We start from the raw sequence: 143826 nt of genomic DNA, 5'->3' as shown, positions 1-143826 counted from the left end.
GCCACATCTCCAGGCCTATTTTTACTTTTTATTTTGACACAGGGTCTTACTAAGTTGCTTATCATGTGGCTAAATTGCTGTAGCTGGCTTGGAACCTATGATCCTCCTGCCACAGCCTCCTGAGACACTGGGATTACAGACATGTGCCACCACACCTGGCTTCATTTAAGCTTTTATAGTAATTTTTAAAAATGATTTTGAGAAAAACAAAAATCCTGTCACAGTTGGACAACTTTGGACAAATTTGGACAACATTTGGACTCTTACTTGGGGGAGGAAAGACTGATTTCAAGTTTTCCTATTTATCTTATGTTAATCAAACTACAATTGTAGTTACTTAGACAGTGCTGAGGGTGAAACCCGGGACCTTATGCATGTGAGACAAGTGCTTTACCACTGAACTTCATCCTCAGCCCCAAGACTACTACTTATAGCTTTTTTCTCACTTGCAGATCTCAGCTATAAGTATACATATCTGCTCTATTAAGATTCCCTACAGAAAAAGAAAAAACTATGTATACATATGTATTTTAGTATTATTTCTATGAAACAATAAATTGTCATAGTAGCAAAATGGGGCATATACAAACACACAAATACACACAGGAGCTGGTGGAGTGATTTGTTTATTTTAAGGACTGGCTCACACTATTATGGGGGCAAGCAAATCCAATAACAGCAGAGCAGCACCAGCAGTCTGGAGACTCAGGGAAGCATTGATGCTGTAGTCTTGGATCCTAAGGCACTTCTTTGGGGAACCTCAATTTTTCTCTTAAGACCTCGAATCATTTGATGAGGCCTGCCCATTATGGAGAGCTTTCTGCTTTCTTGAAGTCTACTGATTTAATGTTCAACTCATCTAAAAAATACTGATAACAGCAATGTTGAGACTAGCATTCGATCAAAGGCTGAGTGCTGTGGTCCATCCAAGTAACATGTAATATTAAATCAATCCACCTAGGAACTCTCAGAAGAGATTTTTTATGTATAAATATGTTGATTCATACCACTGGGGACTCATCCTTCAATATTGTCAAAATTATTGATTTGTTGAGTTTATTTACTTGCAGAATTCGTGGATATTTGCTAAAGAAGCTTTTAACAACTTTTTTACAATAGCCTTAAAAGCCTATTTTTTAAATAGGCTTTCAAGGCTATTGTATTTGAATAATCCTCATGTCTTCTTTTGGAGCCTGCCACTCAAAAAATGGGTTTTCCTATAAAGGAAATTTCACAGTAATTTTCCTCTTGTTTATCTTTGGCAATCAAAATAAATGAAATCAAGGTCTAGGGAGGCATTGACTCACTTCACTTCCCTTTGAAATCTTGGCTTTATATTTAGATGAGAAACAATAGAGGAATCTAAAGCTTCATATCAATTTATGGGCATATTCTTTGACAGGAAAAAAAATCAACAAATAATATGACGATAAAGATTTAATATAAAATAGACCAATAGCAAGAAAAATGGCATTCTGAGTTTTGATCTCAAGCAATAAGCCCTTTCTCTGTGTTCTAGGAATGAGAATGACATATTTCAAATCCAAGTTAATTCTTTCCTTTTGTCTAAATTGTTCATGATCAAATGGTCCTTTAATATGTCAAGAAAATAGTCCTTTCCTTCCCTGATCTTCTATTTTTCAAAACAGTGGGACAATTTATTCTTACTAGTGATTAATCTGATAATATAAACTCTTACATGTACAGACCCCAAATTTAGAGCTTCTTATAAAGATCAGATATTCAAAGGGGATGTAATTCATCAATGATCCCATTTGGAAAAGGATATTTAAAAGCTTAAGCAGCTCTAATTAGGTAAGTAGAATGATCATGGGCGAAATGATCATTAGATTAGAATAAAGAGTTTCTATAAGAGTAGAACAATTTAAGAGGAGCTAAGGACAGATTAATGCATGAGAATTGAGTGGCTTGTGCTAATGGTCAAAAGAACTTCAAAGTACACATTTCAAATCAGTCAATGCTGAATGATGGAGAAGGTGTGGGAGAAAAGGGAGTTGGGGCCTCTTTCACAAACACTAAAGCATTTTTCCTTTAATAGAGAATGATCTAAAGTGTTGCCCAGGTAAATGGGAACCTGTTGAATTCAATTAGATCTTAAGCGCCCAAGAGAACTCTTTGGTCTTGGCTTAGTATGCCACAGACACCACTGAAGTCTACAAAGAAAGAGAAATGTGAAGAATGCAGAAAGCTGGAGAAATGCATATGGAGATCTAGTAGATTGAAATGGAAGAGAACAAGTTGGAGATTAGAGACAACAAGTGAGACTCCTGATTCTCTGTGAGAGCAGGGCTGAGGAGATGAAAAGAACCTTAAATAGTCTGAAAGAGTAGGGGACTCAGGAAGAGAAGCATGATAGACTAGATGCCATCTTTGAGTTCACGTAGTCCAACCTGTTACCTGATACAATCCTCCTAAATTTAACAAGCACATTTTGAAGTGATTCCTTATACTGATAGATCTGAATGTCCACCGGTTCTCTATTCATCCTTTTTGAAAAGCAGCATTCTCTGAACTATCAGATTTATTAGATTGCCTCTCTTTGTGTTTGCCCTTTCCAGAATGTTCCTCCAGCATCATCTTTCTGCCTACTTCGCCATGGGCAGCCATCCCCATCTAAAACTTGGAGCTATGAACCCCAGTCATGCCAACAGCCCTTCTCTGGTGGTGCTCTGGAGAAGATGGGATAAAAACAGCTCCTCCTTCATCAATCCTTGGCCACCCATTTTCCCCAACCTTCTCAAAACCAGCATACTGACCATGATCTCTGCAAACGTCTTGATTGAACAGTTAGAAAATAAAATTAAAATGTTATCAAATGAAAAGCTAATAATAGCTAACCTTCTTTGAGTACTTATCATATGCTTGCCAGGGTACTAAGACACTCAGATACATCAGTACAAGGAAACATTTCAAGCAATCCACAAATGTAAAGGGAGAAACAATGGAAAGAAGATGTTTGTTTGTTTGTTTAAATACAGTATATGTATTTAAGACAGTGGGGAGGGGTCTGAGATTAATTGGGGTCTAAAAATCCAGTTGAGACATCCTGGGGAGAAGGAGAAGGGAAGAGATTTAGACAGACAGTGGGTGTGTGGCTCTGCAAGTAGGCTGTGGCAGCTGGCTCTAACATCTCAAATTTGAACTGCCTGAAGGATGGATGGGCACAGGTGTTTACCTCAAGGCAGAGTCTCTTGGGGATTGCTGTAGTCACAGAGCGAGTTTCTGCAAGGTCTAACCACATTTCTACCTCACAAACTACTTGAAAGCTAAACCCATCTCTTATGATTACTAAAAGGATTTTGTCATTGTCTGGGCTCAGATATGTACCCACAAATAAAAATGCACATCCAGGGTACAAAACTGGGTCCCTGAACTTCCCTTTCTTGGTTTCAAGCAGCAAGCATTATAGTTTAACCAGATAGACTATTTATCCAGAGATGCCCATATCTTCTGTATCTTTTTAATGAGTATAGGATATTTATTTTTTTTTAAAAAAAAAGCTCTTTAATGAAATATGATATAAATACAAAAAAAGGCAACATCACAAGAATAATAACTTGAATTTTCACCAGCTGAATACACCCAGGTAATCAGCATCGAGGTTAAAAACTAGAACATCACTGGTGGCACCACTGCCTTCTATATGTTTAGGCTTAATCCAGTTTCTGGATGATACCATCAATGAAATGCAGTCATCCTTTGAAATAATATGATGGTAATTTTAGAGTAAGCTCTTAACTTGGCTATGCGTTTCACTAGTGGCAGTCTCTGATTTCAGAAACGCTTTGCTCCTAAAAACCACATCTTTAAGCAAAAATTTGAATTGCCCATCATGATAATTTTCATCTTTGATATATCAGCAGAATCTGTTAAATGAACTGGTAAATTGGTGAGAGGTAGAGGATGTGGATGTTTATTAAGCAGCAATGGGTGAGCAGAGAAGCAGAATATTAGGTAGCAAAAAAGTGGGATCTGAATCTTAGTAATATAATTCAGGAAACTAAGTGCATACTCAGAATGATGTTTATGTGTAAATAAATTTTCAAAATGTTTTACTTTGTAAAGATGATTATTATGGAAGAAACTAGTCTTCTTTTTGCCTTATTTTATGCTAGCAATATTGTCAGTGCTTCTATATTTTTATAGTACATTGATAATATTTGTTGTATTATTCTAAATTTTTCCTTCTATTTATATATCTATGCAGATTCAATATCTATATCTATCTGTATATAATTCATTATATATGTGTGTGTGTGTGTGTGTATATATATATATATATATATATATATATATGCTTATGTAAATGGACTTTGAGTTGAGAATGGGACATGTGAGTATGGAGCTGGTACAAGTTTTTTAAAACACCGGTGTAGCTGTGGTTTTATAGTCCCCCACACCTGGAGTAAGGAAAAAAAAAGCAGTTGAAGATTGGAATAGGAGGGTACAGAGTAGGGAAGGGGATGTTGTAGAGAAAGGATTGAAGACTGAAAGGTCATGGGAGTTGGTTCTGCTGAAGTCGTCTGTCAAACCAGGGGGCCAGACGGCAAGGCTGAAGTAGAGGGGCATGTCTCCTGTGTCCTGGTTCTTCTGCCTGTACCTAACCTCTGCTAGACTGAAGACTAGTAGAGTACTTACCATTGGCTTGCCTACTTCTAAGGCAGGGGTGACTAAGCATTTTCCTGTTCCCTTTCCTCCAACCATACATTGATCCTTGGGCTGGGCCATGTGTATTTATAAGTGTATAACCTCAACTCAATACATATGGATTTGTCAGATATATAGCAAATATTGACATTTGTTTGTCTGAATATCATCAGTAGCCAAAGATCTGGTGAATGTCAACTTCTAAAAAAATTTGTTAGTCATCTGTTATCATTTAGATGTGAGGCATTCCCTAAAAGCTCTTGTGTGAGACAATGCAAGAAGGTTTAGAGATGAAATGATTGGGTTATGAGAGCTTTAAATAGATCAATGAATTAATCCCCAGATAGGGATTATCTGAGTAATCACTGTAGGCAGGGTGGGTTGTGGCTTGAGGAGATGGATCTCTGTGGGTATGCTTTTGGGGTTTATATTTTGTTGTAGAGAAAGGAGCTCTCTCACTACTTCCTGGTGCCATGGCCCCGAGCTGCTTTCCTCTGCCACACATTTCTGCCATGGTGCTCTGCCTCACTTTAAGCCCCAGGAATGGAGTTGATTGTCTATAGACTAAGACCTCTGAAACTGTGAGCCCCCAAATAAACTTTTCCTCCTCTAATTGTTCTTGTCAGGTCTCTTGGTCACAGTAGTGAAAAAGCTGACTAAACAACATTTAACATAAAATCTACCCTTCAAATATACAATATGGTATAATTAACTCTTAGCATGATGTTATAGAGTAGATCTCTGGAACTTACTCATTTTGCATAACTGGAACTTTCTACCCATTTAATAGCAACTCCTCATTTCTCCATCCCTTCATCCCCTAGTGAAGCCAGATTTAAAGTTAGGTAGTCAGTGTAGTTAGATAAATCGGGTCTAATGCCGAGTGAAATCTAAAATGGAGGCCATGCTGGCAATGGACAACACAGGACAAATCATGGAATGTTAATGAAGTCCCAGAAAAGGCCCTAGGCCAAAGTCCACCTCAAAGAAATGTTAATGAACAGCCCCCAGCAAAAAGGTGCTGACTCAGAAGTCCTTCCTGACCAGATTACTTCTTTGGCCCACCTGTGTCCCACCCCTCGGGCCTTCCCACCTACATTCCATCACTGAAAGAACTATAAAAAGGGGAGACAACATCCCTTCCAAGGATTCCACCTCTTGGGTCCCCTTCTTCCTCCGGGAGAAGTCTTTTCTGCTGTCCTTTAATAAACTTCTAATTTCTACTCTGACCTTGCCTCCGCGTGCTTCTTTGGTGTTATTCTTCAACATTGGGGAAGCAAGAACTCGTCACCGGTCAACAGCGGTAACACTAGCATCCACAATTCTACTCCCTAATTCTATAAATCTAATTTGGATTCTATATAGAAGTGAGATCATGCAGTATTTGTCCCTTTGTGGCTGGTTTATTTTATTTAGTATAATGTTCTCAAGGTTCATTCATATTGTCACATATGATAGAATTATCTTCTTTTTTAAGGCTGAATAATATTCCACTGTATGTGCATACCACATTTTCTTTTTCTTTTTTAAATACTTTTTTTTTAGTTGTAGATGAACACAGTACCTTTATTTTATTTATTTTTTATGCTAAGGATTGAACCCAGTGCCTTACACATGACATACAAGCACTGTACCACTGGGCCATGACCCCAGCCCCCACATTTTCTTTATCCATTAATTTGCAAAGATTGTTTGTGAATAAACACAGAAATATAAATATCTCTTTATAGTCTTGATTTCAATTATTTTGGATAAATACTCAGAAATGGGGTTGCTATATGTGATGGTAGTTCTGTTTTTAATTTTTCTGAGGAAACTCCATACTGTTTTCCAGGTGGCTGCACCATTTGTAAATAAGTAATTATCTCATTGTGATATGGGTCATCATGGACACAATTTTCATTTCCTAAGAAATACCTCTTCCAATAGCAGTAATAGCCTAAGCTTTTAACTTTTGATAGGAAAATAACCTGAATATAAGAAAGAAATTTGAATACTAGCAGGATCTTGCTTTTTTATTCTTAAAAAATGATTTTTTGTATTAACACTGGTTTAAAATCTAGCATTTTTCCCCCTTCCAAATGTGATTTAATTTTAAATTTATTACTTTTTCTTGCAGTGCTAGGGATTGAACCCAGGGCCTTTACATGCTAGGGAAGAACCCTACCACTGAGCTATATCCCAGCCCCAGATTAGTTAGTTATCTTTTGCCTTGATGTAAATTTTCATTCAGGGCAATTGAAATGTAATTGATGGTCTTTGCCACTTTGCCACTTTGTCAGAAAGGACAACTGGAAATTCAGCATTTCAAGGGGAAAATATCTGAGCAATCCCACAGCAATAGTGGGATTGTTCCAGCAGTCTGTAAAAGAGAAACACAAAGATGTGAAAGCTCCAAATTGTAGGTTATTGACGTGGGAAGGTCAAGAAACATTACAAACGTGCTTCTGTCAGTGGAAAAGTGTGAGGGTGTCTGGTGATTGGAGACCAAGTAAATTATGGAGGGAGGAGTTAAGGCAGCAGGCTAGAGAAATTAGAGGGTGGAGACCAGTGGGCAGAGAAGACAGAGCAGATTTTTGGAAGGAGGACACTGGTGGTAGTCCTGCAAGACCTGAAGAGTGGAGAGGAAAACAGGAAGGAAGTGGAGAGAGTAAAAGCAGATGGGAGATGGTGCCTGGAATATGAGAGAAGAGACCTTAGGACACTGTATAGGGATGGGAGGAGAGCTGAGACCAAGGACAGCATGGCAGATATAGAAGGGGGACAGGAACAGTGAAATTAATTTAAATAAATCTGTGAGCATTCTACCTGCCTCTAGAACTTTGGCCATCAAATAGCTCCCATGGGAAACTAGCATGTCTAGAAGGGTAATTGGATACAGAGCTTCATCTGTCAGTTTACTGAGCCTCGGAAAAGGCAAGAGCTTGATTTCCTGACTTGTGAATAAACAATTATTCAGCTAAGCAAAACTAAGGTATTTTGTCTTATCCACTTAAGTCTAAGTCAGAGAACTGAAGGAATGGCCCTGCATCAAACCAAAGTGAGTCCATTTGTTTGATTAGCTTACAGATATTTTCATTTGTCAAGCATCCCAAAAATAATACCTGAGAATATTAGTATTGTATATTTGATATCAACTAATAATAATTAGACAATTTATTTTATATTTACTTAATAGAAATAAACATGTCGTGTGCAGAAATTTCTTCTTTATTAATTAGTTCATCAAAATATAAGGGTCTTAGGGCTGGGATTGTGGCACAGTGGTAGAGTGCTTGCCTAGCATGTGTGAGGTACTGGGTTGGATCCTCAGCACCACATAAAAATAAATAAATGAAATAAAGGTCCATCAACAACTAAAAAAAAAGAAAATTAGCAAAAATATAAGGGACTTAGCCAAGGACTTAAGATATCCCTACTGAAATGTTGCCTTTGCAATGTTACCTTCATGAAAGAATGAAATAGGTTCATATGAAGGAGAAATACTTAATTTTAAGAAATGAAAGATATCTGCTTTAATGAAAGAAAAATGTCCTTATTTCTCTTGGGGGCTTTACTGTGTCTCTTCTCTTTACTGAGACATGTCCTGAGCAGAGTGCTAAGTAGAGTGTTACCCTTGGGAGGCTCAAAATCAGCCTGGTGAAAGATGACTGATGTTGAAAGACAAACCACCCTCATATGGAACTTGTAAATTTGAGCTGGGGACACATTTGTCACATAGCGACCTTGAAGTAAACAGAGTAGCTCCCCCCACCACCAGAACTAGGATTTTCATTTGCCAGTGGGGTTGGATTAGAAGATCTTCCTGGTCTAGTGTGTCTCTAGCCCTCTGTGGCCCATGCCCCTGCCTCTGCCTTTTAAAAGTGCCTTGGCAAGGGATTCTCAGATAGGTCACATCTTTTAAGAGGGCAACTAGGGAGTATCTAAAATGCCCCAAATCACTTAAAATGCACAAACCATTTGGGCAAGCAGTTCTACTTCTAGAAATTTAACTTGCACACTTAGTTGCACAGGTGCACCATCATGCACACACAAGATTCAGGGTATCAGTGTTTGTAATAGGGAAAAAACACTATCTACTCATCATTATGAAAATTGATTCAAAGAAATACTAATCAATATTTTAAAATACGAGATCTACATGTGTTCTTATCTGCATAAGGGCAAATATTTTTCTTTCTCCCACTTTCTGCATTTAAAAAAGTACATAGGCACATATAGGTGCTAATAACTTTTTTAAGTGAATAAAGGAATAACAAACGAGTGTCTCTCAAATGAGTTTGAAGATACCTATTATAAATTTCCCAAAAGATACCCTGTATTTCCCAAGGCCTTTTCATAATTGGATCTTTGGTCTTTTCCATCTGCAAAAGGTATGAATATTTAATACTCCCCTGACCTTGAAGAGTAGATGGTTTCGGTTAGTGGCAATAAGGCCTAATCCCAAATCCTGCTATCACCCCCTGGGGACACAGAGGTGGAGGCTGGGAAAGGGCCATTGAAAAGGCACCTGCAAACAGATTCACAGTTAAAGCATTCCACAAAAACTATGCTCAAGGCTACAGGCAGCTTTGACTAGGCTTGAAAAGTGAATATGTGGGAAATTACCAGCTGTTTCATTTAAAAACATTTTACTTGATTTCTTGTTAGTTTTAACATAAACTCTTTAGCTCAGCAAAGTTCACTCCTTGAAGAAGATGAAATCATTCCAAAGAATATATGTTTGCAGTGATCATGATGGAATTTTACTTTTTCATATCAGGGAGTGTGAAAATACTTGGTGAAAAGAGTAATTTAAAAATGTTCTTTCCCAAAATTAATAAAGTAAGAGATTTCAAAGTCCTCACATTAACTAATTGTTACCTGTATTTTGATAGATTGGAAGACACAATTTCATTTCACTTTGCTAGTTTATTTCTTTGCCTTTATGTATATTTTTATTTTCCATTCTGTACATTTAAATAAAGCACCTGGAGGAAGGTGTTATCCTCTTATAGAATTTTGAAATTTATAGCCTCACACAAGTCCTTTATAGAGGAACATATAATGCCTAATAAATATATCCACACCTGTTGGTTAAAGATACACATGCAGAAAATAAAACTGTTGCTCACTTTCCTTTGCATGTTCCTGAGAGCATTTAAGGATTTGTTTCAAAAGAACTGCTGAAAATATGGAAACTTGACATCATCATAAAACTTGCTGAGATGCTGGGTGCTGTATTTCCAAGAACACTCCCTCAGCACCCTAGATAAGCTAAGTCTTGGCAGTTCCTCTTACCAGTGAAATACGTATAACTCTACTATGCTCCAACTTACAAACTTATGAGAGTATACTTCTGACTGATAGATATAAGGCTGTGGGATCATGGTATTGATGGCCCTACAGACTTCTAATTTGGGGGAACAGGTTTGAAAGAGATTAGCCATGTCATTGCTTATCTTCAGTTGATTCTGCTTCCATCTCTCCTGTTTTGTTTGTGTAAGAGTGAAAGGAATAGGATTTGTTCAAGAAGAAAAGAGACAGAGCCCCCACAGAGTGAGAGGGGACTGGATAGGGGTTGCCCTCTCTGTGTTCTTAACAGACTAAAGGGAGAATGTTTAGAAATGTATTGGAGATTTGGACTTCCTCATGTGAATGAAGCTCAAATCTCCTTGTGTCATTTAGATTGTTCTGTAGCAATTAGTTTTTGTTGGTGGTGGTGATTTTTTTTTTTTTTTTTGCTTTCTAAGGCTTTCATATCTCATATATTTTATTTTTATTCTTTCAAAGTTTTAGATTTACAGAGAAACTAGTAATACAGCAAGTTCCCATATACCCTGCACCTGGTTTCCCTAATTACTAACATCTTAAATTAATATAGTTTATTTATTACAATGAAAAAACTATTTTGGCCCACTATTATTAATAAAAAGTTCACAGTTTATTTATATTTCCTTAGTTTTGGCCTAATACATTTTCTGGTTCAGCCATCTAGGATATGATGTTATATTTGTTGTCATGTGACCTTAGGTTTCTCTTGCTTTTGATGACCTCATTTTGATGACCGCAATTGTTTTTGTATTTTACAAGATAACTCCTCTATTTTCTGATATTTTTCTCATGCCTAATGTTACAGGTTTTGGGTACAAAGATCTCAGAGGTGAAGTGCCATTGTCATTACATCACATGCCATCCTCATGACTTATGATGGGTTCATGATGACTGGGATCCCCTGGTTGAGGTGGGATTTGTCAGGTTGTCCAACAATGCTACTCTTCTTTCACCCTTTCCATATTGAATTTTTAGAAGGAGGTCACATGGTCAACCCATCTTAAAAGAGTGAAAATTTATACTCTCATTCCTCGAGGGCAGAGTACCTACATGTCATTTGGAATTCTTATACATGGGAAATTGGCCTCTTCTCCACTGTTTATTCATTTATTCACTTATTTATTTGTATTAGTACAAAGTCATGGATATTTATTTTATTCTTTGGGTTGCAATCCAATACTACCTTGCTTATTTTGTTACTCAAAATAAGCATTTGAGCTTTTTTGCTCAAAATTTTCCAATACCAGGAGCTCTTCCAATTGGCTACCGTGCCCCTTTTACAACAGTCTCCCATTGTTGTATATTAGGGTTGTTTATTTTTTTGTTTTATTCCTTTACTTTCTGGCATTTCAAGGTGTTCCAGGCTCATCTCATATAGTTATTTTCTCAATCCTTAATTCAGCTACTCTCTAAGGAACCCTGGTTCTCTTTATTGAATAATGGTTTTAGAAACCAATGTCTGGGCACTAGATGTGCTCATTGCTACTGGGTTGCCACAGAGGAAGTAAATGTATGTGTGTAGGCTAATGTGATTTTTTTTTAAGTTGCATACATTAAGGTTCACTTTTTGTGCTATATGCTCTGTGTGTTTTGAAAAATAAATAATCTCATTTATTTACCATTAGAGTATCATACAAAAGTAGTCTTACTGGATTAAAAATACCCCTTATTTCACTTGTTCACCCTATCCTCTCTTAAAAGCCCCTGGAAACCACTGACTATTTTCACTATCTCTATAATTTTCCCTTTTCAGAATGTCATATAATTGGAATCATTCAGTATGTAGCCTTTTCCAACTTTTTCTCACAATATGCATTTAATTTTCATGTCTTTTCATATTATTTATTTTTATTGCTCAATAATATTCCATCATATGGATGTACCATTTTGTTTACCCATTCAATTATTGAGAGACATCTTGACTGCTTCTGCTTTTGGTGATTTCATAAAACTAAACATCCATGTATAGGTTTCTGTGTAGACATAAGTCTTCACTCCTTTTTGATGTGAAACTTACATTACGTGAATGTTTTTAATGATGGGGATGGAGTGATGATGGGAAGGAGAAATCATTTTCCAGTGGTTTACAGACTTTTAGCTTTTACCAAACTTCTTCAAATGACCATATTATTTACATTTATTCTATTCTTCTACACTCCCCTTAGTTTTAACACCAAGCAGCTATAGTAAAGCAGTCAGCTTATGGCCAGGAATAGGTAGTTTTCAATAATATCTATTTGAGTATGAGTACCTCAAGCATGACTAACAAAGAAATCCACAAAGTGGTCTTTTTCTAGCTACCTGAGAAAAATCTACCTGCTGCAAGGAACATCAAATGAGAAATTCTTCAGTGGAATTTCAACCTATTTATTCTGGATTTCCTGTTTAAATGATGGAGGTCTACGTCCTGTATACATTTTTATCCCACCTTTGTTGGTCTTTTCCTTGTCCCCAGTTCCATGGATAGTGCTTTTATCATGCCAACCTTGGATTTCCCTCTAATAACAGACTTCTGGTATGATTGAGGCAGGAGAATAGAAATCTTTAACATTAGTTGAATTGTGGTGTTTGCCTAATGCTGTCTATTGGAGAGGTGAGACCTAGGGCCACCAGGTCTATCTGAGGGCATTTTCTATGCTCAGAGGAAAGAACCAATTGCAACAAAATGCTAAGAATTCAAGAAGAGAGAATCATCATATAGGAATCCAAGGATAAGCACTGGGGAGTATCAGTTGCTTTTATAAACTCATTACCTCTTTCTTTTCTAATAGTCTTGCTGTTTGTTATAGGAAGTGATCGTTATGGTGGTGGAGAAGCATATAATGGAGATTAGCTTGTGTACTATTGAACTAGTTTTTTAGCTATAAGAGCCTCTGTCAAAGTTACTTCCTTCAATGTGTACCTGAAGCACTTGTTGCTAGTCTCAGGATGTCAGCAGGTGTCATATTGTAAGAAAAGCCCCCCAGATTCTCTGTACCAGACTTGTTTATATAATCCCTGGCTGCCTGAGACCCCATAAGAAGCTACATCTATTACTGAAAGGCTAAAATTCTTGCAATTCTACCTTGAAAGCCCCCATTCCAAATCTCTATCAGAGTGTGATTTGTATTCTATAACTATAAGCATATAGTTTGCTAAATCACTTTATTTTTAAATACACACACAGTATTCAAAATTACTTTTGTAAAGACATGCAATGAGGTATGTGTTTGGCACATATCATCATCCTTGTTCTATAGGAATTTGAAACTGGATTTGTTTATAGATTAAATAAGATATTAATCTAAAAGCATAATATCAGTCTACAACTTTCTAATGATATCACCTTTGACTTTGAAATAATTCTTTGATTCATTTTGAAATAGAGCCAATTGCCCAGGCTGGCCTAGAACTTGCAATGCTTCTGCCTCAGGCTCCCAAGTGACAGGAATTATAGGAGTGTGCCATAATGCCCAGCCAGAGCTGTGGTCCTTTAGAATGAATAGGAACCTCCTATATTTCACATCAAGGCCTACAGGGGATGCCTGACTTTCCACAGTGACCCAGCAGCAGGATTGATTCCTGCTTCTACCAGGGCCTGATCCAGTGAGCTTTTCCTTATTTGGCAATAAATTGTTATTTTTGTTTTAAAAAGCAAAAGCTTTTATTTAAGTCCTTTAGTTTCTGATAAAGAAGCCATCAAAAACTAAAGGACATTTAAAAATAATGTCATATAACAGCCAGAAAAGCGTTGTATGTGTAAAAAGCAAAATTTTAATATTCATTTTTAAAACAGACCATCTTTCAAGTCAAAATAGATGTCTAACAATGATCTACAATGATGCCCTATTCCTTTGCAGCTGATAAAAATGTTTCTCTTTTCTATCCTTAAAAAGGGCAAAGACCCCCAAATTTGTCTTTCATTGTATAATGAAGTAAGTGAAGGAATAGAGGTAATTTCTAAATACTAGATATTATGACTCCGTGGCTTTTAAATAGCGACAGATTCTATCAAAGAGCTACTTAGAATTCCCTATGGCCTGGTGGTACTCAAAGGTGGTCCACAGGCCAGCAACATGAACATGACTTGGGAGCTTATTGGAAAGGCAGCATCTTTGACTCTGCCTCAGCCTGCGTTTTTAGAATCTTCATTTAACAAGATTCCCCAGTGATTCCTATCCCCATAACACATTTTTCCTACTCTGATGTCCTAAATCCATATTTAAGGCAGAGAAAATTATTTGAAAAATTTGAGACTCTCATAAGAAAATAATAATAGCAGAGAAGGGTTTTATCTCCTAACATACTACTTCATAGACACATAATTAATGCATCCCTAAAGTGAATAGTCAGTCTCTTTACCCTTATCTCCCCTGACCCCTTACCACCATTCTACTTGATACTTACAGCTATCCTGAGGCAAATACTTGTGTACAAACCAATCTTACCTCTTACCTTTTTCAGGGCTGGAGGGGGGATCAATAGCCTATGAAAGCTGCAGATTACATCAAATGAGCTCATGCTAACTTCATCCAGTGTCTTCATTAATGACAGCTTTGAAGACACAGATATAAAATAGGAAAATATATTGAGTCAGCCATGCAAGCCTGAAAAATGAGATGCTATTTAGTGTAGCAGAACGCAGGAATCTCTAAAATTAATTCCTATGTATGGATTTTTGGTTGTCATTCATATGTCAAACACTGAACTGTAACTCATGAGTCCTAAGGATAATGACCTGTCAACAGAATGACTAGAGGTAACAATACATTTCAATATATTTTAAATATACTCTGAACAAGATGCTAAAGTAAACAAAGTTACTTTGATCTCCCTATTCCAGGCACGTCCTGGGCACCCTTGGCAGGCTAATTTTGTTGTTGTTGTTCTTTTGAGATATACATGACAATAGGATGTGTTTTGATGTATTATACATCCATCAAGTATAACGCCCTCTTCTTGTGGTTATATATGATGTGGTATATAACTATACTGGTCGTGTATTCATATGAGAACATAAGAAAGTTATGTCTGATTCATTCTATTGTCTTTCCTGTTCCCATTGCCCCTTGTTGTCACAGTAAATCTGTGTCTTGTAGGATGTTTAATAATGTCCTGGCCTTCCTTCCTAGTGGCAACCCCCTCCCTAATATATTGCAACCACAAATATCTCCAGACATTGTCAGATGTCCCATGAGGAGGGGAATTGCCCCTGCTTGAGAATCACTGTCCTATGCTACAGTAAATAATCATAAAAAAGAAAATGTCTATTCCTTGGTACCTCTGCTGAGACCATGGTCACGTGTACTAGGCATGGGGCTTCTACACAGAGGCTGAAAATAATCTGGAATGTTGAAGTTTGAAGATAACTTCACTTAGTACATGAATTTGATTTCTGATTCATCAGTGTTCGGGGATGTTTGATTCCGCCTCTGACACGCACTTGTAACTCAGATAGTAATTTCTTACAGAAGATCATAGGAACTGCTGTTGCCTTAAAAACTTGGAGCTCCTAGGAGATAGGATCATTGGGATACATGGAGTGTCCAATCCTCGAGAGCAAAATGGTAACTCTAGTGCTTTACAAGTACAATGACCCTTGATATCATCCTCCCTGATCATATCCCTAGGCTCTAATGGCCCTTGTAGAGAGAGTCAGCAGCAAATTCCTTATTCCCAGCTATGTTTCAGCAAGTCCTCCAGTTAGGGGGTGAACTATAGGAAGAAACAGTGATAGATTAAAACTTGATCATTATCTTAAAATCCTCCCCAGCTCCGAGATTCTACTTTAGGTCCAAATGTCCTCTCATATCACCTTTTGACTTTTGAAATAGTTGTATTTCATTTTGAAACAGGGTCTCTGCTAAACTGCCCAGGCTGGCTTAGAATTTTCAGGCCCCTGGAATTCATTTAAGCACCAATTCAAAGAGTTTCTTCTGCCATCTTCACGCTGGTCCATGCTTCAACCTTTTTCTGAGATATAGGTATGTCTAAACTTTAAAATTTCTTCTTAGAAGTTAGTTGGATCACTTCTTGTTCTTTTGTTCCACCATAGACCCCTTCAATCTTCTGAGTTCATTTGTTTTATTTGCCTGCCATTTCTCCTCTCTACCTGCTATCTGCCTGAGATCTGTTTGGTTTTAATTTGTCAAACTGATCATCCATGACGTGCACACTTTCCCAAGCTACTTAAGTGGAAGAAGATATCATCTCCATCACTACTCCTTCCCTCCCTTTCTGATAGTACAGCCAGCTTTCTGATGGTCTGACTGTGAGCACCAATGTCACTGTTCCCCTTTCCAAAATTCTGTGCCTCTTGGCTGGAGTGTGCTTCTTTCCACAGCTCTTCATGCTCATTGCATTTATTCATATTCATCTTTTCTTAATCATGGCCTTAATCGTATTCATCAAAGTGGGAAAATTATATCTTCTAATGTTTGGTGTTTATATCCTCATTATTTGTGGATTTCATATTTGCAAATTCACCTACTTATCTGTAACCCTCAAATCAAAGCTCACACACTTCTGTTGTTATTCAAAGACATGTTTAGGGCAGAGAAAACGTTGGTTTGGCAAACTCACATGTTCTAAACTGAGGTCAAACAAGGTGACACTGACCTTCTTATTTCAGCTCTCAAATTGTGAACAAGTATCCTTTTTGTGTCTATTTAATGCTACTTTTGGAAGAATTTTTGTGTTTTTTGCTGGTCATTCTTTTCTATTTGAAATGATTCCCATGGGCAGAGTCAAGTGCTGTCTGATGTCCATTAAGTGCCAGAAGCCTGTGCCTTATGGAGAAAATACATGTGTCATTCAGGCATGTTGACCATAAGTTCAATGTTGATGAATCTAGAATGTATATTAAAGAAAGTATCTACAAATAGAAACATGCATAAAACAAGGTTATGTATTGGTCAGTTGGTGAAAATGTTGTGACCAGAGGCTCACAGGAATGAAATCCAGCATTTCCAGTAGGATCAATGGTTCAGTATTCACTAATTCATTGTTTACTTGACTTTATAGAACTTAACTATAGCAAATAATAAGAAATAACTGTATTTATGTAAGAGAGCCCCTTGAAAGATACAAACAAAGCTGGTAACACCAGTTTCTCCAAAGAGCAAAACCAGGTGTCCTGGGAGTAGAAACGGGAAGGGATTCTTTACTACAGTGTCTTTTGTGGTTTTGTGCTGTATAACTGTATCCATCAAAAAATCAAATATAAATTTGAAAACAAATGCAAATAATAAAATGAAAAAAATTAATCACATTTCTCTTCATTCTTAGGACAACGAACCAACTCCTACCCAAAATCCAATCTATCAGAGGACACCTGTATGTCTTTGTTGGTCTGCCCTGCCCTGCCCTGCCCTGCCCAAGCCCTACTCTTGCTTATCTTCAGTGCTGCTTCTCACTATGCCATAAGGAAACATGTCAGGTTCTCCATCTGGTCTACCCATTGCTCCTGCAGAGTACTCAGCACTTCAGATACATTGTTGTTTCTTATTTCCTTTTGCTCTCCAGAACCATCTCTCTCCTGTCTACCTAGCAACATTCTGCTTTTCCTTCAAAATCTTCAAAGGTTTTCCTAAGACACTCAAAGAGATTTTTCTCTTTTGCTTGTTGGATCTCCTTAGAGTTTTCTATCACCTACAGTCTTAATCACCTGAATTTATTAATTGCCTTTAAGTTTCACATCTCTTCTTATCCATTCCATGTTCTTGAAGGCGAGATTGGGATCTTTCTTTGAACTCCTCTAGTGACTTGGTGTAACAGACATGCAATAATGTTGAGTGTTTTATTGATTATCTTTTATCATTTGGTACCAAAATATTTTTCATGCAGTCTTTCTTTCTAGGCAAATTCCTATCCTATTATGTAGAAGTGAAGCAGCCTGGGCAATTAAGTTTTAGCAGTAGTAGGAAGATGTGGTTTAGAGGTATGGGAAAGACTTGAGTAATCTATAAGACAGGTGAAAGTGGAATTGTTCCGTCAGTCAGGGGCTGGAAATAGTGGTATTGATCTAGAAGCTATAATTTAATTTGAAGTCACAAGTGGGGAAGGATCTGGGTATAGATTTGTTGAGTTCCTACCAGACTGGGCACTGTCTATGACACCTAATAAACCTTGATATTTTACACAAGCCTGTTAGGTAGTAATAAATGAAGTCTATTTCATAGATGAACAAATGGAAGCTTAGTCAGTAGCCTAAGCATTATGCAACTGGTAAATTGCAGAATTAGGATAAGAACCCAGATCTGAAGGCCCACAGCATTGTGCTGCCCTGGAATAGAACACAGAATAAACATTTTGAACAAATCTTAACTTTTCCAGGGGGTGTGGTATAAACTCACAGAATTGTGCCTCTGGATAAAACACAAGGAAAGAATGCTTTCAGATGACCCTAGAAAAAGCATTGTGCAACTATGATATGCTGTAAAGGAGAAGGAAATAGAGGTATGGGAAAGACTTGAGTAATCTATAGGACAGGTGAAAGTGGAATTGTTCTTTGTCTCTCTTCATATCACCTAGTATCAGCCAGCAATGGTTCTCAATCCTGGCGGGACATCAGATTCACCATGGGAACTCAAAATGTCCTCATAGGAAGGCATCCAATGTGATTAGTCTGGGAGGACCATGGAGGGGAACAAAACTCTACAGATTCTATTGTTCAACCAGAGTTGAGAGGCACAGGTATAGGACAATTGAAAGGTACATATACCAGGCAGTTTCTTCAGTGGTTTTAAAATCTGGTTCCTGGACCAGATGCAAAGCATCACCTTGGAACATGCTAGAAGGCACATTCACAGATCCCACCTAGACTCCCTAAATCAGAAAGTCTGGGGAGGGAGCTCATTAATCATGTCTTAACCCCCCTGCATGATGCTGCTGTGCAGCAGGGTGACAGAATCACTGTCTCTCTTGGAACAGACATCCAGTACAGAGGAAAGACAAATAGTCAATAAACATATGAAAAGAGTCTGAACCTCACAGCCAATGAGATGCAAATGAAATAACAAAGAAATATACTTTTGATCTTTCATATTGGCAAAAATAACCCCAAAGATTAGTAATATCTAGTGTGACAGGAGGAAACCACTAGAACAACTTTCTAAAGGCAGGTCAGCAGTTGAATTAAAAATTAAAAATGCATATCACAAACAGTTGCCCTTTTGGCTTCTCTTGTATTGGTTCATAAAATGACTCATACAAATCATTCCATTATTTGCAAAGGGAGAAGAAAGAACCTAAGTATTCATCAATAGGGGAATGGCTAAGAACACTGACCACAGACTTACTGTGGAGTGCTATACAACAGGTGAAAAAGATGAAGGAGGTTTATAAGACACATGTGAAACTATGCTCCAGACACTGTGTAATGCAAAGGCAAGATATACATGGAAAATACAGTACCATTTAGAATAATAGCACACACTCAAATACTCTGTATTTTCTCTCTCTGTGTGTGTAATTATGAAAATGTATACAAAAATATAAGAATTATTATCTTTGTAGAGAGCAAGAGGGAGGGAGACAGATCTGGAACTGGGTATGGGCAAAAAGAAACTTTAGCCATATCTGTAATTTTTAAATTTCTCTTAAGATTATGCATTCAAGCATTTCTTAAGCAATAAAACATTGTTTTCTGAGAGTGAAAAAAATTTCTTTGTATGTAATATGCCAAAATAATGGTTTGTAATAATTTCTTGGTTGTGGATCTCTGAGATGAAAGTTTTCCCCAGTATGGTGGTACACAAATACAAATCTCAGCTACTCAGGAGTCCAGGGACTACAAGTTCAAGGCCAGCCTAGGCAACTTAGAGAGACCCTGTCTCAAAATAAAATTTAAAAAAAAATTCTACAAAGGCATGAAAATTTTTGTTCAATTTTAGGCAATCTCTAGAAACCCTGAAAACCACTCATAGACCCTCTACAGCTTCTTGACCCCAGTTGGAGAGTTTCTGAGCTGTGTGATCTCTGAGAATTGTAAACAATTTTACTTTTCTCCCCTGGGCTCCATGACCCTTCTTCATCGTGGTGTCCCGAAGGAGTCATAATGTCTGACAGCTATTTTTATGAGCGTCAGCAGCTCTTCTCCCTCAGATTAAATTTCCCCAGAAGGTAGATTTTCGCTGACATCTTAATACTTGGAAAGGAGCAGATGATCCTTGAGGAGTGAGTGAATACAGCATATGGTTTGCTGAGCTGCAAACAGAAGCTGATCTGTGGAAAGGAAGCTTCAAGGGTTACACATTTGCTTTTAGACATCATCAGGTTCTTTTTTTAAGTTCTGCAATGTCATTCCCCCTTCACTTTCACAGAGCACCGTTTGCAGTGTTTCCACTCAGCTATTAAGGCAGAGTCTATGTATATATATATATATATATATATATATATATATATATATATATATATATATATGAAATGAACAAGAAAAGAATGTCTTTCAACTCTAAAATTTAATTCAATATTCCTTCCACTATTCCAAAATGATTGCAGAAGAAGATTTTTATTTGCCCTCCTTTAATCTACTTTAAATTTTTTTAAATGGCAAAGCTAGTCCTCATAAAAGTGAAGCTCCTTGGTAACCTCCTTTTTATTGTCCCAGAGTTACCAATAGATTCATGGTCCTTATGTGCTGAGTCTGATTAACTGGGTGTGCCTGCCTTTGCTATGAATGCCTTGCATACAGGATCCCCAAGGAAGCACTGCCACCCTCATGTCTCTGTGCCCACCCAGTCACCATTGCTCTTCATCCCTTACAGGTTTGAGAGAGTCCTGGACAAGTTACCTATGACTAGATTTATTTCTCCTTTCTTTAACCTCCAATGCCTGCACTTACATTCAAACTAGGAAAAGAGAGGCTTAAATCAGATATATTGTTGTCTAAGAAATTTTTTATAGTCATTTGTTAAAAATATGATAGATTTTATTCAATAGGGATGCAACTGGATATTCTTGAGCCTTTCCACCTTTTGGAGAATAATTTCTGATGCTGGCATTGGGACCTCTCTGTGGACTGCATTAGACTGTCTTGGGGCCTCACTTCCCACTGCTCACTCCTGAACTCTTGCTCCTAGACACACTGGTGTACTTTCCCCTATGAAAATCCTTTTCTGCCTCTGAATCTTTGCTCATGTCCATTTACCTGCTCTTATATGGCCCCAACTATGTTCATCTTTTTGATTCATTATAATCCAGACCCAAATCTAGATCTTTTCAGAGAGAATTCACTAATCAACCCTATCAGCGGCCCAAAATGCAATGGCTTTGAATGTTTGTAAAACCTTGTCTCTTCTACTCCTAAGGTCTTCTCTGCAGAAGGTTGCACTGGACCTGCCCTCCACAAACAACACTTAGGACATCCCAGGCATTCTTTAAATTCTGAGAATATGAATAGCATTTTATTCCTATGTGTGTATATTCAAGTGTGTAAGATGGGAAAAAGAAGTAACAAATTCACACAATAATTTCAGAGAGTTAAGAAAACAAAGCAAGGTGATTGGTAAATGGCTGAGGAAGAGAGAGGTAACATTAGATAAGATGTGAGTGAAGCACTTTTTGATGAGAAAGAATTTGAGTTGAAATTTGTATGATAGAAGGTGCCGGTCATACAAGCATCAGGGGAAAGAGCATTCCAGACAGAAGGAATAGCACATGTAAAGGCCCTGAGGCAGGAAGGAGCTTGACATGTGAATGATCACCGGCTTCTTCCAGGGCAAAATATATATATTTTTTAATGTCTGTATGTCCTCTATAGCATCTAGCACACAGCAAGGCAATCAGCTGCTAAACTGTAAGTGCTACGACAGGTGATTCCATGCCTGCCTACCTTTCTGTAACTGGCACAGTGATTGGTACATACTAGGTACTACTATTAATGAATGAGAAAATGAGTTTTCCTTGAGTGACTGATTACCATATCTCTGGTCTGACAGCACTTTTGTAGCCAGAATGAACAAGGGAACTCCATCTCCTCAATGTGAGTCTATCTCCTTTCAGATACCTGGCATCTGTGATTTAATGCCATTCATTCAAGGCAGTAGGAACAGGACACTTCCTTTCTGGAGGAACATTGTTCAGATAAGTGCAATATCATAGAGAAAACTGGGGGAACTTTTAGAAGCTGTTCAATAAACTGGGGGCAATTCTTATAGCTTGGCTCAGCAGGTGGGAAGCCAGCTGGAAGTCACCATATTTAAATTTTACCTAAGTAATTATGGGGGAATGCAGTGTGACCAGTCCCTGCTGTCCCCACTGTAGGAGTTCCAAAGCTGATACCTCTTTTAAGCTTTTGGAATGTAGATAAAGCATTCCATCATGTTAGCAGGGCACCATTTTACCTCCCCTGCTGCTGGGTTTATTGTTGTACTAATTCCAGGACTTCCTTCTGGCTCTTCTCTTACATTCTCTCATGGAGAAGCCTGTGTTACAGTCATTCAAAGTAATCCCTGCTGGGGTGCTGGGGTGGTGTCTTCAGTGTATGGAAGAGACTATCCATTCACAGAAATAATCCTGTTGTAAGTTTTCTTTCTTTCTTTCTGCAGTGCTGGGGATCAAACCCAGGGCCTCCCCTGTGCTAGGCCAGTGTTCTGCCACTGAACTACCTTCCTGGCCCCAAGATAGCTTTTTGAGTATATAAAGTTTAATAAAGTATATAACCAAGATTTGTCTTAAAATAACGCACCCCCATAAAACCTCACCCTCCCAAAACCACAAGAACAATAAGAGTTGAAAATATAGGCTTACTATAATTTTCAGTGGAAATGTAAGAAGCATAAAACTACTTTATGTATCTTTGAAATGTTTACATGTAATTTGTCCCTTTGATGTTACGGAGGGGGATTGGTATAGAGTTCTATAAAATGGTAGAGATAATGACCACTTTGTTCAAAGGGAAAAACCAAGATTCAAGTGGATGAAGCAATTTCTCCCAATGTAACTACACACCGATTCACCCTACCAAGAGGTCCAATTGTTTGACCTCTGATACTTTTGGATATTTTAAGAGTTGTATTTTTTGTTTTTACAAATTCTGTCAATGCTCACCTATTTCCAGTCCCACTCTGCTGCTATTGCCACTGCTCTGATATTCCAGACCTGAATACATTCTCAGAGAACATCTAGGTGCTAAAAACTTGTCATGTGACTCATGAGCCAGCTGAAATCCATAGCTACTTGTTTTTGCATAGCTGCATTTAATAGCTAAAGTTTGTTGTTTGTACCAATCATCTTGAAATATTTGTTCCAACAATGAGCTGGTATAATGGCTGGAGTGTCCACACTCCAGCCCCTTTTTTTGCCACGTCACAATTAATTACTAAGACAACAGTGCCTGGGGTAAAGTTGGAGCTTAGATGGACATGTTACCACTGGACCTAATCATTTGATGCAAGTTTTTGTCAATGGAATTGGGGAAAAGGTTGGACACTGAATTCCCCAAATATTGGCTTCATGAATCACCCTCAGAGCATTGCCCTGCCTCTAACATCAGAGGCTCTCTGACCTCTCAAAACCCATAGACCAGGTGGTTGATAGGCCAGGAAATCAATGAACCTTGCTATAAACACATTCTGCATCTTCTCTGGTCAACATAGGAGCTGTTTTGGGATAAGTGGAAAGGCTCTCTTGGCAGCGGGAGGTACATCCAGAAGAATTATCATTTGCCAAGCAATTAGAATAAACCTTGTTTCTAGTTGGTTTCTGTTTATTTCCAGAAGAAGTAGTTTTCCCTCTCTTTCAAGTGGTCCCAGGAAGAAAAGAATGACTAGTCAAAAGAGAGTCCTCTTGAATTTTACGGAATCTTCCCATTAGACCTTTACGTATCATCAGATCCAGTTTTCAGAATATGCCTCCCATCCTAGAGCACTTTTCATAAAAAATATAATAATAATAATTCACAGTTAGGAAGTTACAGCCTAAGGCTGAGGGTTTGCCCAGTGAGCTGACACTCGTTCTGACTTAGCTCTGACCTTTTCTTCCTTTGTGATTTGGGTGATGTGACCCCCAGCCAAAAATTGTGAGCTGTAGAGTCTAGAGTGCAAACTAAATCCCACTTCACCATCCATCTTCCAAGTCCTAGTTGTCTGTTTTAATTTAACTCCATTGTATGCATTTACTCATACAACAAATATTTGATCACTCAATAAGCGTCTACTACAATGGTGCTGATACTTACTGTGAAGGTAGAACAAAGCAAAAGTAAACAATGATTGCCTCCCCAGAGTCCGGTTGGAAAGAGAATTATGAACAAAATAATAAACAGCAATATGGAAGGGGCTAGATGTGAGACTCTCACCCAGTGTGGCAGCACCATAGGAAAAGTAATTCTTACACGGCTAGGAAAGCCTTCTGTGAGGAGGAGACAGGATCACAACTGATTTTTCAAAGAGGAATTTGTCAAAAAAAAAATTAAGGAGGAACATTTTCAGCAGGTGGAAGACAGGACCTGTACAGGGGCCCGTACAGAGGTCTCTGGAAAAGCTTAGGAAGGTGGCGGGGGTGGGTGGGGGGGAGACAGTGGTTCAGGATGGCCAACGTATAGGAGAAGGCCAGGAGAATAAATGCAGAAGAATCTGGAAAAGGTGACAGAGGTGGAAGAAAAGGCTCTTCAAGGGCTGGGGATGTGGCTCAAGTGGTAGCGTGCTCACCTGGCATGCGCGAAGCACTGGGTTCGATCCTCAGCACCACATAAAAATAAAAGATATTGTGTCCACCTAAAACTAAAAAATAAGTATTAAGAAAAAGGCTCTTCAATTAGTCCAGTTGTGGATGCTATGAATCAAATATAACCCCTTCTAAAACCCAAAGCACTACTGTTACCCTAATGCAGGTATTATACTGAGACCCAAAAGCAAGATGCCGAAGGAAAAATGTGGGCTTTGGTGTATGCCATACTGGAGTGTTTTTCTGAGCCCTCAAAAACTTAATGTATTATGCTTACGGTTGTAGCAAATTATTTACTCTCTCTAAACCTCAGTTTCATTATCTGTAAAACAGAGATAAAAATGAAACCTACTTTTTTTTTGGTTCCAGGGATTATACCCAGGGGTGCTTAACCACTGAGCCACATCACCTCTCGTTTTTATTTTTTTTATTCTGATACAGGGTCTCGCTAAGTTGCTGACACTGGCTTTGAATTCATAATCCTCCTGCCTCAGCCTCCCCTCAGCTGCTGGGATTATAGGCCTGCGCCACCATACCCGGCTAGAACCTACTTCTTATGTAAGAATAATAATGTTTCCCTGGTCAGCATTGGTAGAGAAACCCAGGGTCAGGTAGAGCAGTTGAGGTTAGGCGACCCTATCACTTAGTTTCTGAGAACAGCCCTGGTGGGATTTGCAGCTTTGACCCCATCTCTCAGCCAAATTTGCAATGTTGGGAGGACAAGCCTGGCAGGCTCACTCTGTCCTCAGATTTCTTACCCCGTGGGGATCAAGGAGGAGGAGCCCAAGCTTTGGATTATGAAGACATTCTTGCATCTCCCTGTGTAAAATGATAATGCCAAAGATCCTGGCAGCAGGCAAGGGACTACAGACCCCATCCAAGGCTCCTTGTCCCCACATGATGACTAGGTGTCTGCTGATATTAGACCCTGGGGATTGTCTTAAAAGTCCTTGAATCTTTCTTGTGATTGCCTTTGCTTAACAGCTGTGTTGTACAAGTGAGTATGGTGTGTATTTCTGCCTCCTGGGAGTGGTTGACTTGAAAAAAAGTCTTAATACACTGTGCTTTTTTTTTTTAAAGAACAATTTTAGGTTCACAGCAAAACTGAGTGGCAAGTACAGAGATAGCCCATATCCCTCCTCACCCACTTATAGCCTCTCCCATCATCAACCTCCTGCATCAGAGTGGTATATTTGTCATCGTCAACCCACACTGGCATATCCTATCACCCCAAGTCCATGCTTCACATTACTGTTCACACTTGGTTATATACATTTCTTGAGAGTTGTGACTTTTTACACCAGCAAATGTCCCCGGGGAAAGCACATCCACATGATTTGAGGCAAAGCTAGCAATACTAATCTATTTTCAAATGAACATGTTCTTTGGAGAAGTGTGTTTAAGATTGGGTAGACATATAAAAGAAAGAAGTTGAGTCGTGGAGGGAGGAAAGAAAGAGAAAAGAAAGGACCATCCACTCACCCAGGCAACTCCCACCCCCAGTCTCTGAAGTCTTTGAAGGTAAAAGTTAGTGATAGTTTATGCATAAAATGTCCAGATTCTTCTTCTGTTCCCTAAATCTGCTTCTACCACCGTGTATCTGTCTCTGGGCCTTTCTCTTCCTGGAGAGATGGGATGTTACCTTTGAATCTTTTCCTTGTAGCTTTTCTCCTGCATTCCTTCCAGGGATCCCCCAACCCAAACTGCAATAGAGGGGAAATAGAGGACTGGGGCTATTCTGGAGAAACTGTTTTTTGTTTTTTTTTTTTCTCTAGCAACTAAGATACATTATTTTAATTGCTGTTGTAAAGTTCTTGTAAGGAATTCTAAGTTACCCTCCTACTTTGACAGATGAAGCCTTCTGGGAAGTTGGCAGTCCTGGGAGCCCAGGGCAATGCTGAAATGCCCTTCCAAACAAGGACCCAAACAGCTGAAGGGCTCCAGTTACCCAAGAGGTGAGTGACATGGACACTTCTTTGGCCAGTTGGAGAAGGGGAAGGAGTGGGGTGAGGGAGGTGGAGAAGGGAAGGACAGAGGAGAAAGGACAGGATGGAGACGTGACAGGAGGGTTGAGGAGTGATGAGCCAGCAGCCTGATGACAGGGAGTGGAACTGTCTCTGACCATACCCTGCTGTACTCTGGGGAGCCTGGGTGGCTCCCTACTTTGAACCTCAGAACGATATACCCACCAAAATTTGTCCACCTCTGATGAAAAGTGACTGTTGTCAATGAAGATAGCCACTTGTGTACTAAAGTGGAGTTTGTCCTACATGTTTTGATTTGGGACTTAAATATTATTAAGTTTATGAATCAAAAAAAATTCATGCCCATTTTAATTTTATCTTGTTTTTGCTCATCTGAAATTTGTGTATTTTTCTAAAATGACTATGGATTGACTTGGCAATAACAAAAATAAATAATTTTGATCACAAAAAAATTGAATCAGCTTAAAAAATTGCGAAAACAATTTTTAAAATATTTATAGAGTATATTATAGAAGACCGAATACCTGATTGTTAACCTTGGATAATTTAAAAGGTTGGGGATGGAATTAGAAAGACAGACAGACAGACGGAAGATTATCAACTTCTTTAACTATCTCTTTATTGCTTGACTTGTTAAAATGATTGTTTATTATTTTTGTCATTCTTAAAGTAAATTTAAGAAAGAATTAAAAAGTAAATCATCATCTTCTACCATTTGTTTTTTAAAAGCAAAGCTACTTATTAAGTGAAACGCTTTTTTAAATTTATTTTTTAAATACACGACAACAGTGGAGTGCATTACCATCCTTATTACACATACAGCACAATTTTTCATATCTCTGTATAAAGTATGTTCACACCAAATTATGCCATTATACATGTACTCTTTTTTTTGCATTACAACTCTTTTTTTATATTTATTTTTTTAGTTGTATTTGGACACAATACCTTTATTTCATTTATTTATTTTTATGTGGTGCTGAGGATCGAACCCAGGGTCTCACACATACGAGGCAAGCGCTCTACCGCTGAGCCACAACCCCGGCCCCATTACAACTCTTAATGCACATATATACCACAATTTTTCATATCTATGTTTGTATATAAGGCATGTTGACACCAAATTCAAATAAGTGAAACACTTTTAACTCACTATTTTTTAACTGTATACATTTTTTAAGTTGAGGTTTATTTCTTCAGCAGATCTTCTCTGCCAATTTTATGTGTGTCACCTTATATGACAGAAGGTGATTTGGGGGTTTGTTCCCCAGAATGAAAAACATAGGCCTTTCTGTCACAAATGACTATTTCTACCCAATAAATTTATAAACACACATCTTATGTAGAACTTTAATAGCTTAAATAATTTGTTTGTCAACTATGAATTCTTAAGCTGACAGAAAAGTTTTGGAAAACAATTTTTTTAAAAAATTTTGAGTTCCTTCAGCTGTTTAAAAATTATTGCAAATAATTGCCTTTATCCTAGTGGTAACAGTTATCCTGAAGTTGGTGAGTATCTTCCTGGTCCAGTATTTTATAGTTTTCCAATTAACTCTTATCTTTTTTGAGATACACATAGCTCTAATTCCTTTGTTTTCATTGCTGCATAGCATTCCATTATTTAAGACAATTCTAATTTTTCTCTATTGTGAAAGTTGTTGCTGCATTGGACATCCAAATTCATGTCTTTTTGTGCACTTGAATAAGAATTCATCCAAAGGATTTTCCTAGGAGTGGGATTACTGAGTCCACTGGAAAACCTCTTAAAAATAGAATGAAAGAGAAAGAGAGAAATGGACAAAGTCTTAGGTTTTGTCCCAGAATTCCAGGTCATCTCTCTTTACTGAATGATGGGTTCTCCAATTCCTTTTAATACTTTTTTTTTCAATCCCAAATTTGAAAAATTGGAAACCTCTTCATCAAAACCCTGATTATTAAGATTTGTTGGTCAAAAATCTAAAAACTGACTCATCCTGAAGCCGAACTGAAGGGGATACTGGTGAATAAGTCATTTTTCCCCCTCTCCTTTCAGAATATCACACATCAACTTAGAACATATTAAACAAGATGGCAAGATTAATGAGCTTATTCAAAAAAGAAAATAAGTCTTGGTAAGTAGAATGATAAATTAAAAATCCTGAATCTTTATGAACCCAAAAGGCTCAAAGATGGCATCTAATCTAAGCTGCATCTCTGGGATATTACTTTATGAGCATGCTGTCATCATATTTTTTCTTCCTTCTAAATCAATTTCAGCATGTCTGCATCAGCAGACTTCAGATGATGTATTGGCAGCTTCATTTTAATCGTTTGTTGCTACAGGGTGACCTGTGGCCTTTCCAAAAGAGGTAAAATGAATCTTCCCATTGTTAACTCCTCCTACCTCATCATCAACCCATATTCATTTGAATGCCACCAAGGACTGACAGACTCCAGGAGGGTCAGTTGCTGCCCAGTACCTGTGGTCACCTATAGTTTCTTCAGCCCCTTCTGTGGGGAACTCCTGGTAAAAGTCTACAACCTGCCTAGACCTTCCAAGGCTTCCCAGTGCTCCCAATACTGCAGTCCCCCACCCCCATGTCCCAAAATGTTATTTATGTATGCGTAAGCTGTGACATGCAACCAAATTTAGATGGCCTCCTGCTCAGTCCATTGCATTTTAATAGTTATTAATTTTACAGTGTGTTTTGCAGCTTTTACTGCCAGTGATATTGCTTAAATACTATTAAGTTAAAAAAATCATTCTTTTAAAAAATTAGTATGTAGAGGTGCATATGGCTATGGTAAATACGACAATCAAAGACAATAACTGGATTTAGGAGAAATTGCCTAAAACAAATTGTGGTCTCTCTTAGAGTGCTATAAATCCCTGAATTTATGTGAGTGTTACACATAGGAAATGTTACTTGAAACACATTCTTTCTGCTCTCAGTTCACCTACCTAGAAAGTCCAATGGTTAAACCAGATCAAGGATTTTCAGCCCTGTTTTCATTTTTGAATCACCAAGACAGGCGTAAAAAATAGTGATACCTGGGATCTTCTCTCAATTAATTCACTAAACTAATTCTGAAGTTATAAGATAATTGATCTTCTGATTTCATGAATAGACTATAAATACAGAGTAAATACAGATCCTGTAATGATGGAGGAGGCTCCTTGTTCTTTTTAGAAGCAACTGTAACAACTGTGATTTTCACCCACTTTCCAGTCCTGAGTCAACACAGGCCTGGAAGCTCCCTCCACTCTGTTTGGGTTGTACCAGTTCCTACCACAGTGCTTGATATACAGTAGATGCTCAATGAATACTGGATGAAAGGATGACAGAGTGAAGTTCCACAACCTGGTTTTAAGCAGAGCATCTAAGATTAATCAAGTTGTCAGAAATTGGGCCATAGTAGAACTCTTCAGGGTCCAAGAAGTAGAGCCAATCTATTCCAGAGTATTCTCTCCCTGGTAAATAAGACCTGAATATCATTTGGTGCATTACTCAGCTTTCTGTTACTGTAACGAATACCCAAGATAATCAACTTATTTAGGCTCACAGTTTTGGAGCTTTTAGTCTGTGGTAGGGAAGATCCATTGCTTTAGGCCTCTGGCAGTGGGGAGGGGGCAGCATGTCATGGCGGGAGTGTATGGCAAAGCAAAACTGCTCACCTCATGGCCAAGATGGGAAAGAGAGTAGAAGAAGAAGGTATAGGAGTCCCACTGTCCCCTTCAAGATCACACCCCCAGTATGGAAGACCTCCCCCTAGGCCTCACCACATAAAGCTTCCACTACCTCCTAACAGCAGCACAGGCTGGAGAAGAGCCTTGGGCGGTCATTTCACATCCAAACCTAGCACTCTTTGAGCATAGGACAAATGTTGGATGTTCTTATGTTCTATTTCCATCCAACTCTGAAGGCTTGACTTCCTTTAAGACCATTTTTATGTAAAGGGTCAGGGTCATTCATCCAGAATGCCTGTTAGGCCTCCTGGCAACACACTGATAGATTTTCATTTTCCAACATTCCCTTTCCAAATATTCATGCGACCACCACCCTGTCGTTTACTCTCCTGGTTACCACAACAAACGGTTTCCTAAGTGTTAGATTGTTTTGCTGCTTGCTAATGACATACCAGGGAGAAGCACATTAATCTCCTCAGTAAGGTCACTCCAAATCACTCTGCAAGATGGGTTACTTCTGGAAAGCTGTCCCCTAAACAGCTAATCCCATCTTTCTTACAGGCTTGACTTACGGAGATGGCATCTGCTGACCTTATGTTTTTGAGAGCCATCTTATTTTGAGGACTGCTGTGTTCTGCTCACCATCTACAATTACTATGACTAAAAATACTTTGGAGGGTAGAGAGTCTTCAAGGGGACTTTGAGACCTGGACTGTGTTCCTCCTATTTTGATGTCATATTTCAAAGTAATGGCCCTGTTCCTGTGTTAAACTGCTGATTACCTGCCAGACCGACATTGTACTTCACATTTGATTGGAAATCAGTCTTTATGCTGAACCTTGTGATTATGTTGCCCTTTTCCCCAAAATGTGGCCAATAGTGATTTTCCTGATAACACCATCACCTCTTAGCCACATTCTCTGTGCATCATGCCAAGGCTACATTGTCCCCATGGAAATGTAAGCCTCTACCCCTGTGTGATAGGCATAATCCCATTAAATGACATCTCTGTCTCCCATCCCCAATAGTATAAATTAGAGTGTCCACACAAACCTAGATCACGGAGATCATTATGCTAAATGAAATAAGACAGGCGCAGAAAGACGATTACTGCCTGATTGCACTTACATGTGGAATCTAAAAATGTTGATCTCACAGGAGCTGAGAATACAATGGTGGTTACTAGAGGCTGAGGAGAGCAGTGGGAAGGCAAGAAGGGGAAAAAGTTGATCCACGGGTACTAAGTCACAGACAAGAGCAAGACATTCTGGTGTGCTATTTCATAGTAGAATGATCCTAGATAACGATTCTGTACTCAAAAAGCTACAAGAAAGGATTGTGAATGATCTTACCATGCAAAATGATAGATGACTGAGAAGATAAACATGTTTAACCTGATTTAAGCATCACTAATGTACACATATATTGAAACATCATGTGGTGCCCCACTAATATGTATGATTTTTGTTTTTATGTATCACTTAAATAAAAATAAATAAAACCCTAGGATCAGAGAAACAGAAATGTATTTGTGTTACCTAGGAGATGGTGGTTGTCTAGAGCAGAAGGAAGTATGAGACATGCAGTGGCATGTCCCAATGGGACAGTGTGTGTTTCTGTGTCTTTTTAGGCCATGGACACCATGAGTTGCATGAGTGTCACTCAGAGTCACCCACGTGTTGATAGGTGGCCAGCCCCCTATTTCAGGTATGAATTTGTCAAGGCAACATTTTCTAGAATGCTTAAATTCAAGGAAGTGTTTCTATCATTTAAAAATCCAGAGTAACTTTCAGGATATGCTTTTATATTAATATTCCTTAAAATTAATTTATAGTTTTCCTCCTACAATTTTAGTCTAATTGGACTATAGGGAAGGGTGTGTGTGTGTGTGTGTGTGTGTGTGTGTGTGTGTACACGTGAATAGAACATTATTTATGGAAGAAGATACAATAAACTAAAGAAGAGTGGCTACGTAGGAAGTGAGGCTGATGAAAGAGACTTTATTTTCAGTTCCAAGCCTTTTGTGCTTTCAGACTTGCTTCTTCATCCATGAAATAAGAGATCATATCAGAATGGTCACATGATCCCCTGAGTCCCTTCTCTGAGAATCTATGATTCTACTGAATTGGGGGTATGCTTTGTACTTTCTTTCTCTAATCTCTTTACTTTACTGAATTTAACTCTGTTGATTATATAGAAACACCTCATTTTTCCAGCCTGGCCTGAGAATGAAATTTTCTAAACTGTGAATTCTCTAGGTAAATGAATCTAATCTCTGTTGAGGTTTGGAGTAATTTCTAATGGAATATTTTTAAATTGTATTACATGCCTTCCTGTCATCTTGTCTAGAGCTTTATTGAGCTATATTTTACATGCCATAATGTTCACCTATTAAAAATTCAGTAGTCTTTAGTATATTCACAGAAACATGCAACCATCATTGCTATCTAATTCTGGAACATTTTGATACCTCTATAACAAACTCCATGCTCATGAAGCAGTCACTCCCCGTTATCCGCTTCCCCCACCTTCTGGCACCCACTCAATTTTTCTTTATCTGTGGATTTGCCTACTGTAGATATTTTTCATAAGTGGAGTCATATAACATGTTTTTTTTTTGTTGTTGTTGCTGTTGCTCTTATTGTTTCTTCTATTCTCTTAAACAGAGTACAATCTGTGTACTTACCTTTTCTTGATGATTTAGGCACATTATTGATAGTATACCATGCTCACGATGATCTCAAGAAGTATTTATAGAGGATAGGAAAGGCAGCAGAACACAACAGACACTAGTATGGCAATATGTAAATCAATGGATGTGTAGCTGATGTGATTCTGCAATCTGTATATGGGGTAAAAATGGGAGCTCATAACCCACTTGAATCAAAGTGTGAAATATGATATATCAAGAACTATGTAATGTTTTGAACAGCCAACAATAAAAAATTTTTTTAAAAAAAGAAGTATTTAGACACAGTGCCATTTGCCTCTAGGTTCTATGGTTCATTTGCTGTATGTGACTTTGTCAGGGCTTTTTTGCTGGGGCCATCAGGTGACTTCTTGAATACCTTCTCTTGTGAAGCTTAACTCTTATTTTAGTCAATGTGTCCTTTCTGGTCTCCCTACTTTGCATACTGGGCCCATTAGTACATAAATTAGACGAGGCCTGTGGTCTCGTGCCTTTTCTGGACCCAGGCTCATAATGTAATTCCATTGTGAACTTCTTTAGTTTTTCTCTTTTTTTATTTCCTCATTATTATTATTTATTTCATTATAGCTGAACATATCGATGGGGTTTGTTGTTACATACTCATACATGCACACAGTATAACAATATAATTTGGATAATGTCACTCCCCAGCATTTACCCCCCTCCCTCCATACCTCCCACCTCTTGGTTGTCCCTTTCCTCTACTGATCTCCCTTTGATTTTTAGGACATCCACCCCCACCTTTGTTTTCCTTTTGCCTCTCTAGATTCTGCATATGAGAGAAAACATATGACACTTAAGCTTCTGAATTTGACTTATTTCACTTAACATGATGGTCTCTGGTTCCACCTATTTTTCTGCAAGGTCCATAATTTTCTTTTTCTTTATGGACAAATAAAACTCCATTTTGTGTAAGTACCACGTTTCTTTATCTATTCATTCATTGATGGACATTTGGTATCTCTTTTTATCTTGGAGTGGTTAAATAGGCCAAAATATTCCCTTCTTTTATTGCTATCTTGAGCATCTTGTATCATTCAGTCAGCTAAATTCCATCTTAGTGATAAATCCCCCACAAGGATTTGATGATCTCTCTGGTTTAAGCAGTGTTAAAACCTTTGATTCCTTGTATCCTTCCTCTCCCTTTTCTTAAAATAGTCTGTAGCCCTCATGTGAAAGACCCTATCAGCTTTCCTTTCTGTAAAATTGCATAAGCATACAGGAACAGTTTTCCATATTTCCTTGAAAAGCACAGATAATCAAAACAGTCTTAAGTGAAAACCTCAAGACAGGGTGGTATGTAGGCAGCCCCTAAGTCCATGGTGCATGTGGCTGCCAAGTCCAAGAGCATTTGAATGTTTGACAGGGAGAGAGGATATGTGACATCTATACTGTTGTGGAAAGTAAAATCTCCGTGAGTATTTTCTTTACCTCTTAGTAGGAATGGAGTTAAGAGGGGAGAGTCTAATTTGGGGCAGCATCACAGTTCTGAGTTCTTGTCACAGTTATAGGGGATCTTCAAAGTTTGAGTGAGATTGGCAGGGAGGGTGTTGTCACCATTCTAAATTTGGCTAAGGGAGGGTGCTAGGGTCCAGCCTAGAGTATGCTGTGGGAATTTGAGATTTGGAGGCTTTTCATTTTATGCTTGTTGTCAAGAGAAGTCCAAAAGTATGGGGACCTTGCTACAGCCCTGAGAAATTCTTAATCTGGAGAAATCAAGAAAGTTGTCTGTCAGACATCAACCCTTGGTGGGGCCTGTCTTGGGCCAGAGAAGGGATGGCAAGTAGAACAGTACCTGGTACAGAGTAGGTGCTCATATATTGCTGAATACAAAATCTCTGATGTCAAGTCTGAGCAGTTGGTAGAGATGCTGAGAAGGACTCTCAGGCAGGCTTAGTGGGAAATGATGGCATTTAGGACTCATGTGCCTCTTTAGCAAATGAGCAATTGGAGAGGAATATAGTTAGTTACACAGAGAACCTGTTGTGGGACATCAGAACAGAACCTGAGCTTAATGATTATGAAGTGTGGGCTTAGATTGCAGAAGGACAGTGGAAAAGAGTTTGGATGCATTTGCCTCTACATAGCCTGACACCTGGGGGTTCTGTTGAACTGATACCTAGGTAGACTAGCAGGCAGGACACCGCAGGTTACAGCCGAGTGTGTAGTATTGAAGCTGCCTCCACCATGGCAACGCCGCTGGATGGACCTACATTTATCCAACCATGATGTCATCCCCCTCATAAGTGGCCCAGCACTGTCCTCTTGTGGCAGTTTCTATCAAATACAACTTGATTTAAAAAGGATTGGAAGCTTCTGATTTAGTGCTTATCAGCAGATACCATTAGCACTGGGGCTTCAGGCTGAGTTTATTAACCCACATGAACCCAGTCCTACCATGATGTGAGTATAATGAGCAGGACAGGCCAGTGTACTTCATATCTATCTGGCTTCAGCAACTGTCTGAGATAATTGAGTTAGCTTTGGGAACTACTATTACTATCCAACAATACCACACTAGGCTCTTTGTGTCATACAATTAATCCGTTAAGGTAGGTATAGTAACTATTCACATGTTACATATGACGAAACTGAAGCTCAGTTTCTCACTCTGAAAATATGACATTCAGTTCTAGGTGCTGGTAACCTGTCAAGGATGGTACCTCCCCACCCTGCCCTGCCCAAGAGAGTGGAAGTGAGAGGAGAATGGACTAGGCAGGAGCACTTCTATTTTATGACTTATAAATATATTTTTATTATGAACATACTTCTATAATTTTAAAAAAATTTAGATGAAATTCTGAGTGTCTCCCTGATGAAAGGATGTTGCCACTCTAACCCACCCATGAGAGGATAGCCAGGAAGGAGGGGGCAAGACCCAGGAACAGGGAACCTTCCACCTTGAGAGGATGTAGTTTCTTGGGAATATGGTGATTGTCTGATGACCCTTAAAGAGACAAGAAGGTAATTATATTTCCCATGTATCTCCAGTGTCCACAGCCAAGTTCCAAGTGGACTTCAGCAGCATATGAAAGCATCTTGTTGGCCACTAGTGGATATAGTGGACCTTTGGTGGTGGGACATCTTGGGAAGGCTTGAGATGGGGGTGGTCACTGGGAGGTTTATAAAAGAGACTCTGGAGTGGGTAAAAGACTGAGTTTTCAAGCCTAAAAGCCTCTGATGTTTGGTTGTCCCTCAGTCTGCTGTCCTACCACAGGTGGCAGCACCCACATATCCCTGTAGGTGACAGCCTTTGTTCAGTAGAACCCAGGTCTGTTTTGGGTACACTGGCCCCCACTGGTTGGGAACTATTTCAATCTGAAAGTTTGGAGATGTTACCAACTACTGATGCCTGGGGACTACACACTAGAAATTCTGATTTAATTGATTTGGGGTGTTTCCTGGGTATTGGGATTTTTTTTTTCTTTTTTGAGACAGGGTAGGATAGTATCTTCTTCTGTTGCCCAGGCTGGTCTCAAACTCCTGAGCTCAAGTGATCCTTCTGTCTTCACCTTCCTGGTAGCTGGGACCACAGGTGTGTGCCAGAAGGCTGGGATATGGGCATCACTGAATTTTTTAAAATTTTTAAAAGCTCCTCAGGTGTTTCTGAGCCTGGGTTGGGAGTGAGGGAGTGATTATGGGTTCAGTGGGCAGCTTGTTTTCTTTTTCTTTTACTTTACTTTGCAGAGGGAGCCTGGGCTCATCTAAAGAAAGTAGGACCAGGAGCTAGGGGTGTAGCTCTACAGTAGTGTGCTTCCCTAGTGTGCAGTGTAAAAGCTAAGAGGGTGATCCAGAAAACTCAGATGAATCATAATGTATTGCAAATTAAAAAAAATCAAATTTAAGAAACTGTGGAGATAGCTCAGTGACTTGTCTAGCATGTATGAGATCCTGGGTTCTATACCCAGTACCCCCCCTCAAAATATATATATGTGCATATGTATATTTATGTTTACTACAACATGCTTATGTTTATTATATGTGTATATGGATATGCATCTAATAAATAAATATATAATAAATAATAAATAATAAAATCAAACTTAATGCAAAAAAAACCATTATGAGCAAAATTTTAAATTAGAGTTGGTGCTACCAACTTTCTTTTTCTTTGACTCCAATATGGCATAGCACCATTCTGAACTTCTCTAACAGAAGTAGACAAAGAATTTAGGGGAGCGTTCTGCTCTTCACCCACACTGCCAGAGCCATAGTCAGCTCTGTCACATAAGGATCTTTTTTTAATTTTTACTTTTTGTTCTTTTTAGTAGTACATGACAATAGAGTATAATTTGACTTATTTATACAAACATGGAGTTCATCTCATTCTAATTAGAATCCCAGTCTTGTGAGTGTAGATTCACTGGGGACTGTGATGCTGGCAGAGCAGCATTGCCATCTAGTGGGGGACTCTGATGTCAGGGAATGAAAGATGTCGGCCGAGCAACAGAGCCTTCTGGAGGAGAGGGCCGTCCTGAGCATGGAAGGCACCACTTGGGAACTTGCACTGATGGTGGTTGAAATGGGACAGCTGGGAGACCGTGTAAACAAAGGGGGCAGGAAGTAGGAAAGTGAGCGCACTGGCTCTCCCAGGGCAAGCACTAGCCCTGTTGTCCTAGTGAAGCCACAATTAGGCAGGCAGTATAGATAGGTAAATCGAGTCAGGTCAATCAAGGAGGCCAATTTTGAGTGAGTCCCTGGAAGTTGGAGACTGTGCCCTGAAGGATTAAAATGTTCCTTCAGAGCCCTTCCCCCACCCTAATCAAGAACCTCCCCCTGCTCCAACCTGTTGCTAAGGTAACCTGTCGAAGGAATTGCCCCTCCCTACGGGGAGCTATAGGGTTGTTAATTAATGTGTCCTGAGCTGCTCCATCCTGCCTCTCCCCCTTCAGCCTGTTTCTCACCTTTTGGCCATCCCACGGAGCATTTCCTAGTCAAATGCCTGGTCACATGAACAGGAAGGAGAAAGTTAAGGGAAGAGGACAGGAGAACAAAGGAAGCCTAGGACGTATAAAAAGGGCAGAACTCCTGGCTTCTTGGGATGCCAGGATACCAGTTATGGTCCCCTTCTCCCTCTCAGGAGAAGTTTTTTCGTGTGTGTTACCCCTGTTAAAATAAACCCTGCTTTTTAAGCTTGCCTTGGTGTGCTTCTCTAATGTTCAAACTTCAACATATGAGGAAGCAGAACTCAGTTCATTAGCACAGCAACAGATGAAGTGACCTTGAAGTGGTCACTCACCTTCTACATGACCCTATCCTTCAAATTCCAGTGTCCAAGTTTCAGTTCTGGGGACAAGAGTGAGAAAAATCAGTTTCTGAGAGTAACAAAGCATACTCCCATGGGGAGTTCATGTAGCTTTTCAAGCAGCAATCCAAAGAGCAGCATCTCCCACCACTCCAAACAGAGGGAGGGGAAAGAGGAAAGGATTTCTCTGTGTGGATGACCACACACTATATCCATTCCCATGTTGTGACTTTCTTGAAACTTTTACAACAAATTCCATTGTGCCCAAAACTTGGCATTTAAATAGTTATACACATAGTTAATTCATAGAATCTTACACACTTAGGGTGGGTGCATAGGATTTTGCCAGTGCCTGAGTAGATCAATAAAACAAAAAAATGAAACAATAGAGGTTTCACTCTTGAAAATAAAATTTTGAGAAACACTCCATGACATGGTTCTCAAAATGTGTTCCCTGGACCAGCAGCAGCATGTCACCAAGCCCCACCCATACCAAAGAATCAGAAACTAGAGGGTAGGGAATCAATGGTGTGGCTGTCCATTACAAGCCCTCCAGAGGACTCTGAAGCATGCTAACAGACAAGAGTGATATGCTTCTCAAATTCTATTGTGCTGCCAATCACCAGAAACTCTTGCTAAGTCTAGCAAGAGCTAGAATTAGATTCTGATTCAGTAGCCCAGGAAAGAGCCTGAGGTTTGGCATTTCTAACAAATCCCCAGGTGGATGCAATACTGTTGGTCTTCAGGCTTCTTTGTGCAGCACAGATCTGGGCCTGTGTTTCCCAGATCCACTTTATGATAAAAGTCATCTGGGGTTCTTGTTAACTGTACAAGTTACCATGTCTCTGCCTTGGAAGTTCCCACCTAGTAGATCTGGCTTGGGACCTAGGAATCTGCTTTTTAAAACAACTCCTTTAAGAGTTTATCTTTAAGCAGATTGTTAAAATTGCCAGGGAGTTTTTAAAATGCAGATTCCCAGTCTTTAATCCAGTCTCTGGGGGTAGAACCTTAAATTTTGTATTTTTAAAAATATCAGTGCCCAGCTCAGTCTAGGAATCCTTGTGATAATGCAGACCTTTCCTTTTTTAGGCAAGAAACTCAAAATCTAGAGAGTAAGCTGCTAAGGATTATGAAAGAATCGAGGTAAAGTTAAGATTGAAACCCAGATTTTCTTACTCCTAATCCAGTGTTCTTTTCCCTATTTAAAATGTGTGTGTGTATGTGTGTGTGTGTGTGTGTGTGTGTATGTGTTATATTTTGGAAATGCAAGGTATTGGGGTAGGAACTAGGTTATTAAGGTAAGACAATAAGTCACAACTGATACTCAGGAAGAGCAGAAGTAATTTAGAAAGTACATAAAGGTTGGAGAATAACCCCTATGGGTGGTGAGGACCAAGAGAACCTGAAGTGGTCAAGATTTCAACAAGTAGAAGCGACCTGTCTGGGTTGGGTAACAAAAGAGAGCCATGCTGGGCAGGTATGTGTGGGATCAGTCTAAGAAGAATGTCCTCAATTGATAGGCTGAGGGGCCCCTGATAGTGTCTGGTCAGAATCATGTTTCACATAGGCCTAATGAGAATTCACTTGTGTCAATTAATTTGGACTCAGTGGTGACACCATTCTCCTTGAACTCAGTACAGAGGGTGCCCAACTTATGATTGTTAGGTCAGTAGGCCTCCCTTCACTCTCTGGTTTCATGGTGGCTGTAGGGACTTTCCACCTGGCTGAGGCAACCCAAAATGGCCAACCGGAAGCTGACATGGCAATGGACCCCAACCACCATGGGTTCCTGCTGGCTGAAGCAATTGCCTTGTCAACTCAGTCAGCCCTGACCAACCCGCTACAGACATGATCCCCCTAAACGCCACTCAGCCAACCTGCTGTCGTAGCTGCTATTTAAATGGCCTAGTCCCTCCTCCCTACAGTTTCCATTATTAGCATTGTTCTTGCTTTTCCCGCCGGTGACTTCCCTGGCCCTCACCCTTTCGCAGACCCCTGAACCTCATGGGGAGTGTCCCCCAATAAACCTTTTTTTGGTGCCTCATTCTTGCTCTGTGATTCCTGATCTCACGCGCCCCTTTCTGCTTTACAATGATAGTTCCATTTATAGTGGTGGGAAAGCAATATGAATTCAGCAGATATTGTATTTTGAATTTTGAATTTGTACCTTTTTCCCAACAGTTATAGGCTGCACATCCTCTACTGTTACTACACGGTGGCACAATCCAGGGATCCCAATCAGCCCTGTGATCACAGGGAAAACAACCAACATTCCAGTGTGCTGTGTGACTAAGCTAGGATGATTGGTAGGTTAGGTGGATTCAACGCATTTTCCACTGATGTTTTCAACTTCTGATGGGTTTCCTAGGATAGAACTGAATTGTAAGCCAAGGGGCACCTGCCTGCTCTTTGGGACTAAACAGCTTGTGAATTGTGTGCACCTGAGATCGCCAGATCTTCATATCACCAGCCTTTAAAATCCAAATCAGATTTCAGTGGAGCCATTAAGTGCAGTGAGAGACCTGTCAGAATTACTTCTTCCTTTCTTTTAGAATAATGATTAGTATTCAAGCAGTCTTTTTTATCTCAGGAGCTTAAATGATTTAAACCATAGGACTACTATTAATATTTTCTTTCATAAATGTCAAAAGCCACACAAAAAAGCCTATGTTCATCTCTTATCCTGTATTTCAGACAATGAAACTAAGACCATGGATTTCTCGGGATTACAAGACAAGACAGAATTTGAAGGAAGGAGGGGAGGGAACCAGGTCCAGTGACCAGGAGCCCTGCTCAGCACCAGCTGATCAGGCAGCAGAAATGTCTCAAGCTCAGAGTCAGAAATTTGAATCTCAGTTTGGAGAGCTATTCTGGGAATAGAAGAGAAGAGACCTACAGAGGTTGGAGTCTCATTGCTGACAGCACCCAAGCTAGGTTTAGAGACAGCCTAGCAGGCACTGCCCTTTTGAGCCCATCTCTAATGTGGGCACAGAGGAAATGTGGGGAAGAAACAGGTGGCCGGGAAACACCCTATTGTAACAGGACCTAGTGAGGTCACAGCTAAAATGCTGATCATCCCTAAGGGAGTGGCTTTATTCTGTGATGTCTATGGAACCTCTCAAAAGATGAGAACAAGTTCCACTGGGCTGTGTCCTCTTGTCAATGGCAGGTCGATGGTGGCCACATCAGATCTAATCAGTGTGTATTTATGGATTGTTCATTACACATAAGACCCTGTTATGATTGGGGTTTACTCTGGGACTGAAAGCAAATCATTTTAAAAGGTGAAAATTCATGGTTTTTTAATCTACTTTTCAACAAGGAATGAGGTGTCTAGAGGCTTACAACATTTGCTGTTCCTGGCATGTTGGTAGTTATTATACTAGTGTTCAAAAGAATGTCTGAAACTGCCTGGCAGCTCGAACGCCAGTTCTCCGTGACTGGATGTCCTTTTGCTCCTTCATCAGAATGGTCAGGAGCCCAGAACACTAAATCTTGGGATGGTAGCAAAGGCAGTCAACCTGTCTGCCCCTCTAACTTCTCTCTTCTGTGGTTTTTTGCATCAGGGTGGGATTGTAAGAGAATATTTCCTTCCCTCCTTACCAGTTCAGAAAGGGATGCATGTCCTAAACCTACCCTCTTCTCCAAAACCTGCAAATTGCCCTGAGCACACCTGTGAAATGAGGCAGGCTTGAATAGCCAAAGCTGGTGGGTCCCTAGGAAACAGAAAACAAGGACAATTGATATTTCTAGCTGAAGACAATTAATTGAAAAGCTGGCTTTTGCCCCTGGGAATGATGCCAGGATGCCCTGTCCGTCAGGTCTTGACACCTGCTGCTCTTGGGACAGAGACCCCAGGCCCAACATAGGCACAGCTGCTGCGGATGCTCATCTCGCCCAGGGCTGAGACTGGGCCATATTTGGAAATGTGTGTCCCTCCACCCCTACCCCTCTTCTCTGAGCCTTGAGGCTTTAAAACATGAACTTCATCCCCTCCCGCTTTTCCTGGTCTAGCTTGAGGATTTCTGCTTCTATTCATGATTTGGGGCACATAGTAAAAAGTTGGTAAATAACAGATTCAGAAAGACCAGTGTAAGGAGACACATGCCTGAAACTTCCGGTGGCTAAACTTGGAGGGATGGTGGCTCTGACCCTGGCCTTAGGCACTGAGGATCTCTTGCCTTCACACTGCAGCGCCTTACCCCACTGGGCCTCTCTCAGATACCTGATCCTCACTTTAGGCTTATGAGCCTGTGTGAATTGCAAATAGCCATGCCTATCCTTGTTCTTTCAGAAAACCAAAATAATAATAATAATAATAATGATAATAATAAAATTCTTGGATAGCATTGTTCCCATATTTGTAAAAACAAAAAGCCCTCTGGACTTCTGGGTTATTATTCTCTCTTTGTTACTGATATGTGGAGGCAGATCATTGATATAGAAAAAAAGAGAGATATTGTTTTCTTCAAGAGCAACACATCTCCCTCCCTTGTATTCTCACTACTAGGAATTTGATTCAAGTATGTGTTGAGCATGCTATATACACAACACTGTTGTTCATTGCTAAAACCATTGACTGTTGCTTTGTTTTTTGACTATAAGACTTTTTTACCCTGTCACCTTCCTCAATTACCCACTACCTCTATGGTTTGTTATTTTTTCTTCTTATTATTTGGGTGCTTATATTCCCTTTACTGTTCTTAAGCTCTGAGGTTCTATTTTACTTGTCTTTGTATCCCTGAGTCACTGGGGAAGCCTATGTGATGATAATGCTCTATTTTTTAATATTAATTTAAGTTTCCTCTTTTCTCCATAAGGTGGTGTCAGGGTTCTCCATGAGGATGACCTAGGCAAACATCTATCACCTGCTCTCCTAATCTCCTCAGGACTCCTGAAGGAAAGCCACATCTCATCGCTATAACATGGAGTAAGCTCTTAAATGCCCAAGAGTAGAAGCTTCTTATTCCCCGCTGTCATGGAAAGCATGCAACATCTTAGATAAAAATAATCGGAGTCGTCTTCAGTCCTTGGCTCCAGAATGAGAGCCTCCGGAATGAGAGCCTCCGGAATGTCTCGGCATAGCTGAAGGCAACCAGATCACCAAGGCACCTCTGTGCTTCAGCTCTTTTTAGCAGTGGGATTATTGGGAGTGGTATAAATAGACCTCTGTGTTCTGGGTGATTGCTCATCCCCCATTCTGAGGCACACTTGCTTTATTAAAACTCTCAGCTGTCTCGATGACCCAGGCGTGGAGAAATGAAAAGCTCCCCTCACCAACTGGTGGCAGGCTGCAAACTACAGCCCATTTTCCCTCATAAGGACATGTTACTCCTATTAGAAACTGTGTCCCTCATGTCCTTAAGAGGGGGGACACCTGCCAATTATAAGTTAAGATCTCATCTGTTCCAAATAAAGAAGGAGGCTAACATCCTAGTTGGCAGTCCTTTTATACTTGACAGATCTTTTTTGAATCCTATTCTTATGTATTTCTTGTATAATTAAAGTATTATAAAAGGTAATAAAAATGGAAATCCACTGCTGGGATTTGAGACTAGAGATTCATTATAAGGAATTCAGAAAACCAAAGATTTCTGGATCATATGAAGATTATAGGAAGAAAAATAAAATAAACTCAATAACAGAAAAAAAAAAGAATAGAAGAGTGTGGCTATGTATTTAAGAAAGGCAAAATAATTGCAATGGCCCTTAAAATTTGTAAATGGGAGATCCCTCCCAAAGACATACACTGGAAGAAAGAAGACCCTTCATCCTTTTGCCATCCTGTTTTAGAGCTCATGTACAGAAGAGCCAGTGGACATCACAAATAAGCTAAAGGTCACCCATGTTTCCACCAAATGATGGAATGAGGGTAGACTATTTGAGGATGAGGTAGGCCAATTTGGTAGGCAAGAGAAGGGTTATAATGGAATGCCTAAAAGATGTGAACAGAAATCGTAATCAGAAAAGAAGTACTCTTTGGGTCTTATTAGCCCATTTTTGACACTTCTTTGTCCCATGATCCACCTCCTCAAGGTGTTCCTCATATCTATTAGGCCAGCTGCCCAGATAAATAGTCAGTGCATTGTAGGATGAATCAGTCTTGGAATCTAAAGACATGTTCAGCTCCGCCATTTTGACCTTCAGCAAGTTGCCCAGTGTTTTAGTTTCTTCATCATCTATAATAAGCAGGTGTATTAAGTCAAGTTCATCATCACTGAGTCTTTATATGGATGATAAGAGATAGTGTGTGCTGAGTGCATCAGTAGGAGTCAGTAAATTGTGGCTGATTTTATCTTCCTCCTTTCCATTGCCAGATAAGACCCGCCCCACCCTGCTTTCTGGCCTCTGAGGCACAGCAGTTCTTTATTTCGAAGGAACTTCCTACTCTCATTTTTCTCTCCTCAATAACAGAGCTTATGGTTTCATAATCATGGGTATCTTTTACTATATGGAACGCTGGTAAAATTCATCTTAATAGTAACTCTTAGAAAATGAATTTTTCTCATGTATATTCTTCACAAAATCAAAGCCTAATAGAGGTAGTCATAGGTAACTTCCAGAATCAAACTTCATTTCATCTCCTTTATGAGACATGGCACATTTTTCCATAAGTAGACACTGTCAGGTCCCAACGCCTCAAGAGATTTTCAAGTTTGAGGCCCCATTCTGTATAAAATAAATCAGAAACCTCTTTTATTAATTCTTTATGTCTCAAATTCTATCATATGAGTTGACTTGAAAGATAGTTTGCTTACTTTCCCTTCCCTTCTTGTCTGGAAATATTTTAGCATGTGCTTTTAAAAGATAAGGATTGTTTCAGAAAACATAATCACAGTACCACATGCCTTAAAAATGAACAAGAATCCCTTATCACCATCAGATATCCAGTCTGTATTCAGATTTAACAAAATAGAGTACACATATGTGTATCTATGTTTTAACACTTATTTATACAAACCAAGTCCATATAGTGCAATTGATAGATAAGCCCATTACATCTCTTTTATTCTATAGTTCCCCCTTTCATTTCTATTATTTTTTATTTGTAATTTATTTATCGAAAGAATTAGATGGGGAAAAAAAGAAAGAACTAGGTGATTTGTTCTATCGATTTCCCTATATCTTGGATTTTATTGATTGCACCTTATGTCTCTATCCCCTGTATTGCTTCTAAATTGGTAACAGTCACATCCCTAGGCTTGATCAGATCCAGGGAAGCTGTTGGGTAGGCATTCTTTGTCGGTAACAGTGTGCACCTCTGTCAGTGGACATATCATGTCTAGCTGCCTATTTTCTAATGATTCTAATAGTCATAATTCACTAAGGGTTTCTATTTCTTATCAAAGTGGTGAAATTCCAATTCATTTCCTCTTTACTTAATAATTGGGATATCTTTGCAATGAGAAACTTTGTTTGCTTTCTCTGATGCCAGCTTTCCAAGGAAAACAATCAATAGCGGTCTTCATAAATTCTGAATGACTGAATGACTGTAGCCCTTTTGGCCAGGTCTGAGGCCTGGGCATGGATCAGACTTGTTCACATTGCTGTAATTTCCTCTCAGGAACAGATACCACCAGAAGGACATCTCACTTTTCTGTCATAGTGTTGCTGTGAAGTATTGAAAATAAGTCAAAGTGATAGTGATATGGCCTCAGAAACAAAAAGCTTTGAAATCACTGACAGGCCAAATATGACATCCATAGCAGCCCCCTTCCTATCTTAATGGCAAATTCCAGAAGCTGCTTAACTTGGTATTGAGCACTGAAGAGAACTCCCCATGGACTTTAATTCCCACCTGATTCAAACTACTTTAATTCCCACCTGAGTCAAGCTGGGTCATCTCCTAATCTTCTAGAATCAGATAAATAAAGGAACTTGGCAGCCCTTTCTGATGAGTTCAATTATGACAAATGGTCCCAGGTTAGAAGACAGTATGTCCAGCCACAGATCAGCAGGATAGTTATCCTGACTTCCTGCTGTATTTTTCTAGATAATGACAGGCCCACCCTGAGTTGAGGAGTGAGGTTTGGGGTTGTGCTGCTCTGAAATCCTGCAGATTGAGCCAAGATAACAGGACATGTGGGAAATCTAGATTGAACTATTAAAAGGACCTGACACTGTTTTATTCATCTGTGTATTCCTACTGACACAGTTGCTTGCATGGAGCAACCACCCAATAAATATTTACTAGATATTTCCCCTGTAGAATATAGAGGAGGGTGATCTGGTCCGTTTCCTTATAACCCTATGAAGTTGAGTCAGAGTTTTCTGAACCTAACATATGTGTTTCCCTTATATCATATTAAGACATGACTCTTTTGAAAAACTCCGTCCTACCCACTGCCAAAGCAATGGCTAACCTAATTGTCTTTTTTTCTTTTTCATATAACCTCTCAAGTTTAAACCCAAAGCAGTCTCTCCCTCCCATATATATGCACTCATCAATTGCATTTACAAAGCCATCCGCTTATGGAGAGTTCAACACTGGGCATAAAAACCATCCAAGGAATCATTTCCAGGCTGGAAAGAGGAAGACAAATCCAATGAAATGCCCCAAACTGAAAACAAGGTAAAATTTATTGCATGTGAAAAGGAGTCACATGGAAGTTAAATGTTGGTCAGGAAGCATGAAAATATACATTTTGCATATCTTCTGTCCTGTTCCAGCAGGGCTCGATCACTCTTCACTCTCATGGACTACCATCTGGAAAGAAAGTGGACACTTTTAATCAAGTCAGGCAGCAGAGACATATTTCATCCTCTCTCCCAGCAAGCATCAGGGAGTTACTTGTTTATCTTGGTGGGACACAAGATACTTTTTGGACCTTGGGAGGATGTACCATTAAGCAATGTGAAGTCACCCTACAGCCTTAGGAACTGGCCACCAAATAGAGCAAGTCCCATACTCTGAATAGTAATCCTCCAACTTGTATAGTGACTACAGACAAGCTCATTTGGCTCTGGAGGGTATTCCTGCAGCAGCCTCTTTTGTACCAGCAGGGGGTGCTTGAGAGAGAGCTCACTAGGCACCCCTCATCTCATCCCTTTTATGGATGATATTTTTTGTATTGTCAACTACTGACCTGACTTTAGTGCTCAGCTCAGAGACTTGAAGCAAATTCCTTTTCTTCCAGAGCCTGAGATTCCCCAGCCATAAAGGAAAGGGTTCCCTGCAATCACCAGGGTCAATAGCTTACCCGGCTGGAAGTGAAGTCTCGGGTCTTGGCACGAAGCTTATTGACTTGGGATTCCGCAATATCAGCACGTTCCTCAGCCTCCTCCAACTCATGTTGAGCTTTCCGGAATTTGGTGAGATGAACATTGGCTTGTTCATCCTGAAACCAAAGAGCCCAGCAGGTAAGATCCTCTCTCTGAGCTCCCTGTAGGAACTGGACCAGGCCACCATTGCAAAGCTACCCTCCTCCCTGACTTACAGCCTCCTCGGCCTGCCTCTTGTACGACTTGACTTTCACTTGAAGTTTATCAACCAGATCCTGTAATCTCAGCACATTCTTTCTGTCCTCTTCACTCTAAAAATGACAAAAATGGAATGTTGCTAGAGAAGAGGGAATAGAGATGTACAAGGCCTGGCTAGTTTGCTGGGCTCAAGTGTTTCTTCCTCTATACAGGTGGAGAATCCAAGGTGGCATTTGCACCTTACAGAGAAAATGCCTGTCAGGTTCTCTTTCCACCTACCTGATACGTTAGCTCTTTGACTCGCCGCTCATACTTCCTTAGGCCCTTCACAGACTCGGTGTTCCTTTTCTGCTCCCCTTCCAGCTCAAACTCCAGCTCTCGGATCTGAGGGAGACGGTCAGGAAATTAGTGTGGGGCTGGAGAATGAATGATCAAGAAATTAGTGTGGAGGCTGCTGGGCTCAGATTTGCCAGAGCTGCTCCTGCAAGTACCCGCGTCTCCAGTTTCTGGATCTGCTTCTTGCCGCCCTTCAGCGCCAGCTGCTCGGCCTCATCCAGCCGGTGCTGCAGGTCCTTCACTGTCTGCTCCAGATTCTTCTTCATCCGCTCCAGGTGGGCGCTGGTGTCCTGCTCCTTCTTCAGCTCCTCAGCCATCATGGCAGCCTAAAAAACAAATCAGACCCACAAAGATGAAGACAAAGCTCAGGGGCCTTGGAGCTGTTGAAACCTGGGTGCCCCAGAGGACCAGAGGCCAGGCTGAAGTCAAAGGATAATAAGTAGGACAATTAGTGAGCATGTCTTCCGCCCTGGAAATACACACACACACACATATAAATACACACACTTTTGTGTGTGTTAATAAATATATATGTGAGAGAGATAAAAACTGTTTAAAATAACCGAGATATAAATAACCTAATAAATGAAACCCACAAGGCCTGGATGGGAAACAGTATCTTCCCTTTCCTGAAACTGAACTCCTTGGGACCTTGTCCCACTCCAAGAATTCTTTCTTTCATTATCACTGATATTTATTTTCAAAGGATCCTGAGATTTGAAGAAGACAGATTGAATATCCAGTCTCACAAATTTGGAGATTAAAGGAAGGCGTCTGGAGAATTAAGGTGGTGCTTGAACAAACAGGAAAGCAAAATAGTTTTGAGGTAGTATTCTCCCATCAGGCAGCAGGTGGTGCTATTGGAGCTTCCAGGATATCCAGGAAGTTCAGCTAGACACAGGGGAGAGAAACCTAATAGGACAGTGACAGCAGGAGGCCTTACTCCCATATCTGGAAGAAGTCAGATATTGAAAGAAAGAAAATCATGCCTTTCCACTGAAAAAATAAGCAGGATGTGATCCCTTTCTTTCTTCTTCTTCTTTTTTTTTCCTATGTCCTACTTTTAAATGTTGAGGGGGTAACTGCTGAGTTTGAGGGGAGGTAGGAGTGGTATTGGAGCAACATGTCCACCCTGTGTGTCCTGGGGGAGACTCTGCCTGTCTCAGGGCACTCTCTGGAGATGAGGGAAGACCATAGACTTTAATGATGCACGGTTCTGGTCGCCCTGCGAAACAGGAAAGAGAAGCCTTACATCTGTGATGGCCTTCTTGGCCTTCTCCTCAGCATTTCTGGCATCCCTGCTGGCATCTTCCACCTCGCTTTGGAGCTGGGTGAGGTCTGTCTCCAGCTTTTTCTTGGTATGGATGAGACTGGTGTTCTGCAGCAAGAGGATGGGCGTTACACAGCTGTGTTGGAGGCCGAACCCTCTCACCTTGTCCTCTCTGCCCCTACCTGGGTGTGCAGCAGCTGCACTCTCTCATTGGAATCCAGGAGCTCCTGTTCAGCCAGTTTCCGGGCCCTCTCTGTCTGCTCTAGTGTGGCCCGCAGTTCCTCCACCTCTGCCTGCAGCAGGTTGGCTCTGCGCTCCACGATTGCCAGCTGCTCCTTCAGGTCCTCCTGGCCCCGCAGAGCATCATCCAGGTGCAACTGAGTGTCCTAGCCAGAGGGAAAAGGAAAATTCTATTTGAAGTGGAGGTACTAGGACCATGAGCCTTCTATCTTTGAGAATATGAGGACAAGAGAGGTCTCTCCCACCCCCCAAGGTAGCTCTTTCAACCTTCAGCTGTCCCTGGACACTCCTGAGGTGCTTAAGGGTCTCTGCCGCTTGGCGGTTGGCATGGCTCAGCTGGATCTCAATCTCATTCAGGTCTCCCTCCATCTTCTTCTTGATCCTGATGGCTTCATTTCTGCTCCTCACTTCTGCATCCAGGGCACTCTGCATGGTCTCCACTGTCCTCTGGTAGTTCCTCTTCAGCTGCTCAATCTCTTCATCCTTCTCAGCAATCTTTCTATCAATTTCTGATTTCACTTGCGTCAGTTCAAGCTGGATTCGGAGGATCTTGGCTTCTTCATGCTCAAGAGCAGCCTTTAAAAAACAAAAACAAAACGAATGGTATCTATGCCTGTTATAAGTCTGCTCTATGACCTTTGGGGTAACAAAACTTCAGTGGGATATTTCCTAAATCGAACTCTATAATATTCAAAGCTACTTTTAAAAAACCTCGAATTTATCTTCAGTGCAAAAATAGAATAAGGTTCACTGCTATTTAGTTTTGATTATACAATAAAACAATAATAACACTTATTTTAATTTTATGGGTCTGGAGATTGAATCTGGGGGTGGTGAGGAGATTCTACCATTGAGCTACATCCCCAGCCCTTTTTATTTGTGTTTTGAGACAGGGTCTCCCTGAGTTGTTGAGGTTGGCTTTGCTGCCTCACCTCCACCACCATGCCCAACAACAATAACATTTAAATCATCATATTTCCCAGGAGCAGGAAGCACTTTACAAATATTTGAAATTCACCTAAGATTTTGTAAAATCTCATTCTTTAAATGTAATGACTTTCTCCAATACATTCAAGATAACTCACAGGTATTATTTCATTCAACCTCAGTTACACTCTTTGACGGGAAAGGGAAAGGCTTTAGGACTGTGATTTTGCAAAGGCAAAAGCCAAGATACAGAATGGGCTCAGCTGGCCTCCCAGGCTCCCCCTCATTGTCTCTGCTGCCGCCTCCCCAGCATTCATGCTCACCTCTGCTTCTTCCAGAGCCAGCTGAATATCAGCCTTTTCCAGCTCCATCTGCTTCCTTGATTTCTCCAGCTCATGGATGGTTTTGCCATTTTCAGCAATTTGCTCTGTGAGATCCGCTATCTCTTCTGCAATGAAATAAGTTTCCATTGTACTTGGACGCCTCTGCACGGGTTGCCAGGCATGCAAAGCACCAACTCAATGCTTTTTTTCACTAGTTTATTAAAATTCTAAGGACTGCTGTTTCCTAGAGATAAGATGTAGCTCAGAGAGACTCAAAAAGAACGCTTGGATAGTGAACGCTTTCTGAGGGTGCCTCAATACACATGCGTGCGGGGATCTGAATAATGGAACCATCCCTATCCAGCACACTGGCTATGGAGTGTGAAGGGAGGCAGTTTCAGACCATAGCCGACTGTTTGGAGCAGCTTACGCTCTAAGTTCTTGTTTTCACGCTTCACAGTTTCCAGTTGATCTAATGCTTCCTCATAGGCATTTTTCAGTTTGAAGAGCTCAGTGCTCAAAGACCGGGACTCCTTCAGAGACGCCTCCAGCTCTGCTTGGCTCTCCTCGCATTTTGTCTTCCACTCAGCTAGCACCTGAAACACCAGGATGGAAGGGATTTCTAAGAGTTCTCCTCCAAGCTTCTTACTAAATATTACCATAATGCAAATAGTCTCAGAGTTAGTACTAAGTTGGTGGTGTCTGGATCCTTCTTGATTATTGGACTAACCAGGATTTCATTCCATCCATTTACTCAAGATAATCCGTAACAATTGCTATCTCCAAAAAGCAAATGGATCTTTTGGGAAGGAATTAGTTAGGCTAAATTGCTTTGTTCCTAATATGAAAATGGCCCTGAACTTCTAAGTGTTTTATTAAAACATTGGTTCAAATCATCCTTATCTGCCATACTGAGAGGGGAAAATTCCAAAAGCCTGTCCTTGGGACCCAAGTTAGAGTACCACATAACAACCATCTTGACACAAGGGGGAAGGAACAAGGCTTGGGGCTAAATGACATTGTAGAAATTGATTCATATCCACTGACAATGTTGGAAAAGGATTTTCACCCCCATCCCATTCCCATTCTGTTTCACAGACAAGGAAACCACATCTTGGTGAAGTTCAGAGACTTTCCCAAGGCCACCCTCCTGGGAATGGGAAGAGTCAGGTATGGGACCCAATCTCATCCTTCCATGCCATTTGAATTCCCCCACATCATGTATTCACCCAAGAAGAAGCTGATCCCACACCTTGTCAAAGTTCCTCTGCTTCTTGTCCAGAGCCGCAGCCAGAGAGTTGGCTCTTTCCACATCAATCATCAGATCCTCAACCTCCCCTTGCAGCCTCTGTTTGGTCTTCTCCAAGGAAGCACATTTAGCATTCACTGCCTCAACTTGTTCCTCAGAATCTTGAAGGCGCTGAGCAAGTTTTTTCCTTAGAGAATATGAAAGAGAAGCAGATGCTATTTAAGTTTCAATCTTCTTGAACATCACTGTTCATCAAGTTGGAATCACTAATCTATGTGATTCAAACACCCAGTGCTTTCATAAGCCCAGGAGAATTCCCTGTCTGCTCAAAATCCGTGATCAATAATCTGTCTTGTCTTTAACCAAGATCAAAGTTGTTTGTCTTAATGAAATGTACTAACAGTAAGTTCCTCTAATGGCACAGCACTATATTCAAAGGCACATGTAACAGGAAAACATCTAGTAACAAAAACAAATTCATCAAATGTACCCCCAAGGAGTTCTAAAGCATTATGATCACTGAAGGTTTCTAGTTCTTCTAAGGGCAGAGAGTTGCGTACTTGGCCTCCTCCAGCTCCTCCGTGCGCTGGATGGCATCCGTCTCATACTTGGTCCTCCACTGGGCAACCTCACTGTTGGCCTTGGACAGCGCCCTCTGCAGCTCGGCTTTGCCTTCCTGCTCCTCCTCATACTGCTCCCGCAGCAGGTCACAGTCATGGCGGGAGGACTGCAGGGCGTGGGCCAGGGCATTCTTGGCCTGTGGGAGTTAAGAAAGAGCCCCCAGTGGACTTAATCCTATGTGCATCATACAATCTAGGTATGTTCCTGCTAACATCACCTATGGAATAAAGTTGCAGTTTTGTTTGTTTTATCTTATTTGCAGGTAGTATATGAAAATTAGATCAAGGGAGCATCCTTCAGAGGAGATACCTTGCTCTCTTCTTCCAGTTGCCTCTTGAGCTCTTCTATTTGTTGAGTAAATGCTTGCTTGCTCCTGGAAAGTTGGGACACTGTGCTTTCCTTTTCTTCCAGTTGACGACTCAGCTCACCTATATCCAGAAGGAAATATTTTCATGGCATTCATTCATTCACCAAGTTTCTACTGTGTATAAGGCCCTGTACCAAGGTCTGGGGAAAGAATAAACGATAAGATGTGGGCTCTTCTTGAAGAAGAAATGGAAAGCATAACCTGATATCATTTTAAACTACTGGAAGATGGGAGTGGCTTCTGTTGATTAAAAAAAAAGGTGGGGGGAATAATTGTAAATTGAAGCATTACCAGTGGTTCTTAACAACTCCCATTAAACCTCTCCAGTGGCTGGTATTTCCAGCTGTTTGTTGGTCATAAAGAGGAATATTTTGGATTTATATTTCTAATAATGTGAAGTTAGACTCTTGCGTAAATTAGGTAAGTTCAGGTTTATATCCTTATACAGAAGTCAGAGAAAAAAAGAGGGTGGGAATTTATGACTCCAGAGGTCAACCTTAAGGTTATTGTAGAAGTGACAACTAGCTACACTTCTCATCTCCATTGTCTTGGCTATGGATGCAGCAAAATATGGATGAGCAAAACCTATAATGACAGACCAGTCCTGGGTGGAGCCACATTTTCAATGTAAAAGCCTCAAATAATGTTCCTTTATATTTTTATGACACACCAAGAGCAGTTGGCCCTGTTTCTCTCTTTATTCTCTAAAACACCCGAATGCACATGATGTGCATCAAGAAGCAGAAAGGCCATGAGTCTTGGTTTCTCGTCCTATTTCTGCCAATGAGATTTCAGCTGAAGCAAGTTGATCCTAATTGTGACAGAGCTTAAACAAGGTGATATTTTGAGTCCCTTCTTATTCTCTCTGGTTTTTACTGAACTCAGTGCTCTCTTCCTTTAGGAAACTGTAGATGGCCCCCTTTGTAGGTTATTTTGATTACTTCTCTCTTGAAAATGTTCTTTCCTAGAGACTCTCCCTCAGACACGCACACTGTTCTAGGCGCCGTTGTGTTTTCGCCCTTTTGGTTTCCTGCACATCGCTCACCTGCCTCAGTCTGAAGCCGAGACTTCTGTGTGGTCAACTCGTTCAAGCTCCTCTGAATCTCCTCATTCTTGCCCCTGGCCTCGCTTAACTGATCCTCCAGAGTTCGACATATCTTTTCCAGATTGGCCTGAATGAAGTATTGGGAAAGGGAGAGAAGGCGGGCAGAGGTCAGGTATGAAGGGTCCCAGGTGCAACGTGTCTCCCTTACGTGTCTCCCACCCTAGCCAGGCACCTTAGACTTGGACACACTCTCCACACTGCTGGAGAGGTCGTCGATCTCGAGCTTGAACTCGCTCTTCTCCTTCTCCAGCTTCTGCTTGACCCGCTGCAGGTTGTCAATTTGCTCCCCGAGCTCCGCCGCGCTGTCCGCGTGTTTCTTCCTCAGCGTGGCCACCATGGCTTCGTGCTGCAGGGTGGCCTCCTCCAGGTCCCTGCGCAGCTTCAGGAACTCCGCCTCCCGCTTCTTGTTCAGCTCGATCTGCGTGGAGGTGACTCCGCCCGCCTCCTCCAGCCGCTCGCTCAGCTCCTCCAGTTCCCGGGCGTAGTCACTGCGCTGTTTCTCCGTCTTGGCGCGGGTCGCTCTCTCCGCCTCAATTTCTTCTTCCAGCTCCTCTATGCGTGCCTGTACAGAGCAAGCAGCCAGTCACTCACTCCTCCAGAGTAACCAACTCACAGGGTCACTGTCCACAGCAGCTAAGATATGAAATCAACCTAAGAGCCCATCCACGAATGAATGAATAAAGAAAAAGTGGTACATATACACAATGGGATTTTGTTCAGCCATACAAAGAATGCAATCCTATCATTTGCAGTTAATAAGATAGAACTGGAAGACAACATGTTTGGTGAAATAAGTCAGGCACAGAAAAGCAAGTATCACGTGTTCTCATATGTGGAGGTTGAAAAAAATGTGGAATAGTGATTACTAGAGGTTGAAAAGGATTGGAGGTTGTATAAAGGCAGGCTGAATTTGATCAATGCATGCCTTATGCATGCATTGAAATATCACATTGAAGTCAATGTGTACATATTAAGTAATGCATGTTAATAAAAATAAAAGAATAGGTTAGCTTCCATTCCTATCAGACAAATCTGTTTATGGATTTTCCCCAAGAAATAGGAATATTGATAAGTTTTCTTTCAAAGGCTTTTTCCTTTACCAGCATGGTCATTACCCCTGCAGTGACCAACCCAGGATATTTTCTACTCAACTGAATGTTGATCCAAATAATTGTGAATTTATTATAAGTTAAGAAAATCACTGTGCATCCCTGCGGAGTCAGCTGGCAGGAAAGGAACCTGTGAGAAAGGCAGCCTCATTGTCCTGCCCATTTGTTCTAAATGGCTTAGAGCTCCAGCACACTGAGTGAGTGACACCACACGTGAAAGAGAAATCCAAAGACCTCCTACCTGTAACTCTTTGATCTTCTTCTGGAACTGGAGGCCCAGAGTCTGTTCATCTTCTACTTTGCTTTGTAGTTGACTATATTCAAAATCTTTCCTGGGGAGGGAAGTGTACACTGTATGAAAACAGAATCCCCAGTAACTTATAAACTTGAGAGCAGTGGTTTTAGGACCTACTTCTTGAGCCTTTCATCCAACTGTTGCTTATCATTCTCCAGATCTAATATAGACTCTTGGGCAAGCTTCAGGTCTCCCTCCAGCTTCCTTTTGTTCCTCTCCAAGTCTACTCGGAGCTTCTTTTCTTGCTCTAGAGAACTTTCCAGCTAAAAAAAGGCACCATTTCCTTTTAGGGAACAAAGGCTTTGCAAGAGGACCCCTGGGTGCTCTTTCAGCCCTGAAGGAGTCCTGATGAACACTGTTTACTTACATCATCCACTTGCTGTTCCAGTTTGCTCTTGATTTTGCTCAAAGAATTGACTTTGTCCTCCTCTGCCTGCAGGTCATCCAGGGTCTGCTGGTGGGCCTCTTGCAGGGCCTTCTTCTCTCTGGTTAACTTTGCAATTGTTTCATCTAACCCTGCCAGTTCCTCAGTAAGGTTTTTAACCTAAGAAGAAGTCACAAGCAATTATAAAAAGAAATAAAGTCTAGTTTGCAATGACTGCATCAAACAAGAAAGACCCATCAGGACAGTACCTTGTTCTCGGTGGCATGCTTCTCCTTTTCAACCTTGGCCAGTGTCAGCTCAAGGTCATCAATGTCTTTCTTCAGTTCTGAGCATTCATCTTCCAGTTTCCTCTTCTTGGCGGTCAGCTCAGCGTTGATCTCTTCCTCATCCTCAGCTCTCTCGGTCACCTCTTTGATCTTGGCCTCAAGCTGGAATTTGGCTTTGATCAGCTGGTCGCATCTTTCCTCAGCATCCAACAAGTTTTCACTTTCCTTTAAGAAACAAACAAACAAAAAAAATCACAATTTCCTTGAATGAGATAAGGTTTGTGATGATCCAGTGTTTTTGTTCTATATGAAATCCTTTATAGAGCATCCCAACACAAAATTTTTTAAAAATCCCACAAATAATCCAGCTTTCCTAAATACATAAACAAATCTAGAAGGATTTTTTTTTTAAAAAAAAGAAAGAAAGAAAAGATTTCTAAAACACATACAGCTTGTACTTGGAGCTGCAGGTCATTCTTCTCTTGTACCAGAGTCACCAGTTTTTCTTCTAGCTCCTTCCTTTTTGCCTCTGACTTGGCCAGTTCATCCTTGGTTTTCTGAAACTCTTCCTTCATGGTAGCCATCTCCTTCTCAGTCTCCGCACTCTTGAGGAGGGGCTTGATCTTGAAGAAGAGTTTCATCCAGGGCCAGTGCTTGACATTCATGAAGGAGCGAATGTTATACTGGATGCAGAAGATGGACTCCCTAAAAAACACGACATTGTTCATTCCTAAGGGAGACTCCCTCTCTCCCCAGAGAGTGCACATTTGAACAAAGACCCTGGTCTACCTCCTCTGCACCATCTTCTGGAACTCCACACGCATGAGAAATCCTCTGCACACAGCTTGTGTCCTGGTGATCAGTTTGGCCAGGCGGTCATCCCGCATCTCTTCCAGGGTTCCCAGTAAGCCTGCCTTGAAAAATACCTTAGAGGGGAGAAGAGTGACATTAGTCAGTTGTCTGGAGATGTTAACAAGACAAATAGGCCAGCATCTGTCAGAATTGAGGCATTACCTTGGTATGTCCAAATTTGTACTGTGTGTGGTCAATATCAATGGAGGCCAAGAGTTTTTCGCAAGCTTTCTTGCTGTCGATGAATTGGCCCTCTGGGATTGCACTGGCATTCAGCACTCGATATCTGCCATTGTAGACACAGAATTAATTATAAGCTGTTGACAAAGACAAAAACCCTGGAGACCAGCAACTCTAGGCCTCTCTTCCTAAAGGCCAGAAGACCAAGTTCACAAGAGTTAAAAAAAAAAAAAAGAAAGAAAAGAAAAGAAAACCAAACTGGACCATAGTCTCACTGCTAACTAGCCTGAATCTAGACCTTGGGACCTTTAGGCCCTGTTTTTTTTTTTTTTTTCTTTTTTTTTTGCCATTCTGTGTATCAGATCAGTCCCAGAGAAAAACATGGAAGAAACAAGTATAGTTTGTCTTGACTGAGTGGCAGGTTATTTATTTTATATGAAAGCCTACAACTGTTCTTTTGAAATGCTTTTTTTTTCATGCCAATATTTCTTTAAAATTCTAGTCTTTGTATATCTCATTAAGAAGCATATACAATATTTTTATCGCATACCTTTGCTTAAAATCCCCATAGAGAATCCTATTTGGGAATCCTTTCCTGCAGATACGGATGCCTTCCAGCACACCATTACACCGCAGCTGGTGCAGGACCAGGCTGTGTTCCATAGCCCCTGAGAGCAGAAGCAAGACACATCAGCTTCACACAGAATTTCTCGCAAACTGAGCACCTTCTAGAGAGCCATCAGGTGCCTCACCTGGGGTCTTGGTTTCGTTGGGAATTATACAGCGCACAAAGTGAGGGTGAGTAGTTCTTAAATTTGACATCAGCTTGTTCAGGTTTTCCTAAAAGGAAAAGATCAATTTAACGGCTTTTACAAAGACACAGATATGTTGCGATGAAAAATAAGTTAGGTATATAAATTTATCATGAATTCCAAAGAATAGTAAAATGAACCCTCTCCTTTAATGGTCCTATGTCTAGAGGTATAGGAAAATAACTGATTCACAGGTTAAACATTCCTAACCTGAGAGTCTGAAATCCAAAATTCTTCAAAGTCTAAAACTTTATGAGTGCTGACATGACACCACAAGAGGAAAATTCCACACCTGACCTCATGTAATGGGTCATAAGGAAAATGCAGGTGCACTACAAATATTACATAAAGTCATCTTCAGGTTATATGTGTAAGATATATATGGAACATATATGAATTCTACATTTAGACTTGGGTCCCATCCCCAAGAAATCTCCTGTGTATAAGAAATATTCCAATGTCTAAAATCTGGAACACTTCTGGTCCCAAGTATTTTAGATATGGGGAACTCAACCTGTCAGTCTTTTACCTCCCAGTGAGCCAGAGTATAAAATGGTTTCTGAAATCAACTTTGGACCTGTGTCCTGCTCCTGCCACAGCATGGGCTGCTATTACTGTTGCCTAAAGGTGAGTTGGAGAGTTGGTGCTGGGAACTCTCCTCCCTGGCCAGCCAACTCAGCCAAAATGCAGTACAATTGACAATGAAATTTTAGCCCCACATAAAAATAATAAAAATTGTCCTTCAAAAAGAAAAGGAAAGAAATTTTGGCTCCATATTTGTTCCACCTCATGTATGTATGATCATATTATCCCTCAACCTCAGTGAAGTGATTAGTTTCAGACAGTATTACTATTCTAAAATAAACTCAGGATAGAATCTCTCTCCATTTCTCATTTTGATGTAACTTAAGTGAACCAGAAGCAAATAAACTTGTATTTTTCATACCCTGAAAAGTGCAGAGACAGTTTGGAAGGAAGAACCCTTTTTCTTTGCAACTTTCTTCTTCCCACTGTCAGCTGAAAGAAACAAGAGGGCAGGTGCTGTTGGATCTACAAAGTCTACTGGGTCCTGTGGAACAAAGGGAAGGAGATCATGTGAGGACAAGACCCTCACTGTTTCTGGAGTTTCTTACCATCCGCAGTAGCGAAGGTGGCATAGAGGTGTGCCAGGAGCCTGTTGGAGGACTTCTGGTACAGCCCCACCACAGTCTCGTTCAGGGGGTCTTTGTTCTTCTCCAGCCAGCCCGAGACACTGTAGTCCACAGTGCCTGCGTAGTGGATCAGTGAGAAGTGGGCCTCAGCCCTGCCTTTGACCACCTTGGGTTTCTGGAAGTTGCTGGACTTGCCCAGGTGCTGGTCATACAGCTTGTTCTTGAAGGAGGTATCTGTTGCCTTGGGGAACATGCACTCCTCTTCCAGGATGGAGAAGATGCCCAGTGGCTAGATTTAAGACAAGGCAAAAAGGCATCTGGGTAAATGTGAAAAGCAGAGTACATGGGCAGAAGGGACCAAGTAGACAGAGGAGGTTACCTTCTCAATGAGCTCAATGCAGGCAGCCAGGTCCATCCCAAAGTCAATGAAGGTCCACTCGATGCCTTCCTTCTTGTACTCCTCCTGCTCCAGCACGAACATGTGGTGGTTGAAAAACTGTTGCAGTTTCTCGTTGGTGAAGTTGATGCACAGCTGCTCCAGGCTATTATACTGATACCAAAATATAACATTCATTTGAAAAATTAGTCTACTTTCAAAAGCAGAGACCCACTAGCATTTCTGCCTACTGCCTTGGGCCTCCCCTGTTCATTCATCCTTTCAGAGCCAGTCACATTCTTCCAGGCTTTGACCACCTCTTCTCCATGGAGTCTGACCTCCAAACATCCAACTAGAAGCTGTTTCTCCTTCTCCTGAGCTCCCATAGTCTGAGCGTCTCTTGTGCACTTTGTCTTGTGCTAACTCTTCTGTGCACCTTATTGACTTGCGCTTTCCCTCAACTACAACCACAAGCTCGGCTTGTTCTTTTTCTCCTGCATGTCTAGTGCTGTCTAGAGACTAAATACACACTTTGATAATCTGTATGCTTTTCTCATGGACGCAGTAGAACAATTATACAAAAATATTACATGATTGACTTACTACTCTCAAATTGTATCTTTGTCTTTCTGGCTTTCCCTAAGTCACTGATAGCATTTTTGTTTGTTTGTTTGTGTTAAACTATTTGGCGATGTCCTTTAAAATTCCACTTTACAGAAGTCTTTGCCTCTCAAAATGACACAAACCCTCCCAAGATGGTCCCTTTTTTTTTTTTAACCTGATTCACTCTATCTAGCTTTTCTACAAAATAAACACTTTGACATCTTCCCTTTAGGATTATGAAAAACAAGTCCCCCATACAAACATGTATAAAAGGAAGAGTATAAATCATACAAACCTCAAAGATTTCAAAGCCTGCAATGTCCAAAACCCCAATGAAGTGTTGTCTCGGGAGCTTGGTGTCCAGTTGCTGGTTGATGCGAGTGACCATCCATAAGAACAACTTTTCATAAACTGATTTGGAAAGGGCATTCACAGCATGATGGACCTGTGGGGGTGGGGAAGATCAGCTAATAAGTAGGAAGATAGTGACCATAAGGGACTTTGGTCCCTTTCTGGCCTTGAGCCAGTACCTTACCTGATCCACAGTTTGACCTTTGGTAACATACTCATTCCCAACTTTCACTCTGGGGAAGCACAAGGCTTTCAGGAGATCCGAGGAGTTCAGGCCCATCAAGTAGGCTGTTTTGTCAGCCACTGTAAAGAAAAGAAAGCTAATGTTCAGCAAGGTAGAAGAGACTCTGAAAATCATGCAGTGGTTCAAAGCTTGGCTGAGCTCATCTTGGTATGTCTTACATTCCATAACATTGAGCTGCTTAGGTGGGGAAGTCAGAGAATATGATGGGGATTTTCTGAAAAGGCAGACTTAGGTTCCAGAAAGCCCTGGTTACTTCTCATTGCACCTGAAACAGGACTATTCTAGGGATTCTGCTAGAGTGGGAGGTGATGGTGCTTATAGGCATCTGAGGCCCAGAAAAGGGTCATGACCCTTCTAGGTAGAAAAAGTATTAACTGATTTCAAGAGAAACATCAAATGGTGAACAACCTACCAGTTCTGGCCTATGGTCTGCTGTGGGGATTTTGTACCTTCTGTGCCGTCTGGCTCCGCTTGCTCCTCTCGCTGCTTCTGCTTGAACTTCATGTTCCCATAATGCAATACAGCCCCCGTCAGCTTGTAGAGTCCAGATTTCTCTTCGGGGGTGAAGCCCAGGATGTCAATGGCACTCTGGCATGGAAAGAACAGCCTGTCAGTCCATTGCCCCAGTGATGGAGGAGGAATTCACCACGTTTTCCATCTCTCCCACTTACATCTGTAGCCAACAACTCCTCAGCATCATCGATACTATCCACCAGGATTTCACCCTGGCTGATGAATGGGTAGTCATAAGGGTTGGTCGTAATGAGAAGCAGCTCTGAAATGATAAGTAGTTTGAGGAGATGCAAGAAAATATCACCTTGTGGGTTTGAGCTCTTGCATCCTGGCCTAGGACTTTAATTGCTGGAGCCAAATTAAATGTAGAGTTAGTAACCTCTAGACAGCTTCACAATATTAAGGCTATGACTAAAAACATAGTCCAAGGGAGACTTTGCAGTCTCTCAATGCTACATAGATAAAGAACTCTCAGAATGCAGCTCAGTGGTAGAGCACTTGCCTACCATGCTTGAGGCCCTGGGTTTCTATCCCCAGCATTGAAAAAAAAAAAAACCCTTAGAGAGAATATTTAAATTTTCTTACTTCAAATATGACAGAGATGCATGTCAATGTAGGTTAAGGAAAGCTAATAGGGAAAACTGGCTGAGGGAGGGTCAGGACAGGAGGCTACCCTGCCTGTGGGAAGTACAGGTTGTTTGGTATAATCATAGCCTTTTAAAAAATTTGTTGAAAAGCTGCTGACCAGAGGCTGAGCAGACACAGCCAGAGAGCAGAGAAGACAGTGTGCACGGATGCCTCTGTTAGGTACAGAACAAGGAGCAGAGTGATTCTCCACACAGGCTGCTGCATGGGCCTCACATTTGATGAGAGGTTGGTTTCTGTGCCAGAACACAAGGGGGCGCTCAAGGACAATTAAATGCTTAGTTATTTAGAAGGTTTTGATAAGCCAGGGCTGAATCCAATAGTGATTTGATCTTGTTACTGACTCTCTGATTATGTTTTTCACATTGGCATGTCGTTGCCCAAACAGCCACATGATGGGCCTAAAATAAATGTCCTTCACTGGACAAATGTCCTTCATTGCCACCTATGGACAGATTACAGCTCTCCACGGTGTAGTGATTCACAACCCCTGGTGCATGAAGACCAAGGCAGCCAGTAACTCCCTTACCTATGAGCTCAGGCTTCTTGTTGGAAAGAATCTGGTAGAAGATATGGTAGCTTCTCTCAGCCTTCAGCTGAAAGGTGACTCTTGATTTTTCCAGCAGATCTGGAACACAAACAAAGCCCTGGCTTCCAAAGTGATCCCCAATTGCTGAGACCTCATCTGATCCCAGTGTATCTACTTACAAGTTTCAATGTCTGCTGAGGCCAGCTTTCCAGTGGTACCAAAATGGATTCGAATGAATTTTCCCTGCAGGGGGAAAGAGAGACCTGATCCTACCATGGCCCCAATGACTCCACCTGGTTTCCAGGGCAGTATGAATGGGAGCCTTCCCCCTGTAGTTTGAACCTTTCCCCGCTTCTCCTTTCTTCTCTTTCCAGTAATGGTGTGGCTCTGTTGCTCCTGTTCCTCATGGCCTGTGCTCCCCCATCCCTTGCACATATTTAGACAACAAAGCAACTAGACTAATTTTTTCAGCATGTGCATCAAACCATATCACTTCCCTGCTTACAGGATCCTTCAGGAGCTTCCTGTTGTACTAGGAGTAGATTCCAAATAACTTCTTGTGGCCTATGTCCTCCTCCATGACCAGGTCACTTCTTCCCTCTTGCCTGTCTCATGCAACCTGTCCCCTTATCTCACAGACTCTCGTTAGGTCCCTTCCCCAGGCCCTTTCCACCTCAGGGATTGTGTGCTTCTCTTCCCTTCATCCTGATGACTTTAAAGCCTGGCTCCTTTTCATCCTGCAGATCTTGGTTCATGTGCCAAAGAACTGCCCCTTAGAGAGGCTTTACCTACCAACCCCATCTAAAGGACATCTGGCCCCCAGTTATTCTGTCACATGCCCTGTTTATTGAAGTTCATGTGAAAGTATCTTATTTGTCACATCCTCTCACTGTTGCTCTCCACTGGTCTCTAAACTCCCTGGGACAGGCATCTTTCCTGTCTTGTAATCTACAAATAAGATTCAATTGCAACCAACTCAGGCTTACAAAGCGGGAGGAGTTGTCATTCCTCACAGTCTTGGCGTTCCCAAAGGCCTCCAGCAGCGGGTTGGCACTGATGATTTGATCTTCCAGAGTGCCCTGATGAAGAAATCAAGGGAGGAAGGAAGATTTATTTTTAAACCATAAACATGACAATTAAAACTTCTCACCAGTTCTGTTTCTCCTGCCTGGCAGCTCTGGTGAGGCCTGTCCCTCCCTCCCTGACTTTCCAATTTGAGGACCAACCAAATCAGCAGCATGCCCTTCTCAAAGCACTTTTATCATCCCATCTTATTTGACACTAGCTGGGTCTCCTGATTGGACATTACTTGAACACTTGATTCTCCAGTTCATTTAGATTGTCTGTATTCATTTCATACTGTGGCTACACATTTGAGTTCAAAAGCAAATATGGACTATTGCTCTCTCCAGTTGGTATCTGATTCTACCCTTAAGGACAGGCATCCTGAGCTGCCCCCAATTTCATCTTTCTTAGTTAAGGCTTGAAGCCTTATTTCTGAAGAAATCACAGAATCTGGTCCTGTGAGATCTAACATACTGGGTTGTCTAAGATGATCACTTATCCTTCAAGATTTTATATCCTAGCCTGCCTTCCTTTCCTTGCGGAGGGAAATGTGATGACACTTAGCCTCCTAATTCTGAAGTTAAGACAGAGGTTAGAAGTACAAGCTGAACAAGCCTTTCTCCCCTCCATACTTTCATTTTGGAGTCCTTCTTCTTGGCGAGGTCTCCAGTAGCTGCAATTGTTGCAAAGTACTGGATGACCCGTTTGGTGTTCACAGTCTTTCCTGCCCCGGATTCTCCGCTATTCAGGGCGATCGAAAGACAGAGAAAGGAGAAAAAAGAAGAAGAAATAAGTCCTGTTAAATGTATAAACAGTTGTCACTCATCTGGACAGCCTGAACCACATCTAATATACACCTATCAAACAAACCTGAGAGACTACTAAAGAGAGACAGAGCCCCGGGGTCTTATGCATGCTTTTGTGCCCATCCCAAACCTATCTGTTCACTGTAGACTTTGCTCCAAACACTTTTTAATGAACAGAATAAAGCAAGTAACACCTTTGGCCACAGCTATGAAACCAGTCTATTCCTTGAATACTTACGTGATCAGAATGGACTGGTTTTCACGATCTGCCAAAGGAAAAATAAATCAGAGTTGATGGCAATATAAAAAAGAGCTCCCTAATTCCATCTATCTCTCAAGCAGTCCGTTAAATTGTGCAATGTCAGTTTCATGTGGTTTAAGTTAGGGAGAACTTGATTTAGGCAATGCCATTTTGAAACATATCCTCCACCTTAGAATAACTGTCACCCTGTGTTTACTGTGACCCAGAACAACAGTCAGCCTGATCTAAACCCCAGACAATAATATCCTATGATGAGAATTGTGCCCTGGAACTGAAATCTTAAGAAACATCCAGTTTGACATGGAACAGTGGCCAGCACAAAGAATGATGGTGATCACAAGAACCCTTCTCTGACAACCTGGACACCTGGCCCCCAGTTATTCTGTCACATTCCCTGTTTACCTCTCATTGTTGCTCCACTCCAGTGGAGCAGTGGCCAAACTGCAAAATTTCCCCCACCCCTTCCCTCCCCTATAACTTCCTGAGGCTTTAAGTGGAAGACGGGTGTCAGCTTCTGCCAGAACCCCCCTCTGCAAGTTTGTCTGGAATAAACCTGTGTTGCTGTGAGCAGTTTCTCCTATCTCTCTGCATTTCCTTTGTTTGTTTCTTCCCTTATATTAACCAGTTCTTGTAAACGTGTCCTGGCCTGCAAGGCCCTAAATGGTCTGACCTCTTTGCACTCCTCCCCCTCCCGTCCTTGTGCTGGACACCAGAGGGGGCAGGTCCAGGACTGAGGGACAGCTGCCCTGAGCCTGTCCAGTGCAGGCTTCGCCCTCCTGCCCCTTCCTCTGGTGCTCACCAGTCAGCATGAACTGATAGGCGTTGTCCGAGATGGAGAAGATGTGGGGCGGGGCCTCCTGGCGCTTTTTGCCCCGGTAGCCATTCACCACCTCAGGGTTGTACACCGGCAGCCGCTTGTAGGGGTTGACGGTGACACAGAAGAGTCCCGAGTAGGTCTGTGGGGGAAACCATATACGTATGTATCCATGTGTATGTATATTAAAAACTTTTGCCTTTGTTGTTATTTGTGTTTCTTTCTGATAAACTCATAATGGAGAGAAGACATGGCTTCTACTTATAGATGAGGTAACTGAGTCTCAGGGAGGAGGGTGGCTGGACCTCATGCAGAAAGTGACAATGCCAATCCCACCATGGCCTCATCTCTCCTGCTCTGCCAGCTCTCTGTCTTCCTCCCCACCTTCCTGCCAACAACCCCTCTTCTTCCTACCCCCTTCATCTCTTGCTTTCTCATCTTTTTTTTTCATTTCCCCTCAACAGCTGGTCAAACACAAATCTTTCAAGATCTTGTCACCCACACAAATGTCTCCACCTCCCGTTCCCTCTTCCCCTCATGTCAAATGTCCCAGGAAAGCCACGACGCCCATCACCACTGACATAGATCATCCAGGACGTGTAGCGGTCCTTAAGGTTGTACAGCACTGCAGGCTCATTCAGGTGAGTGAGCATGGCCATGTCCTCGATCTTGTCAAACTTGGGGGGGTTCATTGCATACACATCCTCCGGTTTCACCACCAGGGTCTGAAAGAGGAAGAGTTCTGGTGCTTAATATTGTTTGTGCATTGCTGCTGCAGGTGTCCATCTCCTATAAAGACTGGCGTAGAGACAGCAGGAGGGACATTGGGGAACACCTGAGTGACAGCAAAGGAAGACAAGGCTACTGGGCGGCTATGATGCTGATGGTAGAATATGCTTTGTTTCTGTTACTTGAAGACTTTTTCCCTTTTCTGCTTTGATGGGCCTGGAGTGAGGGAACAATAACAGAAATGAGACTAGAGGATCTCTGTGCAGGATGTGGGGACTGAGGGCAGGAGTGGGAGCCAACAGGAACCGTTCAGCTCTGCAGTGCTCACTATGCCAAAACCTAGCTCCAGCAACTGAGGGGAGTTTTCCTACCTACTCAGAGAAAAATGGCATGTCCATAGGGCAGTCCTGAGGCAGGGAGAGAAGACAGAGAGGGAGGTGGCATTGGATCCCCAGGTCAGTGGCCTCTGAGTTAGCCAAGATTTGGAGTGCTCTGAAGGCAGCTGTCCAGCCCCCTGACCCCACACCTTTCCCCCTTTACCACCCTCCCTGCACATGCTCATAAAAGTCCTGCAGCCCCACTTTACCCCTCCAGGCCCTTCTGCAAACAGAGGATTATGAGCTGGGGGAGGGGACCACAAGGCAAATGCCCTGTAATGTCTTTGCACTCCTCTCAGAAAGCAGAACCTCTTCCCCAAAGCCCTCAGGCTTCAGGGGGGCAGAGCCTCAGGCACCCATGGCGCGAGCTGTCTTCCTCTCCTCATCCTGCCCCTACCTTCTTTCTTTATGTGACCACCCTCTGAAAATGGCCAGTTTTCCTGCTCCTGTCTCCAGACAGTGTGAGTGGAAGCCTGCCTTTTCCCTGCCTCCGAGCAGGAATTCATCCACACCATTCAGGACCATCCATCCTCCTCGTACAAGGCTTCTTAGATGGTCCTAGATTATCATTCATGAAATCTAGCTCCTCATGTTCCCGTTTTATAAGCCCATTCTTAGCTTCTTTATCCGAAATATGTAGACAGCCACCTTTGGGGACTTCAATGCCTGGTAGCACTAGAGGATAAATTTCAATGCCCTTTTCCTTCATCCAACTCAATGACGTCATCGCCTTTACTTGTCTCTCGGATTTTATTTTTCCTCTCTCCTTCCTTTCTTCTCCCTCCCTCACCCCTCTTCTATCTGTCTCTTACTCTTTGACTTTTCTTGGAACATTTGCAGATTCTTATGTTCAAGATTACAGAAAATAGAACGTCCAAATCCAGAATTTCTCCCAGCATTCATTCCCACAGTGGCTTGGAACAGATTATAGTGAACCACAATGCTCATCGCATTTCTGATCCAGGCAGGCAGCTAGTTCATATTGAGCTTATGATCCACTAGCATCCCTTATGTATTTTCCGTATGTCCTCTGTTAGATGGCCATTGCTAGAATTAGAGAGAAACCTAGACTGCCACAGGAGAATATTCTAAAAGCGTTCCTCCTAGTATTGGACTCCCAACTCCATACCCTTGAGACACATGAAGCTGATCCCCTCTGGCCCAGAGCACGTGAACATTGATAAAAGCACCTGAAAGCTAATTGCTTTGATCTACCACAAGTGGGACTCTTTTCCCACCCTGCAACCTGAGGCCAGTACTGCCTTGCTTTCTCTGAGGACACCCATGAAGTCTAAATCCATTTCCTATGAGGCATCCCAGAGCCTCATCTGGAAGTGGCTGGAGGTAGGATGGGGGCATATTCAAGGTAACATGAGGAACAGAAGGCCAGTTGCCCACAAAGGGAGTGTACAAGTCTTACCCGGTGGTCATCAGTTTCCACAGTGACCTTCCCGTCTTGGGTACTCTTAATTTTGCCTTTGGCATATTCGTACTTTGAATCAACCACAAAGCAGTAGGTTTTGGCATCAAAAGGTTGGTTCTGAGCCTCGATCCTCTCCTTTTCTGACTTCCGGAGGAAAGGAGCGGCAACGCCGAACACTTCCATTTCAGAGTCACTACTCATGATGTCAGCTGCAAGGCAAATCCACCCATGGCTCAGCTGCCTCCAGGTCCAGGCACCAGGCAGCTCCCCACCTGACCCTCAAATGGGATTCCCCCAAGAACAAGGCTGTCTTCATGCCTGATGGAGCTCCACTCAAAGCCTTTAGGCTGGGAAAATCAAATTGGCACATATTTATTGAGTAGCTACTGCATGCAAAAGTCATAGACCTTATTTAATCCCAACTACTTAGTTCTCTCCATTTACTGAACGGGTCCTAGAGATGAGCACTACTCTCTAGACCTTATTTTCCTCTTCTGAAATACCCGCGTGTGGCAGAGGGAATATTTAAAAATAAACACCATGGAGAAACAAAGTCATTCGTCAAAGAGAGTGTGCAGCTCCTTCAGTGGCTAAGAATAGAAGTGAGTCTTTGCCTACAGCCCCTGTGTGGAAGGTCACAGTGCTGCCACCTTTCTGGACTCTGTACCTCATCTCTCCTGCCTAAGCTTTGTAGCTTCAGAGGGCCACTGGGAAGAGGGAGTAATGGGTAACCTGGAACCACCCAGAAACTTTCAGTAGCCAAGAGACATGGCTGATTCTTACCTGAGAGTCACACCCGCAGGAGGACAGCAGAAGGCAGCAGCAGCCGTGGAACTATGGACCTGTGACAGTGCACACACAGAGGAGCTTAGGTACGGTTGGGACTGCCTGGTATGGTTCTGTTTGGAATCAGCTCTTGATGGGAGTTAACTACTAAGAATAAAGGACAAGAAATTAAAAAAGAAAAGAAAGCATTAGCCCAGAGGTGAGCTGGAGGAATGGATAGGGATGACCCACAAGGAGGCCATTGAGGAAGGAAAGCCCCCACTATCTAGCAGTCCAGCTCCCCTAGTTCATTCTGGCACCTTCTTCAGTCTGCAATGTCTTCCATTTAGAAGCAGGAATTGGGACAGAGCCCTTGATAAAATGCTTGTAGTAACAGGCTTCCTTGTTATCTGCAAATGGAAGAAATCTCTGAAATTGGCTTATTTACACCTGGTGGTCATAGTGCGATCCTCAGGGAAGAGACGCTTGACAGGTGTACAGCCCAAGTAGGGAAGACACTGGCCCAGTTCCTCTATCAGAGAGGCAACAGGAGAACATCAGCCCATGGACAGACTCACGGGGGTCCATGGGGATCCTGCCCACGAAGGCACTCGAGGAGGACAGGAAGAATGGGAGGAGGAGAGAGCCCCAACTTTGGTGAGGTGTTGGAGGCAGAGCATGGCTAAGCATTTGGACCCAGGGAGATTTAACTCTACATCTAAACAATTCTGTGGAAACACTGGGGAGGAAAAGTGAGGGCCACCATATAAAAGCCAGGCAGGGCCACAGCACAGAGCAATGGACCTTTGCCAGGTTAGTGTCCTCCAAGGAGCAGGGGGCTGAGAGGAGGCATGAGAGAGGAGTGTTGGGACTTACCTCCACCCACGCCCACGAGAGAGGAGCCACAGAGGGGCGGCTGCTCCCTTGGGCTTTTATAGGCCATCACTAACCCCCTCAGCTCATTCTTTCTCTATATTTGGAAAGAGAATGACCGACGCCACAAGCTGAGAACAAGCTCCTTCCACACGTATTTTTGGTTGTTGCCAAGGGAAAGGTATATATAGAAATGAGCAGGATCCATGACCATTTTCCAACTGTAGAAAGTTGGGAGTTTGAGATGCCTTTCTCTAAACTTGGGGTTGGTGCTTCCCCCACTGGATGCAAGGGAGCAGCCTCCCTGGGGAGGCCCCTAGCTCCCTTTCTCAGTTGTCACCTCCCTGAGCAGTTAGTTTCCCTCACCTCATGGGAAGAGGGGACATGCAACCAGGCAGTTTGATTAGGAATCTCATCGTAAGGAAAAACAAATATAATAGAGGATGAAAAAGTTGAAATCCTCTTGGAGGATTTCACAGAAATTTTTGTCACTACATAGGGTGCAGCAGAACTGTGTGATTGTAAAACTTATGCCAGGAATAATAACAATCATAGATAATAATAATAATTCCCGCTTCTTCCCCTTTTCCTCTTCTCCCTCCTCTTCTTTTTCACCCTGTAACTGTCTGTCTCATTAGTATCATTATTAACTAAATCCTTTCTTAAGCTCTTGTAGGACCAACAAGTAAATTAATGACAGGGAACTATGCCATCAGCCAGTATTCACAGTGACAGCTGCTTAAGGGCCCGTTGTTACTGAGATATATTACCGAGTAGCAAAGACCAGCTGCTGGCCTGGATGGGAGGTCGTGGGGGAAGGTGGTGGCCTGCAGAGGAGGGGGAGCTGGACGGCTGTCTAACAAATGTGGTCATTTCTAAATCAGGATTGGAAAAATCAAGCCTTAAGAAAAGAATAAGGATATATTTGAAGCTTGTCTCCATTCCCACTCTACTTTTTATTTATTTTCCAACTGAGTCTTTGGGAGGGTGCTGCATGAGCATCCCATAGTTGTCCGTTCTAAAAAGAACATGTCCCACTTCAAAAAACGACTGTCCCCTCCCACAGCACCCATATCCAGTTCAGATGTACAGGCTTCTCAAAGAGCGGCGGGTGGGAAGGGTAAGCAGGACAGTAGTCCTCGTGGTGAGGGGGCATTTATTAAACACCCTCTGTATTCTTGGCTCCTATCCAGAGTACTTCAAGAAGACACAAAGGAAATGGAAAATTCGGGCTTTCTCCTGAATAGATTATATTGTAAATGATGAGTCAGGTGAACTATATAGACTCCCTTCCAAGATTTACGCAATTTCAGATCAAAGCAGTGCATGGTTATCAAATGCCAGTTCTGTAAACACCGGGCAAGATGAGTGGTTGCCAAGGGAGTAAGAAGGGCTGGCCCCATCTCACCCACCACTCTTTCTCCAATTTTATTTCAAATAGCTGTGCCTCTCTAGCACTGTCACTTCTTAAGGTCCATCTATGTCCTGGATGGAAGCTGTCTCCTGAGCTCTGTCCTGCCTTTCCAGGGACACATCAACCCTAGTTATCAGGCTATTGACTGCCTGCCCCTTTGGGAGACCTAGTCAGGACAGCCATGGGACAGGTAGATGTCACCTAGGAGAGTAGCAGTGTTAACAAGCCCCATTCAGCCAAGGGACAGTGCAAGGGGCCCTGTCTATATCTTGGGCAGTGAGTTACTCAGGGCAGGCCATGGGATGCTTGGAGGGTGGGGGTCTGCAGTTCCTTCTTTAACACCCAGATTTGTTGGGCAAGACGTTATGGACATGAAATATGGGCTAATTCTGCTTTTTCCTGTGTGTTTACCAGTTCATCTATCCATTTAACTACATCCATACTCCAGGAGTCTAAGAAATAACCTGTGCTTCTGAGTTTCTTGTAAGACAGAACCCATGTCATGTTACTGAACCTAGTGCAAACTTTAAATGCTGGTGGCTTCCCATCCCAGCTTTTCCAAAATTACCCATCCTTTCTTCCTTCTATCAAATTTCTTACCCTCAGCATGCAGATGTAAGGGAAACTAGGAGAAAACATGGCAGAGACATAGAACAGAATGTTCCGCTGGAAGATCTTAGATCACTTTTCTTCTGTGAGAAAATGGAGGATGGGGAGAGGGAGGAAACTTCCAGAGCCACAAAGAGAAGCATCAGGGATGGAACTCAACTCTATAGAAGACATCATGAGGAAGAAAGAAGTGAAGACAACTGCAGTATAAAATATATATATATATATATATATATATATATATATATATATATATATATATATATATATATATATATAAACTAGATGTCAGGAATCAAAGATCCGGTCATTTGGGAAATCATCTGTAGGAGAGGGGAGAACCACACAGTGGCAGTGGCTGTAGGTTTTGGCAGAAAAAACAGAGTCTGCTTGTGGCTCCCAGCTCCCCCACTGCTGAGCACTATTCTACTCAGTTTCCTCATCTGTGAAATGGGGAGGATACACCTGCCTCACAGACTAGTTATGTGTGTTCAATAGGATATTCAAATCTCAGGCCCACCATGCTGCATTTGGCACATTGATGTTTGACAAATATAAATTTTCTTTTCTTCCTGAAGGTATTATATCCCAGTATGAGTGGCTTTCTTCATAATAATCATGAATAGATTATACTGAATATGTTTTATTGTCATGTGATGAGATAAAGAGATAGTCATACATTTTTACCTTATTATTATTTTTTTAAAAGATGTCTATCCCAAGAGAAAATCCTGAAGAAGAGAACTTCTTGCTACTTCAAGAAGCAGCTTCAGGAGCAAACTGATACTCTCCTGGTGTGGAATTCTCCCTTTGATAAAAGGGGACAGATGACCTATTGGTATATTATTAGCTGCCTTTTGGGAACAGAAGGAGCCCTTGTCCTTTGAGCCATTCCACAGCCATAGCTAATCCCCAGGCAGAGCAGAGGGCTGCATTTATCCCCATGAGCTGCAAAAAAAAAAATGTATTGTGTCTCAAGAATGCAGGCCCATTTGGGAAGCACCGAATGGAGCCCACTTTGCCCTTCCTGGCAGCTTCTTCCCTAGCTATTTTCCCTGTTTGATGTCTGGCTCCACAGCATGGACACAGGGGCTCCCAGCCAGGCAGCAGCATTCCCAGGCCCGCTCTCTGCCAGGGCATGAAGTCAGCATCAGTGGGCACATAACCTTCAGGATCAAATGCCTTCTCCATGTCCCACTGTGAGAGGGATTAGATGTCACTGGATATGAGGAACTCGCTTATTCTGAGCCAAGATGGTTCCCTGGCACTGAGGTGTTAGGTAGGGGTCCTGAGCCAGTATTCAGAGCCCCAGAGAGAAGTTCCAACAGGGAGAGGCCATAACTCTTCTTTTAGTTCAATTCAACAATAGGCATTACTCCGTATTTTTCTGTTATGAAAACTGTCAAACATACAGGTAAGTACAAAGCATAATAAACACACACTCATATCTAAATGAAACAACTGTTAGCACTTGGCCAACTTGCTTTGTCCCTCTCTCCCTTTGCTCCTGTCCCTCCATCTCACTCTCCTCTTGCTCTCACTCTCTTGTCCATCATCTTTGGCTATAGCAATTGTGAATAAATAGCAGATATTATGAAACCTCACCCTTAAATACTTCAGTGTGTATCTCCTAGAAATAAGGACGGTCTCCACAATGCCATATTCTCACTTAATCAAATGGAAAATAATTCCGTATCATTTCTTATGTAGTCCATACTCAAATTTCTCCAGTTCTTCCCACAAGTACATCACTGGGTTCATTCCTCCCCAGATTATGATTGAGTTTGGTTTTGGACATTATCTTGGTTTGCTTTGACTTTCCAGCTTCTTTTGGTCTAGAGCATTCCTTCTGTATTGTTAATTTTATTTTTTAATAGCATAAACATTAAACTAAGCACTTCTTATGTGCCCAGTGAAGAACACGGAGGTCTCTGACTCTAGGGATGAGCAGAGGGTAAGACATTTACCCATTTCCAGTGTGTAGTACAAGGTCAAAAATGACAAGTGCCACCAAAATGCACAAATGCTATGGTGTTTGAATAAGGGAAAAATAACTTCCAGCTGGATACGGCGGATGAGGGCCCTGGGATCCTTTGTGAAGAGGCATTGGTCCTCCCTTATCCTTGGTTTCTCTTTCCATGGTTCAGTTACTCAAGGTCAACTTTGGTCTGAAGATATTAATGTGGCATGTGTCTGGATTCTTTCAAGGGAGAGTCCACATTCACATAATTTTTATTGCAGCATATTGTTATAGTCACTCTATTTTGTTAGTTATTGCCGTTAGTCTCTTACTGTGTCTCCTGTATAAATGCAACTTGACCACAGGTATGCATGTGCAGGAAAACAGTGTATCTGGAGTTTGATACTCTCCATGACTTCAGGCATCCCCTGGGGGTCTGGGAATGCATCCCACCTGGATGAGTGGGAACTACTGTGATATGAGAAAATGCAGTCTCGAGGGAAGGCTTTTGGTGAGGGGAGCAGCAGGGCAAAGACAAAGGGTGGATACTTTCAGGGAGTGAGAAAAGCCAAGTCCATAGGAAACAAGCATTTATTGATCTCTCAAAAGTTTTCTTTCCCTGGGACGGGGACCAGGTAGCTGAGAGGGCATAGAGGAGAGGGAGATATCCTTTTTTTTTTTTTTTTTTTTTTTACCTTCTCTTATAACTTTTGAAATATATGTTTGGTCTATGTGTTAGCTAGTTGTCGCGACCCCTTGCCCGCAAGGAAGATGCAACTCAGGAATCTTCTTTCAACAGTTTATTCAGGCCCTTGATATTTCTTCTTCTCCTTCTCGGATGCCCCTCCCAGCCTTAATAAAGCATCTCAAGCCCCAATGCGAAGCTGCCACGTGGAGCTTTCTCATAGGGTGGTGAAAAACCAGGCGCCAACTCTCCCAAATAAGGAGTTGTTTGTCACAGACCACAGCGGAGCCAGCGCCATCTTGTAATGGCGACCATAGTCTGCAGAAACGGCAGAAGCGGCTCACCACAGCTAGTCTAAGAATTTGTTAAGTTTTAAAAGATATAGTATGAAAAATGCCAATAAAATTAAAACGAGTTATCATGTCTGCCTTCAAGACATGATATAGCCTGTTATAAGAGGTTGCTAGTATTTCAAGGATAAAAATCGCTAGCTTTAAAAAAAAAATCTCTGCCAGGCACTGTTCTAAGTATTTTGTGAACACTAGTTCATCCGATGCTTATATAAACTCTGTGAGGAAGGTGACAGAGGTACTGTGACGAGCTGTGTTCCAGAAAAGGGGGCCAAGGCTGAAGACAGGGAAAGTAACTTGCTAAGGGCAGGCAGCTAGTATTAAAATTCAGTTCTATTTGATGTCAAAGCCGTGGTATGAACCACTTCATTAACTATATGAGAAGAGATCATGGGATGGATGGCTTGGGAATTATGATATTAGTTGGGAAGTTTGCAAGGTGGATCAGAGCAAACTTCTTGAAAACACCAGACCCCATTGGTAAGTGAGACACAGCTGAGGCTGAAGAATGACTAGGTAAGGTCACAATTCTGCACACCCTGGAAAACTTAAGGAGAGAACTAAGGAGGAGAGTGCCAATCAAGTTTGAGACATTCAGCTGGCGAAGAGAAGCTGCTCTACAGTGCCTAATTACTGGCAGCTACCATCGAAAGGCCTCATTAGACTCAGATGATTGATGGGCTCATGTGGTTGGCAGCATGAAGCAACATGACGGAAGCAGGGAAGAATGCTTTGAGTGGGACAGGAGAAGACAGGGATTCCAAGGGAAAGAAGGTTGCAAAGAGTCAGGCATGGCCCAGGGCCTCGCCAGGGGATTTAGAGATGGGACTGAAGAGTTTCCATGAGTCTGAATAATGTCAAGGAGAAGGAAGCAGATAACTTAGTTCACTGGCTAAATGCAGGGCATGGAAGAGAAAGATCAAAGATCACCAGGACATTACCAGAGGGATGGAATGGAGAACAAATGGCACTATGACAATAGTGAACACAGGAAAAAAAGTGACAAGTTTGGAGGGTTGGGGGTCAATTATCATTTAAATCATAACCTTTAATTTGAAGGTTGATGCTGACTTTTCATTTAAAGTAGTGTTTTTTAAACCCAGCTACATATGAGAATCACCTGGTGAGCTGTTAAAAAGAAAAAGCTTTGCATAATCAATTGGAAGATCAATTGTACCAATCAAAGCAACAAGATAAATTACTTACTTAAGAATAAACTTAGCTGGGCGCGCTGGTGCACACCTGTAATCCCAGCAGCTCAGGAGGCTGAGGCAGGAGGATTGAGAAGTCAAAGCCAGCCTCAGCAAAAGTGAGGTGCTAAACAACTTAGTGAGACTCTGTCTCTAAATAAAATACAAAAAAATAGGGCTGGGAATGTAGGTTAGTGATCGAATGCTCCTAAGTGCAATCCCTGGAACCACCTCACCCAAAACAAAAGAATAAACTTAACAAGTTATGTGCAAAACCTGAAAGTATTACTGAGACACGAAAGTGGATTTGTTCCTTGCTATCAGATAGGATGATTCAACAGAATAACAATGCTGGATATCCCCCCATTAATATATGAATTTAATGCAATCCCAAGAAAAATAGCAACATTTTTCCTCTCTGGTGCTAGAAAGTTGATTCCAAATTTCCTGTGTGTTTGGTAAGAAAATCGGAAGAGGAGCCACAGAGAGCATTCTAGCAGATACTAAAACATACTCTACAGTCTGTATCACGAAGACTGTTCTGTAGGTGCATGAAGAGAGACTGGCCAAACATGATATAAAGCCCAGAGAGAGGCTTTTCAAAAACCTATAGAAATACATATGGAAGTTTGACACATGAAAATAGCATCTTAAGTCAGTGAGGCAAAGAGGGACTTGTTAATAAGTGCTGGTGGCGTCACAGGAGTGAGTTGCTGAGGCTCCAAACCTCAGTTCCTGTGTTTGATTGAAAGAAAATTTAAAGTCAGAAACTAAAAGTTTTGCAAGAAAACTTTATTGTAAGTGAAAGTAAAGTAAGGCTCAAGCAAAGAACACTGAAGTGTAGAGGGCAAGAGAAAGAGAGAGGGAGGTGTGTCTGAGCAAAGAATGACAAAGGAAGTAATACTGTCTCCAAACTTATTACTGTTTGATGTTTGCCTTGAGAACTAGGGACCACCTTCGGCACTCTTGGCCAATCAGGTGTTCAACTAACTCTTCTTCACAGTCAGGGGTGGAGTTTTGTTTTGTTTTGTAATACCGGGGATTGAACTCAGGGGCATTCAACCCCTGAGCCACATTCCCAGCCCTATTTTGTATTTTTTTTAGAGACAGGGTCTCCCTGAGTTGCTTAGTGCCTCTCTGTGGCTGAGGCTGGTTTTGAACTCATGATCCTCCTGCCTCCGTCTCCCAGGCTGCTGGGATTACAGGCGTGGGCCACTGCGCCTGGTGGGTAGTAGAGTTTTTGACCCCAATTATTCCTCTATGGAACTGTCATTGTGGTGGCCATCCTATTAGGGTGGCTTCATCTATAAGTCAATCCTATGTTAATGTGGGTCCTGGGGTTAGTGGCTAGTCTAAAGCTACCTTAGTGCGTCTGTGTTCCTAGAGAAACCTCCTTTTTGAACTATATGGAGACACCTATGGCTATAACTCTAATTTTACCCTGACCTCAGTGGACCCTATCAAGAGTAAGTTCCGTTAATTCTTTCCTCTTGGATTCCCCCAATTAGCTCCTTTTGTTTCTGTTTGCTTACTCTCAAAGTCTGTGTATACACATTTTTCTATACACAGGCTATCTTCTATAAGTTACTTTCCCAACTGCCTTAGCAGTAACTTAAAGAAAACCTTAAGAGTAAATTAAACCTTGACCTTGTTACTCATTCCACTGCTCATTACTAACTACCACCTAAGAGTGGGACAACCAGATGGCCATTTGGAAAAAGATAAATTGGGATCATACTTCAAACCATATGTCAGATTAAATAACCAGTGTTATCAGATCCAAATGTAAAGAAATGAAACAAGTACTATGAAAAACATGGATGTCTTCCCATGACTCAACAGTTAGGAGAGCAGAATAAAAAATAGATAAATTTTGGGAGATCCACTGTAGGTTTCTCTGCCTCCTCATTTACCCTTCTCCCTCAAGCTGTGAAAAAAAAAAGTTTATTTCCCCATGTCATTCCAATTCTGGGTATCTTCACTCTAATTTTTGCCACTTGTATTGGTAAAGATATATTTTACTGATGCTTTAATTTGCTTTTCTTCCATTATAAGTAAGGTCTGAGGTTGAGCCTCCTATTTGCTGGTCATCTGTGGTTCTTCTATGAATAGTCTTCATATCCTTTGTCTTTTTTCCCTTAAGATTTAATATTTTTCTATTTTAAGATCTTTCATATGTCAAAGATTTTAGTAATCTCTCGTGTATATTGCCAATGTTTTCCTTCATTTGTTCCTGATCTCTTTGAGCCTTGCAGCAATCCTAGGGGATAGTCCAAGCAGGTGGAATTATCCCCATTTAATTGGTGGGGAAACTATGACTCAGTGGAGACAGTTGGCCCAGGTTAACTGGGCTCTGGGAGGACCTTGGTTTCCTTGCTCTGAGCTTGGGACTCTGAGCTGTCTCAATGCTCCAACAGAGACATGGAGCCTGGATGACATCTTTTAGGACTATCAGGGGAATCATTAACTAAATGACCTCTTAAGTCCTCTTCAGCTCTGCTATTTTCTGATTCTGTAATCTAAGGCATAAGAAAGAGACACTTGAGCAAAAGCATTGAACTTATCCTTAAGGCTTATGCATGTGTTGAAGGTGGGTGGAGGAGGCAGCTGGCTGATCCATCCCCATGTCTGACATTCTCCAGGGCAGATGTCTGCAACAGTATGTCACCAAAGGCATTTCCTTCCTATCCTTTCCTGGACTGTGAGTGAGGAGCTTGATGCCTCATGCTGCCTCCATGCAATAAAAAGCAACCAAAAACCTAGAGCAACAAGAACTCCAGCTCAGTTTTATGGCTGGAGAGGACTAGATCAAGGTAGCCATCGCCGCTTCCGCCAACCCTTTCAGACACAGTGGATCATAGCACACACCACCTGAGCTTGGCTGCAGCTTCCTAATCCTGCTTAGCATTGTTTTGTAGAAAGCAACTAACATTTGATTTAAATAAACACAGGGATAAACTATTTGTCTTCCTGTCACTCAGCTATTTTTCCTAATAGTGACTCTTCTTACAAAAGAATATATGTTCATTTAAGCAGGTTTAGAAAATAACTCAAAAATAAGAAAATAAAAAATATTTATGAGCATATTGCCATTGTTAACCACTGTTAACACGGGATTATAAAAAAAAGTGGGATCAAACTTCTGCAGTTTATTTACTCACTGAAATAGCTTTCTATATAAGTAAATATTAAACCAACATTTCCCTTTTAATGGGTTCATGGTATGCCATTCATGAATGTACCACTGTTTATCTGCTGTAGCTGGGCATCTAGTTCCTATGCCCATTAGCTGTATTACAAAAATGTTGCGGCAAACAAATCTTTGTGCATTTTAATGTACCTCCCACCATGGATAAACACACAAAGATGGTATAGTTGGCTTGCTCTATATTGACAAATTCCATCTAGAATGGCAGCCACACTTGCTACCAGTTCTGTGTGATGGCCAGTTTCTACTCACCCTAATCCTTAAGGGCTGACATCATTCTTTTTAGTGAATCTGAGACAAAAATGGCATTGTTTGAATTTGCTAATAATCTTCTGTGTGGCTATCATCTATCTGATATTTTTCTTTTGCCTATTTATATCCTTTGCTCAGCTTTTTATTAGGGGTTCATCTTTTATTTCCTATGGGTCTGTAAATAATCCTTATATATCGGGGCCAGTAGTTCTTTGTTATATATGATTTTGATCGAGCCCAGCAAAGACTTACCTACTATCTTTAATGTCGGGTTTACAAAAGTATTCCCTACTATCTCAGTCTGAATTTTATGGTTAAAAGCAACAGAGGGTCATTCAGAACCTCCAGAGAAAGAAAGGGGAGGAAAAGTGTTGTAATAAGGTAGATGGGATCTAAAACTGGATGCACGCACAGGAACTGGGCTTGGTGGCACACTCCTATCATTCCAGCAACTCGGGAGCCAGAAGAAGAATTGAAAGTTCCAGGCCAGCCTCAGCAACTTAGCAACAAAAAGTGCTGAGGATGTAGCTAAGTGGTCGAGTACCCCTGGGTTCTACCCCCGAGTGCCAAAGACAAATAAGCAGGAATTTCATATAACATGGTTCTGTTTCCATACTGCTGTGTCTAATTTGTTCTTCTTGCTAAATGCTAAGTAGTACATTTAAAAAAAAATCAGGCTTAGTAACATACAATATTGATAAGGCCAGTCCTTTCTACTTGCCCTTATTTTCACTAACTTCCTTTTTCTTCCATATCTTTTCCGTAACTATTTTTATTGTGTTTATTTTTCCAGATTGATTTCAGAATCTTTTTGTTGCACTCACCCAAAATACCACTGCAGCTTTTTTTTTTTAATGCAAAGCTTGTTTAGGTATAAATTAAAATTCATCTCCAAAGAATACAGGTGGATGAGTCCTATCACATGTGTGCAGTCACACAGACATAGGTCTTGTTCATCACCTCCCTAAATTCCCTTGTGCCCCTGGCAACCACTTGCCATTATAATATTATTGAAATTGTGTTAAAGATTTAATAGGAAAAAATTAACCTATTTATATTACTGAGTCTTCTCATCAAGGAAAATAATACTACATCTTTATTCATTATATCGTATATTTTCCCCAAATTTTATAATTTTCTTATGGATCTTGCATCACGATTACATTTATTATGTTTATTATAAGTTCTGCATGGCTATTGCAAATTTAGTAATCTTTTCATTACATTTACTATGTGGCTGTCATAGTGTATAGTAACCTTGTTGATTTTTGCAAACTTATTATTAGATGCTGATTAGATACATAAAACACGCCAAAGAGAATTTAACATTAGGTGTACTGGTTGGCAAACTGACAGGGGCAGAATATCTAAACACCATCCTATTCTTTGTTTATGTCTTATATGGTTATTTTTATTCCAGTGGCATTCTCCAAGGACTGAGTCTATCTGTACATCCCAAGTATTTAACCTGACTTAGATGCTCCCAAATTGTAGCCTGAATCATGATTAATGAATGACTGCCCACATGCTGAGGCCCTCCTGTCCAGTCAGGGCTTTCTGCATGGGGTTTGGTGCCTTCTGCACGTGCATGGGCCCACAAGAGAGCCTCAAGGCCAGCAGACAGCCAAGCAAGCCATCCAAAGAAAAGCCTGCCCTGATTTTCACACTGAAGACTTGCCTGTTCCTATTCAGAAAGGGATTTGACCCTTGCAGGGCACCATGGCCCCACTTTCTTCTGTAACAAATTGTGTCTTACCAGAGCCTGAGCTGACCCAGGGATCAAATGGTCCTCCATTTGGTTTCAATTGAGTGTTTCAAAATGCCTAAATGGAAGTAGGGCATTGAGACCTGATAAGCTTCCCGAGACTGACCAAACAGCATCTCTCTTTCCTTTTTGCAGAAATTATATCAACTCAGTGGAGAAACTTGCTATCTTGGGCTGAAGAGAAGTTCTGACAAGGAGTGACAGACAGGATTGATTAAAATTTTTAAATGGAGTGATAAAGTACTGATCAGAAAATGGATTTTGTTTACTTGAAAGACTCTCCAAATTGTTTTGTGGAACAGAAATTGATTAAAGAGCTTCCTGATTGAGAAATGATTAATTACTTTATTATCTAAGTCTGGGTGGGAGGTGGCAGGGGAGTGGGAATTGATGTGCATAGGAATTACTTGGAGATCTGGTTAAAAATCCAGATTCTGATTAAAGAGCTCAGCAATGGAGGCGGAGACTGCATGTTCAGTGAGCTCCCAGGTGCTGTGACCCTGCAGGTCCAGCAAGGCCATATTCGCTTCACTCCAAACTTGGAGCCAAGTCCTATTGGGGCCCTTCTTCCCCTGCCCAGCAGGGTGGGTTTGGACACACCCAATACCATGATGGCAGAATCACCTCAAGTTCATCCCAAGATCTTGGAGCCCAGCAGATGCAGAGGTCAAGACTCAGTATCTCTTCCTCTAGAGACTGGAAAGCTCTCACGCCTCTACAAAGCTCAGCCTGGGTCCCTTACCTTTGTGTCATCCTTGAATGGAAAACGGACAATGGACCACCAACTATGGACCTGCCTGGGAATACTTGAGATGGCTCAGGTATACTCTACACTTGGCGATGTTTTTGCTTCATAAAGTGGGACTCTAGTGGGCACAAGAATCACTGGAGTCATCTCAAGTTGACCGACAATCACTGCTGCTCACTGCAGCAGGTAACAGGGAATGGGCCTGTTCTCCCCCAGCTTGTTTTTACCTCAGTATCCTGGGTCCCTGAAAGCCTGCAAAAGTCTCAGGAGAAAATTTCTCTGCCTCTCAAAGTTGGGCCAGCTTTAGTGGCTATCCTGCACATGGGGGTGGGGTAGGGTGGGCGGGCACTGAAGCTATGGATTTCCTGTACCTGACAGTGGGGTAAGAAGAAAGATCTTGAACACGGGGCTTAAGTGCAGCTACTGTGCCGTGACTGCCTCGTCACACGTCAGTCCTACTTCTCTGACTGCATTCTTCTGATTTCCTCAGAGCTTGCTGAAGGTTCCACCTTCTCCCTCTCCCCCTTGGGCAATCTGGGCAGGAGCTCGCATCACTGTCCAAACTCGCAAGTCGTAAATGTTACTGATGCTTTCTTCATATCACAGACCTGTTTCCTTTCAAGTCTGCCTGTCACAGGAACTCATCTTCCCCTCCATTTTTTTTTTTGAGGTATAGATTTTACAGAGTGAAGTTCATAAATCTTAAGTTTAAAGCTTAATACACTTTTAAGTATGTAAGTCATCACATGGATCAAGCTATTTAGAATATTTCCATTGCTCTGGAAGATTCCGTTGGACACTTTTCAATCAATAACAATCCAACTCTGCCCCAGCTGAGTTCTATTTTGACTTCTATTTCTGGAGGTTAGTCTTCCCTGTTCTCCCAGCATCTTATTTCATCATAACAGAGTTATCCCTGTTTTATACAAAAAGAAAAATAAACAACAACAAAAAAACCCCCACAAAACACACAAACAACAACAACAAAAAAAACCCCAAACACAAGTAGGTTGGTTTTTCTAACCAGGCCCAAACTGAATACCACCCCCCATGATTGGGAATGGAAGGGGAGGTCTGGGGGATTCGCTTTCTAACCCCTTCATGTCCTCCTTGGCCTGGGTGTAAACGAGGACATAAACTCACATGTCGACATGAACAGAACACACCTCCATGATGAACAGTGTCATGGCTCCTTCAAGTCCAAGATGTTCTTAAAGTCCAATAATTCATGTTCTTATTGATTGGATAGCTGATGGTATTAAGTAATTCTATGGTTTGGATTTAAATGTCCCCCAAAGGCCATGTGCTTAAGGTTTAGTCACCAGCCTGTAGCAATACTGGGAAATGGTATCACCTGTAAGAAGTGGGAACAAACCACCATGTTCTCCCTGCCATGATGTTGTGCCTCGACACAATGGAGCCAGGAGACCAGGGACTGCAACCTCTGGAACCATAATCACAAATAAAACTTTTCTCCTTTTATTTCCTGAAGTATTTTGTTACAGCAACAGAAAACGAGAACAAGGAAATACTAACACAAATACTAATAACTAATACAAAGCAGATTTTTGGCATTGGGATTGTGGTTGTGTTTTTAAATGACAGAACTAGTCTCTTTTAGAGATATAGGTTGCAATTGAGCTATGGGGGAGGGTAGATGAAACAAGATAAGTCACTGTGTTGATTAAGTATTGGTGATGGTGTATCAAGTTGATCATTCTATTCTTTGAATAGGTTGGAAAATTTCCAAATAAAAAAACCCTCAAGTTACATTGTCTCACATGAGCTTTGGTGGACACCTCACATCCAAACCATAACAGTCCTTGGATTGATGGACTGGGTTAGGCTCCTGTTCTCAGTGGTTCTAGGGCTTCTCCCAACACTTGAAAATAGAACCAAAGTCCGGTGATTCCCAGAATCCTCTGGATTGTGGCTCCTGGACTCTTCTCTGATCTCCTCATTCTCATGGTTCTGACTCTCTTTTGTCTTTTGAATTCTCAATACTTATGTTAAATCTAAAGAAGTATTTTTATTAAAGAAAACAAGAACTACAGCTAAAACTGAATGATGATCTCCCATGACTTGAGTCATGCTGGGCTTCCTGCTGTTCCTTGAGCATCATCCCAAGCACACTCCAGTGGGTATGTGTGCATGTTGGGGTGAGGGGAAAATAAAAATTTACCTTGCCAACTACTTTTTCCTCTTGACAACCCACTATCTAGCCTTGGCAAGGGAGAGGGGGACCTTCAATACTCACTAAAACCAGTAATTATAAAAATTGAGTAGTATCAGTGTGTCAGGATAATAACACTTTTTACTCTTAGTATTAAAAATTGATCCTGGGAATCCAGCCTAAGTGGATTCTAAACATTCTGAGAAGACTCACACAGAACACAAAACAGTAGTTACTTGTGAGGAGGGGTCAAGGATGGGGGAGACGGAGACTTGAGCTCCATCTATCATGTCTAATTGTTTTAAAGGAACACTTTTGTGAATTTCTGGTACAAAAAAAGATTTATACAAAAATGCTGAAGACTGAAAGGAAATGCATCCAAATAGTATTTTTCCACAGTGGAACAACAATGATTTTAAGTGTTCTTCCTTCAAGTTTTCTGCACAATCCAAACTTTCTCTATTGAGGACATGGTATAATTATGAAAGCAGAATGAAAGACCTTTAAATACACTTAGAAAATAAACAAAATAATTACCTCCTAACTTTCAAAAATGTTATTAATGAAGACATGGCTACAGAGGTTATTACTTGCACCTCATTAGTAACAGGAATGAATACCCATATCATCAGTCATGTCACTCATAACTAGCATTACAAAGTATAAACCAAACGGATGAAAAAATGCTTGCATGAACAACTGATCTTTCAAAAGCAATTCATATACACACAATTTAATTTTTTATATGTAAAAAAAATAAAGTTGTTTGGGAGGTTATGGTTGAAAATTTTAATTTATTTTAACCTTATGTTCAAAAATGAGATACTTAAATCCTATGTAGACACATTACAATTTCATATCATATTCCTGGGTTCCTATGAGCCTCCCGACTCAATAAATCTCAGCTCTTCTACCCCAGGCATCAGTTGCCTCACAAACCCATGTACAGTAAGTTCTTTCATGCCTGTTCCATTGACAGGATTCTTATATTTTTCAAATAAACAAAAAGCATTTTAAAAAATATTAATTCTATTTAAGAGCCCAGTGAAAACACTCTAACCTACTCAGATAAAGATCTTCAAGTGAGAACCCATTGAAAGGCAGCTTGGAACCCCCAGTTTGGGCTTAATTTATGTGATCATCATATGCACACCATAGCCATGGAACACGCAGGGACCAGAATATAAATTGGGACCTGAGTTTTACACCTTTATTATCTAGAAGTGGATACTTCATGAATAAAAATTTCAGGGGCCCCCTTTCCTGCTTCTATCATCCTGACTCTAAGCCTTTAAATTCGACACTGGAATGAAGAGCAAAGAAAACAGTTCTTCAAAAGTTGCTGTTCCCTTTCTGGATCATTACACAAGCTCTATCTGGCAACAGCTGAGAATGAAGACCACATTTTATCCAAGAGCAAGCTTGCTGCAAAGTGAGCCACACAAATGGCTTGGGGCTTAAAACAGATCATCTTTTTAAATGTTTGGCATTTCAGATATTTAACACCTGTCTTGTTACACAAGACTAGTCTTTTAATAAGTTCCTCCTTGCTTTCTTGATAAGATTACTGAGAAAGTCATTCCAAACCAACTACCGATGAGGTAAGCGAATATCTTGTAGCTGTTTAAGGAATGGGCTATTGCACTGGTTTCCTAGGCCTGCCCTAAGGAAGTGCCAGTAGTTTAAACTCGTATCTTCTCACCATTCTGGAGCTTGGTATTCTAAGAACAAGGTGTCGGCAGGCTGGTTTCTTCTGGAGACCTCTCTCTCTGACCGTCAAAGGGTCTTGCTGTGCATGTGTCCCTAGCTCTTATTAAGGAAATCAGTAATATTGGCTAAGGGAAGACCTACCCTAATGGTCTCATTTTAATCACCTCTTTAATTACTATCTCCAAATACAATCACATTTGTAAGTTTGGTGGTTTGACTATGACACAGGAATCTTAGAGAACATGCTTCAGTTTTAACTATAGTAAAACACAATTGATGTGTAAAAAGAATGTCTTTCAACTAGGCATTATACTTGTTGTAGCTTAGGATTGAATGAAAATGTTCAGAGAACTTGGCCTAGAGCAGCAGCTTCAAATAGAAAATGGTAATGGTCCAACCCAGGACCAGGGAAGTCAAAATTAGGAACAAAAGCCAAAATTCATTTCTTCACTCAAGGATCATTTTCTTGAATGGCCAACAGACATCCAACCAAAGGATGGCTTACCATTATTTCTCTATTAAACTCTTACTGCAGGTGTGGTCGCCAGATCACCAGCATCTCGTTCAGCAGGGATGTCTGTTCAGAATGAAACTTCAGCCCTGGAACCCTGTGTTTTAACATGCACCCAACCACCCACCCGAGTTTATGGGTCTCTGCCCTGAGAGATGTGTGCTGCCATTACACACCCACGCTCTACCAAGAAGAAAAGTCATGCTTGTTCAAGTTGGAAAGCTAAATATATCTTTATTTTACACTCAGTGCAATGTGGAACACGCACATAGTCTGCGTCACACCTAGTATCTACGTCCTCTGATTTTCATTTGGTGTATCACTGAAAACCTGGCAAATCATTTAGCTTAAAAAAAAAATCATAAAAAAGACCCCTAGAGGAAATGAACTAACAGTTTAGTCCAAATGACAGATTATTCATCTTCATTAGTCAAATCAGCATCTGCTGCCAGAGGAGTGAAGGCAAGACTGACCGTGATGATCGTTAACAAGGAAGACTAAGCTTTTGCTTTCAAGTATAAAATTTAGCCCTGAATGGCGAGTGCTGAACACAACTGTTACCAGCCATTAGGAGTTCAAGGCAAAAACAGTGAGAGCACTATGGAATTACACTTCTTTCTGTAAAATTCAGTCCCACAATCTGTGTGAGCAAGGAAGGGTCCAACACACAGGGAAAGTGGCAATATTGCTCCAAGGGCCCTGTTCAAGGGCATGCCAGTGCCTCTCCTTGAGGCGTCTTTCTAGGAGCTCTGCTCTCTACTGCCTTCATTTTAACTTGGTCCTCTGGACGCATGGTGGCTACATGGGAAACTTTGGGTTGTGATCCTCACAGTTCCAAGAATCTTGGCTGAATCCAAGGGGAACATCTCATATAGCACATAGATGTTCTCGTGTAGGCTGCATATTATGTACACTGGCTCCTATGGGAGACAAAGCTTCCGTCCTCTTTGGCAAGAGAACAACATCCACGATGCTGCTCTGGCTACCTCTTTTTCATGTGTGCCCTCATGTGTGCAGCAATTGAGCCAGCTATCTCTGCATTCTTCTTATTCTGTCCAAAATAATCTAGAAACCCACCATCTGGTCCAATCAAGTACATTATTATCGTATGATCCACCTGCAGAGGAAAGGTAGAGGGAGAGAGATGACAAAAAGATCAACAAAACAGACCACTTATTTTACTGAATAAATACTACAGAATAAGAGAACTAATAACCATTGCAATGCATCTATTTTTATGGAATGGACTCTTATATATAGTAAATTCATAGCAATGGATTGTCTAAACTCTGTGTTCCAAAAATCTGTACCAGCTATTGCCTGTAACGTCAGCTAGCACCCAGAGTTCTCTTGATTAAATTCTTAACACCCCCATATATCTAATCTCTAAGAAAGAACCCACCTGGTAAAAATGGCTGTTGCAGGCTTCATAAGATCATAAGTGCTTGTGGAAGAGCAATTCTACTTTGCAAATACCTTACATTTTTGAGTAAAGTATCTCAGCTGACCCCTTAACCAGGGTAATAGAGATGCCCCGTGAAATTAAGTGTTGGTAAAAAATTACTTTCCTTGCAAGTTCTTGGGTGTATTCCTTTATGTTCTAGATAGAACTCATTATTGTCCAAATTCTGCTTACCATATTTTATGAGAACTCAGAAAACTATTCACTTGTCTAATTATTTAATCTATATGTCCTAATACAATATTTAGTCCTGATATTAGTAATTCAAATAAACAGGAAGGCATGTTTTTCTCCCCTACCACATTTTTATATATCATGAACACCATCTGAAGCAAATCACCTGGAAGTGCCTCAGGAGCTATAAATACTATATCCCTAAGGAGTCTGCTAAAATCTAGCATCTATTTTTCTGATTAAGTTCTTAAAGTGTCCCTCTAACTTAAGTTCAGATTAGTCATCAATCTTTTTAGCTAGTTGCTTCCATAAAATCCAATTTTAAAGAGCAGATTTGGCAGTATAAGTCCTTGGGATTTATCGCAGGCCTGGTTGCTATCTGGCGAGACAGGAAGACAGGAATGTGCTCACACATACCAACTGGAGCACTCCCCAAATTTACCCCCAAACACATTATGTGTCTGTGAGATTATTATATTTTAATATACACATTCTTAAAGACATAGCAAATGGAAAGAGCCACTTGCCTACCCCATAAGGAAAGAATACATGCAGGAGAGCTCAAACAGCTGGTGCCTTCCGTGTGCTATGGAAGAATTTACTGCAGGACCAAGACAGGGGCTTAACATTTCTCTACATATTTGACAGAGAAATTAGAATTAAGTCTCCAGTTCTCTAGTCAAACCTTGCTCTGTTGCTTATGCATCTCTTTATCCCATGTCTTCCTTTTTCTATTATTTTTCCTCTATTCTCTTGCTCTTAAAAACCATAATTGCAGTTATGCTGGACTTATTCTCTGAGTGTTCTCAACATAAACTACTTTCCAATACATTCTTCGATCCATATCTGTCACACTTGTCAGTGGTCACTTCTCAATATTTCATCTGAGTTGTGGGCAGGGCAAAATTGACATCTATTAAAAGTTCTAGTAGTTCCTAGTAGAAGAATGAAACTAGCTGTAACTGACACATTCTTTCACATGTTGTTTCCACTCCTGAGATAGGCATTTTCCTGTACAAATGGTGCACATGCTGGGGAGGGTAAGTTAGAGAATGCCAACTCTCACCTGAAACTCAAGCATCCTCCTGATTCTAAAGTCCACAATATATTTTTTAATCATCATGCTGCTAATCTGTAATTCTACTGGGCAACAGCAACTAAGCTCTTTTAATGCCAAGTTATGTACACACACACACACACGCACACTTTTTTTCAAAAGGTAAATGCATGCACATAAAAATTCAATAAATTTATATACTTTAGTCTTCTTTCTGTTCTGGATCCCTCAGTTCTCAGAAGGAACCACTGCATTCTTTCAGAGAAATTTTCTGCCCCATATTCATTTTTATACATCAGTAACGTACCATTCTTTCTTCTCACTTAACAATATTCAGATCATTGTTCTGTATCAATACGTATATAATAGCTTTTAAAATAATGGTTGCTTGGTTTTCAGTCCTTTCTCTTTACAAACAATGCTACAGTGCATAGGATAAATTCCCCAAAGTAGAATCTCTAGGCTAAAGAAAGCATTTGACTTTAGATATTGATATATACTGCCAAAATGCCCCCTTGATGAGTGTATCAGTTTTAATTCCTATCAATAATGCATGGAAGTGCCTATTGTTCCAAATACATTCCAACAGTGTATTTCCAATTTTAACAATATATTGACAATACATTTACAAACTTTCTGACCAGTGCTGAAGTAATAGGTTAAAAAATGGTATTACATTAAAAAAAAAACACATTTCTTTTATTATGAAATTGAATTTTTCCTAGGTTTGAAAGCAATTTGTGTTCTTTTTTTCACCCAAAAGTATTTTCCAACTAATGCTCATAAAATAAAGCAAAACTTTAATATATAATAGAGACTTAGCTTAAAGGAATCCCAAATGTTTGCCATGCCCAATTTACATATACTTTCAGTCTGAAGAGTCCATTCAAAATCCAGAAGCTTACCTTTTATTACTGTTGTCTGACATTAGGAAAATCTCAATTCCACCTCAGGTTGATCTTTACTCCCTTACTCCTCATAGGTCCTTTTTTTTTTTTTTTCTTTTTTCTTTTTTTGGTGCTTCTAGAAATGGAACCCAGGGGCACTCTACCACTGAGTTGTACTCCCAGCCCTTTAAAAATTTTTATTTTGCGAAAGGGTTTCAATAAGTTGCCCAGGCTGGCGATCTGTCCTCAGCCTCCTGAGTAGCTAGGACTATAGGTGTACACCACCTTGTCTGGTGCAGGCCTCTAGATCCTTCTTGTCTCCCATACCATCTTGTGTGTGAAAATCTGTAACTTCAGGGGATATAAGTTATACTAATGAAAAACCTAAGAAGCTGGAGAGTGTCTCCCCCTATTGGTTGATTTAGCAAAAGTACAGCAATGAACTCTGATGCTTATCAAAAGATCAAATTCTACCTCAGTAGACCAAGCATATCTCAAAATAGGATCAAAGATACATTCTAAAGCCTCAAAGAAGTCTCCATAAGACTTATATATTTACATTTTAATTTTTAATATTAAAAAATTAATATCCTGATTCTGGATTAGCTGCATTATGAATACAAATTTCAGGATCCAAACCTGTGTTTTCTTTCGTTTGCTTTGTTTTCTGATCTTGCTGGCACCTAGCTATATACTACTAGCTATAAACATGAAAATGATGTATCCTCACTGCATCAAGACCAATCAATGAAGGCAACTACACAATCAAAGAAAATCGTAGAGGGGCAGCTAGAGTACAGTTGGATATCTGATAGCAGTTTGACCCAAACCCCACTTCTGTGGTAAGCAGCATTTTGGTTTTAGCAAGATATCTCTTGATATTTTAACTGGGTATTATAAATTTAAATTTCACAAGCTATCAAGTTTCATTTGTAAAATTTTTGTTGACATAATTAGAACTATAAGACAAGCCTAAGGAGAATTACCTAGCTTAGGTTGTACATACTCATAAAAAAGTTTGTGTAAGGCTCCTCTGCTCCCACTGTCATGTTAGTTAAACTCAAAACCAGTTAAAATAACTCTGTATAGAAAAAGCACAGAAGTGTAAAAAGTCCCTTTGCCCATGACTTCCTCTCTTGGCCCCGGGACCCCTTTGCTCTTCTTTCTTTTTATGTCACCAGTGCTTAAGAGGAAACCACAGGAAGGTCTGTCCACTTCCCTTAAACTCAGGGCTTAAGAAAAAATGTTTGATTTTCTCTTGTCCTCTTCTCCCATGAACTCAAGTTTCCCTAACACTATGAAGAACCGGACCTAGAAGGTGCACACAATAACTCTGTGGGCTTGATTAAGACAGAAGGGTCAAAAGCCTGCTTTTAATTTAGGCTACAAACTATAGGGGCGCATAGTGTGTTCCAGGTTCAGACGATGCAGAAACCACAGTGGGCAGTAGAGTACTGCAATGAGATATCCCTTCTGCACGTGGCTCTAAGGATACATCACGGGGAGCAGGAGAATCAATGATTTAGGGTGTTGCCCCTCCACACACCCCAAATCAGCTTTGTAGCTGGAAAGGCTCTTATGATTAATCACTTTGCTCAACTAATACAGAAAAACCAGAGTATAAAAATTGAAAAAAAATCTGTGATAATATATCAATTCAGTGTCAATGCAAATGTGATAGGAAAAACTGTACTGAGAAGAAAACAGTGGGTTGGAGTGGGGGCAGTGCTATGTCCGTTGATGCTGCAGCACCATGAGTGCTGGTGCACATGAAGGCAGCTCTTTAATGCAAGAGCTATAGATGAAGACCTTACTAGAATTTCTGTTCCTCATTAAAAAACACATATTAACTCAAACTGTGCAAGGCACATAGTTGATATGCAAATAAACTTCACAGAAAATCTACCTTTCGTCAGCTTTCATTTTTTTCTCCTGCTTTTCAGAACACTCACCTAACCCAAAATGCAATTCCTCATGACCTACAACTGCTTCTATAAAGAAGCTTATTTCTTACTCCTCTTTATTAAGAAAACCAATATAATGTTTTTTAAACTAAAACTAAAGTAAGCCTTGCCTCCACAAAATGGCTCCTCTTCATTTGTAACATGGTACCAAGGTATCCGATTTTATATTGCCTCATAGATATATGTGCCACTAGAAAGGATAGATATACAATTAAATTATAAAAACACCAAATATAAACTAAAGTCATCTTTAAAACATATGCTTCTTGCTGGGTGCAGTGGTGTACACTTGTGATCCCAGCTACTCAGGAGGCTGAAGAAGGAGGATTGCAAGTTCAAGGCCAGCCTGGGTAACTTCCAAAACAATGAATAAAATGAACTGCGGAAGAAGTTCAGTGGCAGAGCATCTGTGGGTTCAATTTCCAGTAACACACACACACATATATAAATAATTCTATTCTTTTAAATATCCCAAGGAATTTGCCATAATCTCAAGCTTTCTTTCATCTTGGAAGCCAGTCAGTCATTTAATGCTTTATAAATATTCAAGATCTAGGAGCTAGCCCGTGGGTTAAAAGCAGAACACTGACTTACTATGTAGTCTTCATCTTCATCTTTGGGGCCAGGACTATAATATACTCTATATGCTCTGGCCACTTGATCAATCTCTTCTTTTGTGCCAGTCAAACCAATAAGTTTGGGAGAAAATTCTAAATAAAACAAGAAAAAGACAGTAAAAAATGAGAAGCTAACAAAATAAACATTGCTACCTCAAAAAAATAAAATAAAATAACATCAGTTATAAAACAGTGCCATTGCTACGTTTCCCCCTGCGAATCCCCAAACACTTTTTCATGATTCATATGCTGAAAGTCTTATTTGGTTGTTGTGTTTGGTTGTTTTGCTGTGGTGCTGGGGATTGAACCCAGAGCCTTAACCATGCTAGGCAAGTGCTCTACCACTGAGCCACGCCCCCAGTCCATTTTCAAAATTCACATAGAACAAATGAAATTCTCCTCTGAACTACATATAGAAATTCAAATCTTTTTATGACTGATTAGGAAAGATCCAGAGGGAATACATTCCAATAATTTAAATGACACTTTAAATTAATGTGCTTTTATAAAATATATAGTTGAAATACAATGAAGTTTAAAAATATTCCCATGAATTAAGTACTAGTTTTTCATTGCTTATATGAGAAAAAAACATTTAAGATCATATTAAAATATCTGCATCTGGGGCTGGGGATGTGGCTCAAGCAGTAACGCGCTCGCCTGGAATGTGCGGGGCTCTGGGTTTGATCCTCAGTACCGCATAAAAAAATAAAATAAAGATGTTGTGTCCACCAAAAACTGAAAAATAAATATTAAAAAAATTCTCTCTCTCTCTCTCTAAAAAAAACCAAAAAACTGCATCTTATTTTCCAATATCTTAAAATGGATATTAGGTGCTACTCTTAATTTCTGATAAAGAGCTGAACAATTAATTGATATCCATTATTTCAAGGACCAATTATAGCAAACTCAGGGATCAGGGTAAACCGTAGCATGTACATGCTGTTAAAGTTTTTGAAATGTATGTAAATGAGCTAATGGAAGTCATTTAAAACACTGGATTCATCGGACTACTGAAATACCAATCGAACATTTGGTCCAATGGTACACAAGCCCATGTTTGTTCCTTGGACTAATCCATTCTAAATTGAGGAATGACTCGGGTACTGTGAAAGCAAATTGGCTTATTTTTCTTTTTTACTCTTTGAGTAAATAATGAGAAAGGTGAACAAAGCCTAGTTAGCTGCATATCCAAACTTTTAAAAGTTGAACTTCTGAAACTGCAAATTTTCGAAAACATTAACTAAAAAATTTTAATCTCTTTCATTTCCAAATGTAACTAGCAATAAATGTGTGTATGTGTTGTGGAAGAAAATTACCACATAGTTGGTGTTTCAGTTAGTTACAGCAACTCAGGAATCTATTCATCTGAGAATATTATGCTGTAGTAATACGTGATAAGAATAACTGCTAATAAACACATTTAAATTAGAGATTGTGTATTACCCCATGAGTTAATTTATAAATAGCTGGTTTTAATTGCTTTTGGACAAAACTATGCTATTGGTTCTGAAAATCGTACAAATTACAGGCATAAATTTGGCTTAAATGTATAAAACAACAACAAAAAACTATAATTTTTTTCTATTCTTTTCTCCCTTTTGGCAGGGGGTACTGGGATCGAGCCTGGGTGGAATATATCACTGAGTCACATTCCCTGACCTTTTTATTTTTAGGCAGGGTAGTGTTAAATTGCCCAGGATGTCTTTTAGCTTACAATCCTCCTGCCTCAGCCTCCCAAGTAGTTGGGATTATAGGCATGCACTACTGTGCCCAACAAAAACTATGAACATTAAGAAGAAAACATAAACATCTGTCAATTTCAGTTAGGCAAAGACTTCTTATACACCAAACAAAAGATACTACATATAAAAGAATAAACTGATACCCTTGGACTTAATCAGAAATAAAACTGTTTTTCAAAAGACACTGTTAAGAGATTGAAATGACAAGCCATAGAACTGGGAAAAAATATTAGCAAATCGAATACTTGATAAAGGACTTATATCCAGAGTAAAACTAATATACCCATATATATATAGTCATACATACACACATGCAAAAACAATAAAATAGACAAAAGATGTGAACAGACACTTCACAGGTAGCAAATAAGAAATTAAAAAATGCTAATAGTCATTACAGAAATGATATTAAAAGCACAATAAGATACTACCATTAAAGTAGCTACAATTAAAAACATTGCCATACAAAGGGTAGTGTAAATATGAAGAAGTTGGAACTCTCATTTGCTGCTGGCAGAAATGTAAAAGTATACAATCATATTGGAAAAATTGTTAGTTTCTTTTTTCATAAATTTTTAAAAATTTGTTAGCTATAGGTGGACATGATATCTTTATTTTTGTTTATTTTTCATGTGGTGTTAAGGATTGAACCCAGTGCTTCATATGTGTGAGGCAAGTGCTCTGCTACTGAGCCACAACCTAGCCCCTAGTTTCTTAAAAAGTAAAATATACTCCATCTGATCTGGTCATTCTATACCTAGTTGTTTACTCAAGACAGATGAAAGCATGTGTCCATGCAAAGACTTATACATAAAAGTTATTACTTATCATAAGTAAAAACTGGAAAAAAACTGTATATCAGTGTCTACTTAAATAATAAAAAGGAGTGGATTATGATACATGTCATAACATAGGGGAATCTCAAAATAACAATGCTGAAGGAAGGCATTCAAAGAGGGTATATATTGTATAATTACATTTTTTAAAAATGGACCTTTATTTTATTTATTTATATGTGGTACTGAGAATCAAACCTGGTGCCTCACACATGCTAGGCAAGTGCTGTACCAGTGAGCCACAACCCAGCCCCTATAATTACATTTATAAAAGCCACTAACAAAGGCAACTATTATGTAACTGTAATAATAGAAAGCAGTTTTGTGATTGCATGGAGATGGGAGGATTAACAAGGTAAAGGAAACTTTTGTGGGTCATGGAGATGTTCATCGTTTGATTATGGTGAAAGTGACATGCTCCCCAGCCACCTAGTAGCATAGCCAACTCACTAAACTCCATGAAAAGCAGAGGTAGGCTGAGGTAGGTTATACAGCAGGTGGTGAGCATGGGCTGTGGCAAGCCAGGGCACTACGGCCTGTCATACCGAAGCAGTCTGGTTATGGCCTGGTGCAGACACCCGCTCCACATACAGCCTCAGCCTGGAGCCCAGGATCATGATCTACCAACCTCACAGATCAGAAGGAAAATGAAAGTGGGGCAAACCCAGATAGGGATCACAGGACCAATCAATAGCATTAATACTTTCCAAACCCTGATTAGCATTAATTTGGACCAACAATGATGATCCAAGTGCTACAAAAACCCCTAGACTAGTACACTCAAGTGGCAACCCCTATCCAGTTCCTTCTTGCCTTGCCAGAGCTGTATCTTTGCTTCCCACTCAAATAAATCCTACTCTTTTACACTCATTCTTCCTCTTCAGTGGGTTTCATTCTTTGAATTCATGAGACAAGGGCTGGACATGTAGCTCAGTTGGTAGAGTGCTTGCCTAGCATTCATAAGGTCTTGGGTTCAATTCCCAGAACCATCACACACACACAAAAAAAAATGGTAAATTCATGAGTCAAGAACCAGTAAACCAGTAAAGAAGAAATTGATGAGGCCTACAGTTTATGCAGACTCTACCCACCAGTAGGTAACCAACTATACATTTTAAATATGCACACAACTGTATGTCAATTATACCTCAATAAATCTGTTAAAAGTAATAAGATAAATAGCAGGTACTTCACAAAAAAAATGTTTACATAACTTGGAGTTTTAGAGAATGTGCATACTAGGTTGTTTTGACTAGGAATTAAATCAAATGCACAATAACTAAACTGTACATTCCTAATTTTTGAGTTCCTATACTGAAGAAACTTGAACCCAGAGAAATTAAACAACTTGCTCACACTAACAACTGAACATGTGTTATGAGTTCAAAATACAAATTTAACAACTCATCTTTAATTTTCCAATGTACACATTCCCAGAATATACGTTTCTCCTAATTTTACAAGAAAGGAAATGAGGTAAACTAGAACTAGAGGAAATTTGTCCTTGCTCTCAATTCAAGGCTCTTTTTAGTTCATATATGAAGGTCAAGCCAAATCCTTCCTCTTGATAAAATACAAAGAGTGCTGCACCAGGAATTGAGAAACCTGCTTTTCATTTATTAACTAGCCAGGTCACCACTGAGTTTCACCTTTTTATTTGCCTGTAAAATTGGTGATAATGCTGTTTGTCCTATTTTAAGAGGCACTGTAAGCTTTAAATTAGTTGGTATTTCAAAAACTGTAAGAACTAAGTAGATATAAATTATTATAAACAAACATACCTTTCACATAATTTGCAATGGCTTCTTTTGTATCTCTCTCTGGGTCAATGGTGATGAAAAGTGGAGTTAAATTTGGCAGAGATGGAATACTATCTGGAAGAAAGTTCCAATTAGTATTCACAAGTGTAACAGCAAACTGTTAAGGAAACAAAGGGACATCTAACACTGGAGTGGAGAGGACAGGGAAGGGAGTAGGTCTGTATATTTATCGTCTGTTGTGTGGAACCAGGTAAAATATCCTATCAAATACATGTGCTGTTATGGAAACACTGTTACTCTGGATCCCATCATGTGGCCATCTTACTTTCTAATCTGATCCAGTGTTTACAGTTTTTTTTTCCTACCATATCTCAAGAGCAAAATGAATATTAATAAGGATTAAATATCCCAAAGCTCTTCATTTGAAGGAGGAAGCACCCTTCCTTCTAAATGGTATTAATAAAAATACTACTAACTACAGATCATTTCAGATTTCCAAATCTAATCATCACTGGGGAGAAGGCACTATATAAAAACAGAGTTCAGGGACGTCGTCAGGCCACAGTGACAATTTTAAGTGATCTAACATTTACTATCAAAGCAAGTTTCTGTTGGTAGAAGGAAGGTTACAGAATCAGAGCAAGAAACAAGCTGAATGCCGAGATTTTATGTTCTTACAAACTAAATATTCATACTGCCCCACCTAACATAATGCAGGAAATGAGAAAAACAGTAACGTAAAGTAATCATAAATAGTATAGAGTTAGCAATGGCTTTCTTACCTATTTCATCCACGACATGAATCATTTTTTCTAGTTCTTCTGGACAGATATCAGGGCAATGAGTGAAACCAAAATAAATCAATACCCACTGGCCCAGGTAATCCTTGTCAGTTTTGGGTTCTCCTTCATGAGTTGTGAGGGAAAATGGTCCCCCAAGTAAAGGCTTTCCAATGCTTCGCTGCCGTTCCTTCTCCAGCTCTTAAAAAGACACATACACAACACCAAAAAGTCATTCTAACCAAATATACTTGATACATGGTTAGCACTATATTAATAGACCATGGGGGAGGCACAAAATGTGAACAAATTGTTTGTTTTCAATAAGTTAAAAATCTTTTCAGAAAAATAAACACAAAACAATAAAACCAAATTAAATGCCTTGATATGTAATAAGCACTATAAGAAAATGGCAAAACTATTTCATCCTCTTCTGGAACAATTCAGCCAGTAACATATGGATGTTACTTTTCTGATTCTTATGGTTATACTGTGATTACACTGGAGAATTTTCTTGTTTGAAGGAAATAGTGAAAGTATCTGGAGATGATAAGGCATCATGTCAACAAATACCATCAAATAATTTAGAAACACTTAAGGTTACCTCGTAGTAAATTTTCTAAGTACAACAAACACTATTGTAAAATGAAACTACAAACCAAAATCAAAAGCTTGCATATTTAAATTTGTCACTTATTTTCCTTGCTTTGCATATCAATAAAATATTGATCATAATGCAAAACAGTCATCTTTATCAATATCAATACAAACTTATATTCTATACTAAAATTCTACAGAACCAAGATTCTACAGTCTATGAATTCTCATTCCCAGATTTAAACATTACTCTTTGTATAATGGCCACTAAAACGGCTCTAAAGTTAAGAACTGAATCAGATTTAAGCAATACCTTAAAGATTTAATTAACATTTCTAATCCAAATCTTAAAATCCTGAAATATTCACTAAAATATAAAGTTATTTTTTTTCTCCCTAAACATTTAAGGATGCTAATACACAACAATGCCTGACTCTCCATCAACCATGGTCAGCCTCTGGTGCTACTCACTGGTTTGCAGGATCTACTCTCAGGCAACCTTCTCTCACCCCAAAGTTGCGCCTTCCTTTGGGCCCTAACAGCACCTGGAGTTTCCTTCTGGTTTGCCAGAATCTCACCTAGTGAAACCCTTTCTTTCTGTGTCTGTTTCCCTGTCATGTGCACCTAAAAGACTGGATAGCACTTTAGTCATCTTTGTATTCTCTGGACTTCATATAGTACACATTCAAATCTATTCGAAATAAGTCTTTTAATATTGTTGGAAAGTGGGATTGTGATTGATTTGGAAAAGTAAAAGACATTGACTGAATATGTGATATTAAAATATTCTGTAGTGGTTAATTGTTCTAACTTTCAATTTTTTGGTTTTGATAAATGTGCCATGGTTATATAAGAAACTCAGTGAAAGTACACTGGGAACTTTCTATCCATCTTTGCAACTCTTCTGTGAATCTAAAATTATTTCAAAACAAAGTTTTTAAAACAACAATGAAAAAAAATGCTAGTCCAGACTTAGGATTTTATTCAGACATGACCTGATGATATCTACTTACTCTCTGTCTTTTCTTTCTTGAAGTACTTCATTCCAGCCAATAAAGCTCCTCCAATAGCAAATGTGAATGCTAAAGACTTCCAAGAAACAGGCTACTGGGGCAAATATTTAAAAAATAAAAATTCTAGTAAGTCACAAACATTTAACCATGCTGAAATTAATTTCAGCAGTTTTTAATATGCATATACTCAGGTCATGATCTTGTTAAATATGCAGAATGTTTCAGGTTACAATGGGATGATAAAATACTGAAAGTTTCTGCGAAGGCAGTTATAGCTGAGTTCTGAATACAGTCAATTACAAAGGTAGTCATTCCAGGGGAAAGCCCCCCCCCCCCAGGTTATTTTCTGTTCATGTGGAAAATCAACCCAAAGAGGTCAAGTACCATGACTATTAGCATGCGTGAACTTTGCTCCAACTGTTGATTTTAAAAAACAATTACCAGCCTGTGCTGAAAACTGAAAATACACATAAAATAAGTGAAATTTTGCAAACTGCATCGAATTACTTCCAGGCTCTTTCAAGTTTCAAAATAAGAAAGATGTTTGCCACCTAGGGGGAGCTCATTAACCCTTTCCACAACTCCGAAAACCCAGTTCTCTCACCTGTCACTAGAGGGTAGTAGCTCTCAATTCTTTTGGGGTCAGAACTAGAACTGGGGGGTGGGGGGGGGGGAGGGACCCAAGAAATAGGTGTATGCACACACATCTAAAATCACCTATGTTTCAATTTCAGAAGGGGGATTCAACAGACAGAAATTATAGACGTGCTCTGGCACTTCAATTATAGTGGTTTGAGAACCTTAAGAAAAAACTGGAATCTATGTGTTAAGTCCAAGCCCAAGTATCTAACCCCGCAGAGAAGGTGTTGGTTTTCAAGTTCTCGTAAACACTGGCTACTGATAAACCAGGGGAAACGGGATGACATTCCATTAGGCAGGTAAAACCGCCAAGCTGAGGACACTTTCAGGCTTGACCGAGTAGTCTCTGAGGGTTTGACCAAATGGAACGGCTGCGGACAGCGGCGACAGGAGCTGGAAGGGCTCCAGGTGTACACTCACCCCAGGTTTAGAGGGGCGCGTGGGGTCTCTGCTGCCCTTCGACTCAGGACCTGACGACCCCGGGGGTGGCGGCACCGCGGTACTTAAGGGCAGGCTTCTCAGGCAACTGCCGGGGAACTTGGAGGCCAGCCGCAGCGCCTCATGCCGCGCGCAGCACTGCGTCAACAAGACTCTAGCAGTCCTCTCCGCCAGCACCCAATGCTCGATTCCGCTAGGAAGGAGACGCCAAAGTTGGCCACCTGGGGACCGGATAACCCGGCCGAACCCTAATATCAGCGCCGCCATGAGCTTTCGGTACCGTACCTCCTTTGACCCGCCCCACCACTTCCGGTGCCTCTTCCGCTTCCTCCGGAAGTCGCAAGAAGCCGCTCTTTCCGCTCTGCTCGGTGGTGGTGCCCTAGCTGGTAGTCTTGAAGCCTTTGCGGAGGAGCCAGCGCGCGGTAGGTGGTTCCTTGGGAAGCGGGCCCTGGAGCGGGCCGAGGGGGCGGGGACAGCGGGGCGGTGGAGAGGGGACGCTCTCAAAGGTCCCAGCTAGACCGGGCCGGGGCGGTACTGAGCCCTGCTCAGATGAGAGAAAACACTGGCCGCAGTCTGGCAGGGCTGGGCATCCCCTTTCCCTCCACTTTGTTGGTCATCCATCTCACCCTGGTCCAGCCCAGTTTGGACGCCGGCCAGGGGAAACTACGGGGTAGTTGATTCCTTCACACTTGCAAAATATAAGTGGACCTGTTGCGCTTGAAATAATCCTTTGATTTAAAAAATATTATAAACAATTTTTTAAATTTGTGCGGTTAGGGTGGTAAAAGCGAGTTAAGTGTAACCAAAATGCCTAGCACTTCTAAGGATACATTACATCGTAAACTGATTATAAAGCACAGTGCTGTTAACCCTCCTTAATTCAGTCGACAGGGGCTCCAGTCTCTTAAAATACTCTCACTGCTCCCTGCCCCCTTCAATTTTTTGATTAAAAAAGTTGCTGATGGCTTCCTCATCTGAGACCTTTTCTGTTACTTGGATACAGGCACATATTAATGAGACTAAGGTCTATATAGGTTGGTTTATTTTTTGTTGTTGTTGTTGCAGAGAGCATTGATTTCATTTGCTTTTGTTAAGTCTCAGTAGCTGCAATCTTCATCACCACCCCACCACTTCTGTGTGGGGCATTTCCAAAAATGCAAGGGGGGAGAAAAAAAACCCCAAACCCCAAATCTCCTTATTTACATGATTCCCATTCTTGTGTGATATTTTCTTCAAGGTGTAATAGTGAGAGAAAGGCTTTACCTTCATGGTGCCCCACAAAAATTCCAGGAACCAGTTGAGAGGAAATTAGGTTTATTCAAAGCTGACTTTGAGTAAGACAGAGGAGACCTTTCTGTCCCAAATCTCCATCTTCAAGGACTCAGGGGTGCAGAAAGCTTTTTTGTAAGAAAAAAAGGAGGCAAAGAGAGACAAAAGGCAGGAAATATACATTTTGTAATATACACTGGTAATATGAATATATACTTAGCTAGCCTGAATATATGTCAGTCTTTATTTCCTTGGCATTTTGGAGCTCTGGTTCAAGAGGACTTACTCAGAGCAGAAGCAGCTATTGTTCCACTGATTACTGGATTTTTGCAAAGAATTTTGTTTTCCCTGTGATTTGACCCACCTAGCCAGGGGTGCTGCTCCCTAACCCAGTAAGTTGTAGTTCAGTAGGATTTGTTTTTTTCATCCTAAAGTTCAGCTGGAAATTTCTGAAATTTATGCTCAAAATTAGAAGAGTTGCTAAATGTTTCCTTAGCATTTCAGATCATTGTTTGTCAAAACTAATTTTTCTATCTTAGTTCCTGTGGTAAGATTTTCCTCCTTATTTCTATATATTTGTTTGCCCAGGGAGAAGTTTTTTCATGTAATCGAAAAAGGACACAAAAGCAGCTTTCTTATTAAGGCAGAATTATTGTTCATTTCTTCAAATGCTCCATTGTGGGTTAACTGAGCAAACATATATTTTATTGAATTTGATGTTTTTTAGCTGGTATATTAAATTTTATTTACTAAAGTGATTCTATTTATCAGAGCAATTTTACAAGTTTTTCACATTAAGTTTATAATTTTAGATGAAATTGCAGCATCTAAATCAGTTTAAAGCAGGTATTTTAGATCTACTTTGGACAAATGCTAATAACACCTTTGAGTCTGATGGACCCTTGCTGAAAGTATACAAAGTGATATCTAGTGTGAGTCTATCACTTGTATCACTACTGTAAACCACTGAGATCACCAAATGAAGTTTTTGCTTTGTTTTTTTTTTTTTTTCCTATTCATATACTTTCTTTGAGAAAGAAGGGCATGAATAAACACCATTTATATTTGTTCTAGTAGTAGTTTCAGGGCTTATTAAATTTTGTTCTTAATAAAACTTTAAGGCTAGTTTGACTAGGGTAGCTAAGCCTAAACGTTTTGTGAAGTTCCTGACACTGTAATATGTTGGCTTCATCTTAGGTGCAAACCACTGCCCCATGTTTGCCAAACCAGGAACATTTCTGCCTCAACTTTCCTGTTATGGTAGCATATAACATAGGTTTCAAGATCCCCTCCCTCTCTGGTGTTTTCAAAGTCTCTGCATATAAAATCTTTGCCAACTGGCCCCCTTCTTGAGACATACGTGGTTCTTTAACAGGATCTTATGATGCTGGAACCTCCAATCCTTTTCTTTTGCTTTGACAATGGTATAAAACATACTTTTTAGTACAGGGCTGTCTTCTTTCATAAGTTCCTCTTAGAAGCTTTGGGGCTTATTACAAGGAACTTCAGCCTTCTGACTCTTAGGTGTTATAGAAGTTTTATTGGTATTGTAGCAAATTTTCTGCAGTTAAGAATCCTTGATGTATCTTACTTATTTTTAAAAATCACTTAGGTTCTTCACAAAATGCTGCCTGTTTATATTGCACCCAAACTGGTAGCCTTTTTTTTTTTTTTTAGAAAATACTATTGTTATTCTGTTTTATTCTAGTTTTGAGACTCAGTAAACAGATATACTCTTAGATATAAAATTTAAAAATCATTTTCTTGTTTACAGAGTAGTTGCTGTGCATTATAACTTAGCTGCATCTCACAACAACATTATGAGGGACGGTTTTAAGTTCTGAAGCTTTCAGCAGCTCATGATTATACCTTTTTTAAAAACTAAAGCTTAAATAAATTAGCAGATAATAAGTGGTGCAGGCAAAACTTTAAGAATAAAGTTCACTAAAAACTTGCCATTCTCCTTTCTCTTCAAAAGCAAAATACATTCCTAATTCTCAGGTCCAATTCTTACACATTGTATTGTCTCTCTACTTCAGAAGCTCTTGAAAAACTTCATAGATTTCCTTATACTGAGTAGAGACTGAAGGGCTGCACCCCCTGGCCTGACCAGAGATGGGTGAGACTGAGAAATTTCTGATTAACATAATCTAGCTAAATCTACATATGTATGTTTTCTTCCTTTTATCCTACTCTGCCTTCTCTTGTAAAAGCTATCTGTATCCCTATCTCTTCTCACCAGCCCAGTTCCTAAAGAAGTTTTTTGTTGTTGTTGTTTTTTGTTTTGTTTTGTTTTTTGAGTGCTGGAGGTCAACTGCCCTACCACTGGGCTACTGGGCTACATCCTCAACCCTTTTTTAATTTTTTGAGACAGGGTCTCCCTAAGTTGCTGAGGCTGGCCTTGAAATTGCAATCCTCCTACCTCAGTCTCCTGAGTAGCTGGGATCACTGGCATGCCCCATTGCACCCACCAGGAAGACGGAGATTTAAGACAGAAAGCTCTCCTCTGTCTTTCTCAAAGCTGGCTAAATTTTTACAGGATTGATGATCAGAAAAGCCTATTCCCTCTGGTAAGATGTTTACTGAACAGGTCTTCCTGAGTTCCCTGGGCATCTTCCTGAACCATTAAGAAAAAAAATAATAAGCCAGAGAAGTAATTTTTTGCCCTCTGGTTCTTTTTACTTCTGAGCTTTTCTCTCTGTCTCTGGATGTGGCTTTGTCCTCCCTCTTGCACTTAGCAGGCCCCATTGCAAATTTAAGTTTCTGTTTTTCAGAATATTTTCTTTAATAGAAGTATATGTTGCCTCCCTACTTTTGACCTTATTTTTAAAAGCTGCATTTAACATGTTGGTCTCTTCTACCCCAGAACAGACTTTCGGTATGCAGTGTGTGCCCCTTGATAAGTTTTGCCACATTCCTTTAACTTTCTTTAAAAGGTTGCCAAATCTTGGGGTGTCCTTCAAGTTCCGTAAATTGAAACTGTGGATCCAATGAAAGATGTTTTTGGTATTATGGCAAAAAAATTAATTTGATTTGGCTTTTAACTTGGGGGAATTTATTGGCTCATATAACTAAATGGCCAAGGATAATTCTAGTAGAGACAGGTAGATGCAGGTGTTTAACTGCTGGTTCCAGGAATATACTTTGTGTTGGGAGTCTCCCTGAGAACTCCCCGGGCCTTTCAAACATGGTGGTGGGCAAATTGCCAGTAGGCAGCTAGAACTCCCCGGGCCTTTCAGATAAGGAGCCCCTAATGCAACATGGCGGCGGGCAAGTTGCCAGGGGGTGGATAAAAAGTTGTTTTGAAAATTTTCTTGGGCTGGGAATGTGGCTCAAGCGGTAGCACGCTCGCCTGGCATGCGTGTGGCCAGGGTTCGATCCTCAGCACCACATACAAACAAAGATGTTGTGTCTGCCGAATACTAAAAAATAAATATTAAAAAAATTCTCTTTCTCTCTCTCTCTCTCTCTCTCTCTCTCTCTTAAAAAAAAAAAGAACGAAAGAAAATTTTCTAATTGGTCCTCCCGTCTTCTGCACTCGTGGACAGTTCGTGCCCCCCATGAATCTTTTTTTTTTTTTAATTGGTTGTTCAAAACATTACAAAGCTCTTGACATATCATATATCATACATTAGATTCAAGTGGGTTATGGACTCCCATTTTACCCCATATACAGATTGCAGTATCCCATCGGTTACACATCCACGTTTTTACATACTGCCATAGTAGTGACTGTTGTATTCTGCTACCTTTCCTATCCTCTATTATCCCCCCTCCCCTCCCATCTTCTCTCTCTACCCCATCTACTGTAATTCATTTCTCTCCCTTGTTTTGTTTTTTTTTCCTTTCCCCTCACATCCTCTTATATGTAATTTTGTATAACAACGAGGGTCTCCTTCCATTTCCATGCAATTTCCCTTCTCTCTCCCTTTCCCTCTCACCTCTCGTCCCTGTTTAATGTTAATATTTTTCTCATGCTCTTCCTCTCTGCTCTGTTCTTAGTTGCTCTCCTTATATCAAAGAAGACATTTGGCATTTGGTTTTTAGGGATTGGCTAGCTTCACTTAGCATAATCTGCTCTAATGCCATCCATTTCCCTGCAAATGTCATGATTTTGTCAATTTTTAGTGCTGAGTAATACTCCATTGTGTATAAATGCCACATTTTTTTAATCAATTCATCTATTGAAGGGCATCTAGGTTGGTTCCACAGTCTAGCTATTGTGAATTGTGCTGCTATGAACATCGATGTAGCAGTATCCCTATAGTACGCTCTTTTAAGGTCTTCAGGGAATAGTCCAAGAAGGGCAATACCTGGGTCAAATGGTGGTTCCATTCCCAGCTTTCCCAGGAATCTCCATACTGCTTTCCAAATTGGCCGCACCAATTTGCAGTCCCACCAGCAATGTACAAGAGTACCCTTTTCCCCACATCCTCGCCAGCACATGTTGTTGTTGGACTTCATAATGGCTGCCAATCTTACTGGAGTGAGATGGTATCTTAGGGTGGTTTTGATTTGCATTTCTCTGACTGCTAGAGATGGTGAGCATTTTTTCATGTACTTGTTGATTGATTGTATGTCCTCCTCTGAGAAGTGTCTGTTCAGGTCCTTGGCCCATTTGTTGATTGGGTTATTTATTATCTTATTGTTTAAGTTTTTGAGTTCTTTGTATACTCTGGATATTAGGGCTCTATCTGAAGTGTGAGGAGTAAAAATTTGTTCCCAGGATGTAGGCTCCCTATTTACCTCTCTTATTGTTTCTCTTGCTGAGAAAAAACTTTTTAGTTTAAGTAAGTCCCATTTGTTGATTCTAGTTATTAACTCTTGTGCTATGGGTGTCCTATTAAGGAATTTGGAGCCCAACCCCACTATATATAGATTGGAGCCAACTTTTTCTTCTATCAGACGCAGAGTCTCTGATTTGATATCAAGCTCCTTGATCCATTTTGAGTTAACTTTTGTGCATGGTGAGAGAAGGGGATTCAGTTTCATTTTGTTGCATATGGATTTCCAGTTTTCCCAGCACCATTTGTTGAAGATGCTATCCTTCCTCCATTGCATGCTTTTAGCCCCTTTATCAAATATAAGATAGTTGTAACTTTGTGGATTAGTCTCTGTGTCCTCTATTCTGTACCATTGGTCCACCCGCCTGTTTTGGTACCAGTATCATGCTGTTTTTGTTACTATTGCTCTGTAGTATAGTTTGAAATCTGGTATCGCTATGCCGCCTGATTCACACTTCCTGCTTAGAGTTGCTTTTGCTATTCTGGGTCTTTTATTTTTCCATATGAATTTCATGATTGCTTTATCTATTTCTACAAGAAATGCCATTGGGATTTTGATTGGCATTGCATTAAACCTATAAAGAACTTTTGGTAATATTGCCATTTTGATGATGTTAGTTCTGCCTATCCATGAACAGGGTAATTTTTCCATCTTCTAAGATCTTCTTCTATTTCTCTCTTTAGGGTTCTGTAGTTTTCATTGTATAAATCTTTCACCTCTTTTGTTAGGTTGATTCCCAAGTATTTTATTTTTTTTGAGGATATTGTGAATGGGGTGTTTTTCCTCATTTCCATTTCAGAAGTTTTGTCCCTGATATACAGAAATGCCTTTGATTTATGTGTGTTGATTTTATATCCTGCCACTTTGCTGAATTCATTTATTAGTTCTAGTAGTTTCTTTGTAGACCCTTTTGGGTCTTCTAGGTATAGAATCATGTTGCCCGCAAATAGTGATAATTTAAGTTCTTCTTTTCCTATTTTTATGCCTTTAATTTCTTTCGTCTAATTGCTCTGGCCAGTGTTTCAAGAACTATATTGAATAGAAGTGGTGATAGAGGGCATCCCTGTCTTGTTCCAGATTTTAGAGGGAATGCCTTCAATTTTTCTCCATTCAGAATGATGCTAGCCTGAGGCTTAGCATAGATAGCTTTTACAATGTTGAGGTAAGTTCCTGTTATCCCTAGTTTTTCTAATGTTTTGAACATAAAGGTATACCCATCTGGTCCTGGGCTTTCTTTGTTGGAAGTCTTTTGATGGCTTCTTCTATTTCCTCCTTTGTTATTCATCTGTTTAAATTGTGTGTATCTTCCTGACTCAATCTGGGCAAATCATATGACTTAATAAATTTATCAATATCTTCACTATCTTCTATTTTATTGGAATATAGGGTTTCAAAATAATTTCTAATTATCTTCTGTATTTCTGTAGTGTCTGTTGTGATATTGCCTTTTTTATCCCGTATGTTAGTAATTTGAGTTCTCCCTCTTCTTCTCTTAGTTAGCATGGCTAAGGGTCTGTCAATCTTATTTATTTTTTCAAAGAACCAGCTTTTAGTTTTGTCAATTTTTCCATGGTTTCTTTTGTTTCAATTTCGTTGATTTCCGCTCTAATTTTAATTATTTCTTGCCTTCTGCTACCTTTGCTGTTGTATTGCTCTTCCTTTTCTAGGGTTTTGAGATGAAGTGTGAGCTCATTTATTTGTTGGTTTTTTTCTTTTTTTGAGGAATGAACTCCAGGCAATTAATTTCCCTCTTAAAACTGCTTTCATTGTGTCCCATAGATTCCGATATGTTGTGTCTGTATTTTCATTTATCTCTAAGAATTTTTTGATTTCCTCCTTTATGTCTTCTGTAACCCATTGATCATTCAGTAACGTATTGTTCATTTTCCAGGGTATGCAGGATTTTTCCTTCCTTCTTTTATCATTGATTTCCAGTTTCATTCCATTATGATCAGATAAGATGCATGGTATTAACTCCACACCCTTATATTTACTAAGAGTTGCCCTATGCATAATATATGGTCTATCTTTGAGAAGGATCCATGTGCTGCTGAGAAGAACGTATACCCTCTTGATGATAGTTGATATATTCTATATATGTCAGTTAAGTCTAGGTTATTGATTGTGTTATTGAGTTCTATAGTTTCTTTATTCAGCTTTCGTTTGGAGGATCTGTCCAATGGTGAGAGCCGTGTGTTGAAGTCACCCATAATTATTGTGTTGTGGTCTATTTTGTTCTTGAACTTGAGGAGAGTTTGTTTTATGAACGTTGCAGCACCATTATTTGGTGATAATTGTTATGTCTTGTTGGTGAATGCTTCCTTTTAACAGTATATAGTGTCCTTCTTTATCCCTTTTGATTAACTTAGGTTTGAAGTTGATTTTATTCGATATGAGTATGGCCACTCCTGCTTGCTTCCGAGGACCATATGAATGGTATGATTTTTCCCAACCTTTCACCTTCAGCCTGTGCATGTCTTTTCCTGTCAGATGAGTCTCCTGAAGGCAGCATATTGTTGGGTCTGTTTTTTTAATCCAAGTTACTAGTCTATGTCGCTTGATTGGTGAGTTTAAGCCATTAATGTTTAGGGTTACTATTGATATATAGTTTGTACTTCCAGTCATGTTTATTTATTTATTTATTTTAATTTGGCTTGTTTTTCCTCTTTGGTTATTTTTCCCGCCTTTACTGAGATACCTCCCACTGTTAGTTTTGGGTGCTGTTTTTCGTTTCCTCTTCTTGTAGTGTTTTGCTCAAAATGCTTTGCAGTGCTGGTTTTCTGGCTGCGAATTCTTTTAACTTTTGTTTATCATGAAATATTTTAATTTCATTGTCAAACCTGAAGGTTAATTTTGCTGGATACAATATTCTTGGTTGGAATCCATTATTTTTCAGTGTTTGAAATACGTTGTTCCAGGATCTTCTCGCTTTCAACGTCTGTGATGAAAAATTAGCTGTCAACCTAATTGGTTTACCCCTGAATGTAATCTGCCCTCTTACTCTTGTAGCTTTTAATATTCTCTCCTTGTTCTGTATGTTGGATATCGTCATAATAATGTATTTTGGAGTTGGTCTATTATGGTTTTGTATGTTTGGGGTCCTGTAGGCTTCCAGAATTTGGCAGTCCATTCCATCTTTCATTTATGGAAGGTTTTCTAAGATTATTTCATTCAATAGATTGTTCATTCCTTTGGTTTGGACCTCTATACCTTCTTCTATCCAATGACTCTTAAGTTTGTTTTTTTTTATGACATCCCATGTCTCTTGGATGTTTTGCGCGTGGTTTCTTACCAGCCTTTCTGCATTGGCTATAGTCTTTTCGAGTTGATAAACTTTGTCTTCATTATCTGATGTTCTGACTTCTATTTGATCTAGTCTATTTGTAATATTCTCATTTGAGTTTTTGATTTGGTTTATGGTTTCCTGCATTTCTATGATTACTGTTTGATTTTTTTTTTAAATCTCTATCTCCTGGTAGAGTTCATGTTTTGCTATCTGAATCTGCTTATGCAATTCATTTTCAAAGTATTCTTTCATTGTTTGGACTTGCTGACTAATGACTTACTTTAAGATTCCATTCCATCTGAGTCAGGTATGCCTTGAGTTCTTTCTCTGTCCATTTTTCTGATGCCTCTAGGTTCTCCTGTAAATTTAAGTTATCCTGCATTGTTTGTAATCCTTTTTTCCCTTGTTTTTTCATGGTGCTCACATTACTTTCTAACTCTGTTTGACTGCTGTGTTTCTGTTTTCTCCTATAAATTTGTTTTGGTTTTTATAGCTCCAAGATCTCTCCTTTGTGTTGGGAGACAATGTTTAGAGATGTTGGATTTAATTGTGATTTAAGGTAAATTCATTAGTTTCATTAAAGGCCTACAGATTTTGATGGCATATATAGAATTGAGGTTTGAACTTAGAATTTTATGTTAAGGTCGGGTGATTTGATAGTATGGAGGTTAGTATATGTTAGCTTCTTTGGGGGGTTGCTCAAATGCAGGCGGATATTAATAAGAGAATAGACAGGAGTACTTGGGGGTAGTTAAGGGCTTAGGCGGACTATAGACCGACTCGTAGTATTCATCTATTTGCATTTAGTAAATTATACATAATTGGAGTGGTCATGCTTAAGAGGGAAGATAGGGAAAAGGTAAGGAAGCAAACCAAGAAAGAGAGAGGGAGAAAAGAAAGAAAGAGAAAAAAATAGAATAGAAAAAGAAATGATAAAAAAATACAGTAAAATAAAAATTACGATTAAAAAAATTAATTAAAAAAATTAAAATTAAAAAATTTAAAAAAAAAAGGCACTGTTAGGCTTCTATTTTCTTCGCTTTTCCAGTAGGTGGTGCTGTGCCTTCTGGGCCAAGATTTTGCCCTCTGGCTGTAGGAAACAATCCGTGTGAGGCCGTTCCCACCTCCCCCACCTGGTGTCTCTCCAAACCTGTTAGCTTAGGTTTATTCCTGGCCTCTAGTCTCCTCGCTTCTCCTGCCAGACAGGCCTTCCCCAGTGTGGTACCTCTCCGCAGTTCAAGCTACACTCTGGGCCTACAGTTTCCTGGATGTGGAGTGTGGCTATTGGGAACCGCCCCTTATTCTTTCGATTCCCTCCGATAGCCACTCCTCTGAGAGCTGGCGAGACAGGTTTTGATTTCTCCGCTGGTGGGAGGGGGGAGTTGGAGGTCAGGTGCCTTTACCTTTCCCCACGCCTCTATTCACGCTCACTCTGATAATCACGCCCCCAGAAAGCCGGGGAGAGATTTTATGCGATTTCCCCGCTGTATGGGAGAAGGGCTAAATGTCACACACCTGTTCTATTGCTGAACTTGCTGCGATCTGTCGGAAACTGGCGATGGTGATGTCAGCTCTCCAAGATGGTGGCCGCTCAGTGGGTTGTCCGGTGTGGAGGACAGATCTGGACTGTTTCTCTCCCCTGTCTCAAACCCAGAACTCAGCCTGGAGCACAGTGAGGGCACAGTTGGCAGGACCCCACAGTATCCACAGCACTGTTACTCTGTGTTACTGGCACACCGTTTCTGGCTGTGGGGCGGGCTGCCGATCAATTAGCCTGAATCTCCGGGTGCACGGTTCATTCGCGATTGAGCCCCAGTAATTGATCCTCGGGTGATGGAAATCCTTCCTCTAGGTTTCGGTGCACCCCAGTTTTGCTGGAAATTCCTAACAAGATAGCTTTTGGCTGTTCTAACTCGTTATTCACCTGTGCAGTGACGCGGTACACGGGGGTGATGCACTCTATTCGCCGCCATCTTCCCATCCCCCCATGAATCTTATGCAGGGCGGACGTGCGTGCACAGTAAGGTGATGACCTGACCTTTACTATGATTGGCCTTGGGAGCTTCCTGGTTTAAGATAACTGACTCTCACTTTCTATATAAGCTAGAACCAGCTTGCAGTAAAGTGCTTCATCTTTGTCACTGCTATCTGTGTGTGTGCATTTTAATCTCCGACGACGAACCTTGGCCTTTCATTGGTGCCGAAACTCGGGAGAGGGTTAAAACCCACTTTTGGGTCTCTCTTCCTTCTGAAGTGCCACTCACCAGATGACCTGATCTCTTGGTCGCTCCGAGTGTTGTGGTCACTTTCCTTTCACTTTGTATCATTCAGATTTGCTTCCTTCATATTGAATTATTTCTCAGTTAACTTTTCTCCTTAAGTTCAAGTTGTAGTATTTGCTAATATGTCCCTGGGCTGATGCATATTGAGGAAGCTTGTGTTATGTGCTTACTCCTAAACTGGTCCGGAGGAAACTGGGCTTTTATAGGCCAGACCTGGTTTATCTATCTGTCTGCCATTCCCTTTCCCAGTCAGGGAGTAAAGGTCAAATGGCAAATGCTAAGAGTAGGGAATTGGGTAGATACCTATCTATCCAAGGAAAATTGGGGTGCTCTTACTCAAAGAAAATGAAATGACTTCTGGTCAGGCAAAAATAACAGCTGTTTACTGAAGAGAAGATCAAATTAATCTGGACTAAATCCTCTCTAACTGATCCACGAACATATTATCACCTTAAAGGCTTTGAGTTTAAATATAAAAACAAATAATCTCATCTGGCAGGGGATAAGAACATTCCCAGAAACAGTTTTCTGTTAAGCTTTGCTAATAATGTTCATGGGACATACTTGCTAAATTATCTTTCTTTTAATCTGTACTTGGAATCACAAATATTTGAAACTAATAAGATGAGATTTTCAGCTGACTTAGATGAGTTTTGATTTCTTGTAATTGTTCTCCACCTGAAAAGTCAGACTTTCTTTAATTTATAGAAAGAAGATACCACCCCAGCATGCAGACTTATTGATAAGTCAGCATATTTATTGACTTGCTAACTGAACCGTTTCAGATGGGGACTGCTGGAAGAAATGAGCAAATTAAAAACAAAACAAAACAAAAAAAAAACCCATGAAATCACCAGACCATTTTTCTGGATTTCTCTCCCTCCCTCCCTCTCTCCCTCCTTTCCTTCCTTCCCTCCCTCCCTCCCCACCCCTCTCTCTCCCTGGTACAGTTTTACCTGTTTTAGGAGTACTTACATCCAATGAGATTGAGAAAGAAAGGAAAGTAGCTGAAGCTCCTAACTGGATGGATTAAGTAAGGAATATAGCATTAGTGACAACAGTTTTGATTTGAAAAATGCTCCTTTGTTTAAGTAAGTCTGAAGTCTGACTCTTATTCCAATTATAGAGTTGTATTCTCCATCTGTTAGGAGTGCTTTTACAACGGATTCACATGTCTGTAGACAATTAAATAGGAACTCCATAGATATATCAGGCAGATGACTGGAGACTGGGAGTCTGAAAGTAATTTTAGCCAAATGAATTTTTAGAAACAACTAGGTTTTAATAAATGCAGACACTACCACAACAAGTTAATTACGATAGCCTTTGTAACAAAAGTAGTTGGTAATTGAAGATCTTGGCCTTTGATTTTTATCTTTTTTAAAATGACAATCCCATCAGTGTCAGTTTGTGTTGGTGCTGGATATTTTTTTTGTCATTGTTTAAAATTATTCCTCTCCTTTCATGTCTTTACTGTCTCCTCCATTTACTTTAGATATAAACTATGAGACACTTATTTTAGATGACCAATCTATCAGCAAAGAGAAAGACCCAGACTGACACAAAATAACCCATAATGGGAATCTGATGTATACATTACAATGAGTATAATATATGTATACCTTTTCAAACAACCTTCAAAGATGAAATTATTTGATGTTTGTGGGGAAGGATGTATGGTGTGTTTTTTTAGGTGAGTCAGTATTTATTGTAAATTAGAAATTATTCCATATTTAAATTTGACTTTATTAGAATTAGAATGCCTGTTCATTATGGAATAGTGCCTGTTTGTAAATTATTCCTCTTCCAGAGGATAAATTTGTCTGTATTAAGATGAGAAACTGAACCGTTTCAGAGGCTTAGTATTTTAGAGTTAAGACTGTCAGTTCTAAAGCTGATGGATGCTTTCTTTTTCAAGTTGTCTTGTGAATTAACTAAGTTTAATGTTCATTTTGTCATTTTCTTTAGTCCAATCAGAAAATTAAGATGTTTTTAACTTAGTTGTCTTTTTTTTTACTTTCTTCAGTTTATCTAGAAACCTGTTTGGAGGTTATGGCTGATAAGGCCAATCCTGGAACCCTCACTGACAATTCAGAAAGACTCTTCTCCTTTGGAGTAATAGCAGATATTCAGTATGCCGACTTAGAAGATGGATACAATTTCCAAGGAAGCCGGCGGAGGTACTACAGACATAGTCTCGTTCACTTACAGGGTGCCATTGAAGACTGGAATAAAGAAAGCAGCATGCCCTGTTGTGTCCTGCAGCTTGGAGACATTATCGATGGCTATAACGCACAGTATAAAACATCAGAAAAGTCCCTGGAAGTTGTTATGAACACATTCAAAATGCTTAAAGTCCCAGTTCATCATACATGGGGAAATCATGAATTCTACAACTTCAATAGAGATTATTTAACACGCTCCAAACTTAACACAAGGTTTCTAGAAGACCGGATTGTAGATCATCCTGAGACCATACCCTCAGAGAATTATTATGCTTACCACTTTGTACCATTCCCTAAATTTCGGTTCATTTTACTCGATGCTTATGACTTGAGTGTCTTAGGCGTGGATCAGTCTTCTCCAAAATACCAGCAGTGTATGAAGATACTGAGGGAGCACAATCCAAATACGGAATTGAATAGTCCTCAAGGTGAATTATTCCTTTGAGCTGAGAATCTAATACATTGTCTTTAAATTCTTCAGCTACCTTTTATTCAGCAGGAAGATGGATGATTAAGGTAAAAGTATATTGTCGCTATTGTTCAGGGTCAGGATTTCTCCCAAGCTTTGATGTCACATGGATTGGTTACAACATGATCGAAGCTTCATTGTTTTAACAGATATTTGAATGCCCATTCTAGGCAGATCACTTTGCAAAATGTCTTTTTTAAATGGATGAAATCAAGGGAATTGGGGTAGGAGGTGGGCAGGACAAACAATCATGTATTAGTTTTCCTTCATTGTTACAAAGTACCTGATGTAATCATCTTATAAAGGGGAAAGGTTTATTTTGGTCCATGCCTTCAGAGAGTTCATCCCATAGTCACTTGGCCTTGTTGCTTTGGGGCCTGTGGCAAGGCAGCACTTTATGGCAGGGAGCATAAGAAAAAGAAGAAGCAAAGAGAAAGAAGCAGGTCTGATACCCCAGTATTCCTATCAAGGGCACCCCCCCCCCCTCCCCGACCTAACTCCCTCCCACTAGAACCCACTTCTTAAAGGTTTCACCACCTCCCAGTAATGCTGTGAGCTGGTGGCTAAGACTTTAACACTTGGGTCTTCGGGAAGAAGACATTTCAGATCTAAACTAGAGCCACCAATGAAACCAATAAGATTATTTCCACAAAGTACTACCAAGAAAATAAGAATATGGTGTTATAGAAAAGGACTAGGAGTACTATTTTAGATTAGATGATCCAAGGATAGAAACATTTAAGCTAATATCTATAGGACAGGAAGGAGTTATACTTGGAAGAACAAGGGTAGGGAGCTAGTAGAGGGAAAGCAGATGTGAAGGCATTAAATGGAATAAGTGGCAGTATTGAGTAACCCAGGAAGGGGCCAGTGAGGTGTGAGATAATTTTGGAAAGTAAACAGGCACAGGAGTGTGTAGTGGGGTCAGTGGACAGGGAAAGGAGCTTCTGTTTTCTTTCTAGTGTAATGGAAAGCCAGTGAAACTAGCAGAGGAATGTCAAGACTAGGAGTAAGATACAGGAACTATTAATATAGCACTCAAGAATAAATTCTTGTCATTGCCTATTTTAAGTCAATTACTGCTAATAAATATTCCTACAGAAAAAAAGCAAGTGTCCCTGCAGTAGGTAAATGTAAAACCCAAATGAGGAAGAAATGACATTTTCTGGGTCTAACTTACTGAATTTATTTAGGACTTTCTGAGCCCCAGTTTGTCCAGTTTAATGGAGGATTCAGCCAAGAACAGCTGAACTGGTTGAACGAAGTTCTTGCGTTCTCTGACACAAACCAAGAAAAGGTGGTGATTGTGAGTAAGTACTTAAATTGTTTATCTGGTTGCAGTAGCATTTTAGAGATTGAAAAGCTAGTGTTTGAAGAATACTAATGATATTTGTGTTCTGATATCCTCTTTCTATAAGATGGGTGCTTAGTCAATGTTTTAAATTAAAATAAAGCCTGAACCTGAGATTAATATTTGCAAATGAGTCAGGAAGGAATTGTAAAATAACAAAAATATATTGCCATATATTAGAGTATGTGAGTTGCCATTTTAGGTTTCAAAGCAGAATTTCCCCAAGTGGGATCAGTTCACGTATTAATTTTTAAATGAGAAATTCATTTCAGGTCCCGTTTCATATTTTAGCCTTGGGAGCCCTGGCTCCTAATTTCTATAAAATAGAAATTACATTTCTATTTTTAACATGTTGATCTTTTAGATGTAGTTAAAAACATGTAGATGGTACGGGGATGTTTGTGCTGCCATTTGGTTGTCAAGCATCAAAGTTTGGAAAAAATGAAGTTCCCTCACAGGTTATGGCTGTGACACACCACCATTTGGCTCAGTAATAATTAGTCTCAGAAACTGCAGTACTTGACTTGCATCTACTCTTTTGTTCTTCCACTGCTAGGCTAAGAGTATGGGAGCTGGAAGAGACCTACAGATCGTGTTGCCAAACCCTTTAATTTTAAAGATATACTGAAGCCTCAAGAGATGAAATTACGTAGCTAAAGTCACATAGCTGCTGAAAGAATTGAGACTTTTTAAAAATCCCAGTCCCCTTTCCCCTGTCTCATATTCTTTTCATTTCTTTTTATTGATAGCAGTGCACCTACATCTGTAGTCTCTTAAATTTCTTCACCATTGCTGTAAGTTTAGAAACTGGTTAAGTAAACATTTAACAACTGAGCACCTTAGGCTCTCTTTAGTTAAGTTTAGTGGAAATTTCCTTTTGTTTTTATGTGCTTTTAAATTTATTGTGGCTACTCAGAAGTTATTTTGAGTTTTGGCCATTCACTTGGAAGGACAGAATTGCCATTAGCTGAGATGGGAGACACTGCAGGACAAGGAGGTTTGGGTGGAGAGGGCCAGGTGCCGGTTTGGAACCACTGTTTGAGATGTCTATTAGATATAATATGCCTGTCATACATTAGTGAACATACTGAGTGGGTAATTTAGACCTCAGAGTCTGAAATTCAGCACAGAGGCTTAAGCTATCATAAATGTGAGAGTTGAAAGAATATAGATGATTTTTAAAGCTATATAAATCACTGAAAGATCACCAATGCATAGGTATAGATAAAGAAGTTCAAGGACCAAGCATTCGGACACTCCTGACAGGATACTGGGGAACTGAGTACTTCTAGGAGAAGGGGGCAACTAATTGTGTAATTTGATAGGTAAGTCAGTGTGGCTTCTACACAGCCTCTTTGGCCTCTTAGACCTTAACACAGTTACTGTGTGTGTGGATGGGCATGTGCTCGCACCTATGTGTTCTTAACTGCTTTAGGGCTCTGTTACCCTCACCCCCTTTTACTTGTATTATAAGTACATAATAAGCAAAAGCATGTTTAAATTTCAGAATAAAAATGAACAGTAGCAGGACAAAGAAAAGATTTACTGGGAAGAAGCAGAGATCAATGAGCCATGATATCTGAACTTCAAAGTGAAACTGTGGCCTGATTGTATGTGTGGTCTAGACTTACAGATGTGTTGACATCAGGAATTCAAATTCTCCTGGCTCTACTTCCACATATCTCCTGTGTCCTCCCTGCTTTAATCAGTTTTCTTATCTGTGAATTAGATATGGCCACCTGATCTCATGGGGGTGTTCAAAGTCTTGTGATTCAGTTCTGTGGCATTGTTTATATAAATGACACATAATCCATAGTCAGTCCCTAAACTGTTCTTTTATTAGTACTATATCTTTCTGTATATATAACATTCGTGTTTAAGAAAATCAATAAAATTGAATTCCTGCACAGCATCTGCCTGATTTCTGGCTGCTTTTGCAGACTTCCTTGGCATAGGTGCCCTTGATCTTCCTTGGTGTTTGTGCAACTTGAGACTGTGTATAGGCCTCAGTGATCTCAAGATTTTGCCTGTTCAGTAGCTTTTCCCACCTCACCCTCCTTTCTATGCTCCAGAGATCCAGGTGTTGATAGCCTACTTCACATATGTGGACTTTCTCTGGTCTCAGTCTATTTGGATGAGGTAGCAATACACTTTTTTTTTTTTTTGTAAGTACTATTATTTTTTAATGTAAAACATTTCTTAATTGGCTCATAACTTTTTTTTTTTTTTAAACTAACAGGCCATCTTCCCATTTACCCAGAGGCCTCCGACAGTGTGTGCTTGGCCTGGAACTACAGAGATGCTCTGGCAGTCATCTGGTCTCACAAGTGTGTGGTGTGTTTCTTTGCTGGTCATACTCATGATGGTGGCTACTGTGAGGATCATTTTGGTGTGCACCATGTCAACCTAGAAGGAGTTATTGAAACAGCTCCAGTCAGCCAAGCCTTTGGCACAGTTCATGTCTATCCTGACAAAATGGTGTTGAAAGGGAGAGGCAGAGTTCCAGACCGAATTATGAATTATAAGAAGGAAAAAGCCCTCAACTTTTAGTCTGACTTGTTTTATTTGCCTTTGAAGGAAGAGAGTGACTTTGCTTGTATTTGTCCCTGCTACACAAAAAGGAAAACAAAATAAAAATTCTCAATCCCATTGTTCTGTATCTGCTTACATAACAAAATGTATACTTGGCTTCAGTGTGTTAGTTGATAAAATATTCAGAAGTGTATTTTTGGATAATATTTCTAGTGCCGAAAGTCAGAAACAGAATAAACCAGGGAGGGGCTGATGGTGGGGACATCTGGTACTGATAAGGGACTTTATTTGACCTTACTGTATTTTTAAATTCATTTTACAAGGTGAGTATATTTATGTGTTAACTACAGAACTTAAAATTTATAATAAAAATAAATAAAGCTCAGGATAACTTTTCCTTTCACCTTGCAGTGTTAGTGAACTCTGGACAGTTTTAGCTCAGAATACCTATATTTGGACTTTATAGGCTTGTAATCCTGTTTTGTGAACAAAGCCCCTTTGGACATTATTTTACAGTTGGTATGGCATCTCCATCCCCAACAGGGGTGTACAGAGAAGTCCTGGGGCCCTTTTATGATTCTAACCAAAGCAAGGCCAAGTGCCAGTGCTTCTGTGTCTCACCCACTAGTACTCAGTGAGGCCACACTCGGGTGGGTCAGTCGATTCACCCTTACTTAGGCCTTTCTGAACAAACGGGCAATGTTTGAATCAGTTGTGACAAGGCTTACTTGCAGAAACCCATACTAGATGGAAAATGGAAACTGTTCCAAGTATAGAAAAGGTTTGAGGACCCAAAACAAAAGAAATACTAGTCAACTGTTACTGTGTGCTTATTGAGTACCTAGGTACTATAGTACTGTAGAGGTGTATTTGCTTTCTACAACTTCTATTGCAAATTCCTACACACTTGGTGACTTACCACATGCATTTGTTCTCTGAAGTTCTGGAGGTCAGAAGTCTAAAATAATTTTCACCAGAAGTCAAGGTATTGGCTAGCTACATCCCCTCAGGAGACTCTGGGCAGAATTTTTTTTCCAGTCTCAAGCAGCACCTTTGAATTCCTTGACTCATGGCCCCTTCCTCTACCTTCAAAGCAAATTTTTGGTTGTCACATCACCTTCTTCTGTGTAATCACCTCTCTCTGCCATAAGAACATTTATGATTACACTTAAGGCCCATCTGGATCTGGATAATACAGGTAATCTCCCCCTCTCAGTATCTTCACATATTACTTTGCAATACAAGCTAACAGGTTCCAGGAATTTGGACCTAGATGTCTTTTGAGGCTTGTTATTCAGCTTGCCACACAGGTGACTATAATGTGCTCTTGTATTCACTGACCTTTATTGGGAGTGAAAGGCATCCATAAATACGAATATGTGAAACTGGTTGTCATATAAAGAAAAGACTAGGAATGTGGAGGAAAAATACTATTTTGTTTGAAGGGATTAGAAATGTCATGAAAAAAGGAAGAAAAATGGTTTGAAAAAGTGGGAAAGAATATAAGCAGAGGCATCAAAAGTTGAGTTTAGAAGAGGCAAGTAATGCTATGGGGACTCACCCATAGGTGCTCAGGGGTTTGGTAAGAAATAAAGGAGGACAGGCCAGGCTATATTGTGAAGACCCTTGAATGATGAGCCAAGAATGAAAATTTACCTCTTGTTGGACTCAGTGAAGGGTTATTGGGTTTCTGAGCTGAGAAAAACATGATTACATCTGTTTGTCAGTAAAAAAAAAAAAAATGAGAAGCTGGTATATAAGAGGGACAATGGGAAGAAGACAGAGGTTTGGGAAGACAGATTTTTTAAATTTTAATTTGTTATATGACAGCAGAATGCATTACAATTTATATTGCACATATAGAGCACAATTTTTCATATCTCTGGTTGTACACAAAGTAGAGTCACATCCTTCTTGTCTTCTTACATGTACTTAGGATAATGACGACCATCACATTCTTCATCTTTCCTACCCCTATGTCCTCTCCTTCCCCTTTCCCCCTTCACTCTATCTAGAGTTCATTTAATATCCCCCCCACCCCTGCCATGCCTGCAGCATATTATGGATCTGCCTCCTTAAATCAGAGAAATCACTCAGCATTTGTTTTTTTTTGGGGGGGGATTGGCTAGTTTCACTTAGCATTATATTCTCCAACTCCATCCATCTACCTGTAAATGCCATGATTTTATTCTCTTAATGCTGAATTAAAAATAATTCCTAAATTCAGTAGGAAAATAGAGCTTAAAAATGAGTTCACTAATACAGGCTCTTTTTTCAAAAGAGAGCACTCCACCAAAAGTTAATGTTGGGGCTTTCTTTCTTTCTTTTTTTTTTTTTCCAGTACTGGGGATTGAACCCAGGACCTCCTGCAGAGTAGATAAATGCTGTACTTCTGAGCTACATCCCCAGCCCTTTCTCCTTTTCATTTTGAGACAGGTTCTCACTAAATTGCCCAGGCTGGCCTTGAACTTGCATTATTCCTGCCCGGCCTCTGGAATAGTTGGGATTACTGGTGTTCATCTGGCTAAATTATTGTCTTTTATGTACTTAATTTGAGATGCAAACATTACTATGAATATTTGCAGAATTCATAGTCTAATAAGGGAAATGCAAATGCTATGAAACTATATCTTGGATATTGCTAACATTTAAGCACAGGAATCAAGCATAACTTGGAGTAGCAGGACATACAGAGAGTTTACGAAGAGTCCATTCCTTTGTGTGTGGCTTTAATAGCTTATTTGAAAGGAGGTATAAAAGTCATAAATAACATGTAAGCTAAATAGACACTGGAAAAAAACCCAATGTATTATATGCATTTTATTGACCTTTAAAATAAATTACACTTTTACAATTTAGCTGCTTTAATACCAACTTGATTAATTTTCGTTGATGAAGAATTTCTGACTGTTTAGTAGCCACTGTGTCAAAAACATCACGACCCCTCCCCCCGCAAAAAATTGCCTACCTCATTTAACAGATATTTATAGAATACTTACTGTTGTATTTAAGACTATAAAAAGAAAAACTATCAGATTCATTTTTGTTTTCCTGACAAGTAGGTACTAATTCTTCCCACTAATTCTTTTTGAGTAAAGTATTTCCTAAATCTCATGAAACTGAGTATCTGACTAATCAGATGAAATCCAAATTTGATGCTAGCATAAGCTAAAAAGTTGCCATCCAGATATTCATAGCACTATCCAAATGAAATGCAAGGTGAACCACATAATTCAACACACTGTATAGACACATTTAAAAAAGTAAAATTAACATTTTATTTAACCCGATTATCATAAAATATTATCTTTATAACATTAATATAAAAATATTTTACATTCTCTCATTTTGTACAATGTCTTTAAAATCTACTGTGTACTTTACACTTGGATACTAAAGTTTTGTTGGGAATGCTTGATCTGCATTTAGATATCAAATTCAGATCAAATTGATAGTTGAAAAAGATTCACATGCCCAAGTTGATCTAAAACCTCTTCACAGTTTTCCAATAATTGGATGTCAATTTTTAAATTAAAAGTAAGTAGAAAAATATTAGAGATTTACTTTCTTGGTCACCCTAGCTGCATCTGAAATGCTCAGTAGCAACATGTGACTAGTGGCTGCTGTGTTGGGAGAGTGTAGCTCTAAAATCCTCTCCTTGAGGTTACTTTGAATATTCCTTTTAAAAAGTAGTATAAATTTTTCATTTAGAATAATGAGTAATTATGAATAATTAATATCCTGCCTTTTTTCTTGATTGGTCCCAAATTCCTTTTTAATCCTCATTCCTTTTCTTTTCAAGTTATGCCTGTTCATTGGCTTCTTGAGTCCTCATTTATTTCGTACCACTGTACCAGTTTACTATCCTGTGATTAGTTCAGGGCTATAGGCCTCTCTTAAACTACCTCTCCTTCAGTGTATTACCCAAACTCTGCTCCCCTCTTTTTACTCATGGATAGCCCTTTGTAATCCATAAATACTTAATATTTTCATAGTGCTCTCATATTATCTAGTTTGATGCTAGCAACTGTATAAGTAGGGCCCCATCACATATTAATTCTATTTTATAGATAAGGAGAAATGTCCAATATATATTTGCCCAAGTCACTTAGATACTGAATTTACTTTATTATTTTTGGAAGGATGGAATCTTGCTGTGTTGCCTAGGCTGGCCTCAAACTCCTGGCCTCAAGTAATCCTCCTGCCTCAGCTTCCTGAGTAGTGGGGACCACAAGCATGCATCATGGTGCCTGGAAGAACTCATGGTTCATAACTTTTGTTTTAGTGCCTTTTCATTATATTATGGAAAAATACCCTTTTCAAAAGGCATCTGGAGAATCCCCATTCTTACTATTTCATCCAATCTTACATTGTACTATAAGCAATCTTAGAAAATTCTTAAAGACTTTTTAAACATCATCTTCAGTATTAGCACAAATTACCTGAAATAAACTGGGAAATTGTCCTGTTCCCCCAATGTTTATAAAATAAAGTTGAAAATTCTCATTTAAAATTTCTCATTTAAAATACAATTCTTGGATTCATTTAAAATACTGTCTTGCAGTGTGTTGGCCAGGAAGACCGCATTTCCTTGTTTATATATACATAGACCCAGGAGATAAGTGGGAAAAGAGCAATTGCAGTAGCAACAACCAACTGAATTCTTCCACCAACTGGATTCCTATAAAGACACATAAAATTTTTATTAAAAATTTCAATAAAAGTTATACATTCTTTAGGAAACAAGTGGAAGGACTGAATTGGTTAAAGTTACATTTTAATTGGTCTCTTTTCAAATTTAAAAATATAATTCACTCAATGATTTGTAGAGATTCTTTATACTTAATCCAAATCCTTATTTATATATGTTCAAAATACCTTGTTCTTCCACTCAATGGTTTCTTTTGAAGAACATTAATTAATTAGATAATGTTGAAATTGATCTTTTCCTAATGATTTTTATGTCCTGCTTAAGATCTCCAAGGTCCTGAAGATATAATCTTCTCTAGAAAGGTCTTGAACATACTGTTATCTTCTCTAGAAGCTTTATTGTTTTTGCCTCTTTATAACCCAACTGGAATTGATTTTTAGGAAAGTTGTGAGGTAAAAATTGTTTCGTTTTTTTTCCATATTGGAATTTCATTCATGGTCCAGGCATTATTTATTGAAGTCTGCCTTTCATGGCTACCCTGTAGTACTACCTTTGCCATAAGTCAATGGTCTACATACATATGGATCTGTTTCTAGATTCTACTCTGTTGCATTAGTTTGTTTATGTATCCTTTTGCCAGTAGTAGTTTATCCCTCTAGTTCTTCAGGTCTTCTTTATAATTTTGCATGCAATGTTTTTGTATATCTCTCCTAAATTTATTACTAGAAGGTTTATTACTTTGATGTTCTTATAAATAGTAACTTTTCATTATTACCACCTTCTGCTACATTGCTGATGGAAATGTAGTTTGTTTTTGTATATTTACTTAGCAACCTGGCATCATTCTAAACTCACTTATTAATTTTAATAATCTCTTAGATCCTTTTTTCTTTATATGCAGTAATGTCACCAACAAATAAAAGTTTGTTTTATTAAAAGTTTATTTCCCCAGAAATAAATCAATCTATGTATTCACTTTGATGTCATCAATACACAGATTCACTATCCCTGATAATTTGAATGTATCTGTTAGTGAGATATACCCTAATGACAAAAACAAACACAAAACCTGTTTTCAGTAGCCATACTTGTTATTTTGAGAATTGTTATTAAAGTGCTATTTTGTATGGGAATCTGAGGCAGGAAGATTAGAGGAAGTTAGAGGCCAGCCTCAGCAACTTAGCAAGGCCTTCAGCAATTTAATGAGACCCTGTCACAAAATAAAGAAGCCTTGGGGATGTATTCAGTGGTAAAGTGCCCTTGGATTCTATCTCCAAACCCAACAAAAATTTGCTATTTTGTATTGTAAGATAAATCAGCTATGTTGAAGTCACAGACACTAGAGATTTTGCCATGATTAAAAGGTGATGCAGATACTCTTAAAGCTTTCCTGAATCTTCAAGCTTCCTTCAGAGGTCATTTTCCTTCTTAAAGAATGCTCTTTAGTCTGGCAACTGGGTACATAGGAAACTATGGTTTTCATGATCATATGAATTATTATGAACATTTGAATTAACTATTATTTGATTATTGATCAGCTTTCCTTAGGAAAAGGAGTAATTTCTTTCAGAAGATTCCTTTTTTCATTGATTGATGAAGTTTCACTTACTACCTGATTTTATCAACCCTAGGGTTATCTGACTTTAATGCCTTGAAAACTTACTTTGATGAACTGTGGCAGAGGCTCATCCATGCTGTGATAATCACCAGACCAGACAGCTCCCTGTAAAAATAGCATATATTTCAAATTTTTGAAGTGGCTGCAAGTGAGAAACGTGCACATTGTCTCCATGACCAATTGATAGTGCATTCTGATTAGGTAACTTTCCCTCAAAATCTGTAGCATCTATAGGATATTTTCAAATATGCTCATGATTTATAAATTACTTTATTTCAGAATTTAAAGTCTATATAAAGATGTTTCAAATAAAGGGGCAGATATGAGATCCATGATTGTTTCCTAAATTTATAAAGTGCGCCCTCCAGAATTAAGTATCTAAAAACCCACTCAGAGTTGAGCATAATGGCTCATGTCTGTGGATCCCAGCAACTCAGGAGGCTGAAGTAAGAGAATCACAAGTTCAAGGACAGCTTCGGCAACTTAGCAAGGCCCTAAGAAAGACTAAGGATATAGCTCAGCAGTAAAGTACCCCTGGGTTCAGTCCCCAGTACCAAACAACAAGAAAACACTCAGATTCTTATTCTAGGTTACTGGAAGGACAGTAAAATACAAAAAGTAATCTCATATTTGATTAATCATTATTTTTACATGTTTTAGAGCTTTCAGTGTTAGGCAGGATGAGCTCAAACCAATGCATAATTTATAATACATACTGCAGGAGATTGGGACACTTCTTATGGCAGAGGAATGGGTTTTAGAATGAATCAGACTAACAATTTGGGGGTGGATATATGCTTCTAGATATGTAATATTATAAGCACATACTTTTTACAAAGAGTACAAAATAAAATCATTTAGCCATAGTACATTGGAAGCCCCACCTTGAGTTCAGCATAACTCCTGGGCTTCAAGTTGGAAGCAATTTAACCCATTTGGTTGACAGACCAAGCTGGATTTGGTCTCCAGTTTTCCAGTAAGAGATCCTAAATAAAGTTACCATGGCAAAGCCACACCATATCAGGGATGCCTTACAGGTCTCTGAAGGTCAATGTTGGCAGATGCCAACAGGGTGTAGAAACTAAAATAAAGGGGCTCTTAATATGACTGAGAATCAAGGGTGGAAGGATGTGAAGGAACTGTTGCTAAAATAGGAACAAATGGTTATGACAAAAGGAAGAAATGACACAAGACATAGCAGGGCAGGGCTAGCAGAGACTGATTTAAAATATTGTCCTCTGAGATGGCTGCTCACAATTGTAGACATGATTTTGACTTCATCAGATCTGAGTCAGAATACTAGCAATTATCACCTTATCAGACTAGACTGAGTGTTATTGTATTGTAACCTTGCTCTTTACAAGGAGGTCAAGGTCAACTGCCTGACAGTTATATTGTTAGAGTCTGTAAACAAGTCAAAAATAACACCTGGCATTTTGCCAGGGGAATGTTAGAGTTCGTAAACAAGTCTGGATGGTGCCTGGCAAAATGCCTGAGGGAGTGGTTTGAGAAGTAACAAAAACAAGCCATTAAGTGTGGAGATTCCTTATTGGTTGACTGATGTATCTAGTTTATGCTAATTAGATAAGCTCTGTGGAATGTATAAATACTGCTCCTGTCCTGCAATAAACGGCTCCCACTCCTGCTGTATCAATGTACACAAGTTCTTCGTCATCCCCTGGCTAGTTTGCTGCAGCCGGACTGCGGCAGATGGTGGCCCGTTACGGGGAGCCCCGGGACACTCGGGGGTAAGTGACGAGAAAAAAAAAAGCTGCCCATCCCTAGATAGGACGGGAGCAAATCTGCTCGTCCCTAGGCAGATAGGGCGAGAGGAAAAATGGCCATTTCGAGAAAATGGAGAAGATTGATACAGTATGTTTGTGTCTTGTTTTGTCTCAGTGTATTGTATTGTCTTTATGATGAAAATATGGAAGGGGTGAGAAATAAATTACTAAGGGAAGAAGGCACCCCAGTGGAACCAAGAATAGTTAGGGCATGTGTTGATAAGAGCCCAGGAACTCTAGTCAGAAAGAAAAAGAAAGTTCAGAAGAAGAAGGATTATCAGGAAAAAAGTTGCAGCAAAAGGCTATTACTAAATACTTTTCGTTACCGGAGGGTGCGTGAAGCGGAGAGGCGGCTGCCGAGTGTGCAAGCCGGTCACAGCGCAGCAAGGATTTTCCAAGAGGCGGCGGCGACTGGCCCTTCCCCGCCTCCTGGCCGGGGAGCTGGCTCTTCCACTGCCGCGAGCCCAAATCTAGACCTGACCTGGAGGCACAGTCTCGCAGGCTCTTGCTCCCTGTGCCCAGTAGCAGTTTGAGTCCGGGACACTCCCCAGGGCCATCTGGGGCTGCCCAGGCACTACAGCCAGCAGAAGACGCTACTGGTGTCCCTGATGTTTGGTCATTTTCAATGCCAATAACTAAGCTACAATGGTTCTCCCACACCTGGAAGCTAATGAGTAATGAGCACTATTAATGCTTATTTCAAATGCAAAAAAACCTTGAGATAATGTACTAAATTGTTCAGAAGGTTGTTTTCTTAGTAGAATGCTACAGGATTTTCTTTAGCCATCCGGAGTTCCTGCCTTCGTCCCAGTGCCGGTAAAGACCAAGGTGGAAGAATTTCCAGTGTTGCTGAGAACCGGACGAGATTCAGCTGAGAACGGACGAGACTTCGGATCAAGCTAGCTGCCTGCAGAACTTACCTGGACTGTGATTTAAGCTAGCTGCCTGCAGAACTTACCTGGACTGTGATTTAAGCTAGCTGCCTGCAGAACTTACCTGGACTGTGATTTACCTGGACTGTGAGTTAATCTATTGAGACACTACTTTACCTGGACTGAGACAACAAACTGTAATCTATAACAAATTGTAACTCGGTATCTTTGCTAACAGTGTCATTGCTGGTATAATTTTTCCAAGGGCTTCTTGCATGGAGCCATCAAGTGGCTTGGTATTGTGGCATTTTGTATCCTCCCTTTCTGTTTGTAGCAGGTTATTTATGGTGTTTCTGTAAAAACCACTATGGTCGTTATTTAAATTAAACAAAAGGGGGAAATGTTAGAGTCTGTAAACAAGTCAAAAATAACACCTGGCATTTTGCCAGGGGAATGTTAGAGTTCGTAAACAAGTCTGGATGGTGCCTGGCAAAATGCCTGAGGGAGTGGTTTGAGAAGTAACAAAAACAAGCCATTAAGTGTGGAGATTCCTTATTGGTTGACTGATGTATCTAGTTTATGCTAATTAGATAAGTTCTGTGGAATGTATAAATACTGCTCCTGTCCTGCAATAAACGGCTCCTACTCCTGCTGTATCAACGTACACAAGTTATTCGTCACCCCCCGGTTATTTTGCTGCAGCCGGACTGCGGCATATATAATGGATTAAGTAATGACTATGGGTAATGGTGATCATGGAGTCTCATAGGCAGTGCTGGGTTTAAATCCTGGCTACACCACTTCCTCAGTTTCATTAGCTTCTGGAGGATATAATACCTTCCCTGCTCCTTATGGTATAGTGGTGGGGGGAATGAAATCATCACTGTGCATAGATAAGGTGGCATTGTAAAATAAAAGATTTCTCAGTTCTGCTCCACCCCCGCAAAGAGCTAAAGTCCCTGCTCACCTGCCTTCCTCTTCGTGTAAGATGTTATGTTGGGTGTGAAGTAAGAAGTGGTACGCCAAGCCGGCGGCCCACACCAGGCAAAATGACATGTGGACTGCAGAGACACTCTTCCAAATAAAGTGACCTAAAAATACATATCTTGATGACTTGTTTGTGCTTGTATTGTCATAATCTGCTTTTAAGAAAGGCATTCAGAGACAACAACAACAACAACAACACTTCCTTTTTGAGGGACAACATAGGTTAGAGCATTAATTGTAAACATCAATGGACTGTTCTTGGTTGGTTGCCTAGCATCTCTCCTTCCTATGATGCCTAACCTTATTTTCTTTGGGGATCCATCCTTCTCACACCCCTAGTCCATGTGTGCCAGCAAACTGGACCTTAGCTAGGACCTTAGGCACAGTGATTCGGCTCAGGATAAACAGATGACGCATCAGGGTCAATAACAAAATTCTGAGATGTTCGTAGGGTGCAGAAACAGAACATCCATTCTGTTGGACTTAGTGTCCTGATGCAGTGAACAGGGAGCTGCAGAGGTAAGGTCAGATCTGCAGGTGGTGGAAAGAGAGATGGAGAGAAGTTCTGGGTCCACCACCATCTGCAGCCTTTCCAGCAAACTGTACCAGTATGTTTCTTCTTAGGTCACAGCACTTGGGAGTTGTGTTCCTTCTGGTTTAGAACTAAAGCAGCCCTAATCAATTCCCCTTAAAGATGCAGACACAGATCTAAGGGCCTATAGGAAGAGCCCGGAGCTTCCAGGGATTTAGAATTTTTCAACATGGCAATCATTAGTCTTTCTTCTAAAAGTATCTGAGAACTTCCAGCCCTACTAGTTAGAAGCTGTTGTAGAGAAAGTAAAGAATAAAAAACAAACAAACAAAAAACCCACGCACACACATTTTTTTTTTTCATTATAAGATACTGTTGCATCGCGTTAGGTAGTCTATAGGCAATACAAACCAGTTATTAAAATAAACCAGTTATTTTAAGTTCATTTTTTACATATATACGCCCCCGGGATATACCCATATCTATCTATCTATATCTATATCTATCTATCTATCTATCTATCTATCTATATATATATATATATATATAGAGAGAGAGAGAGAGAGAGAGGGAGGGAGAATCTTAAGAAGCTGGTTCCAGAATAAATATATGACAAAGCTCTGCTTTACAGTCATTCTTTCATTCAGCAACCATTGAGTACCTTCTGTATGCCTGGCCATATAATTAAGGACTGAATACTTGTGTCTCCCTCAAATTCACATGTTGGAACCCTAACCCTTGAGGTGGTAGTATTAGGAGATGGGCGTTTGGGAAGTAATCAGTTCATAAAGGTACAGCTCTCATGACTGGGATTTGTGCCCTTATAAAAACAGATCTTAGAAGTTTTCTTTGTCCCTTCTACCATGAAGGGAGGACTCTCATCAGACACCAAATTTGCTGGTGCTTTAATCTTGGACTTTCCAGCCTCCGGAACTGGGAAAATAAATTTCTATTGCTTATAAACTGCCTAGTCTTTGATACTTTTGGTATAGCAACCTGGAAGGATTAAGACTTGTATACATTTAGGTTTATGCAAAAGCATATGATATAAACCTACTTGTAAGAAGTGTAGTAGGAAGAAATATAAAAATGTACAATACATTGCTACAGGTACTACGATGATATTTAAGGAGATTAGAAATGATATATATAGAGATTTATGATACACATTATAAACAATTTATTCATAAGTGGCACCTCATACATATAGATGTTAAATAAATTCAAAGTAAGAAAATAATTCATGGGAGTGATATTACCCTACAAAGAACTTGTAAGGAAAATGAGTTCACAAAGGGTTATAAATAATAAACATATAGTAGGCATTGATTGCCACCGAGTATGAGAACACAGGATAAGCATTTATGTCTGTGCTGGTTTTGTATTAGTTTGGTGGCTTAAGAAATCAATGCAGTGATTGCAATTCTTCTCTCTTATGGGCTAAATGACATAACCACTATTCTATGTCAGCATGAGAAGTCTTGGGTTCAAACTGATAAAGAATAGCTTACTATTTCAAGTCCTTGTGAAGTTTTCCTAAGACTGGTAAGGATGATCTAGATTAGCATTAGCCCCTTCTTGTTATCAGAAATGAGAAGAAATCCCTAGAGAGTCCTGTGCTTTTCCTGGGAGATTAGCAGGTAGTTTAGCACTGTTACAAGAAAATCTGATTTGCTGAATCTCTATTCAGAATCCAGCAGTCATACCTGTGACAAGAGGGTTAACTCCTACAAGCAGGGTCAGTACTGCAGGTACAGCATATACCACCTGTTAGCAAAAAAAGAGGAGATATATGGGTTAAGATGTATGCCCAGCATATGAGATGTTCAGATATATCTAGGAATAAAAACAAAGATGAAATTAGCCGTTATTCACCTCTAGGTTTCAGAATGAATTGCTTGTATAATCTGATGACCGTGTTGGGTTGTAATTTTACCCTCAGCTATGTCAGGAAAGGCTCATTCATCTTCAAGCTCTATCACTGAGCATAAAATCTGGATCTTAAGACACGTGGACTCCCCAGTGTCTTCTGAGAAAATCTGAGGCCCAAATGTGTGGGAAACCAACCTCAACCTCGCAAGTACATGACTGAGTTAACTCTCCTGCTGGGCGATGTGGCGTCAGGCACCCATGCTGCAACACTGCCCTGCTCTTCTAGGGTTCGAGTGACTGTCTTCGTGCCCGGGCATATCTTCCTATAGCCCCATGGGTGGAGCTATGCTCACCTGTTCCTTTGTAATATAACCCCTTGCCCTGTTTAGGGTAGAATCTTCCATGAAAGTGCCTTGTGTATATCCCCTTCTCTTACTGTGCCCTTGGGTGTGGCCTACCCAGGTGTCAGTCAACCTGCTGACAGTGGACATCATGAAGATACACTCAGTCCCCTGAAACCTGACCCCTTCTCCTCTATAAAAGGGGTCAGTGCATGTTCTCTCTCTCTCTTCCTGCGGACCCTTAAGGTCAGAGGAGCCGTCACAGCGACCCCAAAGAAAAAGGTATTTGTGTCTCTTGTGTGGTTATTTTGCACAGCCCAGTTAACCCAATTTTCCTGGAGTGACCCCTTGAGCCTTTTAGTTGCGAACAGAAACCTGGCACAAATGAGCTTCCCCACTTGTATAAAAGAAATATTCTTTGAAAAGTAGAGCAGGGACAAGCCATGATTAGCTAGATGGCCCTGCTGGGATGGACCAATAGACCATCTCTGTGAGACCACATCAAATATTCTAAAAATGTACGGGTTGTATCCAACATTAAGATCAGGTTATTTTGGAAACAGGTAAGTTGTTTGAAAATTAGAAGACTGGCCCTAAAGAAGCCCTGTTCCCAAGCCTCATTCGTAGCAAGCAGACTCTGGCCAAACTTACTACCGTGTATTTGCGTCCCATGACTCAGAGAGAAAGTAGAAAAGGTAGTCTTATAAGAAGCATGGGAACTTTCCCAGAAATGTAGTTGCTTACCCACATCAAGTGCAATGCTTATGTCAAAACTTTAGTTTATTTGGAAGTTGTGAGAGCTGTACATTTTACATGATTTGTTTTCATTTTAAAAGTGTCTGTCTTGTGCTTGGGCAGAGAGAACTTTTGGATTACAGATCCTGTGTTCATCTTTCCTAACAGTGATATTTGCAAATCAGGTAATCTCTTAAGGTGGAGGATCATGCTACTTAAGGTTACAACAGCACTGTCCAAACTTTAATGTGCATAGGAATCACGTGGAGATCTTCTTAAAATTACAGATTCTAATTCTGGAGGTTTGGAGGAGGGCCCAGGATCCTGCTACTCTAACAAGGTCCCATGGGTGCTACTGCTGTTTTACCAAAGACCACACTTAGAGAAGTAAGGGGTTAGTTTTCTCCCTTGGAAAATTACATGATAGCTACAGATACAGAAATAGAAGAAAGAGAGACAGAGGGAGAGAAAGAAACATAAACATCATGTTTGGCAGAGATTTTTAAAATATTCATTCAATGTATTGGAGATCTGTCATAAATAGATTAAGCAGGCTAAAACCTTATTTCAGTGTATGGAAACATAGGAACAAAACAGTCCTTTAAATAACAGTTTGTCGTGGCAGTTGTGACACATGAATCCTTATTTAGATGCTTTTCTCTGTCTTGAATTAGATAAAAAATTATGGAGAGCAGAAAGACTGAAAATAACTGTTTCTAGTACACAAGTTAAAACTGCATAATAAAAGTAATCATGAACTCAGTAGAACCCACTTGAAATGGTCTTTTATATTTTTGCTGGAATTAAAAAAAATAACGAAGGGTATCATGTTATTCATTTGCAATAATTAGTTTAATTCAACACACAGTTAGTACCATTGCAGTCATTTCTAATACGGCTCTCCCTTGTCCACCTGTCCCTACAAAAACCGTTTTCCCAGTCTCTTGTACAGCTCTGAGTGTTCATGTTCCAGCAATGAAATATAAGGAGACATCTTCCAGGGGTAAGGCTAATAATATACAAAAAGCATTTAGCAGCAGTATGTATGGATGCTGCCCAATCAGAATGGAGCCCTGACAATATGTAATACTGATATGTACAAGTTGCCTAAGGGACTTATTGGAAAACATTTTTTTTTTCTCTCATAAAAGTGAAGAAAGCACAGGAGAAAAGCTTATTTTGCTCTGCTTTGCTTCTTCCTACTTGGGATACACTTTTCTGGAGATGAGATGTTTGCAGAGTTGCAGCAGCCATTCTCTAAACATGAGGATGGAAGAAAATTCAGACTGTTGATGACACTGTTGATCAGCTACCTCCGGACTTCTTAAGCGAGATATTCTAATCAGATTTTCCATTCTAAGGAACGCGGAAATGAGTTGGATGCAGTACCAGCCCGCCAGGTACACTGACCTAGTAATTGTTCATCTGTGCATCTATTTATTCTCCCATCCATTTAAGGGTCAATGCAGAAAGAATTTCTATAATGGAGGCTCTATGTTAGGTTGCCTAAAGGGTCTCAAGGAGAGGAAAGAACTGTCCTTGTCCTCCTGGGATACAAAACCAACTGTAATGCAAAACTGAATGTGTTGGTGCCATAATAGGGTGCAAAGGAAGAATGATCAGAACCTTTGGGAAGGTGGCAGATTTTGTCAGATGAAATATCATCTGGGGACAGACAGTCCTGGAAGCTTGGGTAGAATATGACATACAGAAATTCTAGGGTCAAGGTACAGTAACCATCCTTGCTGGGCCATGATTGGAAGGTGGGCTGAGCCATACTATAATGGACCTCAAATCCAAATTGGGGAGTTCTGACTTAGATTGGGAAGTGACACTGGGCAAAATTCAGATGTTTGAGGAAATGTAATAGATGATCTCCCTCTCCTTCAGGCAAGAGTAGAGGTCCTATCCCACTGTGCAGAAGTGGCTGCATAGTATGGCTCAGTCCCAAGGAGGGCCCTTCCCCAGATCTGAGGCCATATCAGCCGACGCCTTTTTTCATGGGGCGGGGCGTGGACGCGTCGAACCCGCATGCAATAGGACATGCTCTCCTTGAGGTCCACATCAAGGATCACTCAAGTGCAGTGCCTTGCCTCGCATCCTGTATCGTGACGATGGTGGACGAAGGGGGGTAGCTGAGGCTGAACTGCGACTGTTTATAATGACAAACAAGTTGACAGCACCCTGAAAGAAAGGCACGAACTTCAAGGCGATAGAAAAGCACTAGTGTGGAAACCCATCTGCGTGCAATGGCAGTAAGACCGGCAGAGTGCAAGGGCTTTCCAACACTAAGAGAATAACAAGGAAAGTCATGTCGATCCCAGTGCAATGTTATAATAACTTGGGGTGTAACGACCATGACAAAGGTTTACTGCTTAAGATGCGCAAGCCAGACTTGAGGCGAGTTGCCATTTTCTAAAGCTGCAAGAGCTTGTATGATCATAGCCTTTTCTTGTGCATGGCGAGTTTTAAGGTGACAGAGAAGCCACAAACAAAGTACAACACCGAAGCAACACATTGCACCAAAAATGCCTACTCCCACCCACTCTTTGAATAAGGAAAAAGCAGAAGATATCCAATCGGTGAATTGACCCAAAGTCACGGGATCGACACGGGTACTGTTCAAGACAGCTATCTGGGTTAGTTGAGACTGGATCATGTTTTCTGCTTCCATGGACCAGGTTCCGGATGGATACTCCCCGATGATGTGGGAGGCATTTCTGGAATCATAAAATCTGACAGAGGTTATACATAAATGTGCACGTTGATCAACACAACCCAAATGTACTAGGTCAGACAATTCCTCAACTTGAGCTTGAAGCAGATCTATCCTTTGATTAGCAGCCAGAATCCCAGATAAAATGTGTTGATTAATTCTACTTTGAGATTCAAGTCAATTCAGGAGCACTGGTTAAATAAATACTGTAGGTTTTGTGGGGTTTAATTAGTTTCCATAAAATAATTCACTCAATTAACAGAACCACAGAACTAAAGCCTACCATTTCCCATTCCAATGCTTGCTAGAGTTTCTGGATGGTAATTCACAAGGAACAGACAGGGACAACAGGAGGTATTCTAGGAATAGAAGATTAGAAGTAAACAGAAGAGTTGGGAAGTCATTCCAGGGGTCCATAGAGGAGGTAATGGAGCTGGGGATGTATCTCAGTGGTAGAACACTTGCCTAGCATGTGCAAGGCCCTAAATTCAATCCCAGGTACTGCCAAATGAATAAATAAATAAATAAATAAAATACCTACAGAAGAAGTAATGGAGGACTGAACTGGGAATGAGGGAGGAGATTTTGGGGGACATGAAATTTGTTTTTCATATTATGTATCCTAAACTTGAAGTAAAAGATAAAATGTACACGCACTACACAGGTAAGTAATTGGTCCTAGATTATTTTTCATTAAACCGCTTTTTATTGTTTGTTGAGGGGATCTCAAAGATAGTGGGTAAGGAACACAGAGATGTCAAGGATGACTCAGTGAATGATTCTGCTAATAGACATGGCTAAGTCAGGAGGAGGAATGAGTTTTGGGGGGAAAGATATGGGTAGGAACTTGGGCATATTTGAGGAGTAGCATAATATACAGGCAGATATATCTTGCAATCTTTCAGAAATTCAACATTAAGTTTGAAATCTGACATTTGTCTGCAGGGAAATAATATTTGGAACTCAGGATATGAACCAAAGTGCTAAGGAAGAGACAATTTGATTTGATTCATGGGAATGTGAAATTGGATTATAAGCAATATGAGAAGGTGGTTCTCTACTGCACTAAAAAAGGACTAGAATTTTACATATAGTTCCCAGAGCTCTCGTTGGCTGCTCATTCTGTACACAGTCAACATTAGTCCAAAATCTGAGAATCATTTCCTCCATGATGCTCTACAGCTTTGTGCTTCTATATTCAAAGACACTGGGAAAAATTCAGATGTTTCAGGAAATGTAATAGATGATCTCTCCTCCCAATTCAGGAGCACTGGTTAAATGAATGCTATAGGTTTTGTGGAGTTTAATTAGTTTCTATAAAAATAATTCACTCAGTTAACAGAACCACAGAACTAAAGCCTACCATTTCCCATTCCAATGCTTGCTAGAGTTTTCCGGATGGTAATTCACAAGGAACAGTCAGTTTAATGGATGCTGAGAGGTCTCCTCTAGACCCTAGAACGGGATCCTCAGGCCATCTATTCAAAGGGAATACAGCTGTCCCTTGATATCCATGGAAAATTGGTTTTAGGACCACCCCTACCCTCAGCCTCAGGATACTAAACATCTGTGGATTTTTGCCTATAATCTACACACACCCTCTAGATGGTTGTCATAAAGGTTAGCAATAATGCATGGAAAGTGACTAGAACACTGTAGGCACTTAGCAAATGATACCTAGTCATACTGTTATTAAGTCTAGTATAATTAAGGTGATGTGGAAAAGACCTCTGTCCTCAGAGTCCGGAATTCTCCATCCCTAACCCTGCCCCGCCCACCACCACACCACACCTTATCACTCTGACTCTCCCCCCTCTAAAAATACTTGGGAAAAAGAGCTTGACAAAGGTTTTGATTTCTAAGGTTGTAAGTAAGTGAAGCAGATAGGAGAGACAAAGAGATAAGACCGCGTGTTTTGTGCAGCCACACAATCCTGTTGAATGGAGGAAAAATTTGAAAGCGGCTCATACTCACCACCCACAGTAATGCGTCTGGATCATTGACCTAGAATGCGAAACAAGGACACGTTAGCAGACGTACCTCCCTGTCCTATTCCTGTTTGGTCTGCTCCTTTATTCATGTGCTAGTCTAGCAGATCAGGACGGCTGAAGGGGTTTCTGGCTGAACACAGCAGGTGTTAACACACAACCACGCATCTTTTGAAAAGAAACTGCATGGGAACTCTGAAGAGGACACACCAAACCTAGAATGGGTATGTTTAAGGACCCTCCAGTCTCAAGAAATGAGGCAAACTATCCCCTTCATAAAGGGGATCCGAAAGCAGATTTCCTGAGGCTGTAAGGAGTTTAGTTCTGATTCCTCTTCCCAGCCCTTGGATCTGTTCAGACTCCCCTACCAAGAATGTTTCGAAAAGCACTAGTGCAGCTTCCCTGAGGTCCCTTTCAAAGTGACATGCGCTGACCCTGCTTCTTCCAGCCTTTGAACCAGTCAGGCTCTCTGGTGTGTGGTTTGCACATGTGAACACATCCGCGTCTTTGGTGGGGAGACCCTGGGGTTCTCCAAGTTTCGATCTCAGTTCCTGTCCTCCCCACAAACTGACCAGTCCTGCCACTCTGCGGACTGGTTGGTCACTACCGCAGGCTGGGCCTGGGGGCGGAGCGCGGAGCCCGACAGGTCCCGTTCCCAGCCGCCCAGCGCCAGCCTGACCTGCACGAGAGCCGCCAGGGCGAAGAAAGCCGCCATGAGCCAGTTGCAGGCCCTCCACAGGGTGCGCGCCCCGGGCCCCGGCGCAGGCGTCATTGCTCTAGAGGCCCGCTGCCCGCTCCTCCCTTCCGCCGCGGCGCCCCGCCCCGCCCCCGGTGCCCCGCCCCGGGCTCAGTCCTCAGGCGCCAGGCGGGGCAGCTGATTGACAGACGCCTAGAGAAGGAGCGAGGCCCCTGCCCGGACCTGCTGCCCCGTCCAGTCCTTCCCAAAGGAGTGGAGGCATCCTGTCTCCATTTCACAGATGGGGAAAGTGAGTCCCAGAAGGCCTGGAGTATTTGCCAAGGTCGCGCCAATTGTGGTGAAAAGAAATCATATTTGAACCCATAGAGGTCCAACTCCCGAAGTCGTCTGGTTTCACTGAAGTGAAGGTTATTTTTCTCTCATTAAAAAAAAAATTAAATAAAAAAAAAAGGAAAAAAAGATACAGAAAAAAAAAAAAGGCTTGTGTGCGTGTGTTTTCTGGTATTTATGCATTTTTTTCTGAGTCCTGTAAGCATTATGGTAATTTCTAGAATGACAGCAGTTATATTAATATCTTATACAGCTCACATCTCTACCGCAGACAGGCTCATTTATCTTCATGAGCTTTTATTATAAGAGGTATTTACATATTATACATATTTACAATTCTCCCCCTCCACCAAAACCAACAAAATTTCCAACACAAGTTGCTCATGAATTTCTTATGAACGAAAGACACTGAAATATTCACTGTTCTCCCCTCACTTGTTTGAGTCTTTTTCTGTTTTGTAATTTGCCCTTCTGATTAGTTCTTCCTGGAGCTCATTTACACATCCATAGGGCTCATCATTTTTCGCCTTCTAAAGAGTCTTTATCTCTTCAAATCATGAGTTTGTGTGCCTATCCTCTTTCCCTTTTAGTTAGATCTCTTAAAATTGTTTAGAAGGATTTTTTTTTTCTTTTTTTCTTTTCTGTTTCATCCCTTTCAAGAAATAATTTCAAGAGCATCATCTGCTGGGTGTCTGGCTTTGTGCTAAGCATTGAGACAAAGGTGGATTTACAATGTGCTCTTCAGGAGAGGGAGCTTGGTGACTGGCTTAGTCAGTGGGCACGCACATTATCAGAGTGTGGTGGGGACAGCAGGGACCACCTCTGGAGTTTCACAGAACTCTACTGCTAATTCCATCACCAATCAGCCCTGGGATTGGGGATAAGCCACACACATCCTCACTGTCCTGTTTCTTACATAACAAGAATAAACGAGAGAAGGAGTGTAATGGGCTGTATTGAATCAGCTTTCCAAATTTATATGCTGAACTCTAATCCCCCCACCTCAGAATGTGGCTTCATATGAAAATAAGAAGCTTTAAAGAAATGATTAAGTTAAAATAAAATCACCAGAGTGCATCCTGCTCCAATGAACTAGTGTCCCTATAAGAAGAGGAGGGTGGGACCCAAACACTCACAGAGGAAGGATACTAGAAAGACACAGAAGGCTCCAAAGAGCACCAAGGAGACAGGTCTCAGGAAACCAGTCCTGCCCACACCTTGATCTTGGACTTCTAGCTTCCCCAGTCATTAGGGGGGGAAAAAAAATTCTTTTTGTTTAAGCTCTGAATCTATGGTACTTTGTTATGCTACCTGTTGCAAATTAATGCAGGGAATAATTATAGACCTACAGAAAAATAACAGTATAAAGATGCATTTAGGCCTTTGTATGCCACATACCATCTTGGAGCTATATGGGACTTTCTAGGTCACATAGTGGGCACTGGTTATTTTTTGTGTGCAGGGTTCATTCATCTTCTAGGATCAGCATCGGCATCTTGGTTATTCCGGAGAACCCCGCTTCCCTCTGATGATAATCGTGAAACATGGGGCTGACCCTGCTCTCTCCATTCCTGGATTTGGCAGGTAGCCATATTCCTGACGACTGGGTTTCCAACTATAATCCAAATTGACCTGTACTGGACTTGGGTTTGCCAGATTAAACACAGGATGCCCAGTATTTTGTCCCTGACCCATCCCTTGCTCTCTGTATGCTTTCCAGCTGCCATGAGGTGAGCAGTCGTTCTTCCAATCCCTCTCCACCTCATCACCCCAGGTCCTGTTCTCTCCAGCCTGCTGATCCCAGATGAGGGAAACATTGGGGGAGGGAAGGTTTTGGAATAAGACCATAAAGGGGGCTACTCGGGGTTCAAATCAGACATACACCTCACCACCCCAATGACTGATGTGCTTCTGCAAAACTCATCTGGTCTCAGGCTCTACTTTTAGCAGAATTTACGCTCACTCATACTGATTGACAATGAAGGACATCTGTCTTGTTCTTCAAATGTCCTCTTACATCAATGGACAGGGAGTCCAGTACAGCGCCCCCTCTGCAGGGTGCATATTCATCCTATGCTCGTCACTGGTGTGAAGCACTCCCTGGGCCACGTAGCTCCTCCAACCACTGGATATTCAGGACCTTCCTGCATCAGGTGCTATGCTGATCAATGAAGATGGTTTCCCGAGGAAAGGAGACACAGTTTTGCCCTTGTGGTGCTTACAGACTAAGCACTCATGACATAAATAAGCAAGCAATCACAGCAGGCGATGGTGGTGAGTGGAGGGAAAGGGTGGGCTGCGATCCGGCATCTGACCTCCTGAGGAGGTAACGTTCAGTTGTACCCTGAAAGGTGCGTTGGTGAAGGTAGGTGAGGACCACATGGACCAGTGCCCAAGGCAGAGAGAAGCATGTGTGAGAAAGCCCCAGGTCCTGAAGATCCCCGGGGCTGGGCAGTGAGCCAGGGCTGCACGCGAAGAAGGATGTTGGACAGGTGCAGGTGAGGAGTTGGATCTTGTCCTGAGTATACTGAAGAGCGGGGATGATGAAAGGCATGCTTCGATGGCAGTGTGAAGGAACCACTGTGGGGGACCCTTGAGGAGAAGTAGGGATTGGCCATCCGGTAGGTACTTGGCCAGGGAAGAGATGATGCTGGCCGAGTAGCAGTGATCCTGGAGAGAATGAAGCTCGGATGAGAAACACGAAGGAAATAAACCCAAAAGGATCACGTGTAAAAACAGGTCCAGTCTTTGGTGACAAAAATGAAGTTTTTGAGCCAGGCCTGGTGGTGCTCACCTGTAATCCCAGAGACTCAGGAGGCTGAGGGAGGAGGATCACAAGTTTGAGGCCAGCCTCAGGAACTTAACAAGATTTTGTTTCAAATAAATAAATAAAAAGGCTGGAGATATGGCTCTGTGGTTAAGCACCCCTGGGTTCAATCCCCAGTAACGAAAATCAAAACAATGATTTCTTCTGGCTTTTTGAGACACACAGACAAGAACACTATATTCACTCTAGTGTGCAATGACACACTAGAACTTCTTACTCCTACTTAAATACAACTGATCAGCCTTTATGTACACTGATCAGCCTTCCCACATCCCTCCTGAACTCCTCCTCTGTTAGAATGGCTTTTAAATACGTAAGTGGAGCCTGAATTCAGACTCTCCAAACCTACAAAGAGGACTCTTATGGGTTGATGAAAGTGGTACACAGAGCAGACCTTCTCTCCCACGAGAATGAAGCATTTCTCTAAACAGCTGCTTTCCTTCCATGATCTGGAGAGACTTCAGGGGACATCTGTAGACCAGGGTCTCAATTCTGCCAATATTGAGGGGTGATACCTCAGAGTCTGCTTTGGTATCATTTTTCTTACCCTTCAGCTATTTTAAATACCAGGATGATTATTCACCCATGCCATTTTTTTTAAACGAAAAAAATACAGTTAAATGAAACTATATTTGCAGGTAGGAAAAAACGTTAAGCGACCCAAGCCACCACCTCCTCTCCAGTCTTGACTTTCTGGTTTAGGGCCGGGCTGTTGGAATCATATGTGTCCACAAGATGGCGCACGTCTGCTGCGGATGGAGCCCTGTGGGTGGGGAAGCAAGGAGGAGGAAATGGCCGGCTTCTGCTTTTCCCTGGCTCTCCCAGTTTTTGTGATGTAGACTTTCCGGGTGGATATGAAGTTGTTATCAGCCCGAGGTGAAAAATTACAAATAGGACTTTGTACCAGGAATTTTTTTTTTTTTTTTTACGTTCAGAGAGAGGTATTGCAAAGAACAAGCTAAGCTTTGCTGAGTGTTAGCAGAACTTAAAACTTGTTTGCAGTCCCAAGATTCCAGGAAAATTAGATATGCTTGTGAAGAGCAATCACTTCCTCTAATATAAACGTATATATGATAATAGCTGTCAATTGTTGAACGTGTACTATAAGCCGGCTACTGCCCTTTATCTCTTGGACATCCTAAAGCTACCACGATTTCTGCATTTCTAAATCTCAATTCCTGCTTTTCCTCTTATCTGACAAAAACCTGGGTTCCTCTAGTCTCCCTCTCTCCATGAATGGCACCAATACCTATAAAAGTGGTTTTCTCATTAGTTGCTTAGGGTTGCTTTAGCAAATTACCACAAATTAGCTGGCTTAAAAGTAGAGAAATTGATTCACAGTTCTGGAGTCCAGGATTCCAAGGTCAAGGTGTCAGCAGGACTGCCCTCCTTCCAAAAGGCGGAATCTTGTCTTGCCCTTTTCAGATTCGGGTGGCTCCTTGGGGCACTCCAACCATCCTGTCTTCACTTTGCCTTTTCTGTCCTGGTGACTTGTCCTCCTCTGTCTTTTATAAGGAGACTCATCATTGGATTTAGACCCACCCACATAATCCAAGATGATCCCATCTCTAGATCCTCAGTTGAATTACATTCTAAAGACCTTTTTTTATAAATAAGGTCATGTTCATAGATTTCAGGGATTAGGAAACAGGCATATCTTTTGGGGGACTATGATTTGCTCTACTACGCTCATTGTAGAAAGCTAAAAGCTACCTTTGATACCTTTTCCTCCCTACCAGGCCCCAGACAACCCACTTTTGATTTTGATACACCCTGTGGCTCAATGCCCCCGACGTCTTTTCTGCCAGAAGTTAGTCTAAGCCACCATCATGACTCCTAGGCAGCAGAATCCCCCTGTTTCCCCAGCATCCCTGTTACGGGTTGAATTGTGCAGTCGAGGGAGGGGAGCAGGGGGATTCATATGTTGAATATTCAGAAACAGGGCTTTTTAGGAGATAACAAAATGTTGTAGGGACAGATGAGGCAAGGCACCAAACATAGCAGGAAACAGTTTTATTTGGCTGCAGCCAGCTTCAGAGGGCACAGCTTTTGCTTTAACTCGCTGAACTCCGAGTAAACAGGTCAATATTCCCTAGAAATAAATAAGTTTTCTGTTTCCTAAAAATAGCATAATCTAACAAACCGGCAATCCAATCATGCCCCATAATCTAAGAACTGTTACCCAATAATTCTATCTCCAAACCAGTTTCTAAGATCCTAAAGTTGTAAGACCCAATCCAGACAACTAAGCTGAATTTGCAGGACCTGAGAGAAATCAAGATTAAAAGAATAGGCTTGGGCTGGGGATGTGGCTCAAGCGGTAGCGCGCTCGCCTGGCATGCGTGCGGCCCAGGTTCAATCCTCAGCACCACATACAAAGATTTGTGTCCGCCGAAAACTAAAAAATAAATATTAAAAATTATTAAAAATTCTCTCTCTCTCTCTCTCTCTTTAAAAAAAAAAAGCAAACTCCTTTAAAAAAAAAAAAAGAATAGGCTTTATCCTGGAAAGTTATCATACAAAGCATGCTCTACTGCAGAAGCATCAGATTTTAATTCCTTTATTATACTAATGGTTTTACTATTAACACTAATAAAGAATTAAAAAAGAATTCTTTTGTAGAAAGAATCAACAGAAAAAAAATCTCTAGAGATTGTGCTCAAAATTCACTATACTATTTATCCTTTTTTTTTTTTCTAGGAGAGCCCACATTTCCTAAGCTTGCCTCTTCTCAGCTTCTCATTCCTTAAGCACTAGCCATGCTCAAACTTCTTTCAATTTCTCAAAATATCCACATTCCTTCCCGCTCAGGACCTTCACGTAAACTATTCCCTCCATCTAGAATTGTCTTTTGTCCTACACTTATCCTTTGGTTTCAGCTCAAAAGTCAATTGCTAGGCTGAGGTTGTAGCTCAATGGTAGAGCGCTTATTTAGCATGTGTGAGGCATTGGGTTAGATTCTCAGCACCACATATAAATAAGTAAATAAATAGATGTACACTGACAACTAAAAAATATTTTAAAAACAAACAAAAAACAGTCAATTGCTCAAAGATCTTCCCTGACAGCCCTTCCATCTAGTCAACCTGGGCTGGGATTCCTGTTAACTATCTGCAGTTTCCTCCCTGCTATATCTTCAGCACCTAGCACAGTCCTTGGCACATAGGAGCTCAACAATTCCTGTTAAACAAATGAATAAGAAATATCAAAAAAAGAAAAGGGTAAATGCCTATAATCCCAGTTACTCAGGAGGCTGAGGCAGGAAGACAGCAAGTTTGAGGTCAGCCTCAGTAACTCAGCTAAACTCTATCCCAAATTTTTTTAAAAAATTAAAAAATTAAAAGGCTGGGAAGGGGCTGGGATTGTGGCTCAGTGGTAGAGTGCTTGCCTAGCATGTATGAGGCACTGGGTTTGATTCTCAGCACTGCATTTAAATAAATGAATAAAATAAAAGTCTGTCAACATCTTACTAAATAAATAAAATAAAGGCATTGTGTCCAACTACAACTAAAAAATAAATATTTTTTTAAAACAAAAGATTATTGGATTCAGTGTTTTCATAAGCATAGAAAGTAGGTCAGTGAATTAATACTGAAGAAATATAAATACTAAAAACA

The 143826-nt window shown here is 40.4% G+C and overlaps 4 protein-coding genes and 2 long non-coding RNA genes across 7 annotated transcripts; 3 read left to right on the top strand and 3 right to left on the bottom strand.

Moving 5' to 3' along the window:
* The first annotated feature begins 26043 nt into the window (after positions 1-26043).
* LOC131425029 (uncharacterized) lies at positions 26044-28712 on the top strand. Its single transcript, XR_009228825.1, has 3 exons — positions 26044-26148; positions 26479-26582; positions 28645-28712. It is a non-coding gene; the product is annotated as an uncharacterized LOC131425029 (long non-coding RNA).
* Positions 28713-46795: 18083 nt separating this feature from the next.
* Positions 46796-68080, bottom strand: Myh3 (myosin heavy chain 3). Its single transcript, XM_046466904.2, has 39 exons — positions 67877-68080; positions 65932-66075; positions 65336-65492; positions 64513-64540; positions 64101-64209; positions 63390-63482; positions 62583-62646; positions 62404-62502; positions 61388-61491; positions 61166-61304; positions 60657-60775; positions 60417-60566; positions 59522-59692; positions 59125-59431; positions 58938-59008; positions 57932-58019; positions 57730-57847; positions 57162-57285; positions 56937-57073; positions 56597-56852; positions 56130-56372; positions 55864-56040; positions 55614-55759; positions 55443-55533; positions 54265-54654; positions 54033-54159; positions 52930-53048; positions 52560-52756; positions 52003-52186; positions 51181-51346; positions 50751-50875; positions 49768-50076; positions 49443-49646; positions 49243-49368; positions 48146-48316; positions 47934-48038; positions 47672-47767; positions 47435-47572; positions 46796-46941 (listed from the first exon to the last, which is right to left on the bottom strand). The coding sequence occupies exons 1-39, from the start codon at positions 68078-68080 to the stop codon at positions 46915-46917; spliced, it is 5823 nt and encodes a 1940-aa protein (XP_046322860.1). The 3' UTR covers positions 46796-46914.
* A 527-nt stretch (positions 68081-68607) lies between these two features.
* On the top strand, positions 68608-81283 carry LOC124108458 (uncharacterized). Its single transcript, XR_006856694.2, has 2 exons — positions 68608-68751; positions 81086-81283. It is a non-coding gene; the product is annotated as an uncharacterized LOC124108458 (long non-coding RNA).
* A 5023-nt stretch (positions 81284-86306) lies between these two features.
* LOC124108454 (protein SCO1 homolog, mitochondrial) lies at positions 86307-100374 on the bottom strand. Its single transcript, XM_046466901.2, has 6 exons — positions 100043-100374; positions 98984-99074; positions 97377-97574; positions 96616-96708; positions 92231-92346; positions 86307-87209 (listed from the first exon to the last, which is right to left on the bottom strand). The coding sequence occupies exons 1-6, from the start codon at positions 100325-100327 to the stop codon at positions 87075-87077; spliced, it is 918 nt and encodes a 305-aa protein (XP_046322857.1). The 5' UTR covers positions 100328-100374; the 3' UTR covers positions 86307-87074.
* Positions 100375-100377: 3 nt separating this feature from the next.
* Adprm (ADP-ribose/CDP-alcohol diphosphatase, manganese dependent) lies at positions 100378-118376 on the top strand. 2 transcript variants are annotated; one of them, XM_046466900.2, is made up of 4 exons: positions 100378-100482; positions 113709-114335; positions 115570-115682; positions 117967-118376. In XM_046466900.2, the coding sequence occupies exons 2-4, from the start codon at positions 113735-113737 to the stop codon at positions 118135-118137; spliced, it is 885 nt and encodes a 294-aa protein (XP_046322856.1). In that variant the 5' UTR covers positions 100378-100482; positions 113709-113734; the 3' UTR covers positions 118138-118376. The 2 variants fall into 2 exon arrangements, with proteins under 2 accessions (XP_046322856.1, XP_046322855.1); XM_046466899.2 differs by having other exon boundaries at positions 115570-115686.
* Positions 118377-121513: 3137 nt separating this feature from the next.
* On the bottom strand, positions 121514-137161 carry Tmem220 (transmembrane protein 220). The gene is made up of 6 exons (XM_046466902.2): positions 137035-137161; positions 136342-136371; positions 130410-130470; positions 128152-128275; positions 124574-124633; positions 121514-122940 (listed from the first exon to the last, which is right to left on the bottom strand). Exons 1-6 carry the CDS (start codon positions 137125-137127, stop codon positions 122805-122807), a joined length of 504 nt encoding a protein of 167 aa, XP_046322858.1. The 5' UTR covers positions 137128-137161; the 3' UTR covers positions 121514-122804.
* Between the last annotated feature and the right edge of the window lie 6665 nt (positions 137162-143826).

The sequence above is a fragment of the Marmota monax genome, unplaced genomic scaffold (genome assembly GCF_021218885.2).
Source record: "Marmota monax isolate L192 unplaced genomic scaffold, Marmota_monax_Labrador192_F-V1.1 WCK01_AAM20220418_F8-fsc00691, whole genome shotgun sequence".
Classification (NCBI taxonomy): domain Eukaryota; kingdom Metazoa; phylum Chordata; class Mammalia; order Rodentia; family Sciuridae; genus Marmota; species Marmota monax.
Note: the sequence above shows the minus strand (reverse complement) of the source record. Positions and strands in the feature narration are given on the sequence as shown.

What these genes read in the sequence shown, in the direction of transcription:
- Myh3 (XM_046466904.2), bottom strand. Translation starts at nt 68,080, where the DNA reads ATGAGTAGTGACTCTGAAATGGAAGTGTTCGGCGTTGCCGCTCCTTTC. An exon ending in TATGGGGATTTTAAGCAAAG is followed by an intron (nt 57,286 to 57,729) that starts GTATGCGATAAA and finishes CTACAATGGCAG; the next exon opens with ATATCGAGTGCTGAATGCCA. An exon ending in TCCAGAAACTGGAGACGCGG is followed by an intron (nt 48,039 to 48,145) that starts GTACTTGCAGGA and finishes CGTCTCCCTCAG; the next exon opens with ATCCGAGAGCTGGAGTTTGA.
- LOC124108454 (XM_046466901.2), bottom strand. Translation starts at nt 100,327, where the DNA reads ATGGCGGCGCTGATATTAGGGTTCGGCCGGGTTATCCGGTCCCCAGGT. An exon ending in CAAGAAAGAAAAGACAGAGA is followed by an intron (nt 97,575 to 98,983) that starts GTAAGTAGATAT and finishes TGTCTTTTTAAG; the next exon opens with AGCTGGAGAAGGAACGGCAG. An exon ending in TCATGTCGTGGATGAAATAG is followed by an intron (nt 96,709 to 97,376) that starts GTAAGAAAGCCA and finishes ACTTTCTTCCAG; the next exon opens with ATAGTATTCCATCTCTGCCA.
- Adprm (XM_046466899.2), top strand. Translation starts at nt 113,735, where the DNA reads ATGGCTGATAAGGCCAATCCTGGAACCCTCACTGACAATTCAGAAAGA. An exon ending in GGAATTGAATAGTCCTCAAG is followed by an intron (nt 114,336 to 115,569) that starts GTGAATTATTCC and finishes GAATTTATTTAG; the next exon opens with GACTTTCTGAGCCCCAGTTT. An exon ending in AGAAAAGGTGGTGATTGTGA is followed by an intron (nt 115,687 to 117,966) that starts GTAAGTACTTAA and finishes TTAAACTAACAG; the next exon opens with GCCATCTTCCCATTTACCCA.
- Tmem220 (XM_046466902.2), bottom strand. Translation starts at nt 137,127, where the DNA reads ATGACGCCTGCGCCGGGGCCCGGGGCGCGCACCCTGTGGAGGGCCTGC. An exon ending in CAGACGCATTACTGTGGGTG is followed by an intron (nt 130,471 to 136,341) that starts GTGAGTATGAGC and finishes TTTTGCTAACAG; the next exon opens with GTGGTATATGCTGTACCTGC. An exon ending in TTACACGAAGAGGAAGGCAG is followed by an intron (nt 124,634 to 128,151) that starts GTGAGCAGGGAC and finishes CTATTTTTACAG; the next exon opens with GGAGCTGTCTGGTCTGGTGA.